This window comes from Haliotis rubra, unplaced genomic scaffold (genome assembly GCF_003918875.1).
Source record: "Haliotis rubra isolate DU_JTF1 unplaced genomic scaffold, ASM391887v1 Scf51, whole genome shotgun sequence".
Classification (NCBI taxonomy): domain Eukaryota; kingdom Metazoa; phylum Mollusca; class Gastropoda; order Lepetellida; family Haliotidae; genus Haliotis; species Haliotis rubra.
The window spans coordinates 368,465-489,428 of NW_025767202.1; the positions used below are offsets into that span (position 1 = coordinate 368,465).

General features: G+C 41.3%; 3 protein-coding genes and 1 long non-coding RNA gene across 4 annotated transcripts in view; 3 read left to right on the forward strand and 1 right to left on the reverse strand.

Annotated features, from left to right (window-relative positions):
* Positions 1-12,771, forward strand: part of LOC124292182 (transmembrane protease serine 9-like) — a 13,768-nt gene extending 997 nt beyond the window's left edge. The window contains exons 2-8 of the mRNA XM_046729234.1: positions 4,722-5,020; positions 5,855-6,187; positions 6,939-7,122; positions 9,827-9,945; positions 10,220-10,233; positions 11,055-11,246; positions 12,569-12,771. Coding sequence (XP_046585190.1) covers positions 4,722-5,020; positions 5,855-6,187; positions 6,939-7,122; positions 9,827-9,945; positions 10,220-10,233; positions 11,055-11,246; positions 12,569-12,727 — 1,300 coding nt within the window. The 3' untranslated portion in view covers positions 12,728-12,771. The remainder of the gene's footprint in view (positions 1-4,721; positions 5,021-5,854; positions 6,188-6,938; positions 7,123-9,826; positions 9,946-10,219; positions 10,234-11,054; positions 11,247-12,568) is intronic.
* A 29,454-nt stretch (positions 12,772-42,225) lies between these two features.
* LOC124292143 (putative ankyrin repeat protein RF_0381) lies at positions 42,226-53,716 on the forward strand. Its single transcript, XM_046729193.1, has 4 exons — positions 42,226-42,523; positions 49,904-50,086; positions 51,907-52,060; positions 52,901-53,716. The coding sequence occupies exons 3-4, from the start codon at positions 51,929-51,931 to the stop codon at positions 53,597-53,599; spliced, it is 831 nt and encodes a 276-aa protein (XP_046585149.1). The 5' UTR covers positions 42,226-42,523; positions 49,904-50,086; positions 51,907-51,928; the 3' UTR covers positions 53,600-53,716.
* A 3,980-nt stretch (positions 53,717-57,696) lies between these two features.
* Positions 57,697-61,902, forward strand: LOC124292147. The gene is made up of 2 exons (XR_006902374.1): positions 57,697-61,447; positions 61,516-61,902. It is a non-coding gene; the product is annotated as an uncharacterized LOC124292147 (long non-coding RNA).
* A 739-nt stretch (positions 61,903-62,641) lies between these two features.
* LOC124292146 (CCR4-NOT transcription complex subunit 1-like) lies at positions 62,642-114,718 on the reverse strand. Its single transcript, XM_046729195.1, is given in 52 exon segments — positions 62,642-63,359; positions 63,495-63,629; positions 65,150-65,282; positions 72,281-72,458; positions 73,122-73,190; positions 73,616-73,873; positions 74,767-74,868; positions 74,974-75,091; positions 75,235-75,398; positions 75,965-76,204; positions 77,464-77,698; positions 78,685-78,752; positions 79,341-79,528; positions 79,531-79,547; positions 79,857-80,014; positions 81,546-81,734; positions 82,092-82,208; positions 82,608-82,712; positions 82,912-83,052; positions 83,339-83,491; positions 83,899-84,039; positions 84,569-84,871; positions 85,166-85,300; positions 85,557-85,667; positions 86,158-86,274; positions 86,870-87,049; positions 88,506-88,646; positions 89,253-89,504; positions 89,979-90,057; positions 90,439-90,549; positions 91,144-91,268; positions 91,726-91,913; positions 94,310-94,450; positions 95,200-96,058; positions 96,590-96,749; positions 96,912-97,066; positions 97,158-97,280; positions 97,782-97,901; positions 98,313-98,420; positions 99,572-99,704; positions 105,848-105,975; positions 106,505-106,672; positions 107,186-107,290; positions 107,501-107,627; positions 107,780-107,835; positions 108,091-108,200; positions 110,119-110,245; positions 110,525-110,541; positions 110,703-110,883; positions 111,472-111,570; positions 112,172-112,279; positions 114,264-114,718. Coding segments are annotated over 52 exon segments (7,863 nt in total). The 5' UTR covers positions 114,366-114,718; the 3' UTR covers positions 62,642-63,274.
* Positions 114,719-120,964: the final 6,246 nt, after the last annotated feature.

The window sequence follows — 120,964 nt, forward strand, 5'->3', positions numbered from 1 at the left end:
TAAGTTGACCAGGGTGACATGACATCAAGTTGACCAGGGTGACATGACTTTAAGTTGACCAGGGTGACATGACATCAAGTTGACCAGGGTGACATGACATTAAGTTGACCAGGGTGACATGACATTAACTTGGCCAGGGTGACATGACATTAAGTTGGCCAGGGTGACATGACTTTAAGTTGGCCAGGGTGACATGACATTAAGTTGACCAGGGTGGCATGACATTAAGTTGACCAGGGTGGAATGACTTTTAGTTGATCAGGGTGACATGACATTAAGTTGACCAGGGTGACATGACATTAAGTTGACCAGGGTGACATGACTTTAAGTTGACCAGGGTGACATGACATTAAGTTGACCAGGGTGACATGACTTTAAGTTGACCAGGGTGACATGACATTAAGTTGACCAGGGTGACATGACATTAAGTTGACCAGGGTGGCATGACATTAAGTTGACCAGGGTGGCATGCCATTAACTTGACCAGGGTGACATGACATTAAGTTGACCAGGGTGACATGACATTAAGTTGGCCAGGGTGACATGACTTTAAGTTGACCAGGGTGGCATGACTTTAAGTTGACCAGGGTGGCATGACTTTAAGCTGATCAGGGTGACATGACATTAAGTTGACCAGGGTGACATGACTTTAAGTTGACCAGGGTTACATCCTTCTGGCCAGCGCTACATCACGGACAGTCGTGGTCAGTTTGTGGTGCCTCATTTTGATAAACCACCAATTGAAATTATAAATTAACATATTGACTACATTTCGTTGTTTTTCTTTAGTCAATTATTCAATTTACTATCAGCCCTTCTCGAAGTATGAAAGTTCTGACAGTTAAGTCACTGTTCTATAACATGGGGGAAGGGGGGGGGGGGATTAATTAAGTTACATGTGTATAAATGTATATACATTTTCATATACCACATCTTTGATTTGCCGTTCGACCAAGAACAATCAAAACCATCGATAGTTTTAATCACAACTGACAATAACGTAATGATATTTGTAAACAAATACCTTCGGAGGTCCTCAAAGTTGTTCGGTCAGATCATAGGTCACATGATGACCGGTATCTCTTTGGCTATATTCGCACATGTTTCGACAGGCCGCGAACACATCTTGATAAACAAACGTTTACACTCTCTCAATAACGGGGTGCAAATGGCTCACAAAAGTATTGAAAAATATATCAAGTTGTATATGATTGAAATCATGTATGTTGCCAAGGTAACAAGGTAACATATTGGGCTGCTTAAAACCAGCGGGAATTCATCAAGAATTGAAGGGTTTTTTAAATATAACAAGCTAACAAGATAGGTACACTCTTAGAGAATCCTCACACTGAAATGTTCGTTATAATAAGGGATAACCACCTAAGCCGATAAAAACACGCACCAGGAAAGCAGCCATGGCCCTTATTACAAACCCTAGGAGTCTATGTTTCTTTAACATTGTAACTGTGTTCTTGCTAGGTAGACTAACTAATCCCCAGCAAGTACAGTGCAGGATAATACATACTGACCTTGCAAACATTGACCAAACTGTGTGAAAGCAAACTTTAGGAACGCAGGATACACATGAAACAAAATGCCATGAAGTGACAAATACAATATACTTTTAAATCTTCTGAAAGTTCAGTCATAAACCACATGTGTCGTCTATTTAAGGAGGAAACATGGTTTATTAGTTTCCAACCACTAGATATGAACCACTATATAAGTAACGAACATTTCAGGCAACGTCATGTCTTCAGAAACACTGTCTTGTTCTCAGATAGATTTAAACTGGGCACATTTCAAGATATTGAAAACTGAAAACAATCATATAAAGATTAATAAGCATGTTTGGGAGCTATTATTTTTTTGCAAACTAAAAATCGACATTATCTTCATAAATCTTAATTGTTTAAAGGCAGAAAAGTAAACTATTGTCAAATCTATTTATTATCATTTAATCTTTTGGGGGTATACATTTCAAATAATGATACTGTAATTATTTAACATGAGACGAGCAACAAAAATTCTGGAAATAATAGGACTGTAGCTCAATTTTAATTCAATCAAAGCGACAGAAATACCCGTTACTGGGATGAAATGTTCCTTGTGGTTGTTATTGATGTTAAGGTAATGTTTCTATTGCCCAATTGTAAGTCTGTCTTATCAAATACAGAGTGACATTACTTTGTAAACTCCGAGTGATGTTGTCATTGTTTATTTAGAAATGAAATGTTCGTTACATCGTTACCTCTTATTTCGGATAACTCTCAATTGAAAGTCTTTGGTGATTGTAGACATCCTCTGACTTCCCAGATGGGATAGGAGTCACATGATATGAGAACTTCACAAGCTATATAGTTTCGAATACTCTGGTACCGAGCATTTCAGTAATGGAGGTTACATACGCTGGCAAATCAAGCAGTCAGTTACCACTAACCACACACAAGCTTTGAATACATGTATATCCTTTCTTTTTCCATCTGGCATACTTGGGTTCTAAATGTAAATCAAACTGTGTCCAAAAAGAGCACAGTTCCCTAATGTGGCGGTGGTAACGGGCATTTCACTCTCATCTCTACGCATGGAATAGTTTCTGTGTATTGAGATATGTTATGCAGAGAGATATTCTAAGCCTCAAATAATGACAAGTACCATTAATGTAAACATAAATTGTATTCATTCAAAGTGAATGGGTGAGATTATGCTTTGTTCTACACAGGTACATGTCAAGCTGAAAATTGGTCACGGACATTTCCTCAAAACTGGCGACATGGCATTGGAGCAAATTCATTAATCAAACAACGAATGCACTGGCTTAACAATTTGCAGAAAATGAAACTTTTGCCAAATATTAGTTTGTATACCGAACTGCATTAAGTTTAACTGCAAAGTAAAGTTTTGTTACAGGCGGCGGTAACGAACATTTCAAATTGACCTGTTACAGTAGCTGTAACACATATACTGTTGGGGTTATTGGACTGTTTCTGCATGTTCATGATGGATGTTGGCCAGGTTGGTACCATTGTCCAACCATACTGATAATAACATTCGCTAATAAGGTTTAAGAGAGGGAATGAGTGAGTTTAGTTTTACGCCACACTCAGCAATATTCCAGCTATATGGCGGCGGTCTGTAAATAATCGAGTAACCAGACAACCCAGTCATCAACAACATAAGCATCGATCTGCGCAATTGGGAACCGATGACATGCGTCAACCAAGTCAGCGAGCCTGACCACCCGATCCCGTTAGTCACCTCTTACGACAAGCATGGGTTACTGAAGATCAATATTCTAACCCGGACCTTCACGGGTATTTTAAGAGAAGCATGGTGGCGACAGCATTTGCACCCTGTTATCGAGAATGAGCGTTAATCACAATTTGACAATAGGTGATAGATTCAAACATGTCGTTTTACCTTACGCATCGAAATATGTGTCATTAGGTTGATTTGATGTGGTTAGCTGTCCGCCTGATCGGCCTGGCCAGCCAGACGGATTCGTTGTCTGTCTCAAAAGAGTTTTATCGTTCAAGATGTACAGTGCAAATGTACAAATTAAAGTGTATAATGAAAGTGGCGAATACATTTTTGTTGATATCAGGCCCACATTACCATTTACCAGCTGTTCCATGTCGATTGGTCTACCACACCCTTTCCTGGCCATCCAACAGGTGCATCGTGTGTACTGAAACAGACAACTAACAGAAACAGGTGGTTACTATTTGGATACAGATGCAAGTCAATAGAAGAACGCCGGTGACGTTGTGAACAGACAGCATGGTGTCCCTCAGTACAACATGTACATTCTCAAGAAGATGCATAGCGTCATGTCCCTGAATCGATATCAGGCCTTGCCGCGTGTGGTCAGCATATATACTGTATATATATAATACAAATACATGTTTTAAAGAACATATATATATCCAATGTACATATGATTGTATTTGTTAAACAATGTGTAAGTCCTACCACGTTTTATGAGCTACAATTCGAATATGTTTCCATAAGAAGTCCACCTTGGATGATGACGTCACAAGCACCTGTTCGGAATTATAGAGGCTATATATTGCCGAGGGGTTGAAGATCTGATCATCTTCATCATGAGGTCGTTGCTGGTGCTGTGTTTGCTGGTCCTCCTGACTATTGCCCATGCTGGCGGACGCCGTCGCCGTGGCCGATACAGTGGCTATAGGTCGGGGGGGGAAGTTACCGTCTTCCAGGAAGTGGAGGATACAGACGACCGTAAGTGTGTCTCTCTATCATTATACATGGAACCTGTTTGATCGCCTTAGACAGAACATATATTTTCGTATTTGATTAAATGTATCATGGAGTCTTCAGAAAAACAGAAAAACTCTAAGGCATGTCAGGTTCCCCCTAAACATAAGGTGAAGAATTTCAAGTTATCTCTTATTGTATGCTTGCTATCCTGCGTATTTACATGTGTGTGTGTGTGTGCGTGCGCGCGTGATGTGTGCGTGATGTCGACATGAACTAAATGCATGCTAAAGACTTTGTGTGTGGCATAATCTGTCAGTTTAGGTATTTAGATAAAGTGTATGCACCTGTGTTTGAACTTTGGTAAATGTATAGATCAGGGTTCAGCCTGGTCTTGTGTTGGGCAATGAATTCCATTTCAACATGCCGCTGGTGCCAGTTAAATCAAATTTCTTAAATCAAAACCTGAAATGATATTTGTTCACTTTGTTGAACGACAGCTACTACTACGACGATGACCACCACTACAACAACCACGGCAACTACCCTTATTATGTAACAGCCCCTCCTACACCGCCTCCTACCGCAACACCGTTCCCGTCGGATCTCTACAATCAGCTTCCAGAGGACATTCTTGGCAGCGCTCTCTGCATCATGTTAGGAACCGATATCAGCGCCCGTTACAGCGCTTATCATAACATAATAAATTCCTATGGGTGGAACTCTAGATACATCTTACAAACTATACAACAGTTGATGACTACATTCAAGCAAAGTCTCAGTGTTTTACGCGATGAAGGTAAGAGAGAAGTTCCTGCTTTATTGTTGATGACAAATTCCTGAACGACTAATTTCCCCAACTACAACCCCCAAAGGTTCTCTCGAACAAATTGCACACTCAGTTAATGCCGACACCTTACTTATGAAAAATACATAACTGTGATTGACATTATCGATATAATGTTGCCATTATTTAATGCATGAATGGTTCGGACAGATCCGGCATCATCAGGTAGATTACGATCATCCTTCGCTCACGGCCCATAAACCCTTTACACGTAGGTCAGCACCACACGGGATTTCTCCCGGGAAGCACTGTCTGGGATTCACCTACTAAGAACCTTCAGACAATGTGAAGACTCCCCAACACTGTAGCAGTCTGCATTACCCAAAGTGTCAGAAGCAGTGTCAATCACATTAATGTCTAAGAGGACTGTGAATTCAAACTATTGTTTTAATTGGTTTGATCAAAAGCGAACAAGGTCTGGTTTGTTGGGCCGGATACATCGGAGTCAGTGTATGACGCCCTCAATATGTTCTAGGTCTTATCATGGATGCACCTCTGAGTAAAGGCCGGTAGGGAAGTCTAGTGGTTAAAGCGTTCACTCGTCACGCCGAAGACCCGGTTTCGAATGAAGCCCATTTCCGGTGTCCCCCGCCGCGATATTGCTAGAATATTGCTAAAAGCGGCGTAAAATCAAACTCACTCACTCACCTCTGAGTAAAACCCACTGGCATGGCAAAGACGGTAATAAAAGGACCAAGCTCTTAAGATACTATGTCTGTGGCAACGCTGGGCGTCGACTGACAATTTAATTCAATTCATTACATAATCTACATTTTATACTTGCAGCACTCAGTGACCTGTCCTCAGCTGGTAAGGAGAGGTTATGCAATCAGCTTAAAAACATGCCTAGCAGCTACACAGAATGTGGCTTCGAACAGCTCATCGGCGTCTTGTCTGACCAGTGTACGCCTGCGGCCAACACGTCAACTACTGCAACTGCAACAGCCACGACTACACTACCCACGGCTGCACCAACCACGACTGCACCAACCACGACTACACCAACCACGACTACACCAACCACGACTACACCAACCACGACTGCACCAACCACGACTACACCAACCACGACTACCACAGCCGCAACTACGACAACAACGACGGCTGCTCCCTCCCTCAGTAAGTGTGTGAGTCAATGTCCATGAAGCAATTTCATGCGACAAGTATTCTGGCATTTGCACCTCAGAATGACAGTCAAACAACAACAACCCTTGGATTTCGATAACACCTACCCAAGAATGTAAACATGAGACATGTACAGTTGGTTTCCATTCAAACGAGTCCTGTATACTTTGCATCCACAGTGACCATCCAATCCCCACTGAGAGATTAGTGGAGTTGTGATGGAAGATTACTTCTTGTTTATGTTGTTGTAAATAGGTGGATTTGTGACCTTTGTCCCATCAGTTTATTTAACCAATTCATTGTCGTACCAAAGACATCTGACATGATGAGATTACTAAGCAACCTACCCACTTCTGTGATCCCGACAACATTCATATCAGTCTTGAATAGATACAACAGTAGACAGCAGCCAAGCCAGCAAGCTTTGGGTATAATACATGATATATAGTTTTACCATGTAGTGGCTTCCTAACAACAGGCGGGGGGTAGCCTAGTGGTTAAAGCGTTCGCTCGTCACGCCGAAGACCCGAGTTCGATTCTCCATAGGGGTAAAATGTGTGAAGCCCATTACTGGTGTCCCAGTTCCGATATTGCGGAATATCGTAAAAGGGGGTTAAAACTGAACCCACTCACTCACTTCATAACAAACGGTACTGGGCTATGTTTGTTGTTTATCAAAGAAACAGAATTTACAAGGACAAGTTTGAAATGTTTATGATGAGAAACTCTTGCTTCTCCTTACAAGATTGCAACGATCTTTCCACGATCCGAGCTGTTGCCACAACAACAAGAATTGTTGGAGGCATCGCAGCACAGCAGGGACCCTACGATTCCTACGCCTCCCTCAACATCGGGGGCAGCATCAACCCCGTGTGTGGAGCTACAATCATCGACTCCTGCACTATTCTGACAGCTTCACACTGTGTTGAGTAAGTCCGCCTACCTTCCACTCCCCTCGTTGTTCTGTCAGTCCACCTACCTTCCACTCCCCTCGTTGTTATGTCAATCCACCTACCTTCCACTCCCCTCGTTGTTCTGTCAGTCCACCTACCTTCCACTCCCCTCGTTGTTCTGTCAGTCCGCTTACCTTCCACCCCACTCGTTGTTCTGTCAGTCCGCCTACCTTCCACCACCCTCGTTGTTCTGTCAGTCCGCCTACCTTCCACCCCACTCGTTGTTCTGTCAGTCCGCCTACCTTCCACCCCCCTCGTTGTTCTGTCAGTCCGCCTACCTTCCACTCCCTTCGTTGGTCTGTCAGTCCGCCTACCTTCCACTCCCCTCGTTGTTCTGTCAGTCCGCCTACCTTCCCAACCCACTTGTTCTGTCAGTCCGCCTACCTTCCACCACCCTCGTTGTTCTGTCAGTCCGCCTACCTTCCACCCCACTCGTTGGTCTGTCAGTCCGCCTACCTTCCACCCCACTCGTTGTTCTGTCAGTCCGCCTACCTTCCACCCCCCTCGTTGTTCTGTCAGTCCGCCTACCTTCCACTCCCTTCGTTGGTCTGTCAGTCCGCCTACCTTCCACTCCCCTCGTTGTTCTGTCAGTCCGCCTACCTTCCACCCCACTCGTTGTTCTGTCAGTCCGCCTACCTTGCACTCCCCTCGTTGGTCTGTCAGTCCGCTTACCTTCCACCCCACTCGTTGTTCTGTCAGTCCGCCTACCTTCCACCACCCTCGTTGTTCTGTCAGTCCGCCTACCTTCCACCCCACTCGTTGGTCTGTCAGTCCGCCTACCTTCCACCCCCCTCGTTGTTCTGTCAGTCCGCCTACCTTCCACTCCCTTCGTTGGTCTGTCAGTCCGCCTACCTTCCACTCCCCTCGTTGTTCTGCCAGTCCGCCTACCTTCCACCCCCCTCGTTGTTCTGTCAGTCCGCCTACCTTCCACTCCCCTCGTTGGTCTGTCAGTCCGCATACCTTCCACTCCCCTCGTTGGTCTGTCAGCACATCCACGTCCTACTGTCTGTTTTGGTTTGTAAGAAAGCCACATTCTACTTATCCGTGTGTTAAGTCAGTACATCCACATCCTACTTACCCGTGTGTTAATGCAGTACATCCACATTCTACTTATCCGTGTGTTAAGTCAGTACATCCACATTCTACTTATCCATGTGTTAAGTCAGTACATCCACATTCGACTTCTGTCCACAGTGTTCAGCCAGTACATCCTCGTTCTTGAGTTCACTAAGAATATCGACATTCATGTCGGATTCAGTGGACTGATATTTTGCTTCCATACGTTGTAGACTTCAGCGGCCTGAGACAGTAGCATTGGAAAACAGCAGAATCACATATTGGCAATAACATGGTTCCATATGTATAACATGGCTGTTAGTGAAAGCGGAGACCTATTCATCCAATACATTCTGTGACAAACATGATGTCCTATGTTGTTCCACATGTATAAAAGGGATGTTAGTGAAAGCGGAGACCTCTTCATCCAATACATCCTTCATCCAGCCTAGTGGCTGCAAGAGTTTGTATGCTCCCCAGGGAGTTGAGATTGACAATACGATGTGCCGTTGAGATTGACATCCAGTGAACGTGGGAAAAACAAAGCGCCTTTGAGCAGCTGAGCGGAGCTGGATATCGGCGCTATACAAATGTATATATGATGATGATGATACATTCAGTGACAAACATGATGTCCTATGTTGTTCCATATGACAAACATGATGTCCTATGTTGTTCCACATGTATAACATGGATGTTAGTGAAAGCGGGGACCTCATCATCCAATACATTCTGTGACAAACATGATGTCCTATGTTGTTCCATATGTATAACATGGATGTTAGTGAAAGCGGAGACCTCATCATCCAATACATTCTGTGACAAACATGATGTCCTATGTTGTTCCATATGACAAACATGATGTCCTATGTTGTTCCATATGTATAACATGGATGTTAGTGAAAGCGGAGACCTAATCATCCAATACATTCTGTGACAAACATGATGTCCTATGTTGTTCCATATGTATAACATGGATGTTAGTGAAAGCGGGGACCTCATCATCCAATACATTCTGTGACAAACATGATGTCCTTTGTTGTTCCATATGTATAACATGGATGTTAGTGAAAGCGGAGACCTAATCATCCAATACATTCTGTGATAAACATGATGTCCTATGTTGTTCCACATGTATAACATGGATGTTAGTGAAAGCGGAGACCTAATCATCCAATACATTCTGTGACAAACATGATGTCCTATGTTGTTCCATATGTATAACATGGATGTTAGTGAAAGCGGAGACCTAATCATCCAATACATTCTGTGACAAACATGATGTCCTATGTTGTTCCATATGTATAACATGGATGTTAGTGAAAGCGGAGACCTAATCATCCAATACATTCTGTGACAAACATGATGTCCTTTGTTGTTCCATATGTATAACATGATGTCCTGTGTTGTTCCATATGTATAACATGATGTCCACATGTAGATTGACTTGTACCATATGTTTCCCTGGTTATTCGGGGGAACAGTTGACTTGTATTTGCGTGTGTTGAAACGTATTTCATTAGATTGATATGCATACACCTCTAAGTTGTTCAGTTTGGCAGCCATTATTAGTTCGTTACAAGGGAAGCACCGCCTTAACACATATCGTACCGTCCTTGTGTAGTGGCCGAACTGCTGATGAAATCCAAGTGAACGTGGGCGACCACACAACAATAGGATCAACCACCCAGCTTACCGTCAACAGCGTCCAGATGCATGAGAACTACAACACTCAAACCACAGGTAAAAAGCAGTCGATGAAACCTGCGACATTCAAACTACATGAGTTAATCACTGTCCATGAGAAGCGACAAAACCCTTTCCACATCCATAAGAAATCTCTGTCAAAGGCAGAGTCGATTGTGTACAGTTGTGACTATATCATCAGCAGATATTTGTTTCAGCAGTATTACAGCTGTATGATGTTGTTTGTAAACAAATCTAGTCTGAACCAGACAATCCAGTGATTGTCACCATGCGTTACGATGACAGAGCATGTGTTTATGAATCACTACAGGGCATAAACTACAGGTAACATTCGTGGTCCAATCAAGATATAATTTCAAAATATTTCCTACCAATAGTGTCATTATGTTCAGACATGTCACCTTCTTTATTATGGGGAACACAACGTGTCGGAGTATATCCTTACTCCTTCATCAGGTGAATGATGTCAACTTCTTTATTATGGGGAACACAACGTGTCGGAGTATATCCTTACTCCTTCATCAGGTGAATGATGTCACCTTCTTTATTATTATGGGGAACACAACGTGTCGGAGTATATTATGAGGAACACAACTTACTCCTCCTTCATCAGGTGAATGATGTCAACTTCTTTATTATTGTCGGAGTATGAATGATGTCAACTTCTTTATTATGGGGAACACAACGTGTCGGAGTATATACTTACTCCTTCATCAGGTGAATGATGTCAACTTCTTTATTATGGGGAACACAACGTGTCGGAGTATATACTTACTCCTTCATCAGGTGAATGATGTCAACTTCTTTATTATGGGGAACACAACGTGTCGGAGTATATCCTTACTCCTTCATCAGGTGAATGATGTCAACTTCTTTATTATGGGGAACACAACGTGTCGGAGTATATCCTTACTCCTTCATCAGGTGAATGATGTCAACTTCTTTATTATGGGGAACACAACGTGTCGGAGTATATCCTTACTCCTTCATCAGGTGAATGATGTCAACTTCTTTATTATGGGGAACACAACGTGTCGGAGTATATACTTACTCCTTCATCAGGTGAATGATGTCAACTTCTTTATTATGGGGAACACAACGTGTCGGAGTATATCCTTACTCCTTCATCAGGTGAATGATGTCAGTTGGGGACTTCACACTATGACTTTTACTTACGTCCGCCAGGTGGCCAGCAGCCAGATGACTACCTCCTGCAAGAAGTGTCGGTTCCAACTTTCGACGGCATCACGTGCGACGCAGACTCAAACATCCTCGTCCAGATGACCGACCCCAACAACCAGGTCTGTGCTGGTCAAGCGGGCAAGGATTCCTGCCAGGTCAGTAGACACACCGCAGACGCTGTCAACATCAAGGAAGCTTTCAACTTTCCTATTATTACATTTACCTCTGATAGTTTAGCTTTAACCATGGTTAGGGGCGGTGAGGTAGCCTAACGGTTAACGCGTCCGCTCGTCACGCCGAAGACACGGGTTTGATTTCCACGCTGGTACAATGTGTGGAGTCCATTTCTTGTGATATTGCTGGAATATTGATAAAAGCGGCGTAAAACCATACTCACTCACTCGCTCACTTAAACCATGTTGCCCACACAGCATTCAGCAGCGCACGCGGTGTTGATGTAATACTGATGAAGCTCTGTACTGTAAATGTACCTAAAGGAGAATCCGAACGAAAACAAAACTTTTGATATATTGTAAAGGATATTCTAAAAGTCACCTTCCGTGATTATATATTGAACAAAAAGTTTGTGAAATAGCAATAAAAACAAAATAAACCTATCTCATGGGTACCAGTGGAACTGCCCCAGCTACAAAATGCCCCAGCAAATGAGGTCATTCATTCTAATTTGGTCAAATTTATTTAAAATGATTAAATATATGCCGTAAATGCATAGTTTTTGTCAACTTTGATATTATGTTCTTCATATAAAAGTTATTAAAAAGTAATATTTCTGATAAATGTTCCATCAGTAAACTCATAACTATATATATACTTTTATATGAAGAACATAATATCAAAGTTGACAAAACTATGCATTTATGGCCTATGTTTAATCATTTTAAATAAATTGGGGCATTTTAACTACCCACCTGGGGCAATTTGACCAAAATTTGCTGGGGCAATTTGCAGTGGGGGCAATTCGACTGGCAATCGTACTTGATTTAATTTATATTAAAAATACCACTGACAGTAAGCTGTAACAGGGAATGATGGAGTATAAATTATTCTCGTGGGTAATTGTTCCTTCTTCAGCCTAGCTTTGGGATTTGTATGCCCCATGTGTGCTTGACTCTTTCATATGCGTCCGACTCGGAATGATCGGACCATTTCTCCTGCCTCTTTACTTGGAAAACGGAAGAAATGGTGGCTTTCCGTTGTTCGATGATTCCGTGCATCCCCCGGCAACAGAATACAACATCGTATCATTTACAAAAACGACAGAAACAACACGATTTGTACTACTGTAGCGCTTGTTCTTTGGCAATATGGAGGACTCCAGGCACATTTGACGTCACGAGCGGATGCGCTGGCGTATTGAAAGTTGTCTTATAGATAGAAACGATGCTCTGCATGTCTTGTTGCTGGAACTCCTCCGTGGAGGTAACTGTTGAGTAACTGGGACACGGTTCTTCTTCAGGGTGATTCTGGCGGTCCGTTGTACTGCCAGGAGAACGGCCAACAGGTTCTGACAGGTGTGGTGTCCTACGGTACAGACTGTGGTCTGGATGGCTATCCAGGTGTCTACGCCAAGGTGTCCAGCTATGCTGACTGGATCGGTGCCCGTTCTGGCTGTTAAACTACAGACGCTTTATTAGATGAATAAATTTGTTCAGCCTTGAATTGTATCATTATTTCTCATGTTTTTTATGGAGCAAGTGTTGGATTTAGTTCAACTGCGTTTGTCCCGAAACTATCAACTCATTTTCTTGATTTTACAAATAGATGGTCCAATCCAAAATGCCTATCTATACCCTTACTGAGACGTAAAGAGATCACGGGCTTAATACAATACACCGTTATCAAACAGCGTTTTACATCTCCGTCACTACGTGTGCATTATAATGTCTCTACATACGCATCCATATACGTCTCTACATACGCATCCAAACGTCTCTACATACGCATCCATATACGTCTCCGGAAACGCATCCATATACGTCTCTACAAACGCATCCATATACGTCTCTACATACACATCCAAACGTCTCTACATACGCATCCATATACATCTCCATAAACGCATCCATATACGTCTCTACATACGCATCCATATACGCCTATACATACCGCATCCAAACGTCTCTACAAACGCATCCAAACGTCTCTACAAACGTCATCCATATACGTCTCCATAAACGCATCAATATACGTCTCTACATACGCATCCATATACACATTTACATAAGCATCCAAAAGTCTCTACATACGTATCTATAAACGTCTCTACATACGCATCCAAACGTCTCTACATATGCATCCATATACGTCTCTACATACGCATTCATATACGTCTCTACATACACATTCATATACGTCTCTACATACATTCATATACGTCTCTACATACGCATTCATATACGTCTCTACATACGCATTACATTCATATAACGTTGGCTCGTCACGCCGATCTCTATACCCGGGTCTACATACGCATTCATATATACGTGTGAAGTCTCCACATACGCATTCATATACGTGTCTACATACATTCATCCATACGTATATATACGTCTGGATCCATATACGTCTCTACATACGGCATATAACGTCTCTACATACTATATACGTCTCTCATACACATTCATATACGTCTCTACATACACATTCATATACGTCTCTACATACGCATTCATATACGTCTCTACATACGCATTCATATACGTCTCTACATACGCATTCATATACGTCTCTACATACGCATTCATATACGTCTCTACATACGCATTCATATACGTATCTACATACGTATTCATATACGTCTCTACATACGCATCCATATACGTCTCTACATACGCATCCATATACGTCTCAACATACGCATCCATATACGTCTCCACATACACATTCATATACGTCTCTACATACACATTCATATACGTCTCTACATACACATACATATTCATATACGTCTCTACATACGTCTCTACATTCATATACGTCTCTACATACACATTCATATACGTCTCTACATACGCATTCATATACGTATCTACATACGTATTCATATACGTCTCTACATACGCATCCATATACGTCTCTACATACGCATCCATATACGTCTCAACATACGCATCCATATACGTCTCCACATATATACATCTACATATATTCATATACTCTACATACGCATTCATATACGTCTCTACATACGCATTCATATACGTCTCTACATACGTATTCATATACGTCTCTACATACGCATTCATATACGTCTCTACATACGCATTCATATACGTCTCTACATACGCATTCATATACGTCTCTACATACGCATTCATATACGTCTCTACATACGCATTCATATACGTCTCTACATACACATTCATATACGTTCCCGGTCTTGGCTAGAGACGTCATGTGTTATAGTTGCATTGAGCATACAGTGTTCCGGTGTGACAGCCTCTGATTCAAGTGTTAGGAGATTTCGTTATGTATAAAAAGAGCAAGCTACGCTACGTGTACAGCGTATTGATGTTTCTGAAAATGTGCGTCAGAAAAACTCGACAGCAGAGGACGTAGGGCAACTGATTGTACCACCTGATGTTATTACCTATATATACAAGCGGATAGATACTGATGCTAATATGCTTTTTTGGTGTAAGGACGTTCAGCAATATTTCAATTATATGACGCCAGTCTGTAATTAATCGAGTCTAGACCAGACACTCCAGTGATGACCATTGATCCCCGCAAATGGAACACGATGACATGTGTCATACAAGTCAGCCGAGCCTGATCACCATATCCTGACAGTCTTCTCACACGACAATCATACCCTGATGAAGATCAAGTCTGACCCGGATCTTCTCGGATATACTACTACTAATATATCCTAGCTTACTGTATTATCCCAGCTGATACTATTACTTGTTTACACCAGCTGATGTTATTACGTTTATATCCGAGCTTATGCTATTTCGTATTTATGTTAGCTGATGTGAGTCACAAGAAACCAAGTAGATTATTCCGAGATGGGAAGTAAAATCACTCAGATACTTGTATTGATAATATATATCAGTTTGAGTGTACATGTATTGTATAATGTGTAGGTAAGCCTCGCCTCAACACATATTATTTACACCAAAATGAAATAATAACCTTGGAAACATTATCACTGAACTATCACTGAACAACTGCCAATCACACGAGAAATTTTAAATCGGTATTATGAAAACCCAGTTGCCTCATGCTTGGTATTTGAACTCACAATGGGACTCATCTCTAACCCGCCAGGCCATTTGTCCGGGATCAGAAACATGTGACCCGAACCCGGAAGTACATTCGTACACTGCTTCCGGGTTTTCCCACATAACATGTGGCTCTCTCCCAGCCATACAGCTCAACGTTCGTTATCTATTTACCACGTACTGCTGACTGTTTCAACTATTTCCTTATGCAACATGGGAGAGAGACGCGGGGATATTGATATGATTTGTTTAAATAAGTTCCTTCTTTTCTCTAAGCTTACATAACATTGTACATCAAGCCTGTGTATCCAGTTAATTGTAATTTTCATGTTACATCATGTGATGTAAGCATTCTCTGGTCAATACTGCAGCTTTAATCGCTTTCTATCCAGTAGTATAGCTCGTCACATTCCATGTATTGCACATCGCATTCCTTGTACCATAAGACAGTACCTCACATTCTTCGTACCATAGTATAGCACCTCACATTCTTCGTACCGTAGTATAGCACCTCACATTCTTCGTACCGTAGTATAGTATCTCACATTCTTCGTAATGTAGTATAGTATCTCACATTCTTCGTATCGTAGTAAAGTATCTGACATTCTTCGTACCGTAGTATCGTATCTCGAATTCTTCGTAATGTAGTATAGTATCTCACATTCTTCGTACCGTAGTATAGTATCTCACATTCTTAGTAATGTAGAATAGCACCTCACGTTCTTCAAAACTTAGTCTAGCACCTCACATTCTTCGTACCGTAGTATAGCACCTCACATTCTTCGTACCGTAGTCTAGCACCTCACATTCTTCGTACCGTAGTATAGCACCTCACATTCTTCGTACCGTAGTATAGCACCTCACATTCTTCGTACCGTAGTCTAGCACCTCACATTCTTCGTACCGTAGTATATAGCACCTCATTCATTCTTCGTACATTCTTCGTACCGTAGTATAGCATCTCACATTCTTCGTAGTATAGCACCTCACATTCTTTGTACCATGTAGTATAGCACCTCCTTCAATGTAGTCTAGCATCTCATTCTTCGTACCGTACCGTAGTATAGCACCTCACATTCTTCGTACCGTAGTATAGCATCTCACATTCTTCGTAATGTAGTATAGCATCTCACATTCTTCGTACCGTAGTATAGCACCTCACATTCTTCGTAATGTAGTATAGCATCCTCACATTCTTCGTACCGTAGTATAGCACCTCACATTCTTCGTACCGTAGTATATCCTCACATTCTCACATTCTTAGCACCTCACGTTCTTCAAAACTTATTCTTCCTCGTAATGTAGTATAGCACCTCACATTCTTCGTACCGTAGTATAGCACCTCACATTCTTCGTACCGTAGTATAGCATCTCACATTCTTCGTACCGTAGTATAGCACCTCACATTCTTCGTACCGTAGTATAGCATCCTCACATTCTTCGTACCGTAGTATAGCACCTCACATTCTTCGTACCGTAGTATAGCATCTCACATTCTTCGTAATATATCACCCTCACATTCTTCGTAGTATAGCACCTCACATTCTTCGTACCGTAGTATAGCATCTCACATTCTTCGTACCGTAGTATAGTATCTCACATTCTTCGTACCGTAGTATAGTATCTCACATTCTTCGTACCGTAGTATAGTATCTCACATTCTTCGTAATGTAGTATAGTATCTCACATTCTTCGTAATGTAGTATAGCATCTCACATTCTTCGTACATTCTTCGTAGTATAGTATCTCACATTCTTCGTACCGTGTAGTATAGTATCTCACATTCTTCGTACCGTAGTATAGTATCTCACATTCTTCGTATGTAGTATAGTATCTCACATTCTTCGTACCGTAGTATAGTATCTCACATTCTTCGTACCGTAGTATAGCACCTCACATTCCTCGTACCGTAGTATAGTATCTCTCATTCTTCGTACCGTAGTATAGTATCTCACATTCTTCGTACCATAGTATAGTATCTGACATTCTTCGTACCGTAGTATAGTATAGTATCTCACATTCTTCGTACCGTAGTATAGTATCTCACATTCTTCGTACCGTAGTATAGTATCTCACATTCTTCGTATCTCACGTAGTATAGCATCTCACATTCTTCGTACCGTAGTATAGTATCTCACATTCTTCGTACCGTAGTATAGTATCTCACATTCTTCGTATATAGCATCTCACATTCTTCGTACCGTAGTATAGTATCTCATTCTTCGTACCGTAGTATAGTATCTCACATTCTTCGTACCGTAGTATAGTAATGTAGTAGCTCACATTCCTCGTATCGTAGTATAGCATCTCACATTCTTCGTAATGTAGTATAGCATCTCACATTCTTCGTACCGTAGTATAGCATCTCACATTCTTCGTATCGTACCGTAGTATAGTATCTCACATTCTTCGTACCGTAGTAAAGCATCTCGTACATTCTCACATCTTCGTATAGTATAGTATCTCACATTCTTCGTACCGTAGTATAGTATCTCACATTCTTCGTAATGTAGTATAGTACATCTCACATTCTTCGTACCGTAGTATAGTATCTCACATTCTTCGTACCGTAGTATAGTATCTCACATTCTTCGTACCGTAGTATAGTATCTCACATTCTTCGTAATGTAGTATAGTATCTCACATTCTTCGTATCGTAGTATAGCATCTCACATTCTTCGTACCGTAGTATAGTATCTCACATTCTTCGTAATGTAGTATAGTATCTCACATTCTTCGTACCGTAGTATAGTATCTCACATTCTTAGTAATGTAGTATAGCATCTTACATTCTTCGTACCGTAGTATAGTATCTCACATTCTTCGTACCGTAGTATAGTATCTCACATTCTTCGTACCGTAGTATAGTATCTCACATTCTTCGTACCGTAGTATAGTATCTCACATTCTTCGTAATGTAGTATAGTATCTCACATTCTTCGTAACGTAGTATAGTATCTCACATTCTTCGTACCGTAGTATAGCACCTCACATTCCTCGTATCGTAGTATAGCATCTCACATTCCTCGTATCGTAGTATAGCATCTCACATTCTTCGTACCGTAGTCTAGCACCTCACATTCTTCGTACCGTAATATATCACCTCACATTCTTCGTACCGTAGTATAACACCTCACATTCTTCGTAATGTAGGATAGCACCTCACATTCCTTGTACCGTAGTATAGCACCTCACACTCCCCGCATCGCAGATTTATAGCTCATTTTCCTTGTATGAAACATAGAGGTCACATTTCACAGGCGTTCGCTCATTGCACTGAAGGCCGTGTTCGTCTCCCCACATGGATTAAAGTCCATTTTTGCCTAGCCTACCGCTGCAATATTGCTACAAATTGAGTAAAACCATACAGTACGTCATTCGTCCCGCCATGTTAAAGTAGTAAATATAGTTTTCACATTGCCACATAGTAGCTCAATGTTCAGTCGTATTGATCTCTGATCTCCATAAAGTACACTTTTTTATTTCTGTCACGTCCGTGAACCGATCGATCTCACGGCCAGGACTTGGTAGAGGTCATCGACATAACGAACTCCTTCACCTTAGAGCATTGGGTCACGATGATACGTGCCAGATGCTAGGCGTATACAGAAATACGGTGGCTGGAAAGGGCCATCGCCGTTTCGTCTTTACGTACACTCTTCAAAAAGAGAAACGCATAGGCGTTTTCAGCAGTTCATTTCGATATATTTTGACAGCAATCGTTATAAAGACAGTTCCTATGTTCGAATCCCGTTCATCACGTGGTTGTTGTGTATTGCATGTATTTATAAAGTGCATACAGAAAAAGTTGTCCACGTAATGCACGTGCAATGTGTTGGACACATGTGTAGAGACATCGACTGTAATAGGCCAAACCAAATTCATCATTACATTACGAAATTTACGACGAAAACGAAGGAAAAAAATGCACAAATTGAATGCTACTGACTGAAATATCGCCATTGGACGCTTGGAAGCAGGGGAGTCCCAGTCTGCCGCTGTAAGACACTTCAACGTCCACCCCAGCACCATATCGCGATTACGACATCGATATACCCGCTTCAGTTCGACCCAAGATCGTCCCAAACGTGGAAGGCTAAGAGTGACCACTCCTGCTCAGGACCGATTCATCCGGGTGTTTCACCTACGTCACCGTTTGCTACAGCAGCGGACACTGCAGGACAGGTGCCTGGTCTTCGGAGAAAGTCCGACCAAACCATCAGAAATCGTCTGAGAAAAGTGGAAATTCGAGCAAATCGACCAGAAGTTGGACCTGTCCTGACACGACAACACCGACAACGACGAGTCCAATGATGCAACATGGTGCAGACATGGAACCTGGGGGAAGGCATGCAACGACGGGATGGGACACAACATGTCTACCGACGTAAACACAAACGTTTTGCGCCGAATTGCGTTCGACAGGTGGACATATCTGGTGGAGGAAGCGTCATGGTGTTGAGGGATATGTCCTACACGGGTAGATCAGAGCTATTGATGCTTGAAGGCAATCTAAAGCAAACTGACCAAATCCACACATCCTCCCACTTTTTAATCGTCAGAGGGAGCTCTTTCAACAAGACAACCCTCGACCCCACACAGTTCGTGTAACAGGTGCCTATCTCGCCAATGCAAACGTCAGTGTCCTTCTCTAGCCTGATCTGAATCCGATCGAGTATCTATGGGACGAGCTTGATCGACACGTCCGTAAACGTCACCATCGTCCTCAGACACTTGCAGAACTTGCCAACGCCTTGCAGGAGGAATGGCGAAGAATTCTCCAAGCAAACATCGACTTGTGCAATCCCTTCCAAGGCGGTGTCGAGCAGTGACGGCTACAAAGGGTGGTGTCACCAGGTACTGACCTGAACGCTCCCTTGTGTCCACGCGTGTGCAGTGAATTAACGCTGACAATGACAACAATACATATGTTCATCCATGTGTCGATTTCCTTCATCTATGTTCAATCGACATGTATACTTAAATACGTGTAATACATTTCCTTATTTTTGGCCTATACGTTCCTTTTTTGAAGAGTGTATCTATGCGATATCCCTACAATTCAATTGCATAAGAGGATACTGCAGTATCGCGGAACGAACAAATGAGTGAGTGAGTGAGTATGGCTTGACGCCGCTTTTAGCAATATTCCAGCAATATCACTACGGGGGACACCAGAAATGGGCTTCACATATTGTACCCATGTAGGGAATCGAACCCGGGTCTTCGGCGTGACGAGCGGAAGCTTTAACCATTAGGCTATCCTACCGTCCCCACGAACACATGAGGTCACGACATGACATGGAATTAACACGACATGACATGGCATTTACACGACACGGCATGGCAATAACACGACATGACATGACAATAACACGACATGACATAGCATTAACACGACATGGCATGGCAATAACGCGACACGGCATGGCAATAACACGAGAAGACATGACAATAACGCGACACGGCATGGCAATAACACGACAAGACATGACATGACGGAAATGTTACATGGCAATCTGGATCCGTCCTTGCGCTACAAACAAACGCAAAGGTAAGTCTATTGTTGAGCCGAATAAAACACAGGAAGTTATGATGCAAGTCCAAATAGGGAGTCGCACCGGATATATTTGTCGCTGATGGAAAATGTACTCCACATGTACATGTGAACTATGAAATGTGTTGAAAGCTTAACTTGGGACCTGAAACCCGTCTCGCGAAGAAGGTTCTGAAGTGTGTGATCAGATGTCGCTCGCAACGCTGGAATTTCTGCTGCAGTTGATGATGAGACCACAGCTGCCGAATAACGACGTTTAAACGGTGTTGGTCAACTCTTGTACACAACACGGGTCAGCTTGACCTGGGTCGGTCAAGTGATGTTCTTGTATCGATGCCAGGGACTGGGCATTGTGGTCTGTCCTGGCTGAAGTCAACATCTCCTGCATCCATCTGCCGTCATTCTTCCGTTGTCCTTCAATTAGTCTTGCATGACGTCGAACAGTCGTTTCGAGACAACGTTTACTCGATACTCACCACCAAACTTCCATAGGCCTTCCACAATGTTTGGGGGCGGTGGGGGTAGCCTAGTGGTTAAAGCCTCCGCTCGTCACGCTGAAGACCCGGGTTCGATTCCCCACATGGGTACAATGTGTAAAGACCATTTGGTGTCCCCCGCCGTGATATTGCTGGTGGAATATTGCTACAAGCTGCGTAAAACCATACTCACTCTCACTCACTCACTCACTTCATGTTTCATCGCTCCAGTTTGTTGTGTTCATTGCAACGTTTCTGGTTTGCGTTATATGTTTGGTAGACTAAGGCTTAGTCTCTGAATATATATAATTTTGATAGTAACAAACAAGCCCATTTATATTGAAAAGGAGCCCTAGGGAGACCAGAGACCTGAACCTGAGGAAATCTAGACTTGCTTTATTTAGGGCTTTAGCACTGCAGAGAGGGCTTGGCAGTAGGGAAATTAATGTGGTTCAGGGACTGTGAGACAGACTATATGTTTGGTTGTAAGTAAGTTACCAAATGACATCCTGTTAATGCCTGCCATACACAGATATACACATAAATATGGAAATAGCAACAAAATATGATTTGGATGCATCATCGCCTCGTTGCTGTGTCGCCATAAGGCAGCGTTTAAAATTCCCGCCTGCCCGACCGTCCGGAACGGATTATTTTCATCTCGGACGGCCAAATTTCAAAAGTAGCCTGTCCGGTGGTCTGGTAGATATTTTTACAGCTAACAGTAAATATTGCATAATATCACAGGTGTTTAGGGTATTATGAAAATTATGTTAAACTATCTACGATTGGACAGTTCAAGTTACGATAACCAATCACAACACGTGTAATTTCAGTTTAGTGTTGAAAACCGGACAGGCAAGTTTGTATCCGGACTGGTAATCTTTTTAAGTTACCAGTCCTGCTGTTTGGCTTGGAGGGAGTTTTAAACACTGCATAAAGTCGGTCGCATGGCTGTAATTGCCATTTTTCTTTATCGCCATTTAATGTGTCGTTCGATCGCTTTGTCTGTGGAACGGCGCAAATCGCAGTTTGTGACGGTATCGCAATATCATTATTTATTGTTTGTTGTTAAACCTATATAGCGTAGGTCTGTAAATAATTGAGTCCAGACAATCCGGTGATCACTGGTCAACAGCATGAGCATCGCTCCACACAACTGGGATCCGATGACATGTGTCAGCCAAGACAGCGAGCCTGACCACCCGGCCACGTTAGTCGCCTCTTACAACAAACATTGGCTGTTTCGTTCTTATGTACTGCAATATCGCCTAAAAGTAGAACGATATATCGTCACAGTTCATCGTACTTGCTTTATCGACACGTGAAGATCCGGGGTAGAATAGGTCTTCAGCAACCCATGCTTGCCACAAAAGGCGACTATGCTTGTCGTAAGAGGCGACTAACGGGATCGGGTGGTCAGGCTCGCTGACTTGGTTGACACATGTCATCGGTTCCCAATTGCGCAGATCGATTCTCATGCTGTTGATCACTGGATTGTCTGGTCCAGACTCGATTATTTACAGAATTCTGGAATATTGCTGAGTGTGGCGTAAAACTAAACTCACTCACTCACTTGCTTTATCGCGTGGATATATCAAACCGATATGGAGACGGCCCTTCTCAGCTACCATACAAATCTTATTATTCAATCAAAACTTCAGAACTATGTGATATGCGCAAACAGCTGTAGTTCTGCATTAAAATCAATTCCAATATGGCTGTTAGAATAAATTTCAATTGAGAACAGAACAGAAAAACATGTAGCTTGATGTATAATCTATCAGTCCTATTCATCAGTATATCGATTGTTCATGCAATTACTTCATAATTCATATTAATGGGAAATAGTTCTGCAACAAAATTTCCACTGACACGCCAACGGCCAAAAATAGAATGGAATATAAAGTATACATGATTTTACAAAGCAATAACCGGACGGGTTTGCAGACCACTGCCTCGCTTTCGATTGACTGGATTGGTTCATCGATGGTATAACTACACAAGCACTTTAGATTGATGTGAAACACATTTTCACAATTTTTTTACATTGAAAGCTGAAATACTATATTCGGATTTCTGTTACATTTCCGCTCGTTCAGAGTTAGCATTGTAATAAAATATACTGATAGAAACAAATAAAGGATCACAGGAAAATTCAAGCGTTCCTTTATGATTTTCCCATTAAAAACTGGTGATGAAAACTGGAAAATATTAAAGGAACGCTTGAATTTGCTTGTGATCCTTTATTTGTTACTGTCAGTATATAAGCAAAGGATCTGTTAGTGGCTACACTACTTATATGAAAATGTTTTACTTTTTAGGATCGATGTTGGGCGTCAAGGGTATAAATATTCCCAGATATATCACGAGGCATGTTAATAACTTGATATGGGTTGAGCCAACCAGTGGTCGAAATCATGAGCAACTACGCCAGATTAGATGGCCAGTACTGGTAACATGGCTGATAGATGGGCGGTGGGGTAATCTAGTGGTTAAAGCGTTCACTCGTCGACTCGGGTTCGATTCTCCACTTGAGTACAATGCATGAATCGATTTCTGGTGTGGTATTGCTGGAATATTGCTAAAAGAGGCGTAAATCTAAAACTCACTCACGTGGTTGATAGAGTGACATTATAGTGATTATACCCCATAGAGGGCGTTGCTCATACCATCGATCTCTCTTTCTTCTACACCCTTTGTTATCAAATACCTGCGACGATTAAACAAGGAAGAAATGCAAGGAGACCGGCTTTGGCCTGTGTAGTCAATTGTCAATTACAATATACGAACACCATGCGCTATACAAGTCGATAACCGTTACGTACACACCCTTTGAGTCAACTATACAGATCTAGACTGACCCATCCTATTATTTGCGTGGCGTCATCTTAACAACGTGAAGATATAGACTGTCTTCTGGAAGTACCAAGTCAGACTTCAGAACAAAAACTTCTCTGACAGAAGAGAGTATGCACGTGAAAACTGGATTCGACAAATATTACGAACGTATACAGAACGTTACCAAAAACAGTCGGGAACATAGGACCGAAACACAGCAACGATATCAATATCAAAACATCGTCATCGAAAATTAAATAGATTGTTTCATTTTAGCAACAGAATCGTTCAGTGGCAGATTTATACAATTGTGTTGCCAGGAAATTAGGTTACATGTACAAAAATAGACGACCGACAACCAAAGGTGGCGTCACACATGAGCGTTACAGTCGACCTGATGAGACAATTCGACATAATGTGTCTTTTCCGTGACTGTCGGGATCTGATACAATTAGTCATGGGTTGCTGTTACACCTGACGCGGCGTTCTGTCACCCTCACGGAATACAACGTGCTTCAGCAGGAGGGTGGGGCATGTTGCTTAGTCCTGTCTATTTCACCGGCATTATCACTGTAAACAATAGCTTCAATCCATTGTCTTGGTAACGTTTTACTGAAGACGTACAGTCGTTACAGACAATGTTTGACGATGACAATAAAATACACGGTTTCTAACGCCTGTCTCCCTTGTTCTTCGTACATAGTCGTTATAAATGTTTAAATATGCCAGTCGGGGGTGACTTCGTTGCGATGAAACGTGTGTCGGTGTTGGTCGTCGTACTGGCGTCCCTTCTCGGGGTAATAGCGAGCAATTATGGGTATGGAAATAACTGGAACAGAGCGTATTATAATTACATGAGGTACTACCAATCCAGATATGGAAGGTAAGAATTCTAACTTTTTATATTATCTAATAAAAAAAAAAAAATGAAAGTATATGTTCTTGATGTTAAAGAGACGCACCGTTGTTGAATACATCGGATGTCCGGTATTTTTATAAGAATGCTTACAAATATGTATTTGTTGGTCTTGACAAAATAATTTTTCTGGGACATCCAGCTGATCCGGCCACAGCGAGCTATATATTTTAGGGCATAAACCTTATTTTGTTTTTGTTGCTTTTAGTTCTTTTTCTGGAACATTATTGTCAGATTTGAATAAATCCACTAAACCATCACCCAACAAGCACGCACGCACGCACGCACGCACGCACGCACGCACGCACGCACTGCCCTCCCTTAACGATCGGCCCTCAACAGTAATTACGTCAGTTGTGATACAATATGAAAGTAGATTAGTTGTTTGTAAAAGTATGTGTCTACTGTATAATCGTGAGCAGAGACTTTTCTCAACACACCAGAAACCCCCCCACACACACAAACACACACACACACACACACACACCACACACGATTTAATCAAACCTAGCTCATGTAAAGCGTACAGATATTTCAGTCAAAAGTATCAGTTTAGAGGGGTTTCATTCCGTTACGTTTTGCCGATGACAAGAAGTACGAAACTAAAACCTTCCACTGACCTTCTACTAAATATCTCTTTAGTTTACAAACAAGTTGTATTCTTGGAGTGTTGGTAGCCCTATGATGTCACTGCAAACAACACTGCCCGTATACACCCCATGGTATCATAACAGAAGCCGATAAATACAGCTACGTCCACAATGTATAAGGTATATTTACGTTTCACGGATGTGGGGGAAATAAATTTGCTAATTAATGTCTTATACCCGTTCTTCGAAAACTATACATAAAGGGGCCTTTGTAAATAAGACTAACGGGGTCAGATGGTCAGGCTCACTGACATGGTTGACACGTGTCTCAGTTGCGTAGATCGATGATCGTGCTGTTGATCTCTGGATTGCCTGGTCCAGATTCGAGTATTTACAGACCGCTGCCATATAAGCTGAAATATAGCTGAGTGCGGCGTTAAACAACAAACCTACAAACCAACCAACCAACTTTTATGAATAAGCTAAGAATATTTCAAGTTAACTTCAACAGAATCAAAATCAGAAACGATTACAGAACAGATAGCTGTCTGAGGATATAGTCGTTAACAAAGATGTCGTTTAAATATCCTTCTGGGTAAGAATTTCTATAAAATACCAGTAAAGAACCACGATGCCTCTCAGTACAACATTACCAACATGTTCCGTCGATTTCCAAGCTGACTTAACTCATACATCTGTACGCCAAAGAGCCCAGTGTGATACGGACAAACACAAACAGTTATACAACTAACAAGGTGTTAAAACGCGAGTGTTGGGGAATTAGCTCGCTTGGCAAGAGGTCTGACTATACCAACCCACACACAACACAACACCTGAGTAAAATAAACAAGGAGTTTATTACACAGCAGTCACAGGATCATTTCACATAATCAATCAATAATGGTATGGTTTATAATTAATTATCAGAACGTGTTAACACTGTAATCATCTATCAAAGTACATAAACATCACACTTGGATTTGTTACACATACTACATTAATCATGATAGACATTCAAAAGTATACAACGTATTGTGATTGTTCAATACTCTACACACCAACCCAGTGGGCGTTCATACCGCTCAAAACAGCATATTGCTCATAACGCAATGTATTAGTTAGGATACACACTCTATACAATCTAGACATCTTCACCCCAGTGGGTGTTCATACAATGTACATTCTACAACAGTCAATAAACAACATCGTGTTTGCACGTAATGCAATAGTTAGGATACCCGACACACTCTATACAATCCAGACATCACCCCAGTGGGTGTTCATACAATGTACATTCTACAACAGTCAATAAACAACATCGTGTTTACACGTAATGCAATAGTTAGGATACCCGACACACTCTATACAATCTAGACATCTTCACCCCAGTGGGAGTTCATACAATGTGCATTCTACAACAGTCAATAAACAACATCGTGTTTGCACGTAATGCAATAGTTAGGATACCCGACACACTCTATACAATCTAGACATCTTCACCCCAGTGGGTGTTCATACAATGTGCATTCTACAACAGTCAATAAACAACATCGTGTTTGCACGTAATGCAATAGTTAGGATACCCGACACACTATATACAATCTACAATAGTCACAAAACAACCTAGAGTTAATCATTATCAAATATACAATCCTAAACAGTAATACAGAGTAATTGTGAGATATATTAAACGACGCCACGTTCCACATAGGCCTAACGGTTGCGCCAAGGGTAGTAACTTATAGTTAAGGTATCTACAATAGATTACAGTTAATAATAGATTACAGTTAATATAGAATAGCAATGGTATGTCAAAGTAGAAGAAAGGAAACTTTCTTACCTGAGTGAATTTACTAGACAGCCACCCCCTGATTTGTAACTGTCAACAGTAATATATACCTATTCTAGCTATCGCAAATAATCGCGTTTACAGATAAAACTTACGATAACGTTGTTATTGTGAACGTGAGATTATGTCATTTACTTGGACCGAAGCATCGATGGCCAGTCGCGAGTATGCCAGGAAGGTATATGTGGCACGCACGTGATTTGACCAACATGGAATACAAACAGCCATAAAGACAGATAAACGTAATGCACCTTGGTTCTGTTAGCTTAAGAGATACAGGTCCCGGATTAAGTCCGATGCTCGATTGAGGAACGTAGTCGGTTAGTCTGTAATATGTCCAGTTTTCAATAACGCATATCGTTATAAAATATTGGTAAAACTTTGTCTAGTTTTCCGTGTTAATAAAGGTATTCTAAATATAACTGAGTTTGCTATGAATATATCACAATCTATTATCGCGAAGGAATTACAATAGCTGCACAAAATCGAATGGTGTTAATGGCAGTATGCAATAAAAGAGCAGCAGCAGTAAATGGGTAATAGCAGTACCGTCAGTGATAATGATATCCACCTACCAGCAACTGTGACCAGCTTCCAAAACAGACTTCGGCTCGATGTTCAGGGTGAAAGTAACGACTTTTATATGCTGCTGGCCCTGTAATCTGAGATGACCTTCATACATATCGAAAACTTCCAGAGGCTTCCAATGTACATCATATCAATCTGGCTGATGTAGAAGCTTCTAGACCAATCTAGACGCCCAGACTGTGTATTGTAGCGAGCCTCTCACCTCCCTCCACTGATTCTTAACACAAACAATATAATGTAACTTGCAGCAATGTTATACAAGGGCGAACAACGACAAAAAGTAATAAGGTAACAATTACAAATGAAACTGTATTATATCTAGGAAGAGTCTTGGGAGCCGCAGAGGTTACAAGTTACGGAAACTGAGTGAGTGAGTTACAGTTTACAGTCACATCGGCAGTATTTCAGCCATATCGTGACACAGATACTGTCCTCGTGCCCATCCCGAAAGTTTAATCAATATGGTCCAAACATTCATCTCAGCTTTATACCAGTAACACACCGATGTTCAATACATAATGATAACAACCATCCATTAAGTTTCTGCAGATTTACTGTGGTCAATTCTGACCCGGTCGCCGAATGACAAAGACGAATTTAGCCATGCTTGTTTGTAAGCTCTGATTGGATCGTCATTGGATTGTCTGGTCCAGACCTGATTCATTTACAAACTACCATTATATAGCTCGAAACTGCCGAGTGCGTTGTTAAACAACACACAAACAAAACGTCGTATCATGGTCCTGTTCACAACTAAAGAAATTTAATCCACAGTTACTGTAGTACTAAAGTTTACCTGACAAGTAGGTGACGCTGAGTCTATCTGTGTCCAGTATCTCCTTACCTCCTTGTTGGTTAGATCATTGCATAACACCTCAGTTATCCATGGCAAAACATGAAAAAATAACTGTTGATGGTTTGACAGCTGCACATTAGACATACATCCTTCACAACTCATTGTATAAGTATGTAAGATTGTTTCCTTCACAACTCATTGTATAAGTATGTAAGATTGTTTCCTTCACAACTCATTGTATAAGTATGTAAGATTGTTTCCTTCACAACTCATTGTATAAGTATGTAAGATTGTTTCCTTCACAACTCATTGTATAAGTATGTAAGTACTCATTGTATAAGTATGTAAGATTGTTTCCTTTACAACTCATTGTATAAGTATGTAAGATTGTTTCCTTCACAACTCATTGTATAAGTATGTAAGATTGTTTCCTTCACAACTCATTGTATAAGTATGTAAGATTGTTTCCTTCACAACTCATTGTATAAGTATGTAAGATTGTTTCCTTCACAACTCATTGTATAAGTATGTAAGATTGTTTCCTTCACAACTCATTGTATAAGTATGTAAGATTGTTTCCTTCACAACTCATTGTATAAGTATGTAAGATTGTTTCCTTCACAACTCATTGTATAAGTATGTAAGATTGTTTCCTTCACAACTCATTGTATAAGTATGTAAGTACTCATTGTATAAGTATGTAAGATTGTTTCCTTTACAACTCATTGTATAAGTATGTAAGATTGTTTCCTTCACAACTCATTGTATAAGTATGTAAGATTGTTTCCTTCACAACTCATTGTATAAGTATGTAAGATTGTTTCCTTCACAACTCATTGTATAAGTATGTAAGATTGTTCCTTAATGTATAACGTATCGGATACAATCCGTGTGCGAAATAGCTACTGGCCCGATATCACGTGGCTAGTAAAAATCCAGTTGGGTCAGTACATCTCCAAGTCTGAAATTTGGTTTTCGAATCAATGAAATATTCTTTGCACATGGCGTATGTAAACAATCGGTGTACACCTAACCCTTGACCATTCAGACAGAACCCGTACAGTCAGGTGGCAGGATACCAGGTGCTCAACTCCGCCAAGTGGATGCCGACGGGCGTCTACAACAACTACTTCTGCAAGATCCTGGCTTCATCAGTAGGAAAGAGGAGTATTCGACACAAAAGGATTGTACCGAACACAGGCCTCAGCTTCCCCAGCTACATGATGTCAGCGTCGTTTCTACGACGTTACGCCAACAGGTACTTCCGGAAGGACAAGGTAGACGACCTTGACCTGACGTTACGGCAGTTCTTCAACGTCAGTATTGACGACTACCTCCACGGTATGATCAGACGGAGGCAACAAGGATACTCTTACGAAAATATCCGCGATGAAATACTACGTGGCCTACTGTCCCGGTACAGCGGCATGAACAACGCCAGATCTGTCAACAACGCCCTCCGCGCCATCAACCTCTTCAACAAGGCCGGGCAGGCTCAGGTTAGAAGATATGCGGATGCCTATGACTCCTCAAGTAGGTGAAACACAAGGCCTAGCGTAAACATGGCACTCGTTTGCTATCTTCATTTGTAGATTTCTGGTCTGGGAATTAAACTCACCATTAATGATAAACTTTTGAGTGAGTGAGGATGGTTTTACGCCGCTTAGCAATATTGCAGCACTATCACGGCGGGGGGACACCACAAATGGGCTACACACATTGTACCCGTGTGGGGAAACTACCCGGGGCTTCTGCGTTACCAACGTACCAGTGAACGCTTTAACCACTACCCAACCGCTCCCTTTTGAAAAGAACTATGCACAAAAATGTGATCTTGAAAACGAAAACGTATTGCGACTTAACAGTTAAATATGTTTAGGTATTAAAATGAAACAGATATGACTATGAATGGAGGATGATTATCATTGTTATTATTATTCCCTCTGAGGTATAACGAACACAAATGTCATCTACGTTATTTCAAATATATCCCTCAGGAATGTATAGCACATACATATATATAGTAACATAAATCAAAGCTGATGAAAACTATTGACACGTAATCTTCACCCCAGACTGCATGCATCTGAGTCCCCACGGCCGACAGTATCTGTGTAGTTACCTCCACTTCGCAATGAGCCTCACTCAGGCCTGCGGCGTCAACAACCTCGTCTCCATGCTCTACAAGGACTGCAGCTGCTATGGTGGTCAGAGTGCTGATGTTGTATACGTGCCCATCGACAACCCGTATCCCAACCCAGCCCCGGCAACGGCAGCCCCGGTGACGGCAGCTCCGACAACGGCAGCTCCGACAACGGCAGCTCCGGCAACGACTGCGGCTGCAACAACGGCTGCTGTTACTACTTCAGCGGGATCTACAGTTACTACAGACCCATCTGCAACAACCACTACGGCTACATCTACGACAGCTGCATCTGCCACAGGTAGTCAAACTTATGTCCTAACTCATAGTAAGTATACTGTACATCCACGTGAAAGTGCGGCTTCACAACACAGTATGAGTTTTAGCCATTTAGTTTATTATTAGAACACGCACGCACGCAATCAGGGGTCATTTAATCTCGAACGTAACGTTAAGCCCCATTTAGCCTTACTTTCACTAGTGCAGTATAATTCTTATCATGTCATAAAACGTTAGACAATAGCTAGATCTGAAAGAAACAAATATAGCTCCATTTAACGTAAAAGGGAGACCCAGTGAGATGGGAGAACCCGAAAAATCTAGACTTGCTTCACATAAAGCATTGCAGGCAGTGCTTGGCCGAAGAGAAACGAAGAATATGGTTAGTAAATGTCACTACTACGATCGTAACCCCCGTGCTGCCACATACACGTGTAGTTGTCCTAGCGCTGAGGCCCCTGTGTCCAGGTTGACCCACTCCAGTGGACATTTTTGAAATATGTGATGTCCTGATCCTGTCAAGCTTGAAAGTTGTTATTGTCGCTCTGTTTACGGTTACCAGTGACAGTAACTCTGTAGATGTTCTGCTACCACTACCCCTGTTCTTCTTCTCCTGTGTTCATGTTCTACACCTACTCCATCCATGTTCTACTCCCTCTCTATCGATGTACAACACCTACTCCATCCATGTTCTACTCCCTCACTATCGATGTACTACACCTACTCCATCCATGTTCTACTCCCTCTCTATCGATGTACTACACCTACTCCATCCATGTTCTACTCCCTCTCTATCGATGTACTACACCTACTCCATCCATGTTCTACGTCTTCTCTATCGATGTACTACACCTACTCCATCCATGTTCTACTCCCTGACTATCGATGTAGTACACCTACTCCATCCATGTTCTACTCCCTCTCTATCGATGTACTACACCTACTCCATCCATGTTCTACTCCCTCTCTATCGATGTACTATACCTACTCCATCCATGTTCTACTCCCTCTCTATCGATGTACTATACCTACTCCATCCATGTTCTACTCCCTCTCTATCGATGTACTACACCTACTCCATCCATGTTCTACTCCCTCACTATCGATGTACTACACCTACTCCATCCATGTTCTACTCCCTCTCTATCGATGTACTACACCTACTCCATCCATGTTCTACTCCCTCTCTATCGATGTACTATACCTACTCCATCCATGTTCTACTCCCTCCACTATCGATGCACTCTACACCTACTCCATCCATGTTCTACTCCCTCTCTATCGATGTACTACACCTACTCCATCCATGTTCTACTCCCTCACTATCGATGCACTACACCTACTCCATCCATGTTCTACTCCCTCACTATCGATGTACTACACCTACTCCATCCATGTTCTACTCCCTCTCTATCGATGTACTACACCTACTCCATCCATGTTCTACTCCCTCTCTATCGATGTTCTACTCCCTCTACTCCATCCATGTTCTACTTCCCTCTCTATCCGTACTTCTACACCTACTCCATCCATGTTCTACGTCCTCTCTATCGATGTACTACACCTACTCCATCCATGTTCTACTCCCTCACTATCGATGTACTACACCTACTCCATCCATGTTCTACTCCCTCTCTATCCGTGTTCTACTCCCTCTCTATCCGTATTCTACTCCCTCACTATCGATGTACTATACCTACTCCATCCATGTTCTACTCCCTCACTATCGATGTACTACACCTACTCCATCCATGTTCTACTCCCTCACTATCGATGTACTACACCTACTCCATCCATGTTCTACTCCTCTCTCTATCGATGTGTACACCTACTCCATCCATGTTCTACTCTCTCTATCGATGTACTACACCTACTCCATCCATGTTCTATCGATGTGTTCTACTCCTCTCTCGATGTACTACACCTACTCCATCCATGTTCTACTACTATCCATGTTCTCTACTATTCTACTCCCATCCATGTTCTACTCCTCTCTATCCTATGTACTACACCTACTCTCCATCCATGTTCTACTCCCTCACTATCGTGTTCTACACCTACTCCATCCATGTTCTACTCCTCTCTATCGATGTACTACTACCTCTCCATCCATGTTCTACTCCTCTCTATCCATGTACTACTCCTACTCCATCCATGTTCTACTCCCTCTCACTATCGATGTACTCCCTCTATCCTGTTCTACTCCCCTCTCTATCCGTGTTCTACTCCCTCTCTATCGATCGTGTACTACACCTACTCTCATCCATGTTCTACTCCCTCTCTATCCGTGTTCTACTCCCTCTCTCCATCCATGTTCTACTCCTCTCTATCCGATGTACTACTCCTACTCCATCCATGTTCTACGTCCTCTCTATCCATGTTCTACTCTCTATCCGTGTTTTACTCCTCCGTGTTCTACTATCTCCCTCTCTATCCGTGTTCTCTATCCATGTCTACTCTCTCTATCCGTGTTCTACTCTCTATCCGTGTTCTACTCCCTCTATCCGTGTGTTCTACTGTTCTCTCTCCTCTGTTCTACTCTCTCTATCCGTGTTCTACTCCGTGTTCCTCTCTCTATCCGTGTTCTACTCCTCTCTATCCGTCTCTATCCGTGTTCTACTCCCTCTCTATCCGTGTTCTACTCCTCTCTATCCGTGTTCTACTCCTCTCTATCCGTGTGTTCTACTATCCGTCTATTCTCTATCCGTGTTCTACTCCCTCTACTCCACTCTCTATCCGTGTTCTACTCCTACTCTATCTGTGTCCTACTACTGTTCTACTCCGTATCCGTGTTCTACTCCCTCTCTGTCCCGTGTTCTACTATACTCTCTATCCATGTTCTACTCTATCCTCTCTATCCATGTTCTAATACTCCTCTCTATCCGTGTTCTACTACCTCCGTGTTCTACTCCTCTCTATCCGTGTTCTACTCCCTCTCTATCCGTGTTCTACTCCCTCTCTATCCGTGTTCTACTCCCTCTCTATCCGTGTTCTACTCCCTCTCTATCCGTGTTCTACTCCCTCTCTATCCGTGTTCTACTCCCTCTCTATCGTGTTCTACTTCCTTTCTATCTGTGTTCTACTCTATATCTCTACTCCGTGTCTCCTCCTACTCCTCTATCCGTGTTCTACTCCTCTCTATCCATGTTCTACTTCCTCTCTACCGTGTTCTACTCCCTCTCTATCCGTGTTCTACTCACTCCGTGTTCTACTCCTATCCTCTACTCCTCGCTCTATCCGTGTTCTACTCCCTCTCTATCCATGTTCTACTCCCTCTCTATCCGTGTTCTACTCCATCCTACTCCTCTCTATGTTCCGTGTTCTACTCCCTCTCTATATCCGTGTGTTCTCTCCATCTCCGTGTTCTACTCCTCTCTATCCGTGTTCTACTCCCTCTCTATCCGTGTTCTACTCCTCTCTATCCGTGTTCTACTCCTCTCTCTGTCTACGTGTTCTACTCCTCTCTATCCGTGTTCTACTCTCTCTATCTCCGTGTTACTCCTCTCTATTCGTGTTCTACTCCCTCTCTATCCGTGTCCTACTCCCTCTCTATCCGTGTTCTATTCCTCCTCTCTCCGTTCTATGTCTACTCTATCCGTGTTCTACTCTATCCGTGTTCTCCGTGTATCTATGTTCTACTTTCTGTCCGTGGTCTACTCCCTCTCTATCCGTGTTCTACTACTACTCTATCCATGCTCTATTCTCACGCTGTCGGTGTGCTACTCCCTCTCTGTTCGTGTACTACTCACTCTCTCTTCGTGTTCTACTCCTACTCTATCAGTATTCTACTCCCTCTCTATCCGTGTTCTACCCGCTCTCTATCCGTATTCTACCTATTCTCTATCCGTCTTCTACTCCCCCCTACCCGTGGTCTACTCCCCTTCTATTCGTGTTCTTCTCCCTCTCTCTTTGTGTTCTACTCTCTGTTCGTGTTTTAAGACTGCGGCATCAGCAGCATCAACCCCGCCCGGGACTTCTCCCTCATCCGCTACATCCTGCGACAGTGGCGTATCGTCGGGGGAATCAACGCGCAGAGTGGGGAGTTCCCTTGGATGGCTATCGTCAGCGCCAATGGCGGCCTTTGCGGTGGCAGCATTATCAACTCCACGCACATTCTCACTGCAGCTCACTGTGTCGAGTAAGGCTTTCTTTTATATGGGACATGGGTGAATTGAGTGATTGTGAGTGAGTTTTGTTTTACGCAGCTTTAGCAATGTTCCAGCAATAGGCGGGGGCAACCAGAAATGGGTTTCACACATTGTACCCATGTGGGGAACCGAACCCGGGTCTTCAGCTTGACGAGCGAACGCTTTAACCAGTAGGCTACCCCACCGCCCCTGACAGGTGGATTAAAGGAACTCAGCATTGAAAATCGCATGCACTGAACGTACATATGTTTATCCAATAACCAGCACACTACATTCCTGGTGTATCAAGAATATGAACACAACAATAACCAAATCAATCAATCAATCAAATAAATCGTATGTTTATGCAAAGACACGTGCAGGCTGCACCAAGCAAACCATATGTTTCAGCCATTGAACTTTCATTGAATATACCGCGTGAGTCAGCATTAAACAACTGCACCTGGTTCGCCATGGGTATTCACTGCTGTACATACAGAGATCCCAGAGGTCATAAAGCTTCAGGCTTGAGATCAAACAAGCGTACAAATGATTACGGCAATAAACACTAAAAGGATGTATGTAGCGTCATGTGACGTACTTTGGTTACATTACATTTCAGTGACTTTGCTGCAAGCTCTATCACGGTCGACGTTGGAGAACATGACCGGTCAAATGACAACGACCACACGACGTTCCAGGTGTCGACAGTCACAGTCCACGAGAACTACCAGCCTGGTTCTGAGGGTGGGGAATCTGTGTGTTCAGTAGCATGGTGACGATTATTAAATAGCAGATTGCTACACCCAGGCTACATTTCAATTGGGATATTTAGGTTCCAAATAATCATATTTCTTATGAAGCTTCGATATAATCACTTTGTTATCAGATCTTTCCACTAACATCGCTTTGTTGGATTAAGTGAGAGGGTGAGTTTAGTTTTATGTCGCCTTTAGCAATATTCCAGCAACATCACGGCGGGGACACCAAAAATGGGTTCACACTTCGTACTCATATGGGGAATCGAACAAACGTTTTCGGCGTGACGAGAAAACGCGTTGACCACAAGGCTACTCCACCGCCCCTGGATTAAGTCAACTAAAAGACACCCATGTTTGATGGTGACTAAAAGTGAACAAAATGGTTATTGTTTGGTGAACTATTTATAGTATTTAACACGTGTATCTTATAGTACGTGGTATTGTGGAACTCAAGTTAGATGTATGTGGACGACTGTTATGACCAGTGGAATAATTGTTTGTTTCAGCTAATGATATCGCCTTGTTGGAACTGTCGACGCCTATAGATTTCAACACCATCACTGACGCCGCACCTATTTGTCTACCCAGCGGGACGTTCACGGCCACCGTGGGAGATGGCAACGAGTGTGTAGTAGCAGGGTGGGGGACCCTCTCATGTGAGTTTAGATTCTGTCTCCCAAACTATTGGGTGTGATCAGGCCCCCCGTCCCACCATGACAACATGCTGGTTGCAGATAACATATACACTATTTATTCACAATTCCTAGTGTATAATGTTGACAATGAAAGGGTTTTGGTTATCTCAATTGGCTTTACAGGAGAGAGTTAAGTCCCTTGACAGTGCGAGGATATGCTCGTCGTTGGTTTCATTTTCTTTGCTCCAACGCATGAACAAATGACAATATAGATATTTGTACAATGTTATCCCTAATAAACCCCAGCGGAAGGTTAATCAGCGTAAAAACTATAGTTTTAAAGGAAAATGTCACTGCATTAAGTTTATATGGAAATACGTTTCACTTATTCTCAAGAAATGTGCACCAACTGATAACTGGAACTGGTAAAACACTAAAGTTCTTTGTTTGAAATGATAAGTCATTTTATTGATAGAACATCATTTTTTGTTCACAAAAGTCAAACTATTAAAAGTCAGATGTCAAGGAGAGAACGGATTGTATACCCAAATTGCACTTTGTAATCTACGTGACACCATCAGTATAACATCAACTGCAGAACAGAAATCCCAAGATTAACTTGAAGCAAATTGTGGCATATGATCCTCTTGACGACCGATACCAAGGCTTTGCTTAGAACTAGTCGTGGTAAGTGTCACACAGAATAATCATATTAGTAAAGCCGCTGTAGATCATATCTTTGTAATAAACGTTACTGAAATGAGCGTAAACTAATTTGCAGAAAATGATCATCAAACTTACTTTACATACGTTTTGTTTAACTACATGTAAGTGTTACTGGAAATATATTTCACATAAGTTTTTTCTGTATTATATTTTGATAAACAACAAGCCTTAGCCATAATACAACTTACAAATCTTGTAATCTACGTTACCGTAACACTGCCATATCTATATAGAAATTTAGAACAATTACTGGTGAAACATGTCTATACTATTACACAGTTACATTAAAAGATACAACAGTGATTAACTGTTTCTTCGTTTCATTCATTATTTAAAGTACAGACAGTACACAAGCACAGAGAAAATTCATCCAAACTGTAATCACGTTACCTGTTTAGTTTGATATAGAATATCAACAATGATAAGCCAATCAAAATACATAATCATTTACTGTGTAGAAGGGGTCATGCCATAACTTTAGACTATGAAACTATTTGACCTGAGTAGTAGTCGCGGCTAAAATTATGCTCCTTTGGGAATGAGGTCACGTAGATTACATAACGTAGATTACGCAAACGTCTTTTAGAACCCACCAAACGTTTATAGTGTAATAGAAAAGCATCTCCTTCACTTAAGTATTACTACTGAATAGGTCCATTCATTTTAAAACCCTTTTGGTGACACTGGATGTACAGTTTCTATCTTATGGTGGTCACGTAGATTACATCCTTAAAAAATCTCTTCAACTTTAAACCTGTGAAGTATCATGGTGGGAAATCGGCTGAAATTTAGTGGCTATGAGATTGATATTGTATTGTCCCATTATTAAACTGCATCATAAATACGCATAATTTTAAATTAAGCCATACCATCTAATAAATACGCATAAATCTTAAACTCCGAATTAGATGGAGATCTAATAAATACGCACTAAACCATCAAAAGATATGTTCTGGTTATGGACGGAAGGGCAATACTTATGTCGAAAATATCATCTGTTTTCTTTCACACTAGATGAATATTTACTTTGAAATATTCCTCAACATGTTATACTCATTGGAGACATGCACATATATTCTGACAAGATTCACACATGGGTTGAGTTTAGTTTTAGCCGCACTCAACAATATTCCAGCTATTAATCGAGTCTGGACCACACAATCCAGTGATCAACAGCATGAGCATCGATCGGGATGACATCAGTCAGCGAGCCTGACCACCCAATCCCGTTAGTCGCCTCTACGACAAGCATGGGTTACTGAAGATCAATATTCTAACAGATCATTAACAATTTCTCTGTCTCGGTAACCTACCAAGCCTGTCGCCAGATATAAACGTGAAATGAACAGTTGAAATCAGTCAAAAAGTGTGTTTTTATAAACGTGAAATGAACAGTTGAAATCAGTCAAAAAGTGTGTTTTTTCAATGCAGAGACACATAAAATTACAAATGGTGCGCATTTCGTGAGAATAGGTGTCTTACTTGCCCTACTCGTATAAACCAGAAGCAGATTATCTGATGACATGTGCGTGTTCCACAACAGTTGTAATGTGATTGTTACAGTTCAAGGTCAGATTCCAAACATCCTTCAAGAGGTGTCAGTTCCAACGTATGCGGGGACATCATGCACGGCAAACTTCAACACCAACCCTACCACTCCGGCAACCCAGCTGTGCGCCGGCGCACCCGGTACCGGCGGGGTCGACTCCTGTCAGGTCAGAAAGTACAACGTTTGGATTTCCTCACCAGTCACTGACTGACAAGGAACTCTTAGCACATACATATTACAAGAGCTTTATTTTATAAAGTGTTAATTTTGTCAACTTCAAACTAAATCAGAACCGAAAGAGTTACGCGTCAATTGGCAGTACAAGGCATATCGTACATAAATTTAACAGAGATGTATGTAGCTGGTTGCTATAGTTCTAAATATAGCATTAATAGGGTTTTCTGGAGTATTCACATCTTAGATACTTATAAATGTAACTATCTGCTATAGCTGTAAATGAACCAAGGGGAAACTTCAACAAGTTCTCCCAGTACAGGCATTAATAAAAGTATCTAAATGATGTAGCTGAAAAGGGAGCAACTCTATGTCTTTACAAAGCTTTTCCCACAGTGACAAGTAGAACTACTGTTAATGAATGGACAAGGCTGGTCCTGTGTTCTGGTACCCAGTCCCTACTTTAACGCTTGGCGTTAAATGAACTTAAACAAAATTGAGTTTGTTAGTTTTTTCTTTCAAAAGAATATGTTTTCAAAGGGTTACTCTAATTTTGGACACACAAGACTATGTAGCACTTAGGTTAGTGTGTAGGTAAGTATGTAACATCACCATACCGTCCACTCCTGTCAGATGTCAGTCACCAGGGCGGGAGAGGTGCGCGCACACCGAAGCCGCAGGCTAACTGATGCTTCGATTCTCACGTTTGACATCTTTACTGTGTAACTGTCCTGCTATTACGCAGGAAAACCGACTGGGCGACATGGTTCAGGGGACATGGCACGGGAAGGTTAGATCACATGTGAAAGTTAGGTCAACTCAGTCAGTCCATTTGATTAATCGGAAATCTAACGCTTATGGGACATTTTCACATTGATGTATGCTAATTCAGTTGATCCGTACACACGTGCTGTGTAGAACACATATAAGTATCGGCGATACTAAAATCTGTTAATACATTCAATCTCGACCAAGTAACATTGTCAATATTATTGTGATATAATGTGATGTGATGTGATACATGTGAGTAGACAGAGACTTTCGCTTCTTCAGTTACAGTCGTAAACCCCTTCCAGAATGTCCCATACTGTGTTTGATCTTGATCTATGCTGATCTAGAATATTCCAGATTACACTTGGCGCCAAAAGTATCCGAAGATTTAAACTTTCAAAATGCAGCTCACATATATTCCTGAAAATACGTTAAAACACATTTTGAACCAACGCATGCTTTAACCACTAATCAACAGTGCTCACAAGAATGCCAGTCACTAATAGACAGAGGTCATCAAATATTAGATTACGTGATACATATCGCCAAACCGCTTGTGGATGAAATGACATAACGCCATTAATTCATATGAAACTAATCCATGAAAGGTCGGTATCAAGTATGCCAGCATCTCATACAGACAACCGTGAATATCCGGGTTAGAATTGATCTTCAGTAACCCTGTGACAAATAACCGAAGCAAGTCTATACAATGCTTTCACAAGTCTAGATTTCTCGAGGTCTAGTTTTCTGAAAATATACACATTCTCTGGGTTCCTTGCTATTAAGTTTTAAAGGCCACTTTCAAAAAAGAAGTCATAAATATTATCCTTTCAGAGAGAAGTGTGTCTGGTATTTATGCACGTGCCTGAGTGTAGCGTCTATTGTGTTTTGTCCCCCAGGGAGACTCGGGCAGTCCCTTGTTCTGTTCCGTCAACGGCCGCTGGGTGCAGTACGGTCTGGTGTCGTACGGTGACGGGTGTGCCAGCCCCGGAGAGGCCGGCGTCTACACCGACGTGTCTCAGTACGTCGACTGGATCAACGGCGTCTAACAACAACCGACTTCCAATTTACAACCAAACGGAAACTTAACTTCTCGATGTTCATTATATTTTTTTATACTTTTTTAATATATTTTTCAATAAAGGCAAGATATTTTATGGATAACAACATATGACTGAATCATATGTAATAAAGATATGTAATAAAAAAGTGAGTGAGTGTGAGTTTAGTTTTACGCCGCTTTTAGCAATATTCCAGCAATATTATGGCAGAGGACACAAGAAATGGGCTTCACACCTTGTACTCATGTGGGGAATCGAACCTGGGTCTTCGGCATGACGAGCCAACGCTTTAACCACAAGGCTACCCCACCGCCCCAATAAAAAAACATTCGTAACTACTCGCCTCTTTCCGTGACATACAAGAAGATCCGGCTTGCCGGAATGACACGAGTAGTTACGAATGAATAAAAAAGTGTCAACATTAGATGTAATAAAGAATTTGGCAGCACCATATGTAATGCAGATGTTGTCATCCATAAAGTATCTTGCCTTTACTGGTTGCATTAAATATTGATGAAATCATTGGGTTTTTCTTCCCAAAAATCATTTGGTTATATTTCGTTAAAAAGACAACTTCCGATTGTCGGATGTGTGCCAACAAACTTCCCGGTTTTGTCCGCATACATGGTTCTTATTTGGACACGAAAGATGTGCGTGGAATAATTACTGACAATTATATTATGTGTTTTCCTAAAACACCGGAACTTAAATATGTATAATATTGCAAAATAAACAGCAATAACATTGCAGTCCTTTTGGAGTCTTTCTTGACCAATGTTAACTAGATATATTCATCTCGTTAAGATATTACGCATAATGCATTTGTTACGCAGTTTTACGTCAAAAGAAATAGAAATCTACCGCCAACGTATTATTGTGTAAATGTATTTACAGTAAATAATCCTTATATTATGTGCGAATAAATCAAATGTACACAACTGAATTGTTTTACCTGAATCTTTCCGTAAAATATTTCATGTGACTTTTAAATATGTAGCGGATTTTTGACTAACCAAGAGCAGATCACTCCAAATATTACTGACCATTTGGTATCAACAAGGACGAGAGGCTGTCGCCAGCCATCCCAAGGATCGTTGTGCTAAGAAACAGATATGCCAGTTTTAGCTCGCTTGGTAGATGTAAATCCGACAAGAAGATATGTACCGAAAATCTACAAAGAGGAAAATACAATTTCACCAAAGAAAAGGAAAGATATAGCGAACTTTCTAAGCTCCGTCAGAACTGGTGACGTGAATTCAGTGAAGCGTTTCTTGGATGGAGGTCTGGACGCCGACGTGGAAGGAGAAGAGAAGGAAACCGCTTTGACCACGGCTGTGTTTACCGTAATTATTAACATTATCTTTGTTTGTTGACTATATTAACTCATTATTCTTCTTTGTGGATGTGTGAACAGCCTGTAACTGTCAGCTGTTGACATCGAGTGTACCGTTAAGATCATTACTGGTAGATCACCGTTTTATAACCTTTAACCCCCTGGATGCCACAGGGACATATATGTCCTTCCCCTTCAACCCTCAATTTCACGTCCAATAAAAATCAAAATATCCCACGCACACAAATACACTTCACAGTTTCGAATTCTTCGGGAAATTTCCTGTTTCTTGATACCATCCACTATTATTTTAGACAAAGTTCAAGTGCTGAAAATGACCTTTCAAAATAGGCTTCATCGAAAATGTCGCCATTTTTGACACAGTACGAAATCGCGATTCACAGCGTTATTTGCTGTATGTTTTGAAATGTGAAAACCGGATTATTACTGGGAGTATTGAATTTCAAAAATAACATATTCATGATCACTCATATCAGTTTTACATGAAATCGCTAAGTAAAATTCTGAAGCGTTGCCGATGAATCTAGAATCGGTTGGGATGTTTTCGAAAATGCACTTACGAGCTTGATCGCCAGAGGCTTTCAGCCATATTGGATAGTGTTTACAAAATCACGCTTTTGTGAAGGCGGTATTGAGACGATATTACATCACGTATATTTCATATTCAGCTTCAAAAAATGCATCAATAAACTCCCCATACATTTTAGACTCAAACTGCAAGTGGTCTTTGTCACCAATTCCAACTGTCTTGATAAAATGAGACGAAACATATTTGGTGTGAAAATCTAACGCTGTGCTCGAAAGACTGCGCTGGTTCGAAATGTAAACAAAGACAAAACCTATTTTACACTGTGTAGCATTTTCTGAAATTTTCCAACATTCATCCGTCCTATTCATTGCTTGCAATGGTTCAATACCTTTGGAATATGCATGGAAAGAGTATCGTAGCAAGAAATAGGAAATTATAAATAGATACAATGCAATGATTTGATAATTTATAAGAAATTGTCAAAGTTTCCGTGCAGCGTGACGCCATGACTGACGAAAATCACGCAGAACGACAACGGTAATTATCTGGATTTCTGTCTTTTTCTCTTACTTTTTAGTGAAAACGATAAAACATATAACAATACACAGATAGTCAGAATCATTCTGATTACTTACATCTCATATTTATGGACAAACGATCCCTGAATCAATGGAAGGGTCCTCGCAAAATCCTGTGTACCCTTGTCAGCAAAGTCGCCATTTTGTAAGAAATCGGTCAGCGTAGTGATGTCATACGTCAACATTGTTGTACATATTAGGCAATTTCTTTGAGGTGAAGGTCGGCTGAACAAGAGTAAACACAATCACTTCAATCCTTCCGATTACACTGTCAGTATTATGGTGTATATTTTTAGTATAGTTCAGATACTTTTTCATGAAACTGACTTCAGTATCCACATTTAGCCTTGTTCAATATCATATCATACGCATGCATAGGGTTTACGGTGTTTTATTCTTTGAAAGTTTTTGATTGTTTGAATCATATTTACATAGGAAATTGACATATTTAGTGCAATACACCATATTCTAAACCTTTACACAAGTGTTAGAAGATCAAACGTAGCCATAACTGGAATTCATGCGTTAGTTCCGATGATGTACAATATTCAATGCATTTGGACTAATATTGCAGTTTCACATGAACTGGTTAATGAACGGCGATTTAGTTCAACCTTATAAGTAAAACTGATAATATTAATGAAAATGATTTATATATGGTATGAAATGTATATGCACACATATTTAAAGGAATTGTCTTGTTTTTGCACATTTGTGTGTCGGTTTATAGAGAAAACAATTATGTAAATTGATTGGCCAGGTGCGCGTTTGTCGGAAGCGTTTTATGATTCACTATCATTGTTTTCGATAATATAATCAATTTATATTCGATTTAAAATATTGTGATGACAGGATATCAAACTCTAACTATATTTATCACGAAAATTGTTTAAAATATATAAACCATGTCATGTCTTAATTTGGACAAATCTTACATCCATATTCTAATATATAGTATGCATTACTAGTTCCATATATAAAAGCTATCTTTTGCATCTTCCATTGCATATTTATGAAGAGAAATAGCTACATAATCATAAACAAAGAAAATTCTTATCCTAAACAAAATATTGGTGTTGTGAAATGTTATTTTTCATTTACGTTAAATTGATGCCAAACAGGTGCGTGTTTCTCACAAAAAGATACACAGTCAAACTGTCTAATTGTTGATATATTTAGGACACTATTTAAATGGAAAAATCAGTCATTTTATGTTTTGTCTAAAGAGTCTTAAATTCCGCTCGGCCATTAGAACTTTGAATTGGGATAGTTTGGTTCAACATAGAAGCGAGACCTTTCACACAATTAAAGGAAATTAGGTGAGATATGTACTAAACAGCATACCAGTGTCGTCTTTTCATAGTTACATAAACCTGCTCATATAATACTTATGTCGCGATATCGCGTTTCTCTCGGTGAAAGATGTTGTACTCGTAGTTACATACGCCGATGCCGAAAATGCGATAAAACAAGCAATGGCGTCAACTAAAATGGTGTATTATTTTCAGCAATTTCGAATTACATTTGAAGATAGAAACGTTAGCAGTATTGGTAATATTATAACTTTCACAGATGCAAAATTAGTCAAAATATAGACCTACACAAACAGGACAATATGGGGGGCATCTTCTTACGGAAAGTGTACAATGAGCGAAAAATACAGCCTCGGATATCTGAACTAATATGGCGTATATGATTGTGTTTATGTGCTTGTGCATAGCTCATACTCAACATTAAAAATGACTCAATAAATGTCAAAATGTATTTTCTTCTTGACGTCATCGCTTGTTTTATGCATTTTGCGGCGATGCCGGAAAAGACGTACATTGGTATGCTTGATTAGTATATATCTCACTTAATTTCCATCAATTCCTGTAAAAAGGTCTAGACTTCTGTAATAAAAGAATTTAACACTCTTTAGACTTAAAAATATGAAAATGACTGATTTTACCATTTAAATAGTGTCCTTGAATATATCAACAATTAGACAGTTTGACAGTGTATCTTATTGTGAACAACACGCCACACTCTGTTTGCAATTTAACATCAATTTAACGTGAACAAAAATAAAATATTTCACAACAATCTGAATATTTTGTTTGAGATAAGAGAATTTGTTCTGTTTATGATTATAAAGCTATTTCTCTTCTATACGTATGCATGTAATGAAAGATGCAAAGATAGCTTTTCGCTATATGGAACCATCATATATTAGAATACGGATATAAGAGCTCCGTAGAATATACGTGAGATGGTATATATATTTTTCAGCAATTCTTCCTATATAATAAGTGGGAAGTTAGAGTTTGATATCCTGTCATCAAAAATATTATTTAATCGGAATATGAATTGAATATATTATACTCCGAAACAATGATGGCCAATCATAAAAACGTTCCAACAAACGCCAAGCATTCCTTACCGATCTATATGCATCATTCTTTGTCTATAAAAGCGACACAAAAATTATGCAATGAACAAGACAATTCCTTTAAATATGTGTGTGCATATACATTTCATACTGCACCATATAAATCATTGTCGTAATATTACGTTATATTATCGGTTTTGTATATAAAGTTGGGTATATCGTTACCACCGCTCATTAACCTGTTCTTATAAGGAAATTGCAACATTAGTCCTAAATAAATTGGAATATTATTGTACATCATAGGAATCTAAAGTGAAGTTGCAGTTATGGCTACGCTGATCTTCTAACACTTGTGTAAAGGTTTAGGAATATGATGTATTGCAATAAATATGTCAATTTCTTATGTAAATATGATTCAAACAATCAAAAACTTTCTTAAAGAATAAAAACACCGTGAACCCTATATACGCGTAATGATGATATGATATTGAACAAGGCTAAAATGTAGATACTTCGAATGCTCTGCATAGAAAAAGTATCCGAACTATCCCGGAGAAATATACACCATAATACTGATAGTGTAATCGAAGAAAGTGTATACTGGTAGCTTTACTCTTGTTCAACCGACCTTCTACTCAAAGAAAATTGCCGCTAATATGGTGAACAAATGTTTGACGTGATGACACGCTTGCTACCGCTGACCGACATTTCTTACAAATGGCGGCTTTTGCTGACAAGGGTACACACAGGATTTTGCGAGGACCCTTCCACCGATTCAGAACTTCGAGGGATCGTTTGTACATAAATATGAGATGTAAGTAATCAGAATGATTCTGACTTATCTGTGTATTGTTATATGTTTTTATCGTTTTCCGCCTATAATGAAGAGAGAAAGGACAGAAATGCAGATAATTACTGTTGTCGTTCTGCGTGATTTGGCGTCAGTCATGGCGTCATTGCACGGAAATCCTGATAATTTCCTTATGAATTATCAAATCATTGCATTGTATCTATTTATAATTTCCTATTCTCTTGCTACGCGATACTCTTTCCATGCATATTCTAAAGGTATTTCTTTGGAGCCACTGGGTACAAATGAATCGACAGATGAATGCTGAAAAATTTCAGAAAAAATGCTACTTATGCGTAAAAATCTGACTTGTCTTCTTTGTTTACTTCACACAAACGCAGTCTTCGCTAATAGCCGCTCGCTTTCAATAATCTAATATGTTTCATTCTTATCTTTTATCTAGACAGTTAGCTATTGGTGACACCAGACTAGTTTCATATTGATTCTAAAATGTATAAATTCAGTGGATGCAATATTTTCAAGCTGAAATATGAAATCTACGTGATGTAATAGGCGCCTCAATACCGCCTTCTCGCTAAATCCAGTGGATTTTGCTAAACACTATATCCAATATGGCGGAAAGCCACGGTAGTTCGGTAAGCGCAGTTTCGAAAAACATCCCAACCGGATTCTAGATTCATCGGGTGACGCTTCAGAATTATAATTAGCTTAAATCGCAAAACTGATATCAGTGATCATAAATCATGTTATTTTTGAAATCTCAATAATTCACAGTAATTCATCCCGATTTTCACATTTCCAAACATACTAGCATAAATAACGCTGTGAATCGCGATTTCCATACTGTGTCAAAATGTCTCCATTGGCGATGAAGCTCATTTTGAAAGCGGTCATTTTCAGCACTTCTGAGCTTTATTCCAAAGTAAATAGTGGATGGTATCACAAAACAGGAAATTCCAGAATCAAACCGTGTAGCTGCATTTGTGTGCGGATACCTTTGATTTTTTCGACTTCAAATTGAGTGTTGAAGGGGAAGGACATATATGTCCCTGTGGCATCCAGGGGGTTAAGGACTAGCCTCGGCCTCTGTTGTAAGCCTTAGTCACATGGGGAGTTTGTAATCTAAACGAGTTTTATAGAACTGACACATGTCATGACCATGTAACTAGCTGCTATTTTGCTTAAATGACTGGTCCATTGTAGTATTTTCAACATATATTCTGGTACAGAAATTTGCAGTTATCACTTAAAGGGCACATTACGACACAAAACGAATTTGCAGACTGGGTTGACCAACCGGTAACTCGCGTTTTCAGCTTCGGCTTAGTAAAGCCAAGTAAAAATATTGCAGTTTGATTTGCGTTATGCGGCTTATAATTTTTTGTTTATTTGTTCTTTCATAATCAACCAGTACATATTATATGTCATGGTGAATAAGAGTGATAATTGTGTTTTAATTATGTTTGTATATTTGGTTGCATGTGACCTTTAAATGAATCAGTTAAATGCTACTACGGAAATGGAAATGTCAAGTGATACACCAAGGTAATCTGTGTATTGATCTGGAAGCGGCTCACAGATTAGGCAGATGGTAACAGAATTATGTATGTCGAGCACTTTGGTACTACCTACCTCACAATTATCTATCATTGTCCAGCTCTTCAAAACTCCCTTCGCTTTATGTGTTTAGCTTAAAGACTAGGCCATGAAATGCGGTAGTAGTGAAGCATGTGTCATTCAACTCAAGAACTGTGAAGATCGGTTTGGAGTTGATCTTCAGTAACCCATGTTTGTCGTGAGAGAGTCAACTAATGGGATGGGGTGGTCAGACTTCGCTGATTTGGTTGACACCATTTTCGATGAAGCCTATTTTGAAAGGTCATTTTCAGCACTTGAGCTTTGTCTAAAGTAATAGTGGATGGTATCAAGAAACAGGAAATTTCCCGCAGAATTCGAAACTGTGAAGTGTATTTGTGTGCGTGGGATACTTTGATTTTTATTCGACTTCAAATTGAGTGTTGAAGGGGAAGGACATATATGTCCCTGTGGCATCCAGGGGGTTAAGGACTAGCCTCGTCTCTGTTGTAAGCCTTAGTCACATGGGAGTTTGTAACGCAAACGTAGAGTTTTATAGAACTGACACATGTCATGACCATGTAACTAGCTGCTATTTTTGCCGTTAAATGACTGGTCCATTGTAGTATTTTCAACATATATTCTGTACAGAAATTTTGCAGTTATCACTTAAAGGGCACATGCAAACACAAAACACGAATTTGCAGACTGGGTTCGGTAACCCGGGTGCTTCGTTTCGAGCTTAGTAAACCCAAGTAAAAAATATTGCAGTTTTGATTTGCGATTGTACGCTTATAATTTTGTTTATTTGTTCTTTCATAATCAGCAATGCATATTATATGTCATGAATAAGTGATAATTGTGTTTTAATTATGTTTGTATATTTGGTTGCATGTGACCTTTAAATGAATCAGTTAAATGCTACTACATGGAAATGTCAAAGTGATACACCAGGTAATCTACAATGTATTGATCTAGACGGCTCACAGATTAGGCAGATGGTAACAGAATTATGTATGTCAGTACTTTGGTACTACCTCTACACCTCCTGATATCTATCATTGTCCAGCTCTTCAAAACTTGCTCCCTTCCTTTATGTGTTTAGCGCAAGACTAGGCCATGGTCTGTTCGTAATTGAAGCATGTGTCATTCAACTCAGAACTGTGAAGATCCGGGTTGGAGTTGATCTTCAGTAACCCATGTTTGTCGTAAGAGTCAACTAATGGGATCGGGTGGTCAGACTCGCTGATTTGGTTGACACATGTCATCGTATCCCAATACGTAGATTGATGCTCATGCTGTTGGTCACTGGATTGCCTGGCCCAGACTTGATTATTTACAGACTGACGCCATATAGCTGGAATATTGCTGAGTGCTGCGTAAAACTATATTTACTCACTCACTCTGATTACTAAAATGTTGTGAAGTAGACCAGTCTACCAGTTAAGATTGGTTTTGTACTCTTGTAACACTGTTATATAACAATCTTAATACATGTATCATAGGAAAACACTACTATGTGTCGCCTGTTGATCGAACATGGCTGTGATCTGAACAAGAGTGGGACAGTTCCACCTTTCTACTTCCGTCTCACACCACTGTGTCAAGCTGTCAGTGCGGGAAACACACAGGCAGTAATGATGCTTCTACAGGCCCGGATGTAACAAAGATCTCCGAGATGATCTTGGGTAAGATCAAGATTTGAATAATTCTTCATTTTGTGATGTCCTTGTCAACTTCATGTACGGGATCCACAATATCAGGTGTAATGATCATTGGCAGGAAGGGATGTGAAGTTTCAGTCATATTGCTCCAATGGTTTCTGAGGGGAAGATGCTGGTGGAGGACTAACAAATATTTGGAGTACATGGACAGGAATACCTGAGTTGTTAAGTGATTCACCTCCTTGATAGAGCATATATTGACTACGTATACCATGACTACGTGTACCATGGTTGGCTGAAACGCAAGGGTCGATTTAAGAAAATGAAGCCTACTTTCACCCAGTGCATCCTAAGGCAATCACCTTGTTGCACCAAACAAAAACAGGTTGCACCTGCTGCTTAATATAAAGTCTTATATAATGCATGGCCGAGGACCCGGGTTCGAATCCCCACATGGGTACAATGTGTGAAGCCCATTTCTGGTGTCCCCCGCCGTGATGTTGCTGGAATATTGCTAAAAGCGGAGTAAAACCAAAACATCAGTTATATAATGCATGAGTTTTGGTAAAGACGCTTTTGAACAGTATTGTAACAAAAGAAATCTGTAGTTATCTTACTTCCATGAACAGCAATTCCTTCAGTCACTGTTCCTACAATAATCAGAGTCACTGTTCCAAGTCAGTTCCTCATCATTCTGTTTTACAGCTGAAGCTAGTCTGTGTTCTTTGAACACAAATATTAACACACAGAATGGGTGCAAGTTGATATACACAAGAGGTTGCATTTATCAGTTTCAGGTTGCACCAGTGCAAGTTCTAAATGCTTAAATCGAGCCCTGAAATGTTTCCTTATTTAAGTCTCTACTTTTCCAAAATGACATATAAATCTTTAAGTTGGTTACCTTAAATTTGTTCAAGAGGGTCAATTTGGATTTTCAATATGGCTTCAAAAGGTGGCATGCTAAAATCATATTCTCACATTTTAGTGAAATGTGTGATACAATTTTCCATTGATGCATAGCTAGTCAACATTTACTTTCTGTTTTCTTAGATATATATAATTTTGGCTTATCATGCTCATGTTTGATCTTCCACTTTATGGCCATCCTCGATAATCTCCAGGGTATACGTTCCGATAACTCTCTACTATACCCTTGATGCATCTACGGCTCGGCCCAATGATTTTATTACCTCCCTTTGCTGGCTCCGCATTCTCACAGTGGCCAATCAGATAAGCCACCGTTACAACCGAGCTTGCCAGTGTCAACAAAGATAGCGGTCGCAGCCACGAAAGTTTGTTCGCAGTGCGACTCAGATTTGGGGAGAAAACATACAAACTGACAGGTCTGAAACCTTAAAAAATATATGAAAGAACTCCTTCTACCTCTTACAGAGTACCTCTGCAGCAATATATTATTGTGTTGCCAAGTTTAATCGGTTAGATAATTTAAAAAGTGAAAGTGGGGTGTGTTTGGTATGCTCAACTTCCCAGCGTAGACACCTGATTGGATGAAAAGCCAACCAAACGAGGTAATAAAATCATCAGGCCGAACCATAGATGCATCCAGGGTATAGTGGAGAATTATCGGAACGTATACCCGGGAGATTATCAAGGATGCTTGGGTGTTATTATTCAGTTTTCCTCTTGAGACATGTAACAAGGAACCTCAGTGTTGGTGCTTTGTATAATGTGGTGAATATAACGGTTGGTGCAATGCCAGAATGTTGTGCAGTTGTTAGTTCATTCTTGCAATTTTAGATAAACTTCAGTGACCAGGGGGTAATATATTGTGATATATAACTGAATATATGTGACACCAAGATTCCTGTCATGTTTCTTTTCAGTCGGCCTCCATTGTTTTACTCCATGTCGTGTTCCAATGACGACATGTTGCATCTTCTCCTGAGGTCAGGGTGTGACATCAACCTCGGTACCAAAGACACCAACTACACCATCCTCCATGAGGCAGTTGCTAAAGGAAAGCTGGACATCGTCAAGGTAACCATGGTGATTGCTGATCTGATAATCATGATAATAGTTCACTTGAAAGTTCCGAAACAGATTATGTTATGTGGATAAAATGTCTTTTTTGTTTGTTTCCTCAACTGTTAAAATTTAGGTACCTTGACTTGAAACTCATTGCCTTAACAAGAAAACAATACCTTTCTCGGTAAAATTCCGGAAATAGAAATGGTTCATATCAGGGGTATATAAAAATATCAAATGTCAGATTGTGGACAAATAGGGAAGTAAATCACAAAGATCAAGGAAGTACCATGTTGTAATTTCATAGGCAATATTTACTAGGGCTGTAACGAATACACTATGTTGCGAATATGATATGTATCACGAATATTGGGTAACGAATACGAATAATTATTCACGAATACAATACTATAGTTAAGTGATTGATGCACAATATTGATTGCCCACAGCAATAACCAGTCATCTCATGACACTCAAATTTGGTATGTAATAGTTATAGTTGACAGTACCATGTGTGGCCTTGGCAAACTAACATGACTTGCGCTACAAGGCTAGTACATAATGCATTCTTGCATATCTCATATTGAAAAAGGACATAAGTGTTCAAGTAAAACGTACTCCATAAAGGTTTTTGTAAATATTCATGAATATTCGGTTCTGGTGACCACGAATAACGAATTGAATTCATGAAGGGCTACGGTTCGATTCACCGAATATGCGAGTGAATCGTAACAGCCTTAATATTTACACATTGTTAAGCTATGTTCGCACATCAAGACCTGCTCAATTTTAAGGTTGTCTCCCGACGCATGATTTTCCAAACTGAAATATCCCAAGTATCTTGCGTTTCAGATTTTGCTGGAAGCTGGCGCCAACCCAAATAGGTATGAAGTAAATCAGCGCCTAACTCCGTCGTTCTTTACAACACGACAAGACATCCATGAACTGCTGGTACAGTATGGATCCAACATCAACCACACAAGTCGGTCAGGAGACACGGTGCTACACCACGCTATCACACATGGCGATCTCCCACTGGTAGAATATTTCCTCAATAAAGGTGCAATTATTGATGCAATAAAGACAACATGTGTGGTTTCATCCCATAACATTCTCCAGCAGGTGAACATCCAAGACCCTCTCCAACAAGCCGCTACGGAGCACTACTTCAAAATCTGCATCAGACTCATCCAACATGGCTGCTCTACACAGTTTCTCAATTCAGACGAAAATGATCTTGTCACAAGACTACTTAGCAGCGAGAATCAAGAGCTTATTCTCACATTGTTGTTCGCGTCAGGGAACACCAACTGGTTGAAGAGAATTTTGTCAGATGGAGTTCGGAATCATCTGAACATTTCCCGAGCAACACGTGATTGGTTGCAGAGGCTGGCCGGTAAGGTGCTGCCACTGAGAATGATAGCCTGTCACACCATCCGTCAAACACTGAAAAGTCACGCATCACAAGGCAGTATTCTGACATATATTTCCAAATTATCATTGCCAGAAGTGATGCATGATTGCGTGATACTGAAAGTGAAGCTGACATAATTGGGATGCAGTTCAGGGAATTATCTAGGTGTCATCAGAGGCTAAAGTCACATCAGGGTCTATCTCAGCTAAAACTTCCCAAATCTTCAAGATTCATGTAATGATAAAGATAATGCAAGTGCAGGGCTCGATTTAGTGCTTTGTTACTTGCACTGGTGCAACCCAATATTACAAAATACAACCTAGCTATGAGTCTATCTTGCACAAGGTGCAAGTGAATTGTTGAGAGATAAATCAACAATAAATCTAACATATGCATAAATATGCCAGCCCATTTTTTCTTCTAAACTTTGAATAGCTATGGCAATGAAACATTGCTATTCATAAACACGTCTCGGCTATGACAGATCTTGTAAACAGGGATCAGCTGTGTCTCAGTGTTGCTATGGTTTCATGGGTACTACATCACTGATTAAGGTTTATGTGCACTGAAACATTTTAACACACTACGTTGCAACTGGAATTTGGCTGGTGCAACTAGGTCTTTATCTTAGGTTGCACCTGGTGTAAGTAGGTTAACATCTCTTAAATCGAGCCCTGAAGTGATTCTTGTGTACTGGATGGCTAATTGAGCACATATACTTAGCATTTATGTTTTCCATAAGCCAAACCAAGGCCACACCCACCACTACTAACAACTGATACTGATTCCCTGTGGAACAGTTGCTTTTGCTGGACGGAATGATTTCAGTGATGATGGATGTTGTCCACTGTGTTTTTTCTGTGACTGATTAAGTAAAATAGTTCTTAAGTTATTATTATTGAGTTATGTATTAATAAGAGTTGACTTCAACATGTTTTTGTATTTATAGAGTTCTAAACGTTAAAACTGGTGTGCATGCTTAATTCCACATATACCAATCTTTATGCATGAAATATTGAAGTCAGTTCTAACAAAACTTAAAATAGTCTAATGCTCAGAAAAGCTGATTTTGGTATGAAGTTTTTAGCACTTACTGTTACAGTCCAGCATAGGGTGAAGCTGAAATTCCCAAATTGAGAACTATGGAGTGGAGTTACCAGTTTAACAGGAACTGGGTTGACAGGCCTAGATAATCCCTGGGTTGATCCCAATACACGCTGTAGATGTGGGTGTGTACACTACTGATGTATTTCCTTAACAGTGATTCCAGTTCATAGGGTGCTTTTCCTGTTTGAAAACAGCTTGTAGGCAGCAAGTCTCCTACGTTCAGGTCAGGTGAAATGAGGCTTGTCACATTCAATATTGCACTTACTGTAATCGTAGTTATTTTCGTGTGGGATTAATTTTTGCGCCAATAATCATATCAAGCGAAATATTCATGGTCAAGTCATGACAAATACTCAAGTAGGGACAACATGCAATTTATAAACAACAAACACTACTTTATGATTTCTATGTTTAATTATCGTAAGTACTATAGTATACAACAGAGCTCCAGATAAGATTTAGCTCGTGGGTACTGTACCTACTGTATTGTTTTGGAGTGGGTATTATGAATGTTGAGTGGGTATTTCATTTTCCGTTACCCACTGCTTTCAAAATATGTGCGTATTTCAGTCATGTTACTCACCTAAGTATTATGTCATTGAGTAAGTTTACTAAGCAGGTATGTTCTGCCTTATGTCATACCTAATCAAAACCAACTTAAATATAATGGAAATGATTTCATCCTATACTGACAGTACAACACTAGTTCTATACTAACAGTACAACTTGATAGCAATCGATGTCTTTTTCATTACGCAAACGATTTTTATATATATATTCCGTACGCATTTGTTTTAAACTTTTAAACGTTTGTATCTAACGTTTTAAATGCGTAATTGGTACGCGACAATTATTTTTCAATGCGTAATTGAAATTTTCTATGCAATTTTTGCCCAGATACTTAGCTTATCTGGGCCTCTGATTACACTCTTCCTTAATTCATTGTCAGTTGATCTCGCATATGGGACAGGTGTTGTCATGTTGACACAAGTATAATCCCACCTCTCTCTCTCATTGTTTTAGTAAGCACAATTCAATTGAGGCGGCTAGCATTTATCATTGCATGTCTATCTGTTGTGATACCATCACTCAGGTGTTTGAAATGCGTAAAAAAAACCAATTGCGCTAACAGGTCTTTTGTTAACTTTCTGCGAAAATATATACGATTATAGTATGTAGCAGTGTTTGTGTGTATATATACATGTGTGCATGTTTCTGTACCAGTGTGTGTGTGTGTGTGCTTGTACTAGTCCCACCTGATGCCAGGTTTGCAGTGCTAGTCCACTGAGATACCATGTTTGATATCCTGCTGTAGTTTTACATGGATACCCCACTCAGGCACAGTATTCTGACTCAGAGACAACTAGTCCACTCGTTTCCACTTTCTGCCAAGAACTAAGCAGGTTGACAATATAAGTTATCACATCGTGTCGAGGGAAATACATAGAGAATACTACACGAGGTCTCATTACATACGAAGTATACGAAACGAGTGTCCTTCCTGTGGTATCTGACCGAGAGAAAGCTAGGTCAGATAACATAGGAAGGTCACAAGTTTCATATAATTCGTATGTAATGAGACCGAGTGTGGTATTTTATTTATTACCCATGTCTTACATGCATTAAATTGACAAAATAGCGTATTTTGTCATGTTTTTGGTTTCAAACCGAAACCGGTTTCATAAAGAGGTTGCAGAAGAGTTTTTTACTGTAGTACAAGATTTGCATGACGTCACACTGTAATGACGTCACTGCCATGGTAACTGACGTCACGATGCATGTCTGTTGTCATCGCCCCGACAGCCTCCTACAGTAAACTACTCCGTAGCACATCGTTTCTTGGTTTCCAGTTGCTTCATTCGGCTAACATCACTGGTGGAAACATTGCGTTTATGTTTTTCGACGGATATAATGTCACAGTTCGACTCACAATTAAACAGCGACACGGCAACGTTCGCAATGTTTACATTCCCACAATGCATTTAAGTTGTAGAATGAATGAATTCACGTGTTTTTTATGAATGAAAAAATAGTTACGTCAGAATGTGACCTAATTGAGAGGTTATCCAATCAAATCGTTAGAATCTCAGGTCAAGTCGTTATGACACAGGTCAACGCGATACGACACTCGTGTGACGTACGATATGCAACTACCAATACGTTGACCTCGTGGGTAATAAAGGGTTTTATCAGTCCCGAGTAAGGTTGTATTTATCTAGCCGAATGTTTTTACTAAAACAAAAGAAAACAATACGCATCGAATTGACTTGTTTTTATTTATGTGAGATGCCATGTTGACACCAGCTGATCGATTGACCTCAATGCAGCGCATGTTACTAAAGGCTTGGCGATGCACGCTTTTCTCACTTCGCGTGGTCACCGAGGCGTTTCGGGATAATATGACTTTTGTACTCCCTGCTCGTGGATCGTGACGGGTATACATTGTATTTTATCAGAGTCACGTGAACCAATCAAAACTCGACATTCTTACATGAGGCTGGATAAGTACCATTATTGTGAGGTAGCACAAGGATTATCCTGAACTGGAAATGTCTAACAATCAAGTTGTCAAACCCTGACTAAAAGTTATAAGACATGTTCAAATTACTGACAACCTATTTTTTTCTTTCTTAATATTCCAAAATTTGTACTTCCAAAATGATTTAATACATTTTATTGGTAGAAATATAGATGTATGAGCAAACTTGTCACCCAATTTGAATTCATGGTATATGTTTGAGCTGTTAATCAAGGAAAACACTAACAGATGATATAGAAGTAATCTGGTGTGGTCACTAGGACATGTGGAATGTAAAGTCAGACTTCTTTTCAAAATGTGGATGTTTGTGACTTGCGATGTAAAACATCACCAATTGTAACCATGGTCTACGTAAGGGTAAAACATGTCTGAAAGATCAAATGATCTTTTCTCCATTGTGAGATGACTGACTGACTGAGTATGGTTTTACGCCTCTTTTAGCAATATTCCAGCAACATCACGGCGGGGGACACCAGAAATGGGCTTCACACATTGTACCCATGTGGGGATTCGAACCTGAGTCTTCAGCGAGACCATTGTGAGATGACAGTTTGTTTGTTTGGATCCTTCAAACATGTAAAAAGAAACCTGTTTCAGTATGTAGTTTCCAAAATACTTCAAAATGTTGGCAAAGAAAGCTGTTTTAATGGGTCTATATTTACATACTGCAAACTTGTCAAAGAAGGCTGCTTCAATATGTAGTTTGCATACTTGAAAACAAAGAAAACTGTCCACGCGTGCTGCCAAACATATTTCTAGACAGTATTTTCCTGGGCTTACCTTTGATTGTTTAGGCCTAGTTTTGTTGGTGTGGACATACCTAGTTTTACATTTTCATAGTCACAGTGCAATTTGTTATACCTTCTATATATTTGATATGTATTCTCCATGCTTTATGTACAGGGTTTGACAAAAGTCACTGCAATTTGATGTACGGACATTTCTGCTGAAGGCTGACAGAGCCCCACATGTAACTAGCAATCGTAACCATACTCATCGACTTCAACAATCTTGAAATACATAAGTGACTACTAATAAGTGGTGAGCTCTTTTGTGTGAAGAATGATCTCAACGTTTGAACATTCTTTTCTTGTATCAGCATATTTTGTAAAGCCAAGATTGATGAGAGAACATTCATTGTTATTATGTACTCCACTTTGGGCATTGAGAAAACATTTGTATTCCAATTTTGCCAATATTCTATGGATGTATTGAAATATTGAATGTCACCAGTCCTTTAACAGTGGAGTGTTGAAGTAATTATACACCTGTTGTTCAGTTGAAATGTTTCAGACCTATCTTCCATCAAATATTGTAAGTGCCTTATATTCACATGGATGCCGCAGTGGCTGTCGGTAAGATTGCGACTTTGTGTGCTGGCGATTAGGTGTCTCACACTGAGAGTGGTTTAATTTCTTATGGGACTCAACCCAAATTGTATCAAACAGTATACGTGCCTGTTGCATGTATTTGTTATGTAGACACAGAACGAGTGCAAGGTACGTGTGGTCGTTTCTACAGAGATGTACCTTGGCAGGTTGTTAATGAGAGATGAATCTATGGGTCATGCATATGGGATCTCAACGCAAGAATGTTTTGTTTTTTTGTGTGAATTGAAATTCTGTATTCATCCTTGTTTTGCGTTGTACAAATTGCATTTTCTTATTTAGATTTGCATATTTTGCTTTTATGATGGTATTTGTGCATATGCTTAAACCATCAAATCACTGCATTTGTCTAATTTTGCTCCTGAGTGTAACGATGTAGAAATCATGTCCATTGAGCATAATATCAAAGATGAACAGGCTAGTTATTCTTGAAACGTTCATAGCCCTACGAACTTCTTAAGCCCTTCTTAATACATTGTCTATGATCAAAGTTAAGAATTCTTAGGGCTACGAACAGTTAGAGAATAAGGGCTCTGTATAAGTATCAGGTATACAGGATTGAGTGTACGTTTTATTAAGAATATGTGTTACCTGTTGAAATATGAAGTGTGTTCCCTACACAATAGTACCAGTAGTTGTGATAGTAAAACTAAAATAACAAACACCCCAATATTGGAAGGCTGTGTAGCAATACCCACCAACCATGATCGATTACACATGAACGAATTGGGTGTTCTTAACCTTTGAACAGCATCTATTTACTTGCAGTGGGGTGATATACCAATGCATCAGTGGATAGATTTTTTATACTTCTCCATAAAGGGAAAATCTGATTCTCACTCAAAGTAAACATATTGATTCTTACCTAACTGTCAATAAGTAGTTGTGAAAATGTAAATATTTTCATCCATTGCGCCAAACTTGACATTGCCAACTGAACATTGTAAGTTTCCAGGTATTTGGCCATCTTGTCCATTAAAAAGATGGCTTATGCACCATAGATAACAGCATGTGCAAGTATCGTGATACATGTCCTATCAGTAGCAGTATAACGTGATACATATCCCAGCAGACAGTTGGTGTATCGTCTCAGGTTATATATTTACCTGAAAGTATGTATGCAGTGTAGAGGCCTACATGAGATGATGGTAGATGTTCCTTGAAGTACATGTAATCACGTGGTCGAAGGTAATGTAAAAAGTCAGGAGTGATGTGCGACTAGGGCAGAGATGCCAACCCTCATTTAGCCCAATTAGTATTTTGGCCAAAAACTGATGCAAAAATTAATATTTGTTGGGGCCGGAATTAGTATTAGCTTTTCCAAAGAATTTTCATATTAATAAAAAATTATATATATATTCTAAGAACTTGATATTGACATTATACTCACCTAAATCAGTAGTAAGTAGCTTGATACTGAATAAAATGTGGCTGAACTTTATTGTGTATGCTACATATTTTGTCTTGTTTTTTTCGTTATGAATACAATAAAATTGTATGGGTTGGCATCTCTGCTTGGGGTCCCTCCCTGCCCAGGTGCGAGATAGTGTTGTGACGGTGCTTATGGCTGGATCCACTCTCTAGACATGGTCTTTGATGAATTACTTCCTTCAGAAGAGGCTACAAGGTGCTAAATAGAAGGCAGAAGCATCTAGTGCATCACATCTCCATGCCATTTTGATAAATACCCGGAACTATTAGCATGTCAAGATCTGATTCACTTTCATATTTGTTAAATCAATTTGTATCCTTACATGAACTCATTATTAGTGGTCACTGGCATCGACTATTTATGAAAATATAAGTGTTTTACCCTATATTATGTGAGGTGTGCACAATGGATAAAGATCCAAGCCATGCAGTAGCATAACTGGTATATTGTGCCAAGGCCCATTGTCATTAGGCTACAAGCAGCATTGTTTGTGGTGTATTGTTCTTTCGCTTCACAGAAATTATGGAACTGTTTCAACCAAAGCAATTACATGTTTGTTATTTTTATTCCTTGATATTTAACGTAACATATTGTTTGAATAAATAATCATATTTGTTACTATATATTGGTAAAACATTGTATTGGCCTAGTACTGTATTTGTTGCTGACCTACATTTTGCCAACAATGAATCATTTTTAAAGTTGCATCTCCCATCAGCAACTTGGCCAGGAATTTCCATTTTTCAAACACAAAGTCCTCCTGTTCTTCTATAAATGCAATCCCTTATTTTATTAATAATAACGCTTCCAGTCATCATATAATATTGTATATGAGCAGATATTTCAAGAGTATTACTACATGGGGCAAGTCCTATAGTAGTGAACTAGCAACAATGCCCGTCAAGCCACTGTTGTTAGAACTTACTGTCATTTGTTGGAAGACTGTTAATAGACTTGTATCAGTGTTTACCAGATTCAAACCAAGGCTGGGGTAGGAAATGAGTGGGTATTTGTCATGGTCGTATGGAGATTTACTACAATGGAAAATTGTGGATGCATTTTCTACTTGTTCTACTTAAATCTCAACTTAGGATACATACTATTAATGTAAGGGACTGTTCATAATTAATGGCTTGGGGGAAGGGGGAGAGAAGATAATTTTATATATATCTTTTTGGTGGGGGGTCCACGCATTTTGTTCTGGAGAGATAGTCACATTGTACATGCTTCTCCATAAAAATCATCACTCCATCCCCCAGCCATAAATAATAAATGGTCCCTAATGCAACATATGCAAGACTAAGCACACGTTGTCCCTGTTGTATTGGGTCTGTAGCATGTGTATCCTCTGTCCCCACACGATCTGACCTCTGAATTACTCAGGAATACTCAATAGGTCTGTTCAAATCAACCTGGGTACAATTTTTCTCTTACAAGAAGTAGAAGTGTAATGATGTGTTGTATGGTGTGCAGGGTGGGATAACAGGCGTTGTGGTTCAGTGTGCTTCTATGGACACAGGTTGGTAACTTTTCATGAACTGCAGAGACACTAAAGGTGTGCTGTTCAGTGTGCTTCTATGGACACAGGTTGGTAACTTTTCATGAACTGCAGAGACACTAAAGGTGTGCTTTGTGGAAACCCCTAAGCAGATCATGTGAATCTAATCAGAGATTTTGTAGGTCACAGTTGGAAAACCTGGTTCACAGAATATGTAATAGTATCACACATTCTCTGACCTTACAATACACTTCCTGGTGGAAGGCAAGAAGGTCGGGGTATGAATAAATTATCTAATGAAGAATTTGTAATAAGCCTTTCATACAATTGTTTTTGAACTTTCAAATTTGAAATATGATTTGAATATGGATCTGATATTAAGTTTATTTATTGTTATGCATTTTCTGCTCCTTTGTATGAACTCATAATAATATAAACTGTATTTTAACAAGGAATAAATTGTAGCATATCATAAATCAATATTTGTCATGTTTTGCACACATCAAACTAACATTAGAATCTCTTATTTTCATGATTCAGTGATTTAGGTAGTGAGACAATCCAGTGAATGATTTAAGGAGCAATAATATCTACGCTGCTGGGCAGATGATGACATGCAATGAAAATTGTGAACGAGCCTAACCACTCTCCAGCATAGATTGCTGGTGGCCTATCATCCTGATTTCAAATGCATTCCTTGATCTCAATCCAGTTCATATCTGCAATATTTCACATGTTAAATCACACATACTAACATAGAATTTGGAACATGAAAAACTTCATGAATACATTGTAATTGGAATGAGAAACATACTGACAAAGCATTTTTCTGTTGGAACCCTGCAATTTCCCTTAGAAAACCGTAGCCTGAGAACTACCCTTAGTAATACTCAGGTTTACACACAAACATTAGCCTGACAACAATCCAATACTCGCAGTTTCCCGTAACGAAATAGGCTGAAAACCATGGACCATGTGCAATATTTCAAAAACAGTTGGAATGCAAGTAAGCCACATGTTGCCATCTGGGGATCACAACCTTCAAGCCTTGGACGCCACAAAAATATAAATGAGACACCATTGGCTCAAAAACAGACCCAGGTAATTCCCTGTACTTGGCAGTCACAGGTGTTTGGCTAAACACTTCTAAAGATCTCATTCAAAATACTTTCACCCTGTGTTTTCTCTGACAATGACATACAACAAAGTGTAGAATTACTGCAAGCAATATATTTTATTTCTACGATAACAACAAATCAACACTTCAAATCATACTCCATTGTCCAGTGATTCTGTTCTTTAAAACATCAGTAACATTTATTGTCGCATCTGTCGACATAATTATTAAATTAACAATTTGCCCTCTATAGTGAGGAGTTCCATAGCTGAGCCAGTCCGGATCCAGCACTCCCTATGCATGATGAACAAATTTTACACATGACTATACAGCAGGATGAACCCAAGGGAAGGAAAAATAGCAATGGACACTTTCTTACATCTTTGATTCTTTTCACAATTCCATCAAAATGTACACACACAAGAAAATATTTGCAAGTAGGCCAAGTGCCAAGTTTGTAGTGTAAATGCACAATCACTTGTGTCACTAGTCCCAGCCACACAAAGAATCCCAAGGTGAAGGACACACACCATCCACACAGTCTGAGCAGGGTCCTTGACCAGTCAGTTTGGTAGCGAGGCTGAAGGGGAGGGGGAAACATCACTGGTGAGGGGGGTTGATATGGCTGTAGACTAAATGAACACTCCAAGATGCTGGCCAACTGTGACGCCATGTGTCTCAAGTTGACCCAGCTGTGAAAGTTTGCACCAATATTTGAAAACACTTTCTGGCTAGTGAACTTCAGCCGTCTCAGGTTCTCGTGAGTTGCTGGTCTGTTTTGGCTGCATACAGGACCGAGCCACAGACTCGAAAAGCCTGCAAGAAAGACTAGTACATGTTAAAGAGATAACTACAACTGAACTGTGTCACAAAATAAGTTGTCAACAATTTCCTTCGACTTCCTTTTGGTCTGACGTATGCCAGTATTGGGATCGTGACGATAGTACTTACTTGTCAATCTCTGGTGCACAGTGGACAAACTCATGACTCCAAAACTTGAATGTGGAGTTTTTGATGAGCTCAATGAATGTGATGAGAAGACCCCATGGGTGAGGCCGGTTGACAATCAGACGCTCAAGTAGCACTCTGAAATAACGGAACACAGATCAGTAAGTACCTGAAATTACCTGCACAAATCTTAAATACAACACACTGAAGAGGACTAAATGTCACTCTTCAAGATATCTTTAAGTGGCTTAATGTAACATTAACGAATGAAACAGCCCACAGATTTCAACTTCATTTTTCTTCCTCACCAAGGTTGTGTACAGATGTTAGAACATATGCCTAAACAGCCTTGCATCTGTCTTTTTTACTGATTAAATATGAGGCAATGGTCAAGCTGGCATAAAGTTCACGCACAGTAGGGCTCAAGAAACTTTAGTGATAGTACATGGCTCTCTCTGATAACCTAGCCGTGGGTGAAATAGAACAGACCATGCCTGTCTCAGGTTGAACCTAAATAGATCGCATGGTGAGGCGTCATGAAATGGTGGCATGTTATTGTATAAGGACTCCATGGATCAATTCTCATGATTATTCTCAGACTGCTGTCATACAGCTGGACTGTTGCCAATTGTGGCATTAACTCTTTCAACACCAGTCAGCCAAAAGCTTTTACTGCCATGACACTGAGTTCCCAGAGACTCTGAGATGACAGATGAAACCTACATTTATCAAGGAAAACATCAGCTAGTATAACATCATTGATATTGTCATGTCAACACCATTTCAAAGGTCTAATGCTACTGTTGATAAATATGAAAGTTATTTTTATCAGATCATTCAAACAATACAGCTACAACTTAATGAAGTGTATATTTAATGAAAATGCAAGCTTACACGTTCATAATGTCCAGATCAACCAGGTTTTTTTTTTTCCACAATCTGCTACAAGGATTGTGGTCAATCAAAATAATGAACATGACCTGAGGCAGTCAATCATATTACAGCAATGGATATCCTCCTCATGCTAGGTTATGACCTGTGACAAATGTCTCACACATATATCTCATGCAAACATCATGTCTACAATGAGGATCGAGGCAACAAAAGCCGAGATGTCACTTGACTTACATGAGTGAGTGAGTAAGTATGGTTTTATGCCGCTTTTAGCAATATTCCAGCAATATCACGGCGGGGACACCAGAAATGGGCTTCACACGACTTATGTGACACGATCGGATGGAAAGATGGAAATGGTAACTTACATTTGACAGATTTCCTGAGTACTTTTGTTGATTCTATTCATTACTCTCTTCAGTTTATTCAATGATTCCATGAAACATCATTGTTTCGCTTTTTGACAATTTAGATGTGGTCACGTTGCTGAAGCATGTGTCCGAGAATTGTTTTTCCAATAACATTACGAAAAATAGTTTTTAACTTTAAATCTGTCAATAATATATATATGGTCAACTGAATTTGAATTACTAGGCCTGCAATCATTTTATTGCTTCACCAAAACTAGTCAAACACCAAGTTTTCATCACAAGGAGCCAGCTGATATCAGGAACATTGTGCATACTGACCAGTAGAGTATTGAAGTGATCTGAGGAACAGTGTATGCTATGAAGTAATGACTAAGGCAGAGTGTGGTGTCCTACCTAGTGATTTGTTCCTGGATCTGCTCGTTGTTGGCCTGCACAAACAGGTAGAGCAGCGTGCAGCTGAAGTAGTGAGTATGACTGTTGGGGTAACGCAGCTGGTTGGCTATTGCTGTCAGAAACAGGTACCGACCTACAAAATACAAATACCAAACAGCAAGTTTATATTGGGTATCAGTCCTTGCAACCTGTGGAAATCCGGGTCAAAATTGATCTTCAGCAACCCCTGCTTGTCGTAAGTAAAGAGGCTACTAACAGGTTAGAGTGGTCAGGCTTGCTGACTTGGGTGACAAGGGGTGGGTATTGCAGAGAATTTTCATATTGCGATATATTGCGATGCGAAAGCATGTATTGCGATATGTATTGCAATATATTGCATGAAGTATTTTTAAACAAAAAACTACTTATAATCGAGTTAATGCTTGATTTATAGAGCAAAAACACAACAAAATCACTATGCTTGATTAAGCTTTAATAACAACTTTTAATCATGATAAAATAAAAGTGTGAATAATATTTGGCACAAACGAAACAAGGAAATATCCGAAAATTTCCGAGTGTTACAAAGTTTTCCGAATGCAAGTCAAAATACCGATTTCCAACAGCGTATCGCAATACGTATCGTTTTCATGTCTGAACCGGTAAATACCGGGTAAACCGGTTATATTGCACAGCCCTATGGGTGACACATAATCATAGTTGTGTTGATCAATGCTCATGATATTAATCATTAGATTGTCTTGTCTAGACTGGATTATTTACAGACCACTGTCACTGGTGGAATATTGTTGAGTGCAGTGCTAAACAACAAACAAAAAACTTTCCCAAACCTGCAGAGGTTTTCAATTCTTTGAAGAGAGTCGTCCTTGGGGTACATATTATGCATTTTCCGGCTGTAAAATGTCCTGTGACAGTTGTATCAATGTTTTTTGAATAAAAAGATTGTACAATAAATAAACTCTTTTATTTATTATACGGACCCTACCTCACGGAGTTACCTCCCTTAGCGCATGCGCACCAACTGGGTAGGCTCCTAGACCCGTATCATCATTCCTTCTGCTGAATTCTCATCAGTGAACAGAATTGCGGGGAGGTGGGTGGGCCCTACCCCAAGGACGACTCTCTTCAAAGAATTGAAAACCTCTGCAGGTTTGGGAAATTCTTTTTCAGAGAGATCGTCCTTGGGGTACATATTATGCATAAACACAGACTCCCAAAGACCGGAGGCCAGGGAGGAGGGAATTCTGTCCAAGCACACACAAAATATAGCGATCGTATCATGGAAAAAAATTGAACAGACGCCATAACACTCACCTGTCACTCGACCCAGTTTAAGCCTCCTTCGAGAGGCATTATGGGAGGGAACTGACAGGGAGGATTTGTGCTCAAAAGGCGACCTCTAGCATAATGAGACATTGCACGAGTCGCGAATGTCAGTGAAATCCGACCCACTAAGTGGCTTCTTCGTGAGAGCACCGTGGGGAAAACAAAAATACCACTCACTAACGATATCGTAACTCCTTAGAGAATCGAAAGGGGGTACAGGTTCTCTGAGTGCTCGTAGCAGACATGTCAATAATGGAATCATTGTACAGTAAGCGTCAACACAAACCAATAAACCAAGACTCACTTGGTCAGGGTGGCAGGACACTGTCCACTGGAAAGAACGGTGCGACCAAAGCTCGCATACGATTGCGTGAATGTGTATCGAGCTGATAATGGCGTATAAAAAGTGCTTGGCGGCTCCAAATAGCGGCAGAGCAGATCTCTTCAATGGGGAGTGCGGCTGCAAAAGCTTTGATGCGGCTACTGCCCTGACCGAGTGAGCCTTCAACCCCTCAGGGGGAGGCTTGCCCTTAGCCTGATAAGCGGCACAAATACACGAAACAAGCCAGCGAGACAAAGTTTGCTTGCTGGCTGGCAGACCAGCCTTCCGCCACCGTAACAACAGAACAGCTGGGTACCCGTCACGGATCCCCTGCGTTAAGTTTGATATAGACTTTGGCGTCTTCACGGACATCCAGCGGGTGAGTGCTCGTGGAGTGGTCCCCGATGTGGAAGGCTGGGTAAGAGTAGGAAGTTCGATAGGAGCTGTCACATGGAAAGCGTGATCGACCTTCGGTCGGTAAAGTATCTGGGAGGCCGAATGCTGACCGCGATCCGTGTGAAACACAGTCAGCGCCGGTCGGACGACATAGCATGTATATCGCCGACTCTTCGACCAGATGTTACCGCCACCAGAAACACAGCTTTCCAGGTCAACAACTGAATGGAAATAGCCGATAGGTGTGAGAAAGTGGGACGGACAGCCAATCGAGCCGCGATCGACAAATCCCAAAGGTGGACTGGTTAAGCCTGAGAGCAGGTCGAATCCGTTCAGCGCCAGCTAAAAGCGCTGTCACGAGAGGTGCTGCCCCAGAAGAGCACCATCGACAGGGGTGTGAAAAGTGGAAATAGCGGTGGAGTAGCCACGAATGGTCGAAGCCGCCAGGCCTTCTTCCAAACGAGCTTGCAAAACTCCAATACTTTCGGACTAAATCCGCAGAAAAGGGATCTGCAATGCCCTATCTGAACACCAGCGCGCATATAGCGGGACCACCTATCCTCATACTGAGCGTTTGTCGAATCCCTACCGAAGCCAGAATTGTGTCTGCAACTGCTGCAGGAATTCCAGCGTGCCTCGAGGTTAGACCTGACAGAGGCCAAGCCACCCACTGAATCCGTGGATTTGGGTGGAAGCTCCGTTCTGAGTGAGAATGTCCGATGCGCAAAGGTAATAGAACAGGAGGCTGAGCCAGAAACCTGAGAATTACCGGAAACCAGCTCTGTGGCGGCCAGCGGTGCCAGTAGCACAAGTAGCCGAGCTGGCTGGGTGGACAGCTGTGAAAGGACACGGGGAATGAGTGGTAACGGCGGGAGCCCAGAGCACTTTGCCCGTCCAATCCAGCAGGAAGGCGTCGGCAGCCAACGCCCTCTGGTCCGGTATCCGAGAGCAGAACATCGGGTGTCTGATGCGTCCGCCCGGACGCAAACAGATCCACCTCGAGCGACCCATTACAACTGGGAGATTACTGTGAATATCTGCCTGTCGAGCATCCACTCGTCGCGGGGCCAGGATCCGCAAAAAGCGCATCTGCTCGCGACGTTCTCCAGCCCCGGAGATAAACAGGGAGTACCTGACAATCGTACTGGTCGCTCCAGAGGAGAAAGTCCCACGCTTCCCGGAGGAGCTGGGGACACCGTGCCTCCCTGCTTCAGGATGTGCGACATGGCCCGTCTGGTTGTCTAACTGAAGGCGGACTACCTGGCCACGGACATGCTCTCTGAAGCGCTCGAATACCAACCGCACAGCTCTCAGCTCCAACACGTTGATGTGAAGGTGAGCCGGCTTCGGACCAGAGTCCGGAAGCCGACAGACTGCCCAGAACGCCCCCAGCCCGTGAGGGACGCATCTGTCTGAACTGTGAGAGCTGGCGCCGGGATTTCAAGGGAACCCCCTGGTGAGATTCCCGACATTTGTCCACCACTGAAGGTGAGGTGTCAACCACTTTCGGGGACTGTGAGACTGCGCTCAGATCCTCCGTGTGAGTCCACAGCCGAGCCAAAGCTTGCTGTATGGGGCGCGATCCTCAACCGCGCCGCCACACTACAGAGATCGCGCCGCCATATGGCCCAGTAGTAAGACGGAGCCAAGTCCGTGCTGGTGCCTGGGGCTGGGAGAGGAATGAAGATACCATCTCCCGAACTCTGGTGACCCGGTCGGGCGACAAGGAAACGAGATCCTTGTTGCTTTGGAATCGCTCCCAAGAAAAACCAAGTCCTGGGTGGGTACCAGGTCGGATTTCTTGAGGTTGATGATCCACCCCAGTCGAGTTAGAATGTCTATCACTGTGTGAGTAGCATCTTGACTTCGCTGGCTGTGTTAGTGCTCGAGCAACCAGTCGTCTAGGTAAGGGTAACAACGCCTTCCTTTGCGGCGCAGCTAGGGTAGCTGGGACTAACATGAGCTTGGTGAACACCCTTGGGGCAGTCGATATGCGAAGGGGAGCACCCTGAATTGGTAATACATCCCGTCGTAAAGAGAACCGGAGGTACTGCTTGAGCGAGGGATGTATGGGTACATGCAGAATCGCATCCTTTAGGTCGATTGGCGTGAGCCAATCGCCGGGCTGAACAGATGAGAGCACCGGCGCAGTGTCTCCATCTTGAAGGATGGTACTTCGAGCATCGCGATTCAACCCTTGAGGTTGAGAATCGGACGGAACCCGCCGTCTTTCTTCGGGACGAGGAAGTACGTGGAGTAAAATCCCGCCTGTTCCTCTCCCGGTGGAATGCGCTCGATTGCGGACTTGTCCAGCAGAGCCTGAACTTCGTCGCGCAATATGTCCGCCCTGGCTTGGCATGACGGCACCGGAGTGCGGCGTATGCCGGTGAAGTCGGGCGGACCTCGCTTCCACAGTGGGAGATGGCCTATGCTGACCGTGGCCAGCACCCAAGCGTTGTTGGTAGCCTTCTCCCATTCCGGCAGGAATAGAGAAAGGCGGCCTCCCACTGGGATATGGGGTAGGAGCGCGTGCGTGGACCCTAGTAGCGGAGCTGACTGGGTGTGACACACGCTAGTCGAGGACTGCTCCTTGCCCCTACCCTTGGCGGACCTACTCCTCCGCCTACCCCTACCAAGCGGCCGAAGCCAGCCGGCAGACTCGGGTGTAGGCTGCACCCCGGCGGAGGAAGGTGGCACGGGAGCGCGGGGGCGAGACACCCGCGGGTGCTCCAACAAGGCCTTAGAATCCTTGAAGGAGGTAGCTGCAGCGGCAGCCTCCCGTATGACCTGCTGTGCCCCGGGAAAGAGGGTCGCTCCCAGACGGAAAGGGAGAGCCAGCAAGGTCTGCTGTGTTGCCGCCGAGTACCTAGACGTCGACAGCCACAGCCTGCGCATCCCCATGACTGCGCACATCACCGTCGGCGCAGCAGACCGCAAAGAGTCGCCGCTGAGGTGAGCCTGAACTTCCGACAGCTGGCGGAGTAGCTTACGACATCGCGGCGACCGTCGCCAGCATGCCCTCCGCCTCCAGGGCCGACCTCTGTATCGAGGAGAGGTAGGCCTCATGGACCCACCACCGCACCTGCTGCATCAGCGTTCGGTAGACCTCCTCGTAGGTCGATGCGCGTGCATAGAGGGGATGCCAGCGAGGGCAAAGGTGGAGTGAGGCCCTTGCCGAGCAGCGGGCTGCTCGGAGAAGCCGAGCCTCCCCCAGAGGCGGCGGAAGTGAAAACACACTTTCGTCAACGATCGGTTACGGCGAACAGGGAATCCTCCCCAAGCTGGTAAGCGCCCCGCCGCGAGTTCAGGTAAGTCAAACCTGACTCGGTACCAGACAAGAGGGGATCGACCACGTCCGCGACCAACGATGGCAGAATGCGGAGCTGCGTCTGTGAGGGTTGCCTAGGGGCAAACGCCTCACCAGGCAAGCGGAACTCAGTCGAGTCCACGCAACCAGCAGGCACCGCGGCCTGGGGTAGGCCCTCGGCAATTCTCTGCCGGACCTCCCGCAAGGCCGAAGCAAAACGGAAGCTGCCGTCATGCTCCTCGACCTCCCCGAGCTCCATTGCCTCGGCGTCCGAGCCCGAAGTCAGAGGCTGGGTCTCCTCCGTGGAGGACCCTAACCCGACCCGGTGGACTGCCTAGCTGGGCACCACAGGAAGGGAGGAACAGACCGACTGCTCCACGTCAGCGCCAGCCGGCGTGCGTGGACCCCGGTCCCGAGACGCTGGAGGCAGGCCAGGCAGAACTGGTGCCTCCGCTCTCATGGGGCGGGTGTGCGCAGGGACCGGAATACCAGGAATACTCAACGGCCCAAGCGCAAGCTCCGAGAGGGGGACTGGGAGCACCTCCCTCTCCGGAGCAGCCCAGGCGTCCGGACCCGAAGCCAGAGGCAACGGATCGACAGACGCCTCAAGGCTGAGGGATCTAGCCGAGGCCGGCGATCCCACCCCCGGACTCTCCGCCCCCCGTCCGGAGTGGGCGAGGAACTCCTGGCGGAGACCTCCAACCGACTCCCGAACGAAGGACTTCATTGAGTCCATCTGCTTCTGAAACATCGACTCCATTAGAGACATGTCAAAACCACTCGAAGTGGTAGGAGAGGGGAAGGGCCACGGGATTTTTTCCTTTTGGGCCGCCCGTTTAGATTTTGGCGGGGAACCTGCGTCCAGGTCCCCTCCGCCTCCACGCATCTCAGCGGTAAAACAGGGTGTCGGCCCGCCCGCCTCTTCTGTGCCCGGGGAAAAGGCCAGACAAATTGAACATGTATCAGCCACATGGCCCGTCTTCTCCAGACAGGCCACGCATTGGGAGTGACTGTCAGCCCGGGAATACTTCCCCACAGACCGAACAACAGGTAAAAGCCTGAAACAAACACGTAAACATGGTAGTTAACTTGTGGCCAGCAGCAGAGAAACACGTAGAAAACATTGAAAAATCGTGAAGGTTACCACGGAAAGTAATAGTTGGTTTAAAAACGCCAATATTGCGACCACGCGGCACGCTAAACTTCCCGCCATGGCAGAGCAAACTTAAGTAAACCACGGGAAAGTTTATGCGTATTTTGATAGTACTTATACAAAGTCACAATTATGAAACAACCACTGTAAGGCTTTACTGTTATTGTTTTAGACAAATAAAACCAAACATACAGGTGGTGTCTCAGACATCTTAAAATACAGCGCCGTACGGCTCATGAAAGGTAATCACAACGAACGTCTGTTCAGGGCCGTGACAGCAGAAGGAATGATGATACGGGTCTAGGAGCCTACCCAGTTGGTGCGCATGCGCTAAGGGAGGTAACTCCGTGAGGTAGGGTCCGTATAATAAATAAAAGAGTTTATTTATTGTACAATCTTTTTATTCAAAAAACATTGATACAACTGTCACAGGACATTTTACAGCCGGAAAATGCATAATATGTACCCCAAGGACGATCTCTCTGAAAAAGAATTTATGACTACAAACCTGGCTAAATGGAAACTATTCTGCACTACAATATTGAAGAAGAACGTACATTACATATTTCACTAAAGCTTAGAGACTAGTTTCCTGTACCAAATCTATGATGGACATAAGCTTCTAACCTTCTGTGTCAAGATTGACAGCGAGATTCTGAAAGATGTCCATGTGTGATGAAGGAGCTATGGTGCTGATAGCCGGTGTCTGGCCCTTGGTGTGTATGAACTGGATGGCCTGGGTGCCCACGTACAGGACCAGTGCATTAATCAGGGGGATGTTGTAGTGACAACCCGGCTCATTCGACTGGAAACACAGAATGCATCATTAATACCCTCAACAAACACATGGTACTTATAACTGGGGCTTATCTCATGAAAACAAACCAAGAAGCACGAGAAGGTAATCATTCATCCTGTAACAAAAGGTCCTATCAACAGTCAGAATAGTTCATGGTTCTGAAGCCAATTACTGAAACAGTTGTGCAAGTGATATTATTGATCTGAGTAGTGATTGTAGAAGGCTAAAACTATTATCAGCAATACTGAAGTCATATGTCAAAATCCAGTGTGAACAAGTAGGTAGTAGGTGGTGAGGGCACAGTCAACTTAGGACAACTCAACATAATATTAATAAAGTGTTGGGGTAGCCTTGTGGTTAAAGCATTTGCTTGTTAATGTTTGATTCCCCACATGGGTACAATGTGTGAAGCCCATTTCTGGTGTCCCCCGCCATAATATTGCTGGAATGATGCTAAAAGCGACGTAAAACTTAACTCACTTGCTCACTTATAACTAAATAAATGTTTTTAGTATCTGTCAATTCACACTCTCATTCGATGGGGTACAAATAGTATAATCCCCATGAGACTGGTGCAAGAAGTCAAGAAATTCATAAAGCTGGTCAGGGGTTATTTTCATTCATAATCCTAGAGTGTATGCAGCCACAGCCACTTCTTATTTCACGCACCTGTAAACTGCTCCTCAGTTCAGACAAGAAGGATATGGGAGTCCTTGTCTTCAAGTATGAGTCCAAGTCCTGAAAAATAAAGCAAATAAAACAATAATCATTTTCCTGCGAAAGTGAAAAAAACACACCAATAATTATGTTGTGCAAATCCCAAAATATATGAATGGAAGATAATTTGGACAATAAAGGAATCACTTCATTCACTCTTGTTATATACAAGACATTTTGTAAATATTCAAGTTCATGACATCTGGCCAGAACAGCAAGATAATTTGAAATCATCATACATTTCACTATATCCAAGTATTTTCACTTGGTTACAAAGCTTGATTTCACACCAACATAACATTTCACAAATACTAACTATTTATAGTATTTCTGTTGTTGGTACAGTGGACACCCTGAGTCCCTTAAGTCTACAGCTGGACTAGAAAAGATAGGGCTGAGAGACCCCAGGGTTCACAAATAGAAAGACACCGGTAAACCTTGCTTACCTTTTTGAAAGAAGCTGGCTGAATCATGTTGACAAAGTTGGTGAGGATGCGAGGGGGATGTGTGATGTCAGGCAGAGTGTCAACCTTTAGGTTGGGGGTGAAGGGGTCGGGCAGCCTCATGTTGCGAGGGAAAGCACTGAGAATGAGGTTACGCATCTGGATGCAGTTGGGTGGGATGACATCACAGAATGCATAGTGATAATCACAGAGGAATTCTGGGAAATCATGTAGCAAGACCAGCAGGACTCGTAACGTTCCCTGAAACAAAAATACATACGCTCTCACTGACCTGAATAACACATTTTGCAGTCATGGACTGGAGCAGTAACATATGCTGTCCTGAACAAAATCACCTGGTTTTAAACAAAAATGAATTTCAGTATTCTTATTCCTTTTTTCCTCACATAAGCAGCACTAGTAGATCACAAATGGAGAATAACCCTGACAGTCTGTATTATTAAAAGAATGACCAACTGGTAATCTCAAACATAATTTTTTTCAGTCTAAGTAAACTTAGACTCAGTATTATTCGTTACACTGCTATACTGAGTCTAACAAAACCTTGTGGAAGGTCGCGTCAGGTAACCTTTGAGCGACCTAGGACCGTCCAATTAAAGGCGAGACGGCCGAACGGATTTAACCAATCCGACAACGGCTGCTATTTAGGGTTCGGCGGGACTTACAAAATGGGCGCGAACACTGATCGCCCAACAGACGAAAATCCGCATAAAACACAGATATTTGACCTGCAGTATATACGCTTTGGGGTTTCTGGTGACATGGTTATCATTAGCTAATATTTCCGCAAGTTGACATGCTTGAATACTGACAAAACGCTATTTTCAGCGACTGTTTACTCACTGTTGTGGAGTGCTCCATGTGCATCACTCGGAAGCGATCATACGGAAAACAGCATTTGGAATCGTTCGGGTACAAACTTTTTCGAGGTAAAAGTTCAAAAGGTATGTGCAAATGTCCACTTTCGTGATTTGGTAAGCTGTGTTCTGATTGGTCAATTGGAAAGGTTACCTGATGTGACCTACTAGGTTTTGTTAGACTCAGTATAGCAGTGTAACGAATAATACTGCGTCTAAAAATTAGATCTCAGGTGGCACCACTTGCCTGATAAAGGTACAAGAACAGTTCCTTACCCTGTACAGAAGCTGTGTTGGCTTGGTCAGTTCAGCATTCCTCAAGAAGGGCGAGAGGAAGCGGAACAGGTCAATCAACAGCTGAGCATACATCCCCCAGCCCTGAAACATGGAGTCACGAACATCAACCATGTGAAAACTCATCCGATATGAAACACAAAGGCAACTTATTAATGATGAAATTCCATACGCAGTGATGGTACGTACCCTCTGTTGAGGTGTGAGGGCCAGAAGCCGACCGATGAAGACGCGGTGAGAGACCAGCTCTAACCAGGCATAAGCAAATCCAGGGGCTTTCCCAGGCCTCAAGATGTGGAACACATGGCTAAAAATAAACTCAAATACTTAGAGACTTGGAGGATAGAAGCTCATCTTGTGTAAAATATCAGTGGAAGCAACACACACAAATTCTACTTGTCATAACTAAAAGCACACTCACCACACAGTTAGCAAAACACCTAATCTTACCAAAATGCTGCTAACACTTGAAAGTTGATGCTCTCTAGTATGGGTTCTGGTGCGTTCAACTCGATGAAGAGCATGATAAAGATGCGGTGATAGGGCAGCTGCTGGAACTCTGTGTAGCGGACTTCATGGTCCTGAAGTAGCACCCCAGCAACTATTCCCAGTACCTACAGGGGGATGTCCAGTGTTAGAAAAGGCAAAGCATAGGTATGTGTGGGTACAGCACTTTTGTGTGTTTGTTTGTTGGTTAATGCAGCACTCAACCGTATTTAAGTTGCATAATGATAGTCTGTATGTAGACCAGATCTGCTCAGATCACCTAAATGTCAAGGCCATCTATGGCCGACAAGTGAGTATGATTGCCAATGGTTTTGGAGAAAATGCCTGCTTACTGTCGAGGAAATGATCTGTAGATGTTGCAACAAGTTTTAGACCTGTGTAGGGAAATCATCTCGCTTTCGATCCGTAGGCCTCGACAGGGCCTTAAAAAAAGTTTGCGTGGTGAAATCTAACTTTGATTGAGGAGGGGGTGGTTCCGTTGTTACATCCCTTTCCTTTTATATAGTACTAGGGTAGGGTCTATATACCTATATGTCTTTCTAATGCTGTTTCTAAGCGTGACACGCCCCTATGATTCTGTTGTCATATTTATCAACGATTGTTATCATCCTTATTCTACAAAGCAAGTAAACACGAACACTGTTACAGAATCAATGATTCCCCCGCTCCTCACCTTGTTGAGTAGGTTGATTTTGGTGACAGTGTTGGTTGTGTCCCCTGAGTGTTTCACCAGCAATGCAATGAGTCGGACAAAAGCATCCAGTGTGTGGAAACACTTGGCTCTGATGAGAGTAGGGCTTGTGTGAGTCTGCTCGCTGAGAGCCCGGTAACACAGATCCACACACATCTCGGTGCACAGACGGAAGAAACGGGTGATTAAATCATCGGTCTTGAGGATGCCTTGCTGGTGCATCTATAGAAACAGAAACATCCACCTATTACTATAGACTGAAAGGACATTGGACAAATTGCTTTTGTACTTCATATTGCTGGCTGTATGTGAAGTTTTGACAGTATGAATCTTACATGTTCTGTCACAAATAGAAACCGGTTTCTTTCAGCATTGGTTTGCAAAGTTTTGAAATGCAAAGTTACATATTCATTGATGTATCGTAACAAGTAAGAATGAAATTGAAACGGCCTCAGAGAACTAGGCTTGCATTTGGAGCTGTTATTTGTTATAGCACAATAGTTTTACAGACATGCAACATTCATGTCAATTTTAGTCAAAAATCAAACAGTTAGATTCATACATACATAAACTTTGTGCCCTACTGCAGAGCTGAAGGCTAGTTTGTTAATTTAGTTGACTTTAGGTAGAACATGCATGATTATCTAGTGTTGTCTGCCATGCATATCAGAACTCACGTGGACAGTTGTGTAAAAGAGAAATTAGAGACATCACTATTCTCTTGAAGAGACAAAATGAGAGGATAGGTTTAGAGCTGACACTTCAGTGCCCCATAAAATGCAAACCTGCAATTATTATGATAGCTAAAAACACAACCCCACATGACAATCCATATCCTTCTTAATATTCAAGACATATTCTGGATATATGTAGAGTGAAGAGTGATAAAAGAATTAATCATATTGTGATATCTTTTCAAATCTAAAATGCATAATGTCTCCATTCAAACAAATAAAATTATTCAAAAAGGATTCCACTGAGCTTTTTCCACTGCTGCAGGTTCGATTCGACATAAATACACTGCATGCTTTTATTAATTTGTAATAACACTGACTTCAGTTTTAATTACATTAAAGTCCCTGTTGAAATATTTTCCACATTTTGTATAAACCATTTGTCACACTGAACTACTGGATAACTTCCGCTAAATAAATATTACCTCTCCCATTTCCATACCATCTTAGCACAACAAAAATCTTTGAATCATGGATTTAACAAACTACCACGAATGCCATGGACATCAACCAACAATAATATACCAGTCATCATGATGAAACACTGAGTTAATCCTACAGCAGGGCACGGAAATGCTTGACAGGAAAGTGGTACGCTGTGAGTGTAAAAGCAGATTTCAAACCTTTCATCACTGCTGTGTAAGTGACTATGAGTGTGGTGTGCAGGCAATGGTCACTATGAGACTGCTGTCTAGTAAATGGGTGAGACATGAAGGGTTCAACCACAAACAAAACTGATCGTACCACCTGCTGAACAAAAGCAGAAAAGGCCTTTGTGCTGTCCCGCCCAGCTGCCGGAGAGTGGTACATGTTGACCCACTCCCTCAGTAAATACTCTGTTTTCTCGTTCAGGCCTGGGGGGTCATCAAACTCTCGCTCTTGGGAGATTCCTGACTGCATCATGGAAGTCGGGCCACCTGGTGTTCGATCGAGCAGGCCTCCGTCACTGTTCTGACGGATGATCTCAATCAGTGTTGACAGGCTGGAAGTAAGTATCCGCACATGACTGTTGGGGAAAACCCAGCATAAGATGCTTCTGTCCATCAAAGGCTTGTGTTGCATAGTATACAGTAACTGAACAAATTGGAAATTTTATACAGAAATTCAGGTGTAAATAAGCTACCGTATCTAAAAAAGTGATCAGAGGTGAGGTGAAACAAGATTCTATATCACGCTGTTTATTGCACCCTTTTGTTTGTTGTCTAACGCAGCACCCTGCTATAATCCAGCCCTATGATGGTTCTACATGAATCAGACATTCCAGTGATTGAAACTGTGAGCAACACTGTTAGAGCATAATGACACAGTGTATAATGACACAGAGCATAATGACACAGTGGATAATGACACAGTGTATAATGACAGTGTATAATGACACAGTGTATAATGACACAATCCACTAACTCAGGACTGATACCTGGCTCACGATACAATACATCAATTCGAAACCTGTGTTGTAAAACATACAATACAGTGTGTGAGTGAGTATGGTTTTATGCCGCTTTTAGCAATATTCCAGCAACATCACAGTAGGGGACACGAGAAATGGGCTTCACACTTTGTACTTATGTGGGGATCAAACCAGAGTCTTCGACCTGATGAGCGAATGCTTTAACCATTAGGCTACCTCACATACAATACAAGTAATATTGATGTAAACGTGAAAAACTAACACACTGTTCAAGAACCAGTTAAAGCCTGTTCTCTAGTATTTTCTGGGTGGTAATAAATACCAGTATCTACATGTGTCCCTAAGCTTATAACTGCATCTTAACAACAACCCATCATAGCTGTCTGATATTTAAAAAACAAATGATTCAGGGTTGTGACTTACCTATAGAACGGGAGATAATATGAAATATTATCGGAATTCAAATCACCCATGTTATCAGGATAAGTATTATAACGCTGCCTCATTGTATCGTTAACCCTCTGGTAACAAACACTATTTTGTAATGTGATATTTACCCTTCTGGGTGCTGTCTTGATCGGGATGCAATGGCACCAAGAGCTTCTATTGTGTTGTAGAAATCAGCCTGAGGATTAGAAACAGTCATAAAGCAATTATACAACTAACTTCATCAAGTTCCAGTGTTGTCTCTACAAATCTTCATCAACATCAAAATTGCAAAAAAATCCATCATTCAAAGCTCACTGACATTCTGAAAGGAATATATTTTACACCAAATGACACCAAAAATTCACGATGTACACAAAATGGTTAAGAGTGATCAAAGAGTGAGTGTGTAAGTCTTGTTTTCAAGTGTCAGTGGTAATTCTATTCCTTTGTTCCAAATACTTGGATCAAGTCACCTATTCTGCTAGCCTAACGCTACCAACTTGTGAGAGAACAAGTAAAATCAAATGATTGTTGTACTCATTGACAAATACCATTTGAGAGCTGCAATTCTGAACCATTTCTCAATGCTTGGAATCCGAGCTAAATAAAAATTTGGACCTAATTAAACTGACATAGTAAACATTTTGTCCTGTTCAAGCAGCACAAACTACACAACGAGGCCTTGTGAAATAGGTTTGCACTATTCTTCTTGGCAAGTTTAAATGTCGAATTTCTATGGCTTTGGTTACAGTATGAGTCTGACATCACCACTGGAAACACTGACCTCACTGACGGAGCTGTTGTGCTTGTCGTCAATACAGAATCGTTGCACGAGCTGCATGGAGAAGGACACAGCCACATGGTTGAGACCATTCTCCATCAGCTGGGACAGGTACACATCATATTGCTGCAGGTTGACGAGGCCGCTGCGAATGAGGCAGTCCACTGCATCTATGTTGTACTTGAACTCGTACGACACTGGATCAAACATCTGTCAATAGGAACAATTACAGTGTCTCATTGGAAAATGAGCTCCAGTATCCCATGATAAAAGACTTTAGCAGCATCTTCTTTGAAAGATAACACAGCTGAGATCACATGTGCTTCATAGGGGTCAAATTATGAAATAACGGAATTACTGCACATCAGGTTTAGGATAACATATCACATGTGACATTGTTCTCAAAACTACCACTAAATCAACTGATGATTCTAATAATGTACTTCTATTAATAGAATGGATAGCTAAAAAGTGTACAGCTGAGGCTATTCTTGTTAGAACTGTGACCTGTGCACTGACCTTGTGACCTCCTTGTTGACCCACTGTGGCCCATATGCCCGGGCATCCTGTAGTCCTTTCAGTACAACAAGATGGCACTCCCTGAAGCGGAGCAGCATTTCCTGGTCTGTGTTGGTCAAGGAGTTCATGGAGTACTGGTCAAGCAAGCCCTCCACAGCCTACAATACAAACACTCGTAGATTCTCTTGGCAGACAAAACAGCAACTTTCTTCAAACAAACATTCAGCTACTGATAATATACAATTATTGACTTCTAGTGAGGTTGATCCAATGATTTATTGACCTTGGACATGAGATATTCACTGAGGCGAATATGTCAAGCCGAGGTGAATATCTCATGTCCAAGGTTGATAAATCATTGGATGAACCGAACTGAAGTCAATAATTGTTTTATTATTTGACAAAAGTACTGAATACATTGAATACACAGTCTTGAATCTCCGTGGTGTCGTTTCGTCTGCCATTTTGATACAGATGGGACGGAACTCTAAACCAACACAGTCACAGGGACGAAGCGATGCCTATCTAGCTTTCTTATCTAGGTTGACGCAAGCAGCAGGAGTTCACAGCTGGAATATCCCAAATCTATTTTTAGCCACGGGAGGTGCTTGGTTATATCAACCTCTTACAGGCCCTCGTGTCTTTCGCGAGGATTAAAGATGTTAAAAAAAATAAAACATATTGTCATCCATTTGTGTCAAGATCGTTTAGTTGAGAGTCAAAATCGGGTTTCAATCGACTTGCAGAAATAACAATAAAGAATTGGTAGGTGTCATGTTGAGTGGTGCTTGCATGATAGGCCAATCATCCATGATTATGTTCACATTAAGTTTCAATCGATTGCATGCGATAGTAGTGTAGCCGATCGGCTTTCAAAGCAGGCGGGTGGGGCTATACCTGTCATGTGTGTCCGGGCCTTGTCATAATGTATATAATACTGTGTAGCATTTTTGAGTCAGATAAGTCATCTCAAAAAAATTGTTTACTTATCAGGTATTTTACTTATCCAAAATATCAAATTAATATCTTTTAATCCTACATATGTAAAGAACAACTTATCAGGGGGCCTGTGCTCAGCGTATTGTCAACTGCTTGACCGCCAGCGAGGTTGACATCGCTTGTTTGACTGGAGACTCAACGCCCCTCATGTCATGTGACCAAGTTTTGCCAATCAGAAGGGGAAAATCTACCCAGTTTAGTCATATAATAATATCAATTATCAGTAGCTGAATGTTTGTATTTTGAATCCTTAGGTGGTTTCCACTGTATTTTGAATCCTATTAGAATAGCATGCTTCCAAAATGCATTATTAATATGTCTGATTCATAGCAGTATGCCATCTTAAAGTTACTAAACAAAGAAATTGTCTCAAACTTTGGTTTGTACATTGTTTAACTCTCACACAGCACTATTCCCACTATGTCAAGGTAGTCTGCTAAGAATCAAATCTGGACCAGTAATTCACATCATGAGCAATGATCTATGCAGCTGGGATAGGATGACAGCCATCAACCAAGTTAGCTAGCCTTTCCACAAGGTCCTGCTATTTGCCTCTCACAACAAGAATGGGTTGATGAAGATCAATTTGAAACTGAATCTTCATTGTCACAAATGAACCACTCCTGTGTCCTGCTTAAATTCTATTCAGATTTCAAGCGGTGGCATATGGCAATATGTTGTTCTACATACCTTCTGAAGTAAAGCTATAGCTGTAACAATCTCTCTGGAGTTCCTGGCAAGGAGAACAGCCTCCAGCAGACTGTGTAGCTGGGACCCCATGGGGCTGCCAGCAGGGATGCCCATCATCTGCTGCAGATGCTGCTCTATGTCCCGGGCAATCTTCTCATAGATCATAGTGATCTCATCAGGTGCGTAGGACTGAAACATACACAAACATTCACCATCTCCCTTCCTTCATATAAAGAAAGGTAGCCTCAATATTAAATTACATTTTCATTAAATAACAAACCACAAAAAGATACTGACACATTTAGAGCAGTGAAATGTTCTTTACTTGATACTCAGATATAAGTGAGTGAGTTTAGTTTTACGCTACACTCAGCAATATTCCAGCTAGATGGCGGTGGCGGTCTATAAATAATCAAGTCTGGACCAGACAATCCAGTGATCAACAGCATCAATGGATCAGCGAGCCTGTCCACCTGATCCTGTTGGTCGCCTTATACGACAAGCATGGGTTACTGAAGATCAAATCTAATCTGGATCTGCACTTACTGGTGTGGGCTTTGAGATTCCAGGAGGAAATGTTGCATCAGTGAGGGGTAGGAAGCCAGGGATGTTCCTGGCAAACTCATCATACACTGCAATCTGCTGGGGTGTCACTCCTCCCACCTGAACAACAATCACAATAGTGAAAATCATTTTACTGCTTTTATATAGGTTTACAGTCCATTATTGAACCTAACAGTCAAAAGGAGTTGGAAGGACAAAAATCTAAAAAAATCAACCCAAATCTAAAACAATCACATGTCAATTACATCCTCAAATATGTTGAAATGCTCTCAAGTAATTTTACGCATGGAATATGCTGATATATTTTATAGGCATGTTAAGTATTAAGTCATTAGCACACCCATTCTGGGACTTAAGCCTTGAGTCCAAAAATTCAGTTCTGTCTTCTGAGTTCAACTAAAAATAATCTATATAACACTAAAATGTGAAAAAAAATTATGATATGAGGCAAGTTTGAGCCTGTAGGCTTGAAAGTATTTGGCAGAGACTGCAACCCACCTTGAGTCGGATCTGATCCGGCATCCTCTCGGCTTGGTAGGGCAGAACAATAGGATCACAGTACCTTCTTCCCTCAGATCTGGCGTGTTTCCTCAAATCAAACTCCTGCCAAATCAAATAATTTCCTTCATAAAGAGTTTCAACATACAATATTCAAATACACAATGAGAAGTAAGTTGTTCATGTTTGAGAGCATGTTACTATGAATAATGATGAGTTTGCTTATTGCTGGAGAGATCATCTGAAGCAGTGTTACTGGTGGTGGCTGTCATATTTCTGTCATCTGTGAGTGTTGAAAACTTACAGTAGCGAGTCTCTTGTCCATCTCTGGAATAGCCCTCTCCACCGCTGTCTTCTGTATGAAAGCACAGGCCAGTTCTGCGTTGTCCTGAGCCACAAGAGTGGCGGCCTCTTCGATCAGAGTCTTCTGTGCGTTCGTGGCACCCTATACAACCAACAGTCGACTCATGACTCACAGTACTACATTAAACATATGCTTAGGAGTGATCATAATTATGGGAACATGTCTTTACATATAACTGACTGAGCGAGTGAGTGAGTTAAGATTTATAGTCAGACACATGAATGATTGCGTTAATATTTCTAGTTACACAAATGAATGCAGTCTATATACAGTAATAAACATGTCAACAGGGTCACATTTTCACTATTAATAAAGACATCTAAAAAACAACATAGTCTAAGACAGACACGTGTGACAGATGTGTTACCCTGCTGGCCATGAAGGCGTTCTTGAGGTTGTTGTTAATACTGATGAAGAGCGGCTCCCTGCAGGTGATGAGAGCCAGACCGGCAGTGATGTTGCGCACCATGTAGTGTGCAGCCGACCTCATCCGCATCTCCTCGGGGTCCAGGGCAAAGTCCTGGCAATCACACATTACAGTTAGAAATTGAACATATTTGCTACAATTTCAGCAATGTCCCTATCTTGTCTTGAACTTTGTACTTTCTGGAAATCATCACTCTTCAGGCAATATTGGAAAACATTTTGCTGGAAACTTGATATGAAACATTGTTTTTTCAGAATAATACTAACTATCACACAACCATTATCAATCTGTTAATATCATCATCAAAAGCATCATGATGTAAATATATACTACCCTCATCAAGACTTATGATTCTAGTTTTAATACTCAGAATAAGATCAATCAAAGGAAGAGATCAACCTCAAGGATTCAAATCTCAATAAAAAATGAACAGAGATAAAGCTCTCAAATATGCAGAGATTGAGATTAAGTGACACATGTGCCGTCATGATGCTACGTACTTTCCTGACAATCTGTTCACATGTGGTTAATGCTATCTTGATTGATCTCTCCACTACTGGTGGCAGCAGCTCCTGTACAGACCTCTCAATGGCTGGACGCACATACTGCTTCAGCTGTGGGTTCTGGTGCAACAGAGCAATCTGCAAAACACACACAAGTAAATCAGGACTCGTTTGTAATACCATAAAGAATTCAAACCTGTATCATAGTTAAGTGTAATAGATACACAATGTGGCACTTGTCCAATAGCCCAATGTTAAAGATATCATGAGTTACAATGGAATGTTAAGGCTTCTTACGGGCATCCTTACATTGATCATCACTCAGACTAGTTTAATATCGAACATATCTAAATCTTTCTGAACACATCTGAAGTTAATTGTTGGTTTACCGTTTCAACACATTTTTAACAATTGAACTAGTTTCCACTCTTAGGATTCACTCTATCAATGTTTCAAGAATGAGTGTGAGCGAGTATGGGTTTACGTCGCTCTGAGCAATATTTCAGCAATATCGTGGCAAGGGCAACACCAGAAATGGGCTTCAAACATTGTACCCATATGGGGAACTGAACTCGGCTCTTCGGCGTGACAAGCGAACACTTCAACCACAAGAATACCCCATCGCCCCCTTTTCAAAAATGCAGACTAGCAGCATCACACATCACACCTGGTCATTGATGATGATGTGCTGAGCCAAGCCTGTGAAGGATGAAGCATTGACATCATGGAAACTGTACGTCGGCTGTGGTGGCAGGTTCGGTGTTGATACTGGTGCTGTTGACGTAGGTGTAGACATAGTTGTCACAGATGTCACAATGGGTGGAGGGATAGACATGGAAGTGAGGCTGGGCACCACAGATTCTTCCGCTGGTGGCAATGGCGTACCGATCTGAGGTTTGGGTGCAGACAACTGGCACTCAATTGTTGGTAGTCGCATTGGGTCTTTTAAATAGTTTGTGGGCTTCAGTTCCTAAAATATGAAAGCACAATATTGTAAAGTTGATCAATGTTCAACAGTAAACAAACGTCACCAGTCTAATTACCAACAAAAAGGAAGACACATTAATACTTATTTACATTATTACATTCAATGCAATGTTAAAATACATAGTTAAAATTCCTCAACATAAAAGAATGAAAACATTCTTGAAAATTAAGTTTTGAGGGAAGTCACTTTTGAGTAGTACCCAAATACCTATGGGTATGACCAGGGAAAGCTTGAGTAACATATTTTCCAACAAAGCAACATGGGACTGTTACTTACATTGATATCAAGCCCCAGTGTTTTACATAGCACTTCAATTTCAAACTTGAGGTTGAGTTTGAGGTCTGGCTCCATGTGGAGCTCAGCTAGCACATTCATGATGGCCATGGTCCAGGGATTGGGTGGGCGGAACACCTGCAACAGACCAGTATGTGAATGTCAAAAGAATTACACCACTGAAATGTTCTTTAGCACAGCTGTTGACAAGTTACAGCTATATCACATCAGTCTGTAAGGAATTAATCTGGACTTGGTTGGCCAGTAGTTAACAATATGGCGTCATGCGTGCTGACAGCTAACTCGCAACTCTCTACACTTTGCAGGAATAAGGAAGAACACATGTTCTGCTACAGAATCATCTCAGTCTGATGAAATAAAACACGAGCCTTACCTTGCTCTTGGAGCATGACTCTAGCACTTTAGCACTGAAGGGGACAACGTAGAGTAACTCCTGTGCACCCTTCTGATAAGCTTCGTACAACAGGGCTTTCACATCAATGTCCTTGGAAAAGAATAAATACATAATGACTTTAATGAGAATGGAAATCCATGGCAAATACGAAACAGGCTATACAAAGGAAACACCACAAATCAAACACAGACATAACTCTAGATACACATGATGTCAAGATCATGCAAATCATGGATGTCAACTTGACTTGAGAGATGAGACCAAAGATCAAGTCCAGTATATAATATATCATTGGCCTGATAAGCTCTGCTAATGATAATCCCAACAATCACAAGAAAATCATCTAACTACTAGTCTCAAAATTATGCCAAGGTACAAAGTATTACTGGCATGAATGTTGTTATGCGGAAATCAAAGACAGTGTGAACATCAACATACTGAAATGTCCTCCAAGAATCATAGCCAAACATATGATGTACCAGTGCAGTCAAACTTAAAGCTTATCACCAGTAAACAACCTACATTGAACTTTTCACTTTTGACAACAACCAAGCAATCAGTACAAGTGGCTAATACTCACAATCTGTAAGATGGGTTTGTTTTTTCCTAGTGTGAGCATTCCCAACCAGTGACCGAGATTTTTCAGCAACGTTCGGTCTGAGAAGTTAGCAACACCCTTGTCGCTCCTTAACAGAACCTGTAAAAGTAAACACTTTGGTTGTCATATATGGTTACATGAACTGCGTCGGTCACATGCACAAGAAATGATTCAATCAACTGTCCCAAAATATCACAGTAATGGAATTTGAAATCCATAAGTCAACTCTGCGATCACATGTTAATTTATCATCCCCCTTCTAAAATCAGCCAAAAATATAAATGTTTTGAAAGCTGGAGGAATTTATTCAGGATTCCGAACAAAGTGCCCTTGGCAGACAAATCGGGAAACAATTGTTAATTTGTTAAAAACTGTTAATATTTCAATTTGTTATGTAACAACTTTGACATTGCACAGTACCACTCATTCAATACAATTAAGTCAAATTAGGCTTCTTCCACTGTTTCGTTTGTTGTGAGTGGAGAATAGTTATCAAGCCAAGTCCGAACTTTATTTACATGAAAGAAAACCTTTGTTGTTCACATTGGGGAATTTTTGCTCACAAATGCTGCAGGCTAAGAGCCAAATATCGACCTCTGCAGGGGTCTAGATAAATCCCTGAACTTACACAGAGGATGACAGAACTCTGCATCATGTAGTATGTCCAGTATTAGTGATGGAGAAAGAGTCAAACCTTGATGTTCCTGAAGGTTTCCTTGATGACAGTCTGTGTCATGTTGGGTATCTGCAGGACGTCGATGAAGCTGGAGTAGAGCGTGTGGAAGTTGGGTTCAATGCTGGCTCTCTTCATGACCAGGTACTGGGAACACCACGGCATATACTCCTCTCCCACTTGCTCTTTCAGCTCCTCGCCCTGCAACATCCAATAAACATGTGGATCAAAGAGGAGTGAATGTGGACCACAAAGAGTGAAAGTGGGTCACAATGAATGAACGGGGGTCACATTGAGAGAACATGGGGCACAACTAGTTAATGTGGATCAAAAGTGTGTCACAATGAGTGAAAGTGTGTCACAATGAGTGGATGTGTGTCACAATGATTGAATGTGTGTCACAATGAGTGGATGTGTCACAATCAGTGAATGTGTGTCACAATGAGTGAAAGTGAGTGAATGTGTCACAATGAGTGAATGTGTGTCACAATGATGAAAGTGTGTCACAATAAGTGAAAGTGTCACAATAAGTGAAAGTGTGTCACAATAAGTGAATGTGTGTCACAATGAGTGAATGTGTGTCACAATGAATGAAAGTGTGTCACAATAAGTGAAAGTGTGTCACAATGAGTGAATGTGTGTCACAATGAATGAAAGTGTGTCACAATAAGTGAAAGTGTGTCACAATAAGTGAATGTGTGGAACAATGAGTGAATGTGTGTCACAATGAGTGAAACAATAAGTGAATGTGTGTCGAGTGAATGTGTGTCACAATGAGTGAACGTGTCACAATGAGTGGGTGTGTGAGAATCACATATGACGCGTGCAATGAGTGAATGTGTGTCACAATGAATGAGAACCAGTGTCACAGAGTGAATGTGTGTCACAATGAGTGAAAATGTCTCACAATGAGTGAATGTGTGTCACAATGAGTGAAAGTGTGTCACAATAAGTGAATGTGTGTCACAATGAGTGAATGTGCGTCTCAAAGAGTTAGTGCCTGTCACAATGCATGACAGTGGGTCACAATGAGTGAAGTGAGTGTTGTCCATATTATGAAAAATGCTACACAGTGATTTTCTAAAGTTGAGAGTGGTTTAGGTGAATGTGTGTCTCAAAGAGTGAATGTGTGTCTAAAGGTGAGGCCTGAGATGATGAAGTGGGTTTTGAACCTTGCTACACTTAAGAATATTTAGGTGAGGTAAGGTGAGGTAAGGTGAGGTGATATGGCGATGTGCATGCGTGTGCATGTGTGGCTGTATTGCTTGTAATAACCCAGACTTATCTTGTTTCATAGTGCAAGCTCACAGTGATACCATGCCACAGTTAAGTATGAATACCCCACTCAGATACATTATACTGACTCCTAGCCGACCAGTCCTTGTTGTACCCATTAATACCGAGCGCTCTAACCACTACACCACAGAGGTGGTCCAGACGGTTTAGGTAATGCTGAAGAATCTTTTCTACACAAATAACTGTTGGTTGTAGAAATCTGTTTGAAGCACTTCACCTTAACTCATACATGTTCAAGAATCCACATGACAACATTTCTTCACACCAAAGATCAAACGTTCAATTTCAACACCCTCTATGGAAACCAGAAAACATGAAACTGAAATCTTGACACAAGCTCAACACAAACATCATGTCCTACCTTCGGTTGCATATTTGCGAGGGACAGATTGTTAAAGATGAAGAAGACCTTGTCTTGAAGTGATTCAGGTGGCACGGCTATCTCTTCCTTCCCCTGTCCAGCTAGCAGGGTGTCAATGTTGGTGGCAGTAGCGATGGAGGGCTGTAAAAATAGTAAGCATGGTGCTAGAGGACTGATGGTATATGCACACACAGCTTGTTGATTAACAAAGCACTCTGCAATATTCAACCTAAATGACATCTATCTGTAAATATTTATGTCTTAACCACAATCTAGTCACTGACATCATGAGCATCGGTCTAAGCAGTTGGGATATGATGACCTCAACCAAATCAGCAAACTTAACCATCAAATCTCATACAACAAGCATGGGTTATTGAGTACCAACTCTAAGTAAAATGTTCGTGACTGACTGAGTTTGGTTTTACGCCGCTTTTAGCAATATTCCAGCAACATCACGGCGGTGAACACCAGAAATGGGCTTCACACATTGTACCCATGTGGGGATTCGGAACCCGGGTCTTCGGCATGACGAGGCAAAGCTTTAACGACTAGGCTACCCCACCGCCCCTCAAATGTTCATGAGTACAGTACAGTTTTTAATATGACCTTCTAACTACCTGTGGTATGTTCTGATGTATGAAGTACTATGCTTACTAACACTGTCAACTGAAACTATTTGTTGTTACAAGGATGTTAATCTGTTTCATCAACTCATCACCACATCCAGCAACACAACTGCCTTACCTTGGAAAACGCAGGTCCTGGTGTAGGTCTGGTACTGGTGGTATTGACCGTAGTTGTTCCAGACCCCGCCCCCGCGCTCGACACCACAGAGGCAGCAGCCCCTCCTCCAGACACAGCCCCTTCTGTGGTCCTGGCAACGGGGTTATTGGCTGGCTGTACAGGGGCAGGTGCTCCACCCATTGTTGGGGTGAGGGCCCCTGTTGTTTGTGCCATAGGGGGAGGTTCCTGGGACCGGGCACCAAAGTCAACGAACTGGAGGACAGATATATAACCATGAATTTGCAGATCAAAAAGAACTTACACACAAAAAGCAGTTTTTTTACACAGGGAATAAGCCTGTGTCAGCTGACAGAGTGTCACAGTGGTAATTCATGCAGCACTTTAACAAAGGAACCTAAGGAATGTTCCAACTTCGCACTGAACACCAGCTAAATCATTCAGACCAACATAAACATTGTCTCCATTGATGACAATCAGTGTTGAGTGCGTTATTGATGACAGGTGGTTCTATATTAAATGGAGTCAAAAATATAAAGTTTCACATTTAGGAATATTAATATAATATCTAAACAGGGTACACCAAGTTTAGGCTTCACATAGTGCAACGAAGTACAACAGATATTCAACTATCTGTGAGGGAAGAGGACTGGAGCAAAGTAATACTTTTCACCAACATGTTTTCTATGGTGCTATGCCAGGTGTGTGACTGATGGGAGAGTTGTTTACCTCAATGAGATGCTGAGGAAACTGCTGGAAGTGCTGTATCGCCGCCAAGTGCTGACAATACTGGGGGTAGTCCTTTAGTCTGAAACATGGACACATGCATACATTATTGACAATATTCAGGAAATATCTGGGGATATTGCTTGAAATCAAAGCAAACACACAGTCAATACAGGATAATATTAACATGTATTTGTACTTCCCCTCCATCAGTTAGATGTTTTCACAGAGGTGACTGAAACTTAATATCCCAATCTGCAGAGTTCACTTGAGGAATGCAGTATAGCAGCTGGTCATTTAACGTCTCAGCATTGACTTTAAAACTTCTCAGCACCACATACTACTTGTGTAATCGACATATTATTTACTGGTAAGCATCAATAGATGTAAATGGTGATGACACAAAGCAAAGATCATTCTCAATCAATATCAAATTCTAACATCTGGAATCTTGTAGCAATACCTTGTTTTGAATCGGTCCAGAGCAGCAATTCCAAAATAATACATCTTGCTCCCATAAGGTTTTCTCAACGCCTCCAGTATATACCTCAATGCAATGCCAAGTGTCCAGTACCTGAAACAACAAGGGTTGTAACTAAACACAGTGGTGTGGACAGCTGACAAGGTTCAACTAAACAATTACCCATACTTAAAAGTTAGGGATCATAACATACTGCTTAGAAGATAAAGACCATCTGAATCTTTCCTATGACTACAGTAATATAGTCAGGTGGTCCTAACCTTTTTTTTCAGTAGTGTAGTATTGCAGTATGTTAATCTAAACCTGTCTGCAGACTTGTGAAGGAAGATCTGAATCAAGTGACTTGTCAGCAGAATCACATCATGACTATTTATAAGTGAACCCTTGAGCTGGCACTATAAATAGACAAGCAGCCACTTATAGCCTATCACTGCTGACAAAACACACTGATACACTAGAAACAACAGGGGCTTCCTCAGCTTTCCAACTGTTTCACTTTCATTACAGAAACAACAAGTGACTGCTTTAACATTTGCCATCTGGTAATGCCAATCAACACACATCTACAACCAAACAAACATGACTACAGATCTCATTTGTTAAAATCACAAAGGTTGGTTCAACAATGACTACTGCATTGTGTATTCTGTGACTACTGGTTTTATAGCAGTTTTTGTGGCTACTTACGTAACAATACCCTGTTCAATGATGCCCCCGAAGAGCACTGCTGTTGTGTGCAGCTCCCTCTCAGGATACTGTGGGAAGAAGCGGTACTCCTCAAACAGGTTCCGCAACATGCAGGCAAACACATCCTGCAACAGATGGAATGTCAGATCCAACGTCATGTATGTATCACTTAGCAGCACCTACTAAAACTATACAATGAAAACAGTCAAGGACCAGCTCATTCTTTCATATAGCTATGATTGTCATGTCAAATATGAAATAATCAACTAGTTGCATATGACGTTGTTACTTTCAACACAGGTAGTTTTGTAAATGTTTCCCATCAATGTTATGGAACAAGTATCCAAATACAAACTTTTGTTTCAGGTTTCTCTTTCTCCCAGTTTTATGTAAACCAATTGGGGTCTTGAGCATTTTACTACTGAGCAAAGTTTTCATAGCACGTGCCCTTGACAATATATCAAGAATTTGCATCTTTAAAGCTAAAACAAAATTATGCCAAATGAGTGCACAAACCAAGAAAATTTTCATGGACACATTGTTATAATAAGCACTACCATACTATGCTTTGCAACACCCTACCCTTTCAATCTTGTTCTGTGAATCTTTGAATCTCTTGAGCATCTCAAGCACTTCATCGATGGACATGGTGGGGTGCGGAGGCTGGTTGTAGATCTGCTGAAAGTATGAATTGGCCTTGTCTTCTACCTCCTTGCTGAACTGCTGGGTCATCTCCGGGAAGATGGTAGACATGTCCCCAGGCGGCCCGGCTGGAGAGGAGGAAGGGAACACATACATCGTTAACATCATGTACCATAAAACAATTGAAGTCTAATGATTCATCTTACTCTGTAAGTTTGGATTAACATTTCTAATCTTCCTGCAGTCAATATGCTAAAAGAGTCAATATCTTACCAATGATTGTCATAAATTCATGACATGACATATTTGAATGTGAAAATGTTTTACTGGTTCTGTTCACAGCTTGACCAGTCATTGCATGCTGCAATTATTGTATTTTCACCGTATGTAAGGAATGGTGTCATCTGCCTTTTTGTTGTTACTTTGATGAAAATGCTAAAGTTCAAGCTCTATGATGGTAGTTTGCACCAGACAATCCAGTGACTGACATCATGAGCATCAACCTAAGCTTTTGATATTCTATGACATGTCAGTGAATTTGGCATCTGATCCCATTAACCCTTTCAACACCGCAGGCCGCTTCAGCGGCCACAACGTTATGAGTCCCCAGACACCGGAGGCCGATTAAGCGGCCAGGCAGTAGTCACGTCAAAATGAGACATAATTTTAGGAACCTACCTGACTTATGATTCATATCTTAAATCTATCACATTTCACAATGTCTGAAAACACTTATTAAATTTCAATTTATCATATATTATCAGCAGAATTAAAATTATAAACTATTTTTCGCAATGTTATTGAAAACAACGATTCTCGGACACATGCTTCGGCAGCGGGTCTACAATAACATTGTGAAAGAGCAAAGTAACGATGTTTCGAGGAATTCATTGAATAAATTGAATAAACTAATGAATAAAATCAACAACAACATTCATAAAAGTTGTCAAACGTGCATATAAAATTACTATTTCCATCTTTTGTGCGATCATGTAATGCAAGTCAAGTCACTGACGAAAGTGACATCTCGCTCTCGCCGCCTCAATCTTCACGCCGGACACGATGTTTAATGCGAAAATATATACATGAAGCATTTTTGTCACAGGTCATAACCTAGCACGATACGTCCAATAAGTTCCATAATTTACGTGCACAGGTAGCGATTTCTTGCTTAATATGTTCAGAATAGCATTATTTTACCCAAAACTTTTGTCTAAATCTGAAGGTTTTCGCTTTACGAGGACGGTATCCATTGCCGTAATATGATTGGCTGCCTTAGGTCACGTGTCTGATTTTGACCAATCACGACCCTTATAGCAGACTGTGGCGAAAAAAGCCATTAGAAACCAATCTTTATCCAATAAAATCGCTTCTTACAACTGTGAAAATACTCTTGGCAAGGGTACAGTGATATTGTTGATGTTCAGAGCTTTCAACGATGCCCGCCATCAAACGATTCGGCCTCGACGTTATGCATAATGGCTTCAAAACGGAGGTATTTTCCGTTGTTATGTCATGTTACCGAGCGGAAAGCCACAGATATCGGGAAATAGGCTAACCATACATATTATTTAAGAAATCTTTTTATAATAATTTTCTGATGACGTAAAATGAAAATATAAAAGAAAAGGCACGGGCATGTTATCACATGTCACAAATGGAAAAAATCGCCATAGTTTTTGCTTCTTTCGTGGTTTATCTGGACGTTATAAATGTAAGCTTGCATTTTCATTCAAAAATACATTTATTTAAGTTGTAGTTGTATTATTTGAATAATATTATAAAAATAAACTTCATATTTAAAAACAGTAGGATTAGATCTTTTAAATGGTGTATGGGATGTAGTAGCAATAACGTTTTACAAGCTTATAATTTCCTTCATAAACATAGGCTTCATCTATGACCTCAGGGTCTCTGGGAACTCGGTGTCACGGCAGTAAATGCCTCTGGTTGACTGGTGTTGAAAGAGTTAATCAATTTATCGAAGAATGTGTTGTCGAAAACCAATTCTAATCCAGATTTACAGGGTCTGATTCATTTGCAACTGGGTGTCACTTTATATGAGTCCAGAATGAGACATATGTTGTAACTGCATTATCTCCAAAAACGCTTTAGCCACTAGGCTACCCCACCGCCCCTAGTGTTGTTGGAAGAGACTGAGAATATTAAAGAACCAATCAAGAAAATGGTGTTTTGGGATAGGACTGACTGACTGACTGACTGACTGCTGCTGTTTTACGCCGCTTTTAGCAATATTCCAGCTACATCACGGCGGGGGACACCAGAAATGGGCTTCACACATTGTACCCATGTGGGGATTCGAACCCGGGCCTTCGGCGTGACGAGCAAATGCTTTAACCACTAGGCTACCCCACCGCCCTTTGGGATAGGAAGAGAAAGTCATGGAATTACGCTAGACAATGAGGGTGTGGTAAGATTCCAAGGATGTTATGGATTTTAGTGTCCAAAAAAAAAATCTCAAAGGAAAACTTGTCATGCTTAGCAAGACGTGATAATGCCCTACTTCCAGTGGGCCTTGTGCTAATCCTGTCAGCTGAGGATGCCCCTTGTTTCACAGCCACCTGGGCACTCAGATTGGCAAGAGAGTTAACTGGATTCCTTGGGGGACCCATGGCTGTAGATATGGGGGTCTGGAACCCAAGATCTGGAAGGGATGACAAAATACTTTGCACAAGGAAATAAACATCATGATCTCAAGTTACTGTCATCTGTTCAGAAGCATACCCATCAAATCTTTTAGTTAAGCCCCACGTCCAACATACAGAGCAATCAATAAGCAGACATGAAGACAACCCATCAGTACCAAACAGACTGCTGAAGCCTATCAAGCAATATTCAGACTTGATCTTTCTTTTGACAAACATGAAGAGTTTCCAGATATTATACAGTTTGAAAAGTTTGGTTGGTTGGTTTGTTTGTTATTTAATGCCGCACTCAGCAATATTCCATCTTTAATTCAGTGGTATGTAAATAATCGAGTCTGGACCAGACAATCCAGTGAGCAATATCACGATCATCGATCTACCAGCTGGAATATGATGATATGCGTCAACAAAGTCAGCAAGCCTGACCACCCGATCCCGTTAGTCACCTTTTAGGACAAGCATAGGTTGCTGAAGGCCAATTCTAACCTGGATCTTCACGGGTCAGTTTGAAAAGGATCACCAGTACTATGGTATAATGCCTGGATACAATTTAACAAGAAAGGCAAGATACTTTATGGATAACATCTCGACTATATTAACATATCTCTACATCTAAACATACAAATGTCTTAAATAATAACAAAGTTGTTATCCATAAAGTATATTGCCTATATTTTTATTCACCAAGTTCTAAAATACCAGTGAAACAGATCATGAGTAAAAATATTCAAAATCAATTACAACTTACTTTGAAACTGGGACGATAATGACTGAATGGGGTTGAATGCTGTGTTATTCTGTTGAGAGATTCCAGAGAAGCCTTTGGAAGGAGAGCCTGGTGCAACAGATCCAGCCAGTGATTGAGGAAAGCCTGAAGATCCCCCGGCAGGAAAAGGTGTGGACCCTGATGGAAACGGTGTGGACCCCGACGGAAACGGCGTAGACCCTGACGGAAACGGTGTGGACCCACTTGATGGAAATGGCGTGGACCCACTTGATGGGAAAGGTGTTGAACCACTTGATGGGAAAGGTGTTGAACCACTTGATGGGAAAGGTGTTGAACCACTTGATGGGAAAGGTGTGGACCCACTTGATGGGAAACCAGATGATCCAACACTCGTGGGAAAGGCTGAAGATCCAACACTTGTTGGGAAAGCTGAAGATCCAACACTTGTTGGGAAAGCTGATGAACCACCACTCGTAGGGAAGGCCGAAGAGCCAACACTTGTAGGGAAAGCCGATGAGCCAACACTTGTAGGGAAGGCAGATGAGCCAGCACTAGTCGGGAAGGCAGATGAGCCAGCACTTGTGGGGAAAGCTGAGGAACCAACACTTGTGGGAAACGCAGATGAACCAACACTGGTAGGAAAGACTGATGACCCAACACTTGTGGGAAAGCCTGATGATCCAACACTTGTGGGAAAGCCAGATGATAGCCCTGTAGATGGGAATGCTGAGGATGCACTGGATGGAAAAGCTGATGATGCACCGGTGGTTGGGAAGGCTGACGTGATCCCACTTGTAGGGAAGGCCGAGGAGGCCCCGGAACCTACTGCTGACTGTGTGGGTGGTGCTAGGACATTGCCAATGTTAGAAAGGGGATCCATCTGTCAGAAATAATATGATTGATATTTACCATCTCAAACATCATCCTAATCAACAAAAGTCATCAGAAGATGGCAAATCACCCCGGCCCCTACAAAGAACAAATCATCTGACAGTAACCTAAAGTCTAACTTGAATTTTTTAGACTAAGTCCAAATTGTTTATATGGAAATCCAGAAAATTAAAAATGCCAAAAATCTGAATATAGCAAAAGGCACCACTTCAAGTTCTGTTTGATATATATGTACAAATTTTTGTTGAAATATATCGAACGTTTTTCAGTTATGTTCCGGAAACGAAATGATTACAAACAGATCGACGAGGGGTTGACTATATCCCCCAGCATTACATGCCGGATACATTGGATGTACACCATCTAATGAATTGTTCACAAACATCAGAATACTGTTGGTCTGTTATGGATTCAAAAGAACTATGTTAGAAAATAGATTTAGATGAACCCTCAAACAGCTTTTCACAATAATATCCAACATGTTTCAAGTTGTTAGTTAAATGTGATGGTTTGTACTCACGGGGTTAACCATGCCTGATGGAGTGAAGTTTGCTGGGGGCTGCTGTGGTGGCTGCTTGGGGCCTACTACACCGGGTGGTGCTTGTCTGTTGCGGTTGAGAATCAAACTTGCATTGGTGAACATCGTCGCAATGGATTCCGACAGCTCTTGAGACACTTGGCTGTAAAGGCAACAATCATTCAGTCATGTAGTGTTAATAAGAGAAACAAAATTGGAAACGATACATGAACCTCCACAAAGTAGGCACACTGTTTCATAGAATGAACACATTTTTTCTGCGAAATTAATCCTAGAGAATACAAGGAAGACTGATGTTACATACTTGGCCCAGGTCTTCAGGCAGGTGAGCATAGTTACAATTGTATCTGGTGGCAACTGTTGGCTCTTCATTTGTGGCAGTTCTTCCTTCACCGGTGCACCGACCAGCTGAGGACATCGTCTCTTCAGGAACGTTACACAGGCTTGAATGAATGGTTCCTGAAACGAAACCATCTTCAAATAGTGTCATTTATGTCACTCAATAGTAATGTATAAATGTCACACAGACAACAGAATCTAAATGTCCAACCTTGTGTTCTCCGATCTTGTCTGTCAACCACTTGTCCAGTTTCAGGTACTCTCGTCTAGAGGCGAGGCACGCAAGGTCAATCACAAATGCAAATGGGGTGGCATTCAGCAGCATGGAGAGGGCCTGCAAACAAACATACAACCGTCAGGCAGAGTTGTCACCACTATAACAAACAACATTGGTTATGTGTTGACCTAATATGGAATGATCTGATCAAATATCATCTACTACCCACAAGTCTACCAACAAACAAGAGAGGCTAGCCTCAAGAGGTATTGTCAAGCATATGTTGGGTAATGAAAGTGCCAGAATGACACAAGTGTGGAATTCACTGTCAAATACAACTAACATCAACCAAAACAGCAAATGAGTTAAGATTGAGGATACTTTGTTCAGGCATACGTGACTAATTTACATGATAAAATTGGCAGTGCCTCAGCCATATCTCAAAAACAATACATAAAAGCATTTGTTATACAAATAAAAATGTGAAGAACTACCTTGACCTATCACAGATTGACATTTGAAACTGGCATGTTACTATAATAAGACAGCGATACAAACAACATTTACACCGATGAGAATTCAACACAGACCTACAAGTATATTGTACAAGAACCATACCTTTAGATCTTGTGCAACATCCAAAATCCGTGACAGTCGAGTCTGATCATGAGGCTCCCCTCTCATGTACCATTCTGCCATTGAGTGCATTATAAGCGTCCGAATTGTACTGGAGTGTCCCTATAAAGAGAAAAACACATAGGTTGATATTATCTGCAGGCCTGGAGAGACAAGCATGGGCAAGTTTGTTGGTAAAGTCAGGAATATAAAGTCAGAATGCTCTGTTTTAATGAAAAAATACTTTGATCAAAGTGAGCCCATTTCTCAATCAAGTACAGTTGAATGAACAAACAATTGGGGAAAGTAAATAAGCATGCTAAATTCAATCATTCTGCACCACAAACATTTGGGTCTCCACTAAATTTCAGTACATTACATGGACAACTATAAGCTGAGCTTATAAGAACAATTGCTCAGCACAGGCTTCAGATTATGGTCACTGACTAGAATAATCTGATCCTGTAAAAGTTACTGTACAATCACTTTATGGAAGCAAAAGGAACATGTTACCAGGACTCATGACAAGTGTACCTGATGGTGCCAAGCATAATGGAGAACCACAGCGGAATTTGCATGGCTGCCTAAGAAAATTGGCATAAGAGTTGCGATCAGTTCTTGTTTGATGGTGTTCCATGTAGGCTGAAAGTGAAGAATTTCACGGATAAAACTTGGGCATTGATGACTTTAAAAAAGTCACTAAGATCATCATTAGAAACATGTCTGTCCTGCTGGTTCTTTTACTGAAGACAAATGTTTATTTGATGTTTAGCGTATGACTCAGCAATATTCCAGCTATTTCGCATCATTCCGTAAATAACTGAGTCTGGACCAAACATTCCAGTGATCAACAACAAGAGTATTGATCTACGCAATTGTGATACAATGGCATGTGTCAACCAAGTCAACGTGCCTGATCACCCAACCCGTTAGACGCTCCCTTACGACAAGCATGGTTTGCTGATGGCCAATTCTAAGACAGAAATGAAAGCAACAGGACTTCAATGAAGAAATAACAATCAACGTCTGAATAACATGCTTGAATGGTAGTGGTGGTCAGATTAATTGAAAAAATCGAAGATTGGTCGCAATGACCAAACGACCAAGCAATCGAAAATGTTTTCTCATAATCGAACACAAACAATTTTGGAGCACTTGTTTGCATTAACAATATTTTTTCACAAGGTTGGTTTGTCTGTGTCATTAAATTTACATTTCATAGCACTACAAGCTCGTTCCAAGTCATGATTGAATTTATCTTATAGATTCCAGGAAATTTATGTCCCTAACATACTGGCCTATGTGAAATATGAAAATGCATTTTGTGCAATTTGCAAAACAACCAAAGAACTACATGTATTTTCGTTATTTATTTTGTGCATTAACAAAGATAACAGGAACATTTAATAAATGATGCTAACCAATTATTTTCGATGATTGATCGGTTGGAATGGACCAATCATCAATTATGAGATTTTAACCAATTCCCAACACTATTGAATGGGCAAACTAACGTCTACCAAGGCAAAACTCATTTCCCAGAGTGAAGTGCCCAAGACAGACTTCTATTCCCAGACCACATCTAACAGGTTGTTTTTTGTTATTGAACACCACACTCAGCACAATTACAGGTACATATAACAGTCTGGACCAAACAAGCCAGTAATTAACATAATGAATATTGATCTACACAATAGGGATATGATACCATTCATCTTATCCCAATACTCGCCTTCAATGGCAAGCATGGGTTGCTGAAATCATTGGAGAGTGTGGACTGATATAATACATACTGTTGTTTGCAACAGGGCAAGGACTAGCATATCAGGGCACTTCTGGGAGGGGTATTTGAACAGATCCCAGACTGCCTGGTAGTGGCCTGCCTCTGCCAGACGCAGCAATGACTCCACCAGGTTCAAGGATTTCCTGCAATAAGGCAAAGTCATGTTCAACTTGTTTGTCTCGTCCTATAAGCCCAGTAAATTCAAACCAGGTTAAACAATTGAGGAAATATTGAGTAAATATAGCTTTATGCTGATGTCTCAGTGGTTTTCCAGCAACATCACGGCAGGGGGACATCAGAAATAGGTTTCGCATATTGCACCATATAGTGGAACATCAAACCTGGACCTTTGATTAGGTATCATCACTGGTAATCAATCTTGAACCTTTGACATGGCTACCTTGGTGGGTAATCAAACTTGAACCTTTGACATTTCAAACAACTGCTCAACCAGTAGACCACTCCACCATTCCTGGGTAATAAGCTTCTTAAATTCAACTATATTTACTGAAACTTAGCTAAACCTGTAGAGGTTTCCAATTCTTTGAAGAGAATCGTCCTTGGGGTATATATATGCATTTGCTGCGGCTGAAAATGTCATGTGACAGTTGTATCAATGTTTTAATAAAAATATTGTACAATAAATACATCTTTTTTTATCTATTATACGGCCCCCACCACGTTGAGTTACCTCCCTGCTACGCATTCACAGCACACCAGGTAAGCACCTAGGCCCGTATCATCATTCTTTCTGCTGAATAAATCAGTGAACAGAACTGCGGGGAGGTTGGTGGCCCAACCCCAAGAACAATTCTCTTCAAAGAATTGGAAACCTCTACAGGGATTAGCTAATTCTTTTTCATAGAGATCGTCCTTGGGGTACATATATGCATTAACTCAGACTCCCAAAGACCAGAGGCTAGGGAGGAGGGAATTCTGTCAGAGTACAAATAAATAGCGATCGTTCTTGAGAAAGGAACTGACGCCATAACACTCATCTGTCACGTGTCCCGAAGCTTCTGTGAGAGGCATGATGGGAGGGTAACCGACAGGGAGGAACGTACTGAGACCAAACCTCACAAGTTAAGCAAGACAGTTTGCACACTGTGCGAAAGTAAAAAACCCTGCCCACATCGTGAATCTATAAAGAGCACCATAAGGGGGAAGCCAACGTACAACCGACCAGTATCTCATGAGAGAAATCGAAAGTAGTTAGATATGTCAACAGCGGATATATCAATTATACACAATTGAAAAACAGCGTCAACTGTCCAGATAACCAAGACTCACTCGGTCAGGGTGGCAGGACACTGTCCACTGGAGAGAACAGAACGGCCAAAATGCGCTCGATCACGTGAATGTGCATCAAGCTAATAGAGCCTTATAAAAGTGCTAGGCCTGCTCCAAATAGCGGCAGAGCATATCTCTTCAATGGGCAGTGCCGATGCAAAAGCCTTTGAAGTGGCCACTGCCCTGACCGAGTGAGCCTTCAACCCCTCAGGGGGAGGCTTGCCCATAGCCTGATAAGCACTACAAATGACCTATACAAGCCAGCGAGATAGGGTCTGTTTGCTAGCCGGCATCCCAGCCTTCCTGCCACCGTAACAGCAGAACAGATGGGTACCCGTACGGATCCCTTGTGTTCGTTTGATATAGACCTTGAGGGTCTTACGGACATCCAACGAGAGAGAGCTCATAGCGGGACCACCTATCCTCATATTGAACGTTTGTTGAATCCCGCCTCGAAGCCAGAATTGTGTCTGCAACTGCTGCAGGAATTCCACGTGACTTGAGGTTAGACCTGACAGAGGCCAAGTCATCCACTGAATCCTTGGATGTCCGGTCGCAAAGGTAATAGAACAGGAGGCTGAGCCAGCTGAGAATTACCAGAAACCAGCTCTGTGATGGCCAAAGCGGTGCCAGTAGCACAAGTAGCCGAGCTGGCTGGGTGGACAGCTGGGGGAGGACCCGGGGAATGAGAGGTAGAGGCGGAAACGCCCACAGCACCTTGCCCGTCCAATCCTGCAGGAACGCGTCGGAAGCCAACGCCCTCTGGTCGGGTATTCGAGAGCAGAACATGGGTATCTGATTCGTCCCGCCGGATGCAAACGGATCCACCTGGAACAATCAGTAAAACTGGATATAACTCCGAATATCTGCCGGTCGAGCATCCACTCGTACGGGGCCAGGATCCGCCGAGAGAGAGCGTCTGCTTGCACGTTCTCCAGCCCCGAGAGATAAACAGGAATCACCTGACAGTCACACTGGTCGCACCAGAGGAGAAATTCCAACGTCTCCCGAAGGAGCTCTAGGGACACCGTGCCACCTTGCTTCAGGATGTACGTCATGGCCGTACGGTTGTCCAACTGAAGACGAGCCACCAGGGCTTCGGCTTCTGACCTGAGTCTGGACACTGACAGACTGCCCAGAACACACACCCAGCCCGTGGGGGACGCATTGGTTTGAACGGTAAGAGCTGGCGTCGGGATTTCCAAAGGGACCCCCTTGGAGAGATTCCAGACATTGGTCCACCACTGAAGGTGAGGAGACAACCACCCGGTGACTGTGAGACACTTTTCCAGATCCTCCGAGTGAGCCCACAGACTCGCTAAAGCTTGCTGTATAGGGCGCATCCTCAACAGAGATAGTTGCCGCCTTATGACCCAGTAGACGGAGCCAAGTCCGTGCTGGTGCCTGGGGCTGGGAGAGGAACGAAGACACCATCTCACGTAGTCTGCTGACCCGGTCGGGCGACGAGACAAGACCCTTGTGAGTTGTGAACCACACCCCGAGAAAAACCAAGTCCTGGGTGGGTACCAGGTCGGATTTCTTGAGGTTTATGATCCACCCTAGCCAAACTAGAATGTCTATCACCGTGTGGGTAGAATCTAGGCTCGCTGGCTGAGTTAGAGCGTTGAGCAACCAGTCGTCTAGGTAAGGGTAACAACGCCTTCCTTGCGATCTTGCGAGGGTAGCCGGCACTAACATGAGCTTGGTGAAAACCCTGGGGGCAGTGGATATGACGAAGGGGAGCACCGTGAATTGGTAATACATCCCGTCGTAAGAGAACCGGAGGTACTGCTTGAACCATGGATGAATTGGCACATGTCGATACGCATCCTTTAGGTCGATCAACGTAAGCCAATCGCCGGGCTGAACAGAGGAGATCACCGAGCGAAGTGTCTCCATCTTGAAGGATGGAACCTCTAGCGTGCGATTCAACCCCTTTAGGTTGAGAAAGGGACGGAACCCGCCGTCCTTCTTCGGAACAAGAAAGTACGTGGAATAAAACCCTGCCGGTTCCTCGCCCGGTGGTATGCGGATTGCTGATTTGTCCAGCAAAGCCTGAACTTCGTCTCGCAGTACACCCGCCTTGACCGGACATGACGGCACCGGAGTGCAACGCATGCCGGTGAACTCTGGCAGGCCTCGCTTCCACAGTGGTAGATGGCCGACACTGACGTTGGATAGCACCCAAGTGTTGCTGGTAGCCTTCTCCCACTCTGGCAGGAATAGAGAGAAGCGGCCCCCCACTGGGACGTGTGGTAAGAGGGCGTGAGTGGTCACCTGCAGATGAACTGACTAGGACGGACCCACGGTGACAGCCTGCAGGTTTAACGGGAGGTCAGGGCAGGAATAGAGAGAAGCGGACCCCCACTGGGACGTGTGGTAAGAGGGCGTGAGTGGTCCCCTGCAGATGAACTGACTAGGATGGACCCACGGCGACAGCCTGCAGGTTTAACGGGAGGTCAGGGCAGACCCCCCACGACCGCGAAAAGGCTGCTGGGAGCCAGACAAAGAGGCCTGCTCCTTGCCCTTGCCTTTGGCGGGACGGCTCCTCCTCCTACCTCTACCCAGCGGCCTAAGCCAGCTGGCAGACTCGGGCATAGGCTGCGCCCCAGAGGAAGAACCTGCTACGGGAGCCAGAAACCAGCTGTTGCTCCAACTAGGCCTTAGAATCCTTGAAGGAGGTAGCTGCTGCAGCAGCCTCCCGATTGACCTGCTGCGCCCCCGGATATGTCGTTCCCAGCCGAAACGGAAAGGCCAGCAAGGTCAGCTGTGTTGCTGCTGAATAACGAGATGTAGACAGCCACAGCTTGCGCATCCCCATGACTGTGCACATCACCGTGGACACAGCAGACCGCAAAGAGTCTCGCGTCAGGTGGGCCTGCACTTCGGATAATTGGCGAAGCAGAACAACGTTCGGGGAAACGTCCCCAGTAGGGGCGGCGCCCGCTAGGGCAAACAGTGGAACTAACCGCCCTTGCTTAGCAGCCAGGGCTGCACCTGAGGAAGCCAACCCTCCCCCGAGGGCAACCGAAGTGAACACGTACTCGTGAAACACCGGCACAAAGAACAGAGAATCATCCCCCAGCTGGTACCTCTTAATAAGTTCGGGTAAATCGAACCGAAGGCGTGACCCAACCAGGAGGGGATCCATCACAAGGGAAGGCAAGATACGGAGCTATGTCTGGGAGGGTTGCCTAGGGGCAAACGCCTCACCCGGCAGGCGGAACTCAGTCGAGTCTGAGCGACATGTCGGCACCGCGGCTTGGGGTATATACCCGGCAATACGTTGCCTAACATCCCGGAGAGCGGACGAGAAACGGAAAGTACCCTCCGACTCGTAGACCTCCCCAACCTCCATAGACTCGGCACCCGATCCCGAGTCAGATTTCGGGTCTCCACGTGAAGAGGAGCCGAACCCCGACCCGGTGAGAGGCCGAGCCACAGGCGCTGTGGGAAGGGAAGCGCCGAAGGAACTCTCCGCTCCGGCAACCGACACAATACTCGAACCCCGGTCCCGAGATACAAGAGGAAGCCCGGACAGAACCGGCTCCTCCTCTCTCATAGGGCGGGGTGGCACAGGGATTGGAACATCAGGAATCCTCAACGGACCCTGTGCCAGCACCGAGAGGGGGACTGGGAGCGAACCCACCCCCCGGACTCTCGGTCCCCCATTCAGAGTGGGCGAGGAACTCCTGGCGGAGACCTCTAACGGACTCATGAACAAGGGACTTCACAGAGTCAATAGGCTGCTGAAACAATTGAGTGATGATTGACATATCAAAACCACTAGATTGGGATTCAGGGGCGGAAATAACTTAAAAATTGCTAGTGTACTCCGGTACAACGGCACATGTAAAATCACTTGCCCTGATAATTTTTCCACTGTACCAGCCGTTTTCTTGTTGATCTTTCAAATAAACAACATAATTTGCAATGGAAAGTCAATTGGACACCTGTACAGTGTGATACACAAATTTGCTTGCCCGACAGCACTGGACTTGGACGCCGGGCAATGGGTTATTTCCACCCCTGTGATTGAGATTGGGAATGCGACTTATGCGAAGACCTAGGTTTAGCTTGTTGACCCTTTTTGGCTTTGGACGGGGGAACCTCCTTTGTCAGTTTCCCTCCCGCCTCTGCAATTTCTTATAAAAAAAAGGAAATCAGCCGACCGTCTCTTCTGGGCCCGGGGGAAAAGGCCATACACAGTTCGCAGGTTTCTGGGTTATGCCCTGCTTTCTCTAAACAGCACAAGCATTTGTCATGCTTATCAGCTCTAGGGATATTCTGCCCGCAGACAGTACACCCAGTAAATGCCTGAAAGCAAACACGCAAGCATGTAGCTAACGGTGGAACACAACAGCATAAATATACACGTACAAAACATTGAAAATTACGTGAATGTGACCACGCAACATGAAGTACTTGGTTAATAACGCAATATTTCAACCACGTAGCACGCTAAACTTCCCGCCATGGAATAGCAACATGTGTGTAAACCACGGGAAAGTTAGCGTAGAAAATTTAATACAAAGTCACATAAATGAGAAATAACAGACTGCAAAATCAATAAAACTGTTCTTTTTCTTTCAAGAACGAATAAAGACCATACATACAGTTGTTGAAGTCTCAGACATTCTTCACAAGAAAAATAAATCAGCTAGTAACTCGGAACACATGTGAATGCTTAAGTGACAGTAGAAGGAATGATGATACGGGCCTAGGTGCTTACCTGGATTGCTGCGCATGCGTAGCAGGGAGGTAACTCCACGTGGTGGGGGCCGTATAATAGATAAAAAAGATTTATATTTATTGTACAATATTTTTATTAAAACATTGATACAACTGTCACATGACATTTTCAGCCGCAGCAAATGCATATGTACCCCAAGGACGATCTCTATGAAAAAGAAATATCATGTGCATTACATGATACCTGCTCTATCAAGTCTGCACATCACACTGGTTATAACGTTGTTAACTACATTATACATACCAAGTAGCAACCTCTCTGTCCTCATCATTGGGTGTGGATTTGAGGATGTCAATGACCACTGTATCACCTGGGTAGTCCGCAAAACTGAAGACATCAGGATTCCGCAATGACTGTATGATAAATGATAGCTGAAACACAAAGGTCATTTCATGAATCTTCTTGATGCTAACCCAGAAAGTTTTTAGCTGCATGAAGCATAATAGATGAAAAACAAAACTTCCGTGAACATGGACATAATCATCTTGTTTCTTGTTCATGACACTTCTGTACATATTGGAGAAACAATGTAAATGTTAGTTGCGAACACTTTTGTGGGCTGATTACCAATAGTATCACTGAACTGAACTGTTTGTCAGAGATGATGCCAAGGGTTATCACACATACGCTTACAATCCAAACTTGTAACTAGCTTTAGCGAGGCTTATATGATATCCTTATTATACCATGCTACTATGGGAGAACATGAGGCTCATGTCCATACACTGTTGATAATGCCTAATTTACTGAGGCACTGTTCTCTTTGGAGAAAGGACACAACCATACGAATGTAGGCAGTATGTTGAATGTCACACTCGGTAATATTCCAGCTCTTCTGACAAGCATGGGTTACTGAAGACTAATGCTACCAAGAACATCATAGGTGTATGTTTGCTGTACCTGTCCTTCTGTGTTACTCCATGGCTTGAAGATGTACTCTACTGGGAAGATGTCTTGAAGGCCTCGGAACAAGCCCTCCATCAGCAGCTTCAGGCCTTTCTTGTTGTTCACATAGAAGCCCTTGTGATCCAGCTGGCCAACCACCTCCTTCCAGTTAAGAAGTGGTGCCTACAGAAACAGGTCATGTGTGTATAATGGGAGCAACTGAATGTTGAACTAAGTGAACAATGAGCTGGTTTCGTTACATTTTGTCAGATCGATAATCGCTAGTGTTAGATCGATAATCAACCGATTTTAATCGTTTGGATGGTCATTTCATAGTCAAATACCTACGTTAGCGAACTAACTTCCGGGATGTTGTCAACACGTGTCAATTGTTAACGCTAGCAAGTTACTTATATTTGCAGGGTCTTTGGATCATTAAGTATCCTATCGTCTTACATTTCTGACCGTTATATGTTTTTGATCGGCCACTACAATTCCCGTTTATAGCGTGATAATGCGAGAAAATCCCCGCTATCGTTCTGACATTGATGTGCTACGTCACTGAGTCACGTCACTGAGTCTGACCATCAATGTAAGTAGTTGAGCAACATATTACACTTCTGTATATGAAAGTGTTTAGAGAACACCCACCACCAGTTATTGTGCTGACATGCTTAACCTCTGAGGTGTACTTACAAGATCCTTCACAACCTGCACAAAGATCTCTACATTCCAAGTTGTTACTCCTGGTGTGTCTATTCTGTCTTTGTCCGACCATCCACTACCAACAGCCACGGAGGTCTGAAATACACAACATGAAAATCAAACATTGTTTATAACTGTCATGTAAACATATCAACAGATAATTATTATATGTCTATTTCATGAAATATGTGTGCTACTATCACTAGTTGAATATCCTTGAAGTTACAGATACTAAAATGGCAAAATGTATCAAGTGAAACATTCATGCAGAAGAATCTGTCTTGTTCTACAAAGTGCAAGTCCTACCGGTGCTGGCTGCGACTCTCCCAGTCCTGTGGGCGTGTGGGCCATCATCCCTAGGACTCGGGCAACCGAGGTAGGTGTCAACTCTCGGAAACCAAACTGCATAAGATGGTTCCTGCATTCTTCAACACTGGAAGTACAATAATTACCCATTATTAATAAATATATTTACCAACACAATAAGTACAACAATTCCAATTGTCAATGAATGCATTTACAAAGACATACGGACTGATTTCCAGGGTCTCATCTTTACTGTGAAAGCAAACACTGATACGTATCGTAGAGGTACAGCTGTATCCTGCCTCCAGTATCATGTCTGCCAGAGAGGCATCCATCTGGAATAAGTGAAAGAAAAGGTTCACACGCTGTACAGCAAAACAAAATCACCAACAAAGCTACAAAAATTGCAGAAAACAAGTGAAATGCAAGATAATTCTTAACTGAGTGCATCAAAATGCATAATAAAGTATTGTCCACCAGGAGAATTAAAACTAAATTGTCTTCATGCTTTTTCATCATTCACAAACATTCAGAATATAGTTACAGGTATAAACAGTGGTTTATCTAAATGAACGAATGTTTATACCAACCATTGACTTGGGCATGCTGAGTGTATCTGCAAGTTTCTCTATGGGTATGTCTTCAGTGTTGGGGAACAGTAAAGGAGAAAGAACTGCTGGTGCTCGTTCTCGGGGAAAATCTGCAACCACGACATGTCTTAAGATGTGTATACATAACATCAGGTTAGTGAAGTTGAATCAAACTCTTCGTCATTCCCTTGTTCTTACAAAGTGTTCAGACCATGTTCACACTAATAACTCGATAAACGCAAATATATTAAAGACAATATCTCTAAAGTACTTCCGGTTGAACGACTCATTAACACATAAAATGCACACATGTAATCAGGGATGTATACCTAGACAGATTGCTTGTGATTGGTTAGACAATGAAATGCTGCAGAACCAATTGATACAAGAGTAGAAGTGAGCACAGCTCACATACCCCCGCTTCCCACTTTGGGGGATTGAAATGACTGATATTGATATATATAATGTGACAAGGATCAGCAGCTCACAAAACTTTCTCCTTGACTCTACTAAACTTTATATACATGTTAGATAATAGTTTTGCCATGTACGGATTACAGTAATAATTTATGGAAACATGATTTGTTTGTGTTTTCCGTGGAAACCTGATATACAATTGAACTTGACTGTCTCATGTTGCACACAATGAAGTGGACGTAGATGAAGATTGTTATTTTTTAGCACATGGCATATCTGTGGGTCATGATTAACTTGTGTATTAAGTTTGGTGAACCTAGCATGTATAGTTTGGGATGATATGCTGTGGCCAGGTGACCATCAAACACATTTTGCACTAAGTCGTGTTTCCATGGAAACAGCCAAAAAACAAAATTCTGAAGAAAAAAAAATAGCAAAAGGCACATCAATGAGTAATGATTAACATGTGTGTGAAGTTTGGTGAACCTAGCATGTAAACTTTAAGAGATATGCTCCGGACAAAACCATCAAACACATTTGGCACCAAGTCGTGTTTCCATGGAAACAGCAATAAAACAAAATTCTGAAAAAAAAATAAAATAGCAAAAGGCACATCAATGGGTAATGATTAACATGTGTGTGATGTTTGGTGAACCTAGCATGTAAACTTTAAGAGATATGCTACGGACAAAGTTTCGGGACGTAAGGACGGACAGACGGAAGGACAGAATGAACGCTATATACCCCTGTTATTTCGTAGAGGGGGTATAATAAGAGAGAGTCTGCATGGATGAGAGACCAAAGAGTAGTACCAGTACCATGGTATGACTGAAAGACTTTTAAGCAGCATTATACCAAATCTACGTCCACTTCATTGTGTGCAATACTGCACAGTATTACCTGTTTACTGCAACACGCTTTTCAAATGAAAAGTACTGAAATACTGGTATATTGGGTGAAACATATTGGCAAGTTTTGTCATAATCTCTGTGATTTAAGTTACTACCTGCACAGACATTCATTCACCTCTTATGTTTCCATTTGTAATTAATTGACAAAACAACATACTTTACTAAATACTAAATTTTTCAAAATGGGAAGAATCCCCAACTATCCAACTTCTTTTGTGATTAATATCAGAAAAATGTCATTTGGTTTTATTGTCTTAGTATGCAATAGTATTGTTAACTGAAAAAGACAAAGTTTATATTCAGGGCAACTGGGATTTTAACCCTAGACCAGCACAAAAAGAGATGGATACAGATGTAACTCTGCACAGCATGTGTTACACCACCCTGAATCTACCACCTAGGAACACTGGCCATTTGCAACTCTTCAAAGAGATAGTAGCTTTGGTATAATGCAGCTTAAAAGTCTTTCAGTCCTACCATGGTGTGCCAGTCTAGAGTGGAACAAAACCCCAAAGATTAAATCCACCAACAAGGGTACGCCAAACATCATAACCAGGGTATTTCTGAACAAAATCACTGGATGTTTTTTTGTGACACAAAATCTGAACAGCATCAGGCATAACCCCTGCTTTATCCACAGAGGATGAGATATTCTTGGATGATACTGCACCGTGATAGTAGTCAACACAGAACTAATTACCTCTTCTGAGTGTTTTCAGGAATGCCTCCTTCTGTTCGCTGCCAATACCAAAGTGATCTTTTCCCCGCTCTAAGTGTGTCAGTAGCAGGTGGAGTACTTCAATGCAGACGTCTTGAAGCCCACCCTCCTGTCGACTTGACGTCTTAAATACACAACATTAGTCTCAGTAAGCAGAAAATACCAAAAATAGAATAAGAACAATCAGCTGTGCAATAGACAAAAAGGTTACATCTGAGCACTTTCTGAATGACATTTTACATTCAGAGCTTTCAGCTATGGGGCCATGTCAATTTACACTTGTCGAGGCATACACAAAGTATGTGATCAAAACATTTTGTGGAAGCTGTGCTGGCTGAGTGGGTTAAATCATTGACTGTGTGCTGACAATTAACTTTGAGAGAAAGACCCGTTTCATTGACAACTCTAGTGCAACTATATGTGATTCATGCCTCAAATTGCAATGCAGTGGCACATGACATGCAAATAGAGTTCACACTACAAAAGTTACAAACTTATACAGACATCCTGAATTATGGCAATACACACTGACGCCATTCTAGGTATAGTCATAGCCATGTACTCACCTGCATCCACGTATGAGCGCAGTAAGTCAGGAAGTTTTTGTTTGATGTACTGAGTGGCGTAGGTACGAGAATCAGGGCTTACAGAGTTGAGAAGCGCCAAGCCAAATACAACCTCCTGTACACGTGTGAGCCTTAAAACCTTACTCAGCTGGGGAAACAACTGTGATGACGGTTTCAAACTCTTAAAAACAAACAGAAATGGTTTGTCATTCTTCTGATAGAGACAGTAGAAAAGAGTGAATGCTGAGCAGAGAAACTATACATATATGCATGTAACTGCTATAAATTAGTTTGAGCATTTGGACTGTTACTGATCCCAGTGCTGATCCAAGTTACAACTGGCCTTCAAAACCCAAGTTTGTCATAAGACTAAGAGTCAACTGACAGGATTGTTGCTTGTTATGGCATCATAATTGAGCAGAGAGATACTCATAATCTCACAGTGTATTATCTGAACCAGAATCAATTAATAATTATTTACAGACTGCTCGCATATTGTTTAGTATGGCTTTGGACAAATTTTGTATTGCCAATATCAACTTGATACTAATATCAAATCATGTGGTCCCAAATCACCAACAGCAGCTAATCCTGTATTCCACCAATGCTATCAAGTATGTCTGTTTAAGCGAAATCTCATATATTTCAAGGCATTGAGTCTTAGAATAGACAACATCAGGTAGACAGTGTCTTATTATCATGATTATGAACAGTGAAAGATATCAGAAAATTATCTACATGAATTCCTAGTAATGGGAAAAGCATCTACCTTTTGATGGTGTAGAGGATTGTCGATGGCGTAGCACAATGTTGACACAAAGTTGGATTTACTAAAAAGTGACCCACACTCTTGAATCAGAAACTGAGTCTGGAAAGGAAACTGAAGGCTCATTTACTGACACACACAAAAAGAAAAGAATGTAAGTCCAACCTTTTCATGTTTACTCAAGTATTTTAAGCGCAGACATCGCCTCAGAACAGACATCACTCAAAGTAGCTAAGTAGCCTCAAAATCAACATGATCTGAGGAATGTCATTTTTTCACTATATCTACATTTAAATCAATCATTCCCCTTGCATGCATAAACATCAGCAGGGAATTATCCAAACCTGCTTAGAGGCTGATATCTGATCCTAAGTCTGTATCAAACAACAGCTAAAATTCTGAAATTACAACTGAAAATTTCCCCAAGGCGTTTCATTTCTCCTTAATGATGGGCCTTGGTAAACATTTAATGAATAAGAAAAGGTTTTAATATGTCAATATTCATTACTGCATTAAGTGCATGGCAAAAATTACTTCTGAATTTAGGAAAGTAAGGACAATGAGAAAATTCCCAATTCTTAACAATAAGTAACCATGTTTTTCTTGTCACGACAACTCAGTTTGGCATTCTAGATAAATAATATTTATCTAGAATGCCAAACTGATTATTTAAAATAGCCATCACAACTTGATGATAACCCACCTGGTGAAAGTCCTTGCCACTACTTTTACCATCACCACTGAAATCAACGTGAGAGAAGAGGCACCGGAACAGATGCCTATCAGCCTCCGCTCCGTGCTGGGCGACAAGCTGCAACACAAACACAAATGTTCCCAAAATCTACCGTAACAATAAAGTTATCCTAGTGGTCAATCCTTCGTGTCCCAGTTGATTGTGGGAGAAAATATTGATCACCATCAACTGTCCTATTATAATGTGATTGATACATCTTAGACTTACCATAAAAAATACATGTTTCAGTTATATATATTTTATGTAGAAAATTGGGGACAGGAGGGGGACATGTAAATTAGAATTAACAGTGGGGTCATTACTTTTTTCAGGGTTTCACAACCTGGCCATCTAAGAAATGCACATGAGAAAGGATTATGAAAAGGCATGATGCATACAAAGAAACGGAAGGGATTATTGCCAGCAAGACCCCACTGATTGAAGATAAAAATAACACCATATTCAACTGTACTGTTGTAAACGTGGTGACTCTTAAAGATAATCACATGGCACAACAGAACTCCAAGCCCTTCGAAATCATGATTTGGATACAATGATTACATTACTGCATGCATAAATGATAACCGCATATGAATCTGCAACAATACAAATGCACATCATTTGTTAAATGTCTGCAAACAGGCTATAACATTAGCCACTAATCTGAAACCTGAGTTACAGAAAATTCCTTCAGGTTTAGAAAGATCACATTATACTAGTCCATAAGCTAAGACCAATGCATGTTGAATGTTACGACCAATTACAGTTTTAGACAACTCAAGTGATTCTGGCACAAACTGCACATATATTTTGCAAATCATTTTGTCTGATTATTGCAAGCTCTAACGTACAAAACGTATATCCAGTGTGACCCTCACTCTATGAAAGTTCATACTCAAATGAACTCACACAAACAAAAAGCCAACTTTTAATGTGCAACTGCCTAAATAAGATCATTATGGTGAAGGAATCAGTACATAAAGACCAATGATTGAAATGTGTACATGGTATCTTTCATTACATGGTCAGAGATCTGAAAAGATCTAACATGTTACTGCCCTCCCCATGACCTGAAAAAGTTAACAATGAGAAGATGAACTGAGTCAACATGAGTCAAAGACTGCCAATTTCCATGGTGGTAGAGCAAATGTGAATTATGCAGAAATCATTGGATGTTGCCTATGAATATTTCAAAAACAAGATATTTTTTCTGTGAATATAAGTTATGTTAATAGCATTATCAGTTGGGGAACAAACAGTTTTATTTAAAACAATATACAACACACACTAGATATCATGCATCACCTCGGCAAGACTTCCGCCCGTATGCCCTCTTAATTATAATGATGAAGAAATATTTCTTTGAGTGGCATTTTTAGAAGTTGGAAATGTCTTTCAGTATGTTCAGATACAATTAAAGAAACTTGTTAAAACTCATCCTTATCAGATGAGGAATTATATTCAGGTGATATGATTTGACTAGGATGAAATCGAAGTGGGGATATGGGTGGAAGTCTTTCCATCACCTCTCCCTAATAAAATGAACTGTTCAGAGAACAATATTCGCTGACATGCAAAACTGACTGACACAGCTGTAATCTTATGACAGTGGTATTTTTGGAAATGACTGATCAGAAACTGAGAAAGTTCCAGTATGCAATCTTACTTATTATTTTACATTTTTCTGTTAATGTCAACTGACATATGACTCAACGTTATTTCAGACAAAATACAGATATAAAATGAAACTGAAGCATAATTAATCACAATCTTCATTGATGTTGACGAAACCGTGACATCTTTTCAGAATTCAAATCTCTTTCAGATTTTCCACATAATGTGAATCTTTGCTTCCATAAAATTTGGTCAATGGACATTCAGTATGTTATGCTATTATTTTTGTAAATGAATGAATAGCAGAAATTGTGATATCTGATCTTAAATTTCGAACTCGACAGGTACTCTGTGAATGTCAAGGCTCAATTTCCCAAATATTTATGATCTGCATGTTAAAACAACATTCTATTTCATTAATCGTTAAACAAGCATGGTTGATACTTACATGTGATATCTCAGAAACGTTTGCTTTGAAATTTTTCTTTGTTAGATTGGCAACGGAATAACTGATTTCTGCCAACGCAAATGAAAGTGAGTCCAGATTCATATTACTCCATTCACATTGAAACGAAAGCTCCAAATGCTCTTTGAAGCCTTCTCACAATCAATATAAATACAAAAACCTATTAACAAAGTTTTTAAAGAAGTCAAACGCGGCCTTTGCCGGGCCAACATCAGGAAATGTCCTGAATATTCACTGTGTCATGTTCAGACTTCTCGACATGGCGTCACAGCTGCCATATTGGCTCGTGTTCGGGTTGCTTCGTGAGTGTCCGGATGTGCATCGAGAACTGCCGAAGAATATATATTACTTTTTGGCGTACAATACTAGAGTTTAAGCGACTTAAACTCAGTGTCCTATCAATTCAATATTACTAGCAATCACTGACAACAATTTCAAACCGCCCAATAAGGTTTTCAATGATCCAAAGTTAGTGTCAGGTGACACAACACGTGACACTAGTAAAAATAGGTTATTTTTAGCGTTGATGTCAATTTGTTCTCGAATGGACAAATGAAATATTTTTCAGGTTGATTTCGAATTAGGTTTCTCTGTAATTGATATTTTGAATATAAATGGTATGTAACGGCCAGTTTTCAAACCAAATAATATTTTAATTGTTGTGACTGTCATGAATTATTACAATCTGTACTAACAGTTATAACAAGTATAATTTATTCTTGGAGGCCAGATACAATTGTTGTAGTACTGACCCAAAATAGTCACCTTAACACACCCACCCCCTACCCCCCAAAAAAGAAAGAAAGAAAGAAAGAAAGGAAAAAAAAAAACACACACACACACACACACACACACACACACACACATATACACATATATGTATGTACAAAGTAAGTTCCATGTACAAAATCAATCACCACCCTTGCCTTAAATTATGAACAGTCCTTTACTGAATTGTTGTCAAAAGCAGCCATGGCCAGAAACTGGTTCTTACAAAAAAGAAAATTAGCATACCCATGTAATAACGTCTGATAAAGTTAATGTGAACATTCAAATTGGCATGACATTGAGCAGGGGAATCAATGTTGCAAATTGTTGAACAGTTTAAATAATGACTGAAACAGCTCTGTCATATTTATTACTCTGAGAGTGAAAATCATCACTAACATAACGAAAACAAACATAAGTCTAGATGGAACCATTGGGAAAATCTTCTTTGCATTGTGCAGACAATGGTCAATAATTTCTGAGTTTTTCTTTCTTACAAACTCTCCCTGGATGTCGACATTTGCACAATGATGTTCAAGGGTGATGTGGTGGTATATCTCCAAACTAAGGAACAAACTTTTTACACAAAATCACACTTTGAACTCATCACTTAATGAGACAGTCAGTTACATTAACATTCGACACTTTTAACTTTAGGCGCTGTTGTCCATATGTGCACTGTCCAAAGAAAAATGTTGCAAGGTTTCAGTTTTTTAAAAGTCACTGCCGGCTTAAGAACCTCATGGACCAATCAGGAAGCATTATTCAAATTTTGTTTAATTCTTTAATTTTCTATTTCATGTTGGAGGAAAATGGTGAAGTGTTTTGCTCTGATTGTGCACAGTTGGATTTGTTGGCTTCAGGTCCCGGAGTTGGGTAATTCGTTCTCCCGATACACATACCAGGATAAAACAGCTTTGAGCACACTACACCATCAAAGCATTTTATCGCTGGTCTCTTAAATGCCTGCATCATACCGCCACCAGCCCTTCCTCCACATTTTTACCAAGGGGACAAACCTGGGTTTTTTCCAGGAAGCGAGTTCAAAATTCAGGAGGTACATTGTATGTTGTATCTGTGCAGGTTGTGTATACGCTGAGGGGATTGTGGAGATTATTAGTCCTTGCCAATGGCAGTTCAGGTGTCAGTCAACGTAACTTTTATGAATCAAGTAGCATTTTAATTCTGGAGAGAACAAGGTTTGTCTTTGTTGGTGAATGATTAATTGCGTGACATGGATGTCAGTTCTTATTAGGCAACAACAAAAGAACGGAACATACACCTCACCATCAGTGCTGATCCATTCTCCATCAATTTTCATCTGTATCACCAGCAAACTTCATTGATGATAGGAATGAAACACGAAAATAGAGTTTTGCTTTTAAATGTGTAAGTACATTGGACTGAACAATCAATTTACAAGTACATTGTTGTATTTATCCATAAATATCTCCTCACACTCACAAAGATGACCATGTTCAGATGGAAGCTATTACAGTGTCTCACAAAAAAGATCATCAGCCTAAATCATACACCAAATACGAGGACTAGCAGATTGTATATTTCTTCCCCAAAGTTCAAACACTATCTTGAATATATTATATTATCTACATATTGACAAAACCAAGAGTACGTCCTTCATGTCAAATGGACTGAGCCGGCTGGACTAGACCTCACACAACGGTACTGCACTTGAGGCTGGTCCCACCGATCCATGATATTCTCCAGGAGTCGACGTGATGTCGAGGTGCAGCTTTTGGTAGTGCAGAGTTGTGGCCCTTGGCTGCCAGGGTCTGTTGTTTGTGATTTGAATTCAAGTGTTGTTTATTATGATCCCTGGTTTGTCAATATCAGTGTATGTTTGGTATCAGTTGTATCTTTTGCAGTTGTTTTGCAACCTTTAATTTCTCCCACAACAAGCATCTGCATCATACATATACAGTGGAAACCCCAATGTCTCCAACTCATTTGAGACAAATTCTCGGTTGTGTCGAACTCATCTCTCGGTCCCTGCCGATTTCCTTATATTATCATTATGTGTACCCTGATGTCTCGAATTGGATGTGTCGAATTCCCGGTTGTGTCGAACTCATTTCAGGGTCCCCAAAAGTCCTAATAAGTACAAATTTACCCTTTTGTCTTGAACTGTCAAAGTTGGTTCTTGCAACTGAAAACTTCATTCACGCAATCGAAAGTCACGCTCATAAATGTGCTACCAAAAGATCCAAGGTGGGGATTAACAGACTCAACAATCAAATGGCATGTTGAACTACACAAGGTACTTGGTTATTTCCATGCTGACTGATGTGTCGAACTTTTCTCTTGGTCCCAACGAGTTTGACACAACAGGGTTTGACTGTACCACCCAAAAGAATTAAAGCCCCATTCATTGCTTTCATTTTATTGTAGATAATATATAATGGAATATAGAAAAACACAGGAAGCACTAAGTCCCGCTTTATGAACTTTGCAGCGTTTGCAAGTGTGACTGAGCATAAATGCCATTAATACTGTTAAACTGGGTCACCATTAATACTGTTAACTGGGTCACCATTAATACTGTTAAATTGGGTCACCATTAATACTGTTAAATTGGGTCACCATTTCTGATTCCCAGCAGTATATGATAACATAATCACCAAGGCACCACCATGTTGTGAAAGAAACACTGAACAAAGGTTTCATAAACCATACCTGGGGCATCAGGGGACATTTTAGAGTGAATCCCATCAGATCAAAAAATTCCTTTGACTATGAATGAGTTCAGTTTGTGGTCGGAAAACCTGGAATAATGAAGGTCTGAACAACTTGAAGCCTGCAAGCATGGTCGGGGCTTGTCTAAATACAGTAGGATTTGAACCAACGATTACTGGTTCCTGGCATGCCCAAGGGTAGCAACACTACCCCCAACTACTGTGCTCTGTGTGTGTGTGTGTGTGCGTGTGTGTGCGTGCGTGCTCTGTGTCTCTGTGTGTGTGTGTGTGTGTGTGTGTGCGTGTCTCTGTGTGTGTGCTCTGTGTGTGTGTGCGCACTCTGTGTGTGTGTGTGCTCTCTCTGTGTGTGTGTCTGTCTCTGTGTGTGTGTGTCTGTCTGTGTGTGTGTGTGTGTGTGTGTGTGTGTGCAAAGACAGCACAGCACATCTAAAATAGCAGCAGATATTCTAAACTTCAGAATTCCACTGACAAAAAACTAATAAGGGAAACAAGTTTCAAAATTTATTTATTATATACAATTTACATTATATACATGTAGCAAATCAACAATCTATACATACTGAACCAAATAAAATTAACAAGATGAAAAATAATTAGATTTGTATCTACCATACACATAATTGTTAATAAAACCAATCAAACAGTCATCTATTATGAACACCTTTATCTGTGAGTATGTAACAGGTTCTCCTCCCCAGTCACAGAGATCAAACAAATCATTCAGCATGTCGAAGTGGTAGATTATCAGGCACATACACAGAATTTGTACCCTCACCTAATTCAGCACTGGCAGCAATTTCAGTGAATTGTATTCTTCTCCCTGATAGAAACATTAATCATACTACTGACTAATTCTCAAAAAAATACAAACAAGCAAGAGTAGTATCTCAAAGAGTCCATATATTCCACATTGTCACCAATCAGGGTTCATACAAGTCTGAATTCTTAAACAATTGGAAAAAAAACTTGCAAAACAAAACATAAAATTGGCCAGGTCTTTCAATGAATGAATGCACATTTCAACATGAAGTCCACCAACTGTGTTCATCTGAAGGAATCAGGTGTTCCTTAACTTCCATTGAGCAGTATACATTAAGGCTGTAACGATTCACTCACATATTCGGTGAATCGAAACAGTAGCCCTTCATGAATTCAATTCGTTATTCGTGGTCACCAGAACCGAATATTAACGAATATTTACAATTTTTTTAAGGGAGCATGTTTTACTTGAACCCTTATGTCCTTTCCAGAGTGAGATATGCAAGAATGGAACATGTACTAGCATTGCAGTAGTGCAAGTCACGTTAGTTTGCCAAGACTGCACATGGTACTGTTAATTATAACTATTACATACCAAATTTGAGTGTCATGAGATCACTGGTTATTGCTGTGACAAATTAACACTGTCAACATGTCCGTTCCATACTGTACATCAATCACTTAACTGCAATATTGTATTAGTGAATAATTATTCGTATTCATTATCCAATATTCATGATACGCATCATATTCGACACATAGTGTATTCATTGCAGCCCTAGTATACATTGAAACCTGTTGACCTGTGACTGTACCAGTGACGTTACATGGCTGGACTCCCTTCCGCAATGATGAATCATTGTGTAATTGCAAACATACATTCTCCAGGAGTGTCGGGAATAGGAAGGTTCTATTGTACATCTCAGTCATGTAGATCATGTAAATACAAGCAATAAACTTAGAAAATGTGATTACATAATATATATAAAAGGTTCAGGATCACTCCCAAAAATTATATACCGTACATATTTAAATAAAAATTATTCTTCACAACAAAACAATGTGTGTGATTCCTTACTTGTTTCCTTCAGTATACATACATGATATTCCCCAAACGAAATCCAACGCAAGGCACCTTAATAAAGTATCCAGTACAATAGAGAATCAAGTATAATATAGTATCATGCACAAGTCTTTCCTATACAGGTAGTCTCATATATAACAGTGAAGCAGTCACCTCAATACATATTCAATCAGGTCTATATGGGTTCATCCTTGGTAGTACAGGGTATCATAGTCTCTACCATGTTAACAACCCTGGTAGTACAGGGTATCATAGTCTCTACCATGTTAACAACCCTGGTAGTACAGGGTATCATAGTCTCTACCATGTTAACAACCCTGGACCAAGTTGCTGTCACAGCTTTGTTTACATTCCAGTTTGAGCACAAGCTCAATGGCAGGATGCTAACAATAGTCATGTTATCTAATTGCCACCTTACCAAACTAATGGCTGTCTTGTCAAATTAAAACTGATATCAAATTACGATGAGCAAGATATCTTTTATTGGAAGTTACTGACAGGAGATATGCATGGTTACATTTAGGGACCGTTCATAATTTATGGCTGTGTGTGTGTGTGTGATGATGATTTTAAGGGGTTATCCATTTTGTTCTGGGGAGCTAGGGGGTCAGCAATTTTGTACACACATACTGGGGGGGGGAACAGCAATTTTGTACATAAATATATGTTTAAAATTATGCTCAGAAATTATGGGAAGGGGAGGGGGGTCATTGATTTTGTACATGACATGCGGGGGGGGTGTCACTTAGTTTGTACATAAATTTTAGGGGGGGTCATCCACATTGTACACGCTTCTCCATAAAAATCATCATCACCCCCCCTAGCCATAAATTATGAATGGTCGATTACCACACAGTCCTTTTGATTGGTTGGTGCTGACCATCTGACAAGTGAGGGCAATTCGGTGCTAACATAGTGACACAAGAGATGGAGATAGGCTGACTTATGAAACACAGCTACGGTAGGAAAGAGTGAGTTGGGTTTTACGCCGCTTTTAGCTATATACCAGCAATGTCACCACAGGGACACAGAAATGGGCTTCACACATTGTACCCATGTAGGGAATCGAACCTGGGTCTTCAGTGTGGCGACCAGACGTTCTAACCACTAGGCTACCCCGGAGCCCTGGAAAGATGCCAATGTAATTCTGATAACCAAAACATGGCACATATTGAATAAGTAACAAAGATGCAGTGCAGTTTACAACAAAGGCAGTAAATATTCAACTGACCATATCAAAACAATATGCATGTATGACCTCATTTCCACAGTCGTTCAATGGTTATCGTCATTTTTGTCAAATTTGTTACTGCCCTAATTACACATGGCGTTATATGTGTTTCACAAGTGGCACTCAC

Coding starts and splice junctions, on each gene's coding strand:
- LOC124292143 (XM_046729193.1), top strand. CDS start 51,929: ATGTCGTGTTCCAATGACGACATGTTGCATCTTCTCCTGAGGTCAGGG. Junction 52,061..52,900: donor GAAAGCTGGACATCGTCAAG/GTAACCATGGTG, acceptor CTTGCGTTTCAG/ATTTTGCTGGAAGCTGGCGC.